Source organism: Microtus pennsylvanicus, chromosome 21, assembly GCF_037038515.1.
Source record: "Microtus pennsylvanicus isolate mMicPen1 chromosome 21, mMicPen1.hap1, whole genome shotgun sequence".
Taxonomy (NCBI): Eukaryota; Metazoa; Chordata; class Mammalia; order Rodentia; family Cricetidae; genus Microtus; species Microtus pennsylvanicus.
The window spans coordinates 6,802,949-6,947,127 of record NC_134599.1 but is presented as its reverse complement, the minus strand read 5'-3'; the positions used below and the strand labels follow the sequence as shown (position 1 = coordinate 6,947,127).

The following is a 144,179-nucleotide window of genomic DNA, read 5'->3' as shown; positions in this document are numbered from 1 at the left end:
ACCCACATATGAGACAGAATATGTGCTTTTTATCCTTCTAAATTTGGGTCTCTTGCTTAATATCTCCAGATCTAGCAAATTTCATTTTTCTTTGTAACCGAGTAAAACTTCACATTTTCATGATCTATTCCTTTGCTGATGGACATTTAGGCTGGTTCCATTTCCTCACTATTGTAAATAGAGCAGCAATGAATGTGGATGAGCAGCTATCCCCACAGTAGAATTGGCTATATTTGGTTATATGCTGAAGAGTGGTTTCACTGAATCATGTGGTAGTTGTATTTCAGGCTTTCTTTCCTATCTCCACATTGACCACCACAATGGCTGTACTAGTTAGTATTCCTACCAGCAGTGAATAAGAGTTCCAATAATCTTTTTTCTATGTTTTTCATGTTTTCATGACACTTTTATTACAAAATGTAGAAATAGCTTTATTTTTCTGTCTGAATATAAGAAACAAAACCACACATGGGGAAGAAACATCAGAAGTAGCTATTGTTCCAAGAAAGTGAGAAATTGAAACAGAAGCCATGAAGGAAAGAAGAGATCTGATCACATAGAGAAAATACCCTCTCAACTTAGGCCTGCAGTTTGTGGTGCGACAGCCATGTGCTCGACAGCATTTGCCTGTTAGGCATGCAGACCCTTTGGCCCTGTTCTAGCTCAGCTAAACCAGCACCTACATCTTGCTGAGAGTCTCAGGTAATTTGAATGCACCTTAAAGCACTGCAAAAACATAGTCTAGATGCTCTATTCACTCTACAGAGATTCCTGGGGAACTGGAAGTCTCTCTTCAGACCCTCAGACCAGAATATTCTATCAAAGATGTTTGGAACTGCCAGACCTGGAAAGAATGAAAGTATGAATCCCTTTGTTCAGAAAAGCCATGTATCAAAAATTCAAGACTAGGAGCCAGTGAGATGATATAGCCAAAGAAGTCACTTGTCACCAAGTCTGAATGTTGTCTTCTGACTTCAATATATGTGCTCACAAATACACATAAAGTTAAAAGGTAAATAAATGTTAACGATTAAGTCTATTTGAAAGGCATTTCATTAAAAGCAAAAGTAAGTTTTAATTATAATAGGGTTTCAATTTAATAACTAGTGGTCTGAAGTTAAATAATTTTGGACAGTGTGATCACAGTGTTCAAATTTAATTGAGATTCAATCCTTTAACAACCTAAGTCTTACAGAACTGATAATCAATATAGTATTGGTGTATGCATTGTCTCTATTATAAATTATCTAAACTATTAACAATATATTGTTATTATAATTGTGGTATATTAAAGTTGAGGTTTTAAGTAAAGACTATGTATAATTGTATCAGTTACTTTTCTAAAATTAAACTTGCTTTTTATTTATTCTTTGTGTCTTTCACATCATGCATCTTGATCCCACTCATTTCCAGTTTCTTTATTTCTGCCCTCTGCCCTTGCAACCTCCCCTCACCAAAAAATAGAATTAAATTAAAAGAAAAAAATCTTATCATGGAAGCTGTAGGATGACAGTAGGTATTTGAGATTTTTGCTAATAAGGCTAGCCCCACTGTGAATCACACAGTGATCCCTTGTATCCATACATCTTTACTTGCAAGTGTTCATTGCAAAGAGTCATTGATCTTGTTTGAGGCTTCTAGTTTCTGCTATACTGTAGATGCTGGGCCCTCCCTGGGACTTCTCTTGGAGCCTGTTGTTGCTCAGTGTTCTGGAGATTCTGCAATTTTGGTTCCACAGACTGGCCCTTTCATGTGCTCCAGCAGATCACAGATGTGGTGGATGTTTGGGTGGGCCAACTCATAACCCTGGTTCTGGGTCTATGTAGTTGTGGGGTTGCCAGGTTGGTCAGCCCATCAGCTCTTCCCCATCTTCACTAACATGGTGAGCTCTCCAGCACTATTGCCCTGGCTAGTTCACCCCTTGCAGCAACGAGCAAGGGGCAAGGCCAGTTCTCCTGTTTTCATGCCCTCAGGGCTGACTCTCCCATGTCTACACCTTCAGGGCCAACTCTGCTGTGTTGCCCAGGAGTCGTGCAGGGGCCACTCTGCTGAGTGCTGCAGCTGGTGAGGGACAAGGATACCTCTCCGGCTCTTATGACTTCGGGGCCAGCTCTCCACCTGCCACAGACAGCAAGGGGAAGGTGAGGGCATCACTCCCCCACCCACACTACCATGTGTCCAATGAGGAGCAGGGCCTTCAACTTCTCCAAGAGGTTCACCTGAACCCCTCTCAGTAGAATCAGCTCTACTGTGCTGCTCAGGAGAGGTACACGGCCCACTTTCCCAAGTGCTGCAACTGGTAAGGGGAGGGTCAGCTCCCTCACCCACCACATGGCAGACAAGGGGTGTGTGGCCAGCTATTCCACTCTTCTACTCTCAGATCCAGTTCACCCACGCTTCTACTAACAGGGTCAGCTCCACTGTGCTGCCCGGGTGAGGTGCAGGGCCTGCTCTCCCGAGCACAGTAGCTGGTAGGGGGCAGGGCCTGCTCTCCTACTCTTATGACCTCAGGACCAGCTTTCCCACTTGCTTTGGGCATAGAGGGGTGGAGGAGGGGGAGGGCATCTCTCCCCTGCCCATGCTGCCATAATGCAGATGAGGGGCGGGGCTAAATCTTGCATGTTTATGTTCTCAGGGCTGGCTCACCTGTGCCCCCATTGTATCAGTTACTTTTTGCTGTAGCTAAAGGTGTGACAGAAACAACTCAGAAGAGGAAAGACTTACTTGATTCATGATTTCAGAGAGTTCACTTTACAGTTGCTTGGTCCAACGTGCTTGACAGAACATGATGAGAGGTGGGGGTGTGTAGTCTAGGAGGAGAAACTATAATGGAGAAGAGGACGGGAGAGGAGGGTAACCATGGTAACCTTAAAAGCACCCCTCCTGAGATTTACTTCTTCCAGCGCCATCCTGGCCTAAGTTTTCATAACTTCCTGGAACAGAGCCACCAGCTGTAGTCCAAATATTCACTACATGACCCCATGGGGACATTGCAAATTCAAACCGCAATATTCCATTCCTGATCTGCAGACTCAAGACCATCTCATATTACAAATGTATTTAATTCAACCTTGAGAGCACCCAAATTATTTTTATTTTTTACTGTCTTTTAAAAATATTTATTACTTAATTTTTATATGTATGTATGTGTGGCTGAGTGTATGTGTATATATGTGTACCATGCATGTGTAGGAATCCATTGAGATTGAAAGAGGCTTTAGATACCTTGGAACTAGAGATGGTAGCCACCATGTGGGTGCTAGGTGTTTCGTTGGAACACCCAGCCTGCTCTTGTAGCTCCTACACAGTCTGAGAAGCCCCATTCCTCTTTCTCCAAACGCCAGTCACTCAGAGAATTTTCAAACGAAGGGAAGGCACCAAAAAGCCCAGTTTGGCATTCTTGGTGGCTACAGCAGCTGTTCCTCTGAAGTTATCAGCAGTCCAAGTCCCTGTCTAAAGTTTTCAGCTTTTGACCCATAGTTGGGCACAAACCTAGCTTGTGGCAAGCATGTCGTCATCCCTCACCTACAAGCTAATCTCCCTGCTTTGGTTCAGGCACAGGGCTTCTCCAGCTTTGATCTTTGGGACTGGAAAACCCACCCAGGAGTTTCTTTACTCAAATAAACCTGTTGTTATACTTTATCAGTTTGGCTTGATCTGACTTACTGTGTCAGTGGAGAAACCTATTATCCAGGTACAAAAAATCTATTACTTGGAAATGAACCTGTGTCCTCTACAAGAGTATTAAGTACTCTTTTTTTTTTGTTTTTTTTTTTTTTTGTTTTTTTGTTTTTTTCGAGACAGGGTTTCTCTGTGGTTTTGGAGCCTGTCCTGGAACTAGCTCTTGTAGACCAGGCTGGTCTCGAACTCACAGAGATCCGCCTGCCTCTGCCTCCCGAGTGCTGGGATTAAAGGCGTGCGCCACCACCGCCCGGCTTGAGTATTAAGTACTCTTAACCACTGGGCCACCTCTCCAGCCCTGAAAGTCTCCAAATTCTTATCAGTTCTAACATTATTCAAAAGTCAGTCCAGTTTTGTGGTAGTGGTGCCTGCTTTTAATCCAGCACTTCTTTAACCTCAGGTATTATCTCTGAGTTCGAGGCCAACCTGTTCTACAGAGCCAGTTCCAGGACAGCCAAGGCTACACAGAGAAAACCTGTCTCGAAAAAACAAAACAAAACAAATAAAAATCACTCCAAAGACTCTAAGCAATAGCTTAACTACCAGCCTCTGTCAAATCAAATGAAAGTTAAATATTTCCAAGATGCCATGGTACAGAATAAGCAATTCCATTCCAAGGGGGAAGAACTGGAGAATATAGAAAGAAATGATTGGACCAAAATTAGACCAAAACCTAACGAGGAAAACATCATGAATCCTCTAATTCCACATGTAGCATCTGGAGTGTGTGATGGTTTGATATAAGCTCCAGAAGCCTGGGACAGCTCTGCCCCTGCAGCTTTCCTGGTTACAGCCCACAAGGCTTGTCTGTAGGGCTGGTTTTGCTTGTCACCCGTGACTTTCCTTAACAGGTGCTCTATGTTACCGGCACGTCTGAGTTCCTAGCCCCTCCCCTGGAGCTCAGGTTTCTCACTCATGTCTCCATGTATTGTCCCTTCCAGAATTCCTTACAGAGAAGCGGTTACACATTGCTTGGCCTCCCAGGCTGTCCCTTGATATGTAGCTCTGGAGAAGGCCTCATTACACTGTAACTATTATATTCTACATGATTACAAAGCCATGCTGCCAAGGTAAGCTCAAGCAGTAGCCAGGCCTCTTCACCATGGCTGCATGGACATCTGATCTCTATACAGCTGAGCACAGACAAAGTGATTATGAGGAGACAACTTAGAGGTGGCTCTGGGTGAGCAGAGGGCTCTGGGAGGCACTCACCCCGTTAAGCCTGCAATGACTGGAGCCTGGCTAATTCCTGAGGCCTCCTCAAGGCATTGTTCTCACTATTCCGGCACAAAGTGCTCAGCTTGTTTTTATAGCAACAATCTTTTCAGAAACCTTAACTTTGTTAGGCTCAACTTTACAGTCTTTCAATTTTTTTTCCTGCTTATTGCTCCTATTCTCACTGTAAACCTGGCTAAAAGCATCCAGCAATAATCAATGCCATAGCCCGTATGCTGGGCTGCTTTAAAATTTCCTCCATGATAAGCTCTCAGGACAGGAACGCAACGTAGACAAATTCTTTCCCACAATGCAACATGCATAGTTTCTAGCACAACTCCCACCTGAAACTACTGAGCAGTACTCTGTCTGCATTCCTGTGGGTCTTCTTAGCCTCCGAGAGGGCACTGGAATAATGTCCCATTAAGTAAAGCTTGCAGACAGTGAGCTTGAGTATATCTAGCCTGCACCCCTGAACTCTTCCAGATTCCTCTTCCTCAAATAATTCTAAGCCAAAGAAAATTACAGCCAAGATCACATTTCTTGGGTACCAATTTTCTATATTAGTTATTGTTGTCATCACTGAGACCAAAGACCCGACAGAAACAAGTTGAAAGAGAAAAGGGTTAGTTTTGGCTCAGGGCTTTAGACAGTTTAGTTCAAGGTTTCTTGGGTCCCTGAATTTGGTGATGGGCGTGTGGGATGAGAGGACAGTTGTTCACTTCCAGTGTGCAGGAAGCAGGAGAGAGAGAGAGACTGGAAAACCTGTTTTAACTTTCAAAACACGGGCTTGGGACTGATTTCCTTCAGGCTGGTCCTACTTCCCACTATTCCCATAATCTCCACAAATAGTTGCCACCAACTAGGGAGCCAAGTGTTTGCCAAGTGAACCTGGGAGGGACATTTCATATCTAAACCCTGATAATGATCAACTTTTTTCACTTAAGGGACTGAGGCAAAAAGACCTCTGCCTGGTTTTCTGAAAGACCCTTTGGTTTGAGCCTCGGTAAGTGTAGATGCCAGTGTGACAGTAGTGGCAGTTTCAAAAAACAGCAGGCACTTTCCTCTTTGCTTTTTCTTAAACGTGCCTTTTAAAAAAGAGCTCAAAGTGGGATTGGGGAGACAGTGCTGTGGGTAAAAGTGCAGAGGTACATACCGAAAACCCGGAAACTTGGGAGGCTCAGATCGGAAGATCATTAGTTTGAACCACCTGGTGATGGGACCCTGGGTCAAACAAACGAACAACAACAAAAGGCAGCACTATTCTAAGAGCAGCAGCTTAGAACTGATGCTATGCTTGCTCTTTGGGGCTCACAGGAACTTGAAAGCACTCCACACCGCTTGTTAAGCTCATATAGTCCTATCCAGCATAGCATTGAAGGGGTTAAAACTGATCTGAAAATCCATCTGTACTTGCTAAAATCTGGGAGAGGAACTGACTTCAACAAAGAGAAGGGAAAGTGGTTCTCACTGCATCTGTTCTTTGTGCTGACCCAAGGGCCTCAGGGTAAGGAAAAGGATCAGCTCAGAAACACCAAGACCAAGTTCTCAGCACAAAGGACATTTATTTGGCCCAGAGGGACAGAGGGCAGAGATAAGGGAAAAAGACAGAGGATAAAAAAAAGAGGGAGAAGGCAAAGGGAACCAGAGAAAGGGGTCAGGGGAATTTATCCCAGAGGGACAAAGGACTGCCTCTGGAGAGGAGACAGATGTGGCACATAGGAAAATGACAGTTTAGAAAGCTACAAGGGAAAACCCCGTGTTAGAATGAGGTGCTTAATTTTAACTGGGCATGATAATTAGGTGATCCAAAGGAGGTTTTTGATGGCCAGATTTCAATACTTTGATAGCTAGACCTTGGTAGTTGGTCTCAGGATGAAGAAGTGGCCAAATAATGGAATAGACCTTGGTTCAGCTTTAGGAATGTAATCTAACATTTTTTTAAAAAGGCAGAGGGTATGCATCTTCTTGGAGGAGCGTTAGCATGCTGCAGGAGCTGGCATGTCTCTCTGTCATAAGGAACTCTTTTGTTAAATGCCATACTCTCAGATCTGTAAATGCACTTGAGAATCAGGGTAATGACCTGTCAGGTATATCTAAATTAGACATATAAGTTAAATTTAGACATGTAGTTTACCCAATCAGTTACAATTTACCAATGTCAGTAAAGGCAAGAAGATTAGAAGGAATATTTAGTAAGCCAAAGTATGATGGAAGCAGGATGTCTCCTTGATGAGTCCAGTACGTTAGATCCTTCCTGGGATTATAAGCCTAGGAGCTGCTAATGGTATCATGACCTTCCAGATTCAGCTCTTTCAGTTTTGTGTTTGGTTTTGCTTAAGCCATAATTTGTCATCATTTACAATTCATCAAAGTTAAAGTCTTGTTATGCCTGGACAAAGGTCCTTATAGGTCTTTGAAAGACTGGGTCTAGTGAATTCCAGCTTTAACTGTTTTGCTCTGCCTTTTTCCCAGTTGTGCTAGCTAGTTTTATGTCAACTTGGCACAAGCTAGGGTCATTTGGGAGGAGGGAAACTCAGTGGAGAAAATGCCCCACTGGAGGGGTCTGTAGGCAAGCCTATGGCACATTTTTTAATTAGTGATTGATGTAGGATGGCCCAGGCATTGTGGGTGCAGCCACCCCTGGGCAGGTGGGCCTGGGATGTGTAAGCAAACAGGCTGAGCAAGTCTTGGTGAGCAAGCTAGTAAGCAGTGCTCCTCCAGCTCCTGCCTGACTTCCTTCAGTGAAGGAGTTAGTCCCCTGGAAGTGTAAGCGAAAATCAACCCTTTCCTTCCCCAGAGAACCTAAGACACCAAGTCAAGGCTGTTTTGCATGCATAGTCAGAGGAAGGAAAAGTTCTTTAGCTCTCTGCCTGGTAAAATCATATGGTAGACACCTTTGACTTTGTAAGAAATTCCAGCACCCTTCTGTGCTATACAACTTTGTAGCCCCACCAACACTGAATAACCATCCTTTTCCTCCATGTCTTAGCAGCATCTGCTGTTTGGGATTTTAGCTACTCTGGTAGATACGTGGTGCTTCCTTATTGCTGTTGGACTTTATCTACATGTGTCTTAAAGTGACTTCGTATGGAATTTTACCTTCTTTTCAGGACACTTTCCTGTAGTTCATTTTATTTGCTTCATAGCAACTGTGTAAAATCTAACTATAAACTAACGCTATTAAAAAGAAAGGGGACTGAAGAGATACCTCAGTGGATAGGAGTGCTACCTGCTCTTCCACAGGGCTGGAGCTCCATTCCCAGTGCTCACGTGGTGGTTCACAATCATCTGTAACTCCAGTTCTAGGGCCTCGGATACACTCTCCTGGCTTCTATGGGCACCAGGTACATACATGGTGCACAGACATACATGCAGGCAATATAATACATACCCATACACATAATATAAAAATAAAATGGAAAGGGAAAAACAATAGGCATTTTTCATAGTTTTAGATAAGGAAGCTACGGTGAGTGAATTGCTGGAGTTTGTCAATCAGGTTGTTATAAAGCCCTTGAAGGTAGATATAGGTCTTAATGATGTAATAGCAGCCATGACACTCTGTTTGATAAAGGGAGGTCCTCCATAAAGGTTTGTTGAATGAATTTTGAAGATGTGGAAAACAGGACAGAAAAGGGGCTGGGAGCCAGATCAGCTTGCTTTTAGTCTCATGGTCTTCCTAATCGCCGGTGTGTAGAAACAGTTTTTTACTGCCTATAGCCTTAGCATCCCTGTCACCTCAGAGAGCAGTGGGCCTGTGAGCCTGCATGGTTGAATCACTTGGGGTGGGTGTGCGGGGCAGGAGCCCATTCCCACACATTCCTGACTTAATTTCTCTTGCCCCAGGCTCTGGAAGGCTGAGCCTTCCCCATTCCTCCTACTCTGTTGTTTTCCCTTCACTGTAGCCACGTTTTCATTATCACCTGAGTTCATAGTCACTGCATCTCTCTCCTCAGCTCCAAGTTCTAAATCTGCATAGTAGATAAGTTATTATTATTGTGATATCACAACACATTTTAGGTATTTATTGTCATTGTTTGCTTCTCTTATGGAGAAAAATGTCCTTATTTGGCAAAAAAAACTTGCTAAAAAAACAAAGTATATGAACCAGCTATTATTGCATTAAAAAAATCACCACAAACTTAGCAGCTGGAAGAAACATCCACCTATTATCTCACACTTCCTGTCGGTCGTGAGTCCTTTAGTTGGGTCCTTTCCTAGAGTCTCCCTTGGTTGCAGATGAAGAGGGAGGGGAGTGGTTTCATCTGAAAGTCTGACTAGGGAAGCCATTTCCAAACTCATGAAGATTGTTGGCAGGATGTATTTCCTTGCAGTGATATGACCGAGGATCCAGACTTCCTGCTGTATGGAAACAAGCTACCCTTAGTTCCTGGTGGTGAACCAGTTCCCAGCAGACATGTCCCGTTTCTTGGCATGTGGGACTCCCTGTGGAACCGATTACTTCATCAGGTCAACAAGGAGAGTCTCTTCAGTGAGTCTGCCAGCAAGACGGAGTCAAGTCTAATCTACTGTAACCACAGAAGGAACATCTCATCACCTTTACCTTCTTTTGTTCTTTAGAAGCAAGCCTCGAATGTTGTTCACATGTGCGAGAAAAGGCACAAATACTGAGATGTAGCCCTTCAGAGTATTCTAACAGACTGTCACACATGGGAGGAATAAAGGCTCTGCTGAGAGCTTGAGTGTTGGGTCTGACTGAAGTCTGGAGCTGGAGTAGGGATAATGCAACATGCTTGAAAAGGGAAAGAAATGAAAGGGAGGAAGAAAAAAAAGAGGTAGTCGTGGAAGAAAGGAACAAAGAAGATAAAACAAGGCTGGAGCCATTGAGATAGCTCAGTGGGTTAAGGCCCTTGCCAAACATGACTGCCTGAGTTCAATCCTCAGGACCCACACGGTAGAAGAAAACGGGCTCCTAAAAGTTGTCATATGATCTCAACATATGCACGTGCACGTACTCACATACACACACATATACATGTAATAATATTTAAAAATAAGTGCAAAGCCAAACAGACAAAAGTTAAAAAACAAGACAGTAATTAAACAAAGTCAGTGAAAACTCCATGGTTCAGTCTGGGAATGACCGTGAGTGCCGGCTGAGCCTTTTCCTGTCTACCTTAGGGCTGAATGAGGTCGGCCACAATCAGGAACAGTGGAAGTGTGGGAATTTGCTTTTGATGCCGTGGGAACTCATTTGAAGGTCCTAAAATTGAACTGAGGGGGCCCGGTGGCTCTTGACTTTTCCTTACCCCGGGAGCAGTCAGAGACTAGAGGGGCTGGGAGTGCCTCCAGGTCTGCTGGGGAGCAGGTAAAGTAGGAGATTTGAACAAGATTATTTCTAAATTGGGAGGGAAGTAGAGAGAAGGGAGACAGGGAGAGGGAAGAGGAAGAAGAGGAGGAGGAGAAGGTAATAGGGAGGGGACTTCATTTACCGTGTCCAAGGTAACCTTTGTAACCCAGGTCAATCTCAGTTATGTATTACAAGTAATATAGTCACTGAACAAACCTTCCCTATGTGCCCTGAATCAGCATAGCCGGCGGGGAATTAGGAAAGGGGATGTATTTTATGTACATACTTGATCTCTGACACAAATACTACTAAGCGGTATTGCTTATCCCATTTAAAAAATAGAAAATTGAGACTCGGGGATCAAATCATTTGCATGAGGTCACAGTGCTGGTTAAGCAGCAGATCTTCAAGTTCAAATTCGTCTCAACTTGAAACTCATTTTTTTTTTTTTATTTAAAGACGCTGGGATTGAACTCAGGGCCTCACACAGGCTGGGCGCATGCTCTACCACAAAGCTGCCTTCCTGTCCCTTTATGTTTTTCCTCCCTGCGTATGCAAAAGCTTTGGCCATGTGGTCACACCATGTCAAGACAGCCAACCGTGATTCATTCCTGAGGCAGACTCTTCCTTCCCCGTGCAAACTGCTGTCTGCTCATTGAACAGATTTGGCATTGCGATGGTTCTGGGAAACGGTGGTGGCCACAGCGTCGACAACAGGAGGCCTGCTATGGGCCTGTGTGGGCCAGTCATGGTGCTGAGTCACTGCGCTTGAAGAGAAATTGCTTTAGTAACCAATGTCCCTGTCATCCTGCCCCAAGGCTTCATGCAAAGGGTTAGGTTCAAAAGATTTTTGTCTTTTCACTTGTGAGAAATATCTGCCATTCTTCGGTTCATGGCGTTTTAGCACAAAATGTGCTATTGTTCCACAGTCTTACGATTCAGTTTCAAAAGTTGTTGAAGGCAGAACAATAGAAATCTTCTTTCACAGGACTAGAATTTTATCTCCCTTAAAAAAAAAACAAAACATACAAATATGTCTTGGGTAGGGTTTTATTGTGGTGAAGAGACACCATGACCACCACAACTCTTTTTTGTTTTTGCTTGTTTGTTTTTGTTTTTCAAGATTTCTTGTGCAACAACCTGGCCTGTCCTGGAACTCACTTTGTAGACCAGACTGGCTTTGAATTCACAGAGATCTGTCTGCCTCTGCTTCTTGAGTGCTGGAATTAAAGGCGTGTACCACCACCACCACCCAGCCCACAGCAACTCTTATAAGGGAAAATATTTAACTGGGGCTGGCTTACAATTCAGAGGTTCAGTCCATTGTCATCATGGTGGGAAGCAAGGTGGCACACAGGCAGACATGGTGCTGGAGAGGTAGCTGAGAGTTCTATACTGAATTTCAGACAGTAGGAAGAGAAAGCCACACTGGGTGTGGCTTGAGCATCTAAGACCTCAAAGCCCACCCTCAGTGACACACTTCCTACAATAAGCCCCCCTACTCCAACAAGGCCACACCTCCTAGTAGTACCACTCCCTATGGGTCTATGGGGGTCATTTTTATTCAAACAACCACAAAATGCGAACTCAGATAGCAAGCACTCTTATCGTCATGCCCCATGCTTCTGGTTATATTCACAGTAATATAATAACAGCAGTGATGCTAACCATAGTGGCTAATTTAGTGAATGTTACGAGCTACTTGGCTAAGAACATTTACTATTTACAAACACTTAAGTCTTCAAATCTTTTTTTTGGTTTTTTCAAGACAGGGTTTCTCTGTGGTTTTGGAGCCTGTCCTGGAACTAGCTCTTGTAGACCAGGCTGGTCTCGAACTCACAGAGATCCGCCTGCCTCTGCCTCCCGAGTGCTGGGATTAAAGGCGTGCGCCACCACTGCCCGGCTAAGTCTTTAAATCTTATGATGTAATGTGAATATTCCCCTTTCACAGAAGAGGGAGCTGCAAGTTAGTCATAGCCTGGCCAGATTCTACCCAGGTGGGTGCTGGACTTTGTATCCTGTTCCTCATTCATCAAGGCCAGAATAACAAGTGCTTTCATGACTCATGACCTCACTTGCTTCAGATTCTGAACTAGGGGGAGACAGGCTATAGGAACAGAGGGATTTCTAATGGCTGAAGCTGATTTCTATGGGATTCATTTCTATAAAGATAAATTCTGAGTTATATTTACGCATTTAAAAATATTTTGTGATTTTATGTATATGGGCTTTGCCTGCATGTATATCTGTACTCTACATGAGTGTCTGGTTCCAGGGGAGGCCAGAAGAGGGCAAGGGATCTACAGATGGCTGTAAGCCTCTATGTGGGTGCTGGGAATTGAACTTTGGGAATTGAACTCATAATAGCTACTGATGGGCGAGGCCGATCGGAAGTTGTAATTAACCAAACCGACTTAAAATAATATTCAGCTTTAATAAACAGAAGAAAAGAAACTTACAAAACCAGGGTTCCAGCGATTCAGGAGAGCAGGAACACAAAGAGGAAGAAACAAGTGCTCATGGGTATTTTATCTGTTTTTCTGTGGTCCCAGGGGGACACACCCTAGAAAGAAGGTGATTGGCTAAAGTCCCCCATCAAGCTAGTGTTCTTTTTTTTATATTTATTCATTCATTCATTCATTTATTTATTTATTTATTTATTAATTATGTATACAATGTTCTGTCTGTGTGTATGCCTGAAGGCCAGAAGAGGGCACTAGACCTCACTACAGATGGTTGTGAGCCACCATGTGGTTGCTGGGAATTGAACTCAGGACCTTTGGAAGAGCAGCCAGTGCTCTTAACCTCTGAGCCATCTCTCCAGCCCTAGCTAGTATTCTTAACTGCTCCTTGAGTTATAGTTTTAAATGTTTGGTTGGGTTTTTTGTTTTATTTTATTTTATTGCCAAGATTTCTTTTTAATAAAATAAAGTTGAATCTGTCATTTCACATCTGTAGTTTTTCTGTGTTCTCATGTCTCCCCAGGGGTTGTTTTTTATGGTGTAAGAACAATCGGATTTCTAGCCGGGCGGTGGTGGCGCAGGCCTTTAATCCCAGCACTCGGGAGGCAGAGGCAGGCGGATCTCTGTGAGTTCGAGACCAGCCTGGTCTACAAGAGCTAGTTCCAGGACAGGCTCCAAAACCGCAAAGAAACCCTGTCTCGAAAAACCAAAAAAAAAAAAACAATCGGATTTCTAAGTTGTGGTTAAGACATGTGTGGTAGTTTGAATGAAAATGGCCCCCCACATGCTTATGTGTGTAAATGTTTGGTTTCCAGTTGGTAGACTGTTTAGGAAGGATTAGGAGATGTGGTCATGTTGGAGGAAGTGTGTCACTGAGGGCGGCCTTGGAGGTTTCAAAAGCCTAGGCCAGGCCCAGACTCTCTCTTTCTGCCTTCTGCTGCTGATTAGGATGCAAACTCTCAGCTAGGGATCCATTGCATCTGCCTGCCTGCCACCGTGTTTTCCTCCGTAATAGTCACAGACTAATCCTCTGACACTGTAAGCAAGTCCCCAATTAAATCCTCTTTCTCTTACAAGGTGCCCTGGCCCTGGTGTCTCTTCACAGCAGTAGACATGTAAGGCAACATGTAATCTAGCCTCTTGTCCAAGGCTCATTCTCTTGTCTTCCCCCAGCCTTCTTAATAGACTTATGATGCTGTCATGTGGGTAAATTATTTAGCTCAAATATCTAAATGGCACCAAGTTATATCGTCCTGTAGATACACATTCTTATTGCCACATTATGACTTCTATTTCTTTTATAGAATGTATCATGCTTTTATTAATTCTTCGAGAATTTTATACATATATACAATGTCTTTATTCCTATGACTTCTCCTAATAGTCCGAGATCCACCCTCCACTACCCTACTCCCTTCTAATTTCAGCTTCATGACCTTTTTTAAAAAAGTGACCCACCTGGTCCACCTTGTACAGCCCACATACTCATAGATGTGGGTGTGATGGTTTGAAGGAAAACAGCCCACATATCTTCATAGGATGTGGCACTATTAGGATGTACGGCCTTGTTGAAGTTGATGTGGCTTTATTGGAAGCAGTGTGTCACTAGGGATAAGTTTTGAGGTTTCGGACACTCAAGCCATACCCAGTCTCTCTCTCTCTCTCTCTTCCTGCTGCCTGCTGATCCAGATGTAGAACTCTAAGCTACCTCTAGCACTATGTCTGCCTGTACACAACCAGGCTTCTAACCTTGATGATAATGGACTCAACCTCTGAACTGTAAGTGAACCCTAATTAAATATCTTCTTTATAAGAGTTGCCATAGTTATGGCCTCTTCACAATAATGAAAACCCTAAGACATGGGACTGTCCACTGGTGCATAGTCAACTTACTACAGGGACATGCCTTCAAAGAAAACTGATTCTCCTTTCCACAGAAGCTCCCAACTGTCAATAGCTCCTCTGCTAGGTGTGAAGGGTTGTGAACTTTGTCTCCCTACATGCTGGAAGATCGACAGCTACTGCGAGCTCATGGGTGCAGAGGTCCTGTCTTGTCCTGTCCTGTTCTGTTCTGTTTGTGTCTAGCCCTTCCCAACCCATGGCTTTCGCAGTCTTTCTGGCCCCTCTTCCATGGTGACCCCTGAGCCTTCAGGATAGGGAGTGTTAGATGCCCCATTTGTGGAAGAGTTTTCATGGATATTTATTCTCTGAATTTTGACCAGCGGTGAGTTTCTGAATTAACTGCCATCCACCGCACAAAGAAACCTCTCTGATGAGGTTTGGGGACAACACAAGGGCAGAGATTCCACGCTGACCACTAGGCTTTTAATTTAACAACCTATGACTTTTAGGTTAAATGGATTTTTAAAAAATATTTTGTATATTTATTTATTTGGTGTGTGTGTGTGTGTGTGTACGTGTGTGTACATGTGCTTGTGTGAATGCCTTGTGAAAGTCAGAGACCAACTTGTGGAGTCAGTATTCTTCTCCTAGCACATGGTTCCTGATGACAAGTCCTTTTACATGTCATGGCTAGTTCTCATTAGAAGACGTGGTGGTTTGAATAAGAATGGCCTCCAGGGCTGGAGAGATGGCTCAGAGGTTAAGAGCACTGGCTGATCTTCCGCAGGTCCTGAGTTCAATTCCCAGAAACCACATGGTGGCTCACAACCATGTGTAATGGGATCTGGTGCCCTCTTCTGGCCTGCAGGCATACAAGGAGGCTGAACACTGTGTACACAATAAATGAATACATCTTTTTTTTTTTAAAGAATGGCCTTCATAGTCTCATACATTTCAATGTTTATTTACCAGGGAGTAGAAGCATCTGAAAGGATTACAAGGATTAGGAGGTGTGGTTTTGTTGGAGGAAATATGTCACTGGGGATGGACTTTGAGGTTTTAAAGGCTCTTGCCAGGCCCAGTCTTTGTCTCTCAGCCTGCAGATCAGGATGCAGCTCTCAGCTACTGCTTCAGCGCTGTGCGTGCTCCCAACCGTGATGATAACGGACTAAACCTCTGAAACTGTAGACAAGCCCCCAGTGAAATGATTTCTTTCTTAAGATTCACCTTGGTCGTGGTGTCTCTTCACAGTGACAGAGCAGTGACTGAGATAGTAGGCACCAGCGTTCCCCAGAAAGACTTGAGGGAACCATGACTCGCTAAGCCGCCACTGGGCTCCACAGAAGGAAATGGTAATCAGTTTCAAGCCGGAGACTTTTTACAACTGAAACAATTTTTGGTTTTTCACCAGTGTCTGGGGAGTAGAACTTCCCACCACATCATTAAGCGTTTCTTGGCAGTGGCTTGCTGGCTGCTCCTGACAGGTCTTGGCAGGAGCTGTACGGGAATATTCCTCCTCTCTCACCCTAGCAATCCACAGTTGATTTATAGCACTTTCTGGTAATGGCAGGTCCCACTCCTAAGGGACACCACAATGAAAAGCTAACCAAATGAAGTGTTTAATTTTATCAACTCAAGAATTAAGAACAAAGCTCTTTGTCCTTGAGGCTCCTTCAGGAGAAACGGCCTTCTGGTAGAGGCTTGATTACAAGGACTAGCCCAATAAAACCCTGTGATGGATGATGTGCCATTGAAATTGTTACAGGGGAAAGCATTTGGCTGTAAACCTGTTGAGTTCATTACTCATGGGCCGACAGGAGTTTCTAAAGAAAGGTAACAAATAGACCCGAAAATATATCCAATACAAAAAAGTTAGTTTCTTTTAATTTTAGGTTAGTAGATTAATTTAGAGCAGAGTTAGATGCAGAAAAGTTGAGAAGAAAGGGTGGTTTACATAAATCCTCATTTCTCCCACTCCTCAGTTTTCCCCACTGTTAACAACTTGCATCAGCTCAGTGCATCTGTCACAGTGAATGAGCCGATCTGGATACCTTAGATCTGCTATTCATAGTGCCGTTTTAGGGCGCGGACTGTGTCGCAGGTACGCTGGGTCTTGGAAATAGGACGATTTGTACTCACATTAGGGTATCACAGCTCACTTTTGCTGTCTTATACATCCCTATGCTCACCTAGCCATCCCCTTCTCCTCTAGCTCCTGGCAGCTACCTCTATCCCCTTCTCCTCTGTCTCCCTGGTGTTTTCTTTTTCAGAATGTGTGATACCCAGAATCATGCAATATGCGCCTTCCCAGACCAGCTCTTTCTCTGAGCAACATGCATTTAAGGTTCATCCAACACTTTGTCTCTTTGCATTGTTTAGTAACATTTTAGATACATATCCCACAGTTTTTGTTTTCATTTTCCCACTTGAAGGCTTATTGGTTGTTTCAGATATTGGTGATTATGAATAAAGCAGATATAAATATTTCTGTGTATTCTTGTATGGACAAATGCTTTAAATGTATTAGGGTAATGCCATGGGCATGGTGACTTGATCATTTGGTAAGGTGTGTTTGATTTTGTGGGAAGCTAGCAGACTGTCTTTCCAGTGCCTGCACCATCTCCTTTCCACGAGCTCTGTGTAAACCTTCTGACTACTCGGCTCCTGCCCCAGCATTTGGTACTTACTGTTGGTGTTCTGGACATTAGCATCCTACGCAGTCTTCACTGGGTTCTTAGCTGTATCATTGTTCAGATGCGTTTCAGAGTATCTTAAAGACGCACTTCCTTCTCCTGGCTCTGCAGTTTCTAGCTTTGTATTTGGAAGATGAGATTTAGAACCTTCATAAAATTGCAAGATTGCATCATATCTTCTGGGAGGTGGAAGTTATTTTTATTATTAGAACTTTGTTTTGATTTTTTTTTTTTTTAGACAGAGCTTCATATAGTTTAGTGTTTTAGTTTGCTTTCTGTTGCTGTGATTAAAATACTCTGACCAAAGCAACTTAGGGGAGGAAAGGATTTCTTTGGCTTACACATTTATTTTTACATTTACTATTACATTTATTTTATTCCACAATCCATCACCGCGGAAGTTAGGGCAGGAACTTGGAGCAGAACTTGGAGGCGGGATCTTTGATGGGATTCTGTTTTAGCTTGCTTTCTGACTTGCTCATGCTTAGCTTTCTTATACTGCTAACCTGCCTAGGGACGGTGCCTACTGTGGGTTGGGCCCTCCTATAACAATTAATAACCAAGAGGACCTCCCACAGGTCAATCTGTTCTAAAAAATTCCTCAATCAAGGATTTCCTTCTCAGCGGTTCCTAGGATGTATCATGTTGACAGTCAAGCTAACTAGGATCCCCAGACTGGCTTTAAACTTGCTAAGTAGCTGAGGCTAGTCCTGAACCTGCTTCAGCCTCCCGAGCACTGGGATTACAGACATGGACCACTGCCTCCAGCTAGAATTTAAAAGATGGTTGTCAGCTACAAAGACAAAAGATCTATGTTTTAGAAGGTTTTAATATTTTTAAAATTCAATAAATTTTGTGTTAAACAGCTTTAATCTCGGTCATTGCTTCTTGGCATGGTAAGAAATATTGCACATAATCAACATGTTTTGTTCTGGGAATGGGGACAATGGAAGGGGGAAAATCATCTTCTTAGAAAGTACAAAATTCAATAATCAAAATTTTAACCAAAGTCTTCTGATTTAGAATCCATGCCTCTAAGGAGCTTAAATAAAGAATAGTTCCATTTTTAACCATCCAATAAGATTTTGGAGCATCTGTCATGGGACAAGCAAAATATGAGGCCTTGGAGGTGCACAACTGAACAACATGCAGTCTCTGCTCTCAAGAAGTCCGGCCCCCTGCTTCCTGCAGCCAGTCTGCAGGCAAAGGGGCGGACGGCAAGGCTGCTCCCTCTGCGGGCTCAGTGCTGGTTATACCAGCAGGCGTCATTGTGGTGGCAGCCAGCTAACCGGCTCAGACCACCTGCTTGACGAGTTTGGAGCTCTTCCGCTGGCTTCTCTCCCTTGCACTGTGTGATAGGTTTATTGAAATGGGCGTATACGGGTGTTTTTCTTACTGACAGGTTCAGAACAGCTATGGACATAAAAATGTGCTTATTTGAGAAGTTTAGGGAGCTTTTGGAAGACTAAAAGTATGTCTGCCAAGGGACTATGAATACACCTCAACATTTTAATCTAACGTATGGTACAGCTGGCAGCTAGAGGCTTTATAGCGTCATAGACATTGAGGATTGGGGAAATTTCTAAGCCAACCATTACTTACGTTTGATAAAGTTTCTCCTTGCTCCCCCATTTTAAGATCTAACGATAAATGGAAAACTTTTACCAACAGTGGAAGATTTAAATCTTGACCTTTATAACACATAAAGTGTTTTAGAGAACATTTTATTTAGTCACAAGAATAATTTGCAGGAAAAATTGAACCAAAAATGAAGAACTTTGCTTTCATTTTAAAGGGCCTATGTAATCGCTAAATTATAATGACTAAATGCTCCAAAATTTCCATGATTTGTGCTAATATCCTATTCACCGTGAGATCATATTTCAGTGATAGTGAATTTTCTGAAATAACACGGAGTAACGATTTCACAGATAGAACCAGACTCACTCGGATTTAATGTGGTTTTTTTTTCTTGATTCCCAAGACACCAATAAGCTAGTAAGCTATCCTCAGCTATATCACTTAGGCTGAGAAGGTTTCCCTTGGTCCTAAAAAGCCATTGCTCTGGACCTGGTCACCAGCTTTGGGATGCCTAGCTCACTGCTTGGCATCCACAGCCCACCGAGTCTTCACCAGTGCAGACCCCTTCATTTAGTCACCCTGGAGAGGAATTTGCTTGTAAAGGTCCATCAAGTAACTGGGTGGAACTGGAAAGCTATGGTTTATACTGGGAAGGTTGGTGTGGGAAACTCACATTACGGTGCCAGTTTTGTTTTACTTTGTGCTTGCTGGGATGACGGAGATATTCTGGGAAGCTACTGGTTGTTTTTGTTTTGGTGAAGGGTCTCAATGTGTAGCCCAGGCTAACCTTGAACTCACAAAGCTCTGCTTGCCTATGCCTCCCTAGTGCTTGGTTTAAAGGTATGTCCCACCACAGCACCTGACCAGGAATTTTATTGAGAAGAAATCTGGAGGCCCATATAAACATTTTTTTTTTTATGCCTAAAACCTCAACTCTGTGTATATAGCTTGTGAGTATCAGAAGTCATTGGAGAAAACCAGCCCCTTAGTATGGCTGGAGAGCCAAGGACAAGGAGGCGTGGGTAGAAAACAGAAAACCATAAAGCCTTTGCATGCCTGCCTTGGAATCTTTTCTGCAGACAGGAGGGAGTTGCTGTGGGTATTTTATTTAAAGATGCATGTTGAAATGGCTAATTTGCCTGCATTTCTGAACGTTGGTTAAAGGAGGAGACAATACAGAGGAAACCAGTCTGATCCTTGCTGTGGAAATTGACACGTGGTGTGTTGAGGGCCTGACGTAAGGCAATCCCTATGAGAATATAGATTAAGGCCTTTTCAAGACATACCTGAGACGTGAAAGCGAGGCGGTGTGCAGCTGAGACTGTAGGGCAGAACCGCGCAGGGAGCTCTGGTCTGGAGAGATGGGTGGCGATGCTCTGACCTATTCAGTTACGGAGAAGGAAAAGATTCAAACACAGCTCTCTGATAAGAATCCACTCTTCTCACCAAAGACTAAAAACCGAGCAGATGAAAACTAGAGAAACATGTCAGTAAAATCCCCGAATCTCTGCATCCTATTATCCTTCCTTGCCAAGGACATGCTTCTTTGCTGCTTTTCATTCAAAAGATGAGAACGGAGATATTGCAGACCATGCCCAATTCTTGCTTGGAATGTCTCCCGAGTGCCGCAGTGGTTTCCTTAGGGATGAGATAAATGCAGAATAGTCTTCTTTTGTGTGAGTAATTGTCTTGTTGCCTAGGCAAAAAATCCTAACCTCAGGCTCTCAGTGAAAGGGAGCCACCTCTTCTTCTAGGTTTATTTTTCTCCGCTTTGAGGTTTTTCATTGCAGTCTTAAACCAAGGTGTTCCAAGTTTATTTTAAAAGCCCACATCTGGGGCTGGAGAGATGGCTCAGAGGTTGAGAGAACTGATTGTTCCTCTGGAGCATCAGAGTCTGATTCCCAGCACCCACGTGGTGGCTTACACCAGTCTCTAACTCCAGTTCCAAGGGATGGGACACCCTCTTCTGGCCTCTTTGGGCAGTGTATGTACATGGTGATCTCTCACATACAGGCAGGCACAACACCTATACACGTAAAGTAAAAATAAATAAATATAAAAAAGTCTACATCTCCAGTAACTTCTCCAATTGTGACAGCAGTTAGCGGATGTCTGCTAAACCGGAAAATTGCTAAGAGAAAGACCAAATCCACAGCTGTCTTATTAAAGCAAGCTTTATTTTAGAGGTGCACCTGGGACTGGCCAGCTGTCTCACCTTGTCCGGATTTTAGAGAGCAGTCCCGGATGTGAGGAAGACAAGGTTGTTACATAGCTCAGGGGTGGGGGTGGGGTTCCAAATGCGGGGTTTAGCAGGCAGAACAGGCTTGGTTATAGAAACAGAACAAAGCATAACAAGTTAATCACAATGACCTCCTGAAACAAAGACGTGATAGCCATTCCTGGAGCAGGCCGCACAGAACCAATTGTGGTTAAGGTTACAGGTGAGGCATTGCCCAATCCTTGAAAAACAGAGGTTTGAACATAAATGCAGGAATAAAACTAGTTTGTCTTTACTATGGGATGGCTTTTAAGTCTAAAATGGAGGCAGGCTGGTTCTCCACCTGCCCTACACGAGGTGGTTATCAAGGATGAACAGATGTAATTTCTTCTAATTTCCATGATAACTGTGAGGCATAAGTCAATATCATCACTTTATATAATTTATTCATTTTGATTTTATGTGCATTGGTATTTTGCCTGCATGTCTGTCTGTCTGTCCATCTGTCTGTGTGAGGGTGTTCAGTGCCCTGGAACTGGAGTTATAGGCAGTTGTAAGCCACCATTATATGGGAATTGACCCAGGTCCAATCTGGAAGAGTAGTCAGTGCTCTTAACCTCCGAGCCACCTCTCCAGCCCCAGGACTATCACTTTAATGATGAAGGAGAAGCTCTGCAAACGCAGGGATTTTTTCCTCAGGTGAGACTTATCTTAACTCATTAGTGAAGCGAATACATTTTGTCATTGTTTCACCTTTCTCCATTCATCTCACTGGCTAAAGACATACAGAGGAAAAAAACCCAGCAAAAATAGCGGAAATTTTAAACATAAACAAAAGGGGAAGGAATTGAATATGAGCCCATATATCCCTCATTTATCTTCAATTACCAATTTAATCAATCTTATTTCATCTTTACCGGCTTGTTATTTCTCTAAACTCTCTGCCTTCTATTCACTTATTTTGCGGTAGATCATAGATGCTATGCCATTTCATTTGAAAAACAATTTAAGCCAGGTCGTGATGGCGCACACCATTAATACCAGCACTTGAGAGGCAGAGGCAGGTGAATCTCTGAGTTCCAGGACAGACAGGGTTACCCAGAGAGACCCTGTCTCGAAAAAAAAAATTAATATGTAGTTTTAAAAGGTAGCTGTTCCAGACAAACAAAAAATATTTGCAATCGTTAGCATTCTAGTTTCATTTCTTTTATTGTTATAAAATATTCGGATCTAAAGATGAGTTTTCTGTTTACTCTTTCCCAATAATGTTTTTATTGATTCTTTGGGAGTTTCGCATAATGCTTGCTTATCATATTCACTTCCCCCACTCTCTGTGACTTCCTCCCCCCAAAAACACGAAGAAGAAAAAAATAAAACCAAGTCCAATTTGTATTTCCCATATATTCACTGAAGCATGGAGTATTTTTTTTCTAAAAGAGTTGGGTTCAATTCCCAGCACCTACATGGTGACTCACAACCATGCATAACTTTAGTTCCAGGGGTCCTAACACCCTCTTCTGACTTCCTGGGGCACTAGGCATGCACATGGTTCACATACATACATACATACATACATACATATAGATGGGCAAAACATTCATACATGTAAACTAAAATAGATAAGTCTAAAAATCAAGGGAGAAAATAGTTTTTAGCGCCCAATTCCAGGTTACAGACTCTCATTACAGGGAAGTTAAGACAAGAGGAACCTGAAGCAGTTAGTCACATGACATTCCAGTCAAGAGCAAAGAGAAATCAGTGTGTACATTCTCGTCTATGCTCAGCTCAGTTTCTTCACTCTTAGACGGTTTAGAATCCCTTGCCTAGGCTGGATTTTTCCTCATTAACTAGCTGAGTTAAGGCAGTCCTCCACAGACATACCCACACGCCAGCCCAGCATAGATCATCCCTCCTTAAGACTCTCTTTCAGGGTGATTTCTAGGTAATGCCAAATGAAAATCAAAGCTAATCATCACAATTGGGTATGAAAATGTTTCTCCAAAGACTTGTATGTTGAGACCTTGGTTCCCATGAAGCAGTGTTCAGAAGCGGGCTTTGGCAAATGATTGGCTCACGTTGAGTCTAACTTCATCAATGAACTTATTATTGGCAGAGGCATAATTTGATGGAAGTCCTAATTAGGTAGAACCTGTTTGGAGAAAACAGGTCATTTAAGGGTATGTCTTTGAAATGTGTGTTTTTCCCTGGTCCCTTCTTCGGGGCTGTGTCTCTTCTGCTTCCTGGCCATCCTGGGGAGTTCATGCTGCTTTCGTCATGAGGTCCTGCCTCAGCTCAGATCTAGAAACAATGATGCCACATGGTCACAGATGAAAACCCCTGAAGCTCTTACTAAAATACATCTTTTCTCCCTTAAGTTATCAGGCCTTCCTGTCACAGCATTCTAAAGTTCTAACACACTAACTACAGTACTATTATAACCGAGGAAGCAGGCAACTCATTCCTTCACTATTCTGTCGGTGTTCATATTTTATTTTCTCCATGTATTTGAGTGCTATGTATATGTATGTGCAGGTGAGCATGTGTTCGTGGGTGTGCCAGTGTGTGTACACAGAGACCAGAAGACAACCCTGGGTGTCATTCCTCAGGTGCCATCATCTTGTTTTCCAGACGGAGTCTCACTGGTTTGGACCCTCTAAGAAGGCCAGGCTGGCTGAACAGCAAGCCCCTGGGATCACCTGTCTCTGCTTCCCCAGCTCCGGAATTGCAAATGCACACCACCATACCTGGCTTTGTTTTTTAATTTAGGTTTGATTTTTTTTTCTGGGGTTTAAACTGAGGTCTTTGTGTTTATAAGATAGGCACTTACGGATGGAGCTACCTCCTGAGTCCCTTGTCTTACACATTGTTTTCTTCAGTTAGGTGTTTGAATAAGGATGATCGGAACTGATTTTCTTGCTGTTTTGCTTGTTGTTGAAATTACTTAAAAATCTCACTTCATTTTGGTGTATCTTGGACTAGGTAATCAGGGAATTATCTAGTTTATCTGCGACTAGAAAATCAGGGAATTAAATTTGAGGGAACTAAAAAAACTGCAGCTGTATGTTGGTAACTGTCTCCGAATCCTCAGCATGCCCTTTGGCAGTTAAATGGTTACTTCTGTTTTTGTTTTTTTGTTTTTTTTGAGAAGGGTTTCATTGTGCATATAGTCCTGGCCATCCTGGAGCTCACTCTGTAGACCAGGCTGGCCAAGAACTTAGAGGTTCCCCCTGCCTCTGCTTCCAGAGTCCTGGAATTAAAGGCATGCACCACCATTACCTGGCACATTCTTTCTATTGTATTAGAAACTCAGAAATTGGCACACACACATGCACTGCAAAAGATCCAGGATTAATTACAATACAATTTACATATTTACATGGATGTTTTGTCTTCATCCCTTTTGGGCTTTCTAAGAAAATCATGGTAAGAAATATCCTAATAGGGAGATCTGGTCCTTCCTAAGGTGGGGAAGGAAAAGGATGACCTTACCTCATAAATAACTCTGTACATCTCACGAATATTAACAATGACATCTTAAAACTCCATCACACAGAACTCAGTGGGTTCTGACTGCCCCCTTTGGGTCTACCTGCTCCAGTTTCTCTCTCCAGAGCAAATTATCCTCTGCATTGCTAAGTGAACTCCATTTAAACTGTCTGTGTTTCTTAGCTGAGTTCTGTCCTTTGAGAAGAAGAGAACAAGGGGCAAGTTTCACTGGTAACATCTGTAATTACATTCACATCCACAGAGCTAGGAACGCTTTTGTGATGAACTGTAAATAAACTAACGAATCAGTGTGTGACTTTGCGTCTGTGTCTGAGACAGACCAGGGTACCATGGCAAGTGTCAATCTCAATGGCATAACCTTAAACAACAGCAAAGGTCACAGCACACCCATGGCAAATCAGATCTGCTCGGTTCCCTTTGCTCACGGCTTAAAAAACAAGCTGAAGACCCAAATGAATATAGAATTTGAATGCAGACTGTATAATTAAAATGTTACAGAATAAGAAATGCAAATGTTGCACATATTTTGTCTTCCTATAGAGCCAGGTACATGTCTGAATATCAGACTCGAATGTGATGATGTTCAAAGTTTTGAAGCTGGTGATGCTGCTGTCTCAGGTCTTCCTTCCTAGCTCATTGGTGGGTGGTGGCCTTGTTTCTTTTTGTCTTTCTAGATAACCTTAGTATTTATTTAGGCATGGTCTGTTCCCAATTTCATCTGTCCAAAATTGTTCATGTTTTGTTCATTATCTGAACTAAAGTCTTTTCTGATAAATCAGACTAATGTAGTAGAAGCTGTTGGCTTCTGGAGTCAGAAATCCTTATAGAGAATTATGGGTCAAGTGTCAAGTCCACACTGGGTGACCCTAGTTAAGTTCTTAACTTCTCTGAGCATTAACATTATGAATAACTGTATGCCGTGAGTGCATTTATGCATTCTACATTTTTAGCCAGTTCCTTCCTCCAAGCCCAGTTTATGTGATAAGCTACAGTGGGCTTCCTTTTCTAGGTCCTTTAGGATGCTTTGGAGATCTGATTTGGAAGCATGAGAGAGAATGGAGCACACTGGGCAGCTTGCTTCACTCTTTGACCCATTAGAAAAGCCTGTGCTTACCGGTAAGGCCACATGTGTTGGCACATACCTGGAACCACAACACTTGGGGGGGCTACCGTAGAAAGATCCCATGTTCAATGTCAACTTGGGATACATAGCAAGACCCTGTTTCAAAACAAAACAAAATTGCCCAGGACTGTGAATGAGTCTTAGTGGAAGAGCACTTTCCCGCCCGAGCAAGACCCTGGGCTCAATTCCTAGCATCACTAAGAAATCAGAACAATAAACAAAACAAATCGAGCCCCACCCCAACAGTGACAGAAAGCGCTGTCAATACAAGAGCTAAAAACATTTTTCTGGATTTCCAGTCGTGGGTGGATCCCCGCTTCCTGGGTGGGGCCGATTATTAGATGACTTCAGCAGACAGCTCTGGGTTTCCTGCCGCCTTTGAAATAAGCCTTCTTTTAGCAGCGAGGGATGGAATGAAGCTCTTCGGTGTCTGAGAATCACATTTTTTAAAGCGTACTTTGGGAAGCTCTGGGTTTGGATGATGATGAAAATGGAACAGATTCTAGGCCAGGCTTGAGCCCTCCTCACGGATTCAGCCCTGATATCTCTCCTTTGCTCCATATCCTTAGTTTATGAAATTAATTTTATGAAGAAAAAGAATAAAGAACATTGCTACACACACATACACACGCATGCATGCACAGAGCAAACATGTTCAAGGGAAAGCTAAGAAAGGAACATGGGACCGCCAGCAAGGCCCTTGAGCTTGTCTGTAATTTGACACTCTGTTACTAGAAGTATTCATATCTTCCCAGTGAGGTTAAAAATATAGTATTCACTTGTGGTTGGTAATATCGTACACTGTAGTCACCTGGGAAATCTTGAAAAAACAAAACAAAACAAGCCACTGGTGTTCTTGGCTTTCAGCCCACGGAGTCTCAAGGTCCTGGGTATTAAGTCAGCTTTGGTTCTAGTAACCAAAAACATATTTATGCAATAGTATTACAATAATTATATATTATAATTATGTATAGCAGCCCAGTTATAAACTTGAGTGATTAAGAATGACCACAAATAAGGACATTTTGGGATGTTTTTCTTAATTTTACAATTTCCTTTGCTTCTGAAGAACAATACAAATTGCACAGGCCTTCCCAACATTGTGTTAGAAAGGGAATAAAACTCTCTGATGTTATTATTTTGCGTTTTCTCTATGAACCAGAGATATACTGATTGGTATAGCATCTCAATTACAATACAGAACATTTTATAGAGTTGTTCTCTAGTTGGATGTCAAATATTTGCTTCAAAAACTGACTGTAAGGGCTGTTAGTCTTAACCTTTTAAAACATAAAACCATAAACACTCACTGTGCTCAAATAAAGGTAAAAAAACGGAAGCATCATATAACTTCAGAAGCTATTTACTATAAACTTTCCTCAAGGTGTCTGTTATTCTTCAAGATGACAAAATTCAACAATCTGCCATCAACCGTAACATTAAAACTCAAAGCAAACAGAGGGACAGCTTCCTTTCCGAGAGTCTGAAGTGGGAGCTTCCTAAGCCCACTATTTCTCACCATTGAAGGTGAGATGATGATAGAGTTGGGGGAAAAAAAAGTGTCCTAAACTGTTCTTTAAAAGCCTGGAAGTGAATCATGATGAGTGCAGCTCACACCCTTCTGAGCACAGAGGTCAGAGGCCTTCCTTCTTGATGGAGCGGCCCAGTGGGAGCAGCATCTGTGGAAACCACAGCCATTGTCATCAAGAGGAAAATACTTTTCCTGAAATGGTGGGTGTTGTTGCCCCTCCATTGCATGATATGTGTGTGTGTGTGTGTGTGTGTGTGTGTGTGTGTGTGTGTTATGTGTGTCTTATCCCATAGAGACTGTGTTTAGTTCAGATCAACACCAGAAATACCAGAGATACTTTGGAAGTTTGAAAATGGCATCTCAGATTTAAACGTGGTTCTTTAAGCTCCCATATGAAGACTGGGATGAAAGAGTTGAGAGGGCTAGACATGGGGAGAAGGAGGAAAGTTTCCAGGGTTGTCTTTTTCTGGATCAAGTCTTCTGCCTGGGTTTTCAGGTCTGGAAAATGTCCAGCCTACAGGTCACAGGCAGCTTTTTCTCCCTTCCTATTCTCCTGAATACTTTACAAGGTCACTTATGAATAGAAATATTTATTTGAGGAAATAAATGTCCCAAAATATTTCATCTTCATTCAGCAGATAATATTTTCCACAGGGCAACAGACAAGGAGGAAATGAACAGCAATTGAATATCTGTTATAGTCAAGGCATTGCGGGAAACACTTTTATATGTATCATTTCCTTTAACCTTTTACATATTTTAATTCTTACAGATGCTATGCAAGATGTTAGTCCACAGATTAAAAATTAAATTTGCAGAGGAGCTAGTTAACGTGTCAAAAATCATGCACCAGTGATTAATTCAAGATTCAAGTTATAATCTAAATTCAAAGTCCACATTCTTTTCATTATAACACACTGCCTCGTGCTAAAAAAAATTTAAGAACAAATTCTGTATAGGGATAAACTCTGAGAGTCCAGCTCAGTTCCCTAAATAAAAGAAGAAAAGAAACAGACAGAATGATTTTGGAGTTGCTGCTTTAGCTGGCCTGAGTTAGAAGGTAAAGTCCTTGGGCCTCTCTGGCTCTAGCAGGCTCCAACTAGTCTCTTTGGTGTTCTCTTTTGTTTGGGAAAAAATATTCAGTGAATTTCACCACTTTTGAGCCTCTTGAAAGTCAATTTCTAATTTTAAAAATAAGTTCCAGAGGCTGGGAATGTGGCTGGGGTGGTACAGTGCTTGCCAGGAATGATCTAGGACCTGGGTTGGAGCATCAGTGTTTTTTTGCTTAAAGATTTTCTTCTCTATGACCCACGCTTTCTAAATTTCCTGAGAAGGGCACATTACCATCTACAGGACAGATCATAATTCAGTGGCTGCTCTCTGCTGCTCAAAGTAAAACAACAAGGAGGCTAGGAACATAGCTCAGTTGGTAGACTGCCTGCTTAGCATGCACAGAACCCTAGGTTTGAGTCCTAGCACTGCATAAACTTACATTTTAAAGAAATGTCTCACTCTGGATATATGTAGTCCAGGCATGGCTGGGAACCTGCCATCAAGACGCCTATTTCTTGACGGGAGGATCTGCTCTGTCCTGCTGTGGTCAAGTACTGCACAATACTGTTCTAGAGGAATGGTTCTCAACCCATGAGTCACAACCCCTTTGGCGTGTCATATCAGATACCCTGCATATCAGATATTTACATTATGACTCACAACAGTAGCAAAATTACAGTTATGAAGTAGCAATGAAACAATCTTATGGTTGGGGGTCCCCACAGTATGAGGAACTGTATTGAAGTGTCACAGCACAAGGAAGGTTGAGAACCACTGTTCAAGGGTTTGCTGGCGGCCATCTTATGGTGTGGGGAAAGAGCTAGCCGCCGAGAGGGACTGCCGCTATTGATGACAGAGCAGAGAAATGGATGGAGCCCACATCGTCCTTACCAGCAGACGCCCCTGATAAAGACTTGGTTACATTCAGCTCGCCGTATGCCTTGCTGTCTGACTAGTTCAAACAAGAATTTCTGTGATTTTGGCCAAACGTAACTACTTAGAGTCAGATAAATTCCCAAGACTCAATCAGAGGAAGGAACATGTATTGAAAACAAGTATAACCGGCAACTCCATCTCTCACTAATGAGCTAATGTATATGAGAGCCCGCATCTACTTCTGTGCTATAAATTATAAAAGGTGTTCTATAAAGGCACAACCCGATTCTTAACGCTTCCTTGATATGCGCTGGGCAGGAAAAACAATTCTCTTTGAAAAGATTCAGTGTGATTAGTTAGATGTCAGTGAGAAACTTAGCCCAGTACATTACTAAATTAGGAAACACTTGAAATTCTCAGACAAGATCCATCCTTCCAAGGAAGTCAATTTGCACTGTGCTAACTATTGCCAGTTTATTAGCACGACTCTTCTGTTTTGTAAGTTCTAGGAAGATCAGAAGTGAAAAAGAGATACGTCTCATGTTTCTATTCTGTTAACCGTAAATACCTGCATCTATGGCAAGGTTATTAAGAACAAGGGCAGACTCATATACCATGTTAGCTCTGCCTTCTAACCAGAAACCAGCACCTTCTTGTAGAAACCTGCCGTTTATTGTTTATGGTTGTGAGCAAACATATTTTTCCCTGTGATTCTGGTACATTGTCATATACGGCTTCTCTGTGTGAAAGGTCATTTTGTTGAGTTGTAAGCATTTGGATCTTTCTGGAAACTCTAGATTAGCAGTCTTTAAGTTATTTACAAGGGGCCCAACAAGTTTTAAGGTTTTCTATTTCTTCTAAACTATAGCCCCTGATAAATGGTAGGAATAATAGCATTCATGGAAACCTTGCTCCATTTTCAGGCACTGGGTTAAGTATTTCACAATGTGTTTTTGATTTAGTTCGGTCATTAATTCATTCAGTCCATTTATTAGCGTGGCACTTGTGAAATCTGCTAGAATGTTCCACTAGATGGAAAGGAATATTGTCTGATTTGGGATTCTAGGGCAAGAGTGCCATTGCCAGAGACAGACAATGGAGAGGCTAGAAATCGCTGCCCCTGAGTTTCCGCTCCTGCTGTGATACATGTGTTAACCCTGTAGTGACAAAACAGGAGCCATTTGAAAACTCTCATGGCTAGAAGAATGCAATAGTTCAATCGTTAAGGAGGATTTGGGGATGTCTAAGAGATAACTCCGCTGGTTAAGAGGCCCACTGCCAGGCCTGATGGCCTGAGCGTAGTTCCCAGGACTAATATGGTGGAATGAGAGCGCCCATTACCTCATGTTGTCCTCTGACCTCCTTGCGAATGCTGTGGTAAAGCCCCCACCTCGCAGATAAACAGATAAATGACAGGGGAGGGGCGATACATTTGTTTGTTTGTTCGTTTGCTTTTCTCTATTTTATTTTTAAAACAATCTTATTACATACCAATCCTAGTTCCCTCTCCCTCCCATCCTCCTGCTCCCCACACCTTCTCCCCACCCCAGCCCTATCCATTCCTCAGAGAGGGTGAGGCCTCCCATGGGGAGTCAACAGAGTTTGTCCCATTCCAAGGCAGAACCAAGGCCCTCTTCCTAAGCAAGGTATCCCTTCACAGGGAATGGGATCCAAAGAGCCAGTTCATGCCCTAGGGATAAATACTAGTTTCACGGCTAGTGTCCTCACAACTACCCAAGTCATACAATTGACACTCACATTCAGAAAGCCTAGTTTGGTCTTATGCAGGCCCCCTAGTGTAAAACAAGGTCTCATGAGGAACTGGCCTTGAACTTCCAATCATTTTTGCCTTCACCTCTCGAGTGCTAGCATTGCAAGTGTGTGCCTCAAATCAGTATAAGGAATCTTTCTACCAGATTCTCAGTGTCTTTAACATACTTTGGGACTATCTAGGAGTCACATTTTATGCTGTTTCCCAAATCTGTCCATAACTTCTCTTTTCACCAGGGGGCTTCTAGGCTATTGGGGTACCAAGGCACAAACACTAGAGAAGTCTAATACAATTTATTTTTCTTTAAAAAAATTTTGGGTATATGGGGTTGGGGGAGACAAGTATGTTTGAGGCAAAGTTTTAGCCTGTAGCTCAAGTCAGCCGGGACTCTCTAGGCAGCCCAAACTGGGCTCAGACTTGTGATAATCCTCTTGCCTCAGTCTCTGAAGTCATGAGATTACAGGCATGAATCATGGTGTCTGCTTTGATAGCTTTTCTCTTGCTGTTTCTCCTTTTCCTCTTAAGCTCTTTAATGCTCTGAAAACCCTCAGTTTTACTTTCCACACTTGCAAACTCTCCACAGACCTTCTGCAGCTTCAGCATTTCTGGTTTCTGGTCGCATCTGGGATGTAGGTGATTGGCACTTAGCTTCTCGAATTCCTTAGTTCCCAGATGATTAAGAGCCCTCCATCTGCAGCGGTTAGCTGGGAGGGGCTGGGGAGAAGAAGAGGGCATGGGGAGGAAGGCTAGGACCAGAAATGGAAAATGTAAATTTTAGTAGAGAAATGCAAACTTGGCACAGCCCTTCTGAAAACCTGCCAACTCCTGACTGAACCCCAAATGTATTTAGATTAAAGTAATGGATCTCATCTATCTTGGGATGCAAAGGGGAGGGAGAGCTTGGAAAGGCTGGCTTAATCTGGTTTCACTTTGTAATTACAACCAATAATTCTGCTCAGAGGAGGTGTGAGAAGGGAGAGAATGGCCTTTGGAAGCTGCACCCTGTCATTTGGCCATTCCTGTAGTCAGATAACTCAGCCATTTCCTTTCCTGGATTTCTTGTAAGTGTGAAGCTGTGCAGTCCTCAGTTGCTGCCCTGGGTATCCAAGGCGGGCAACAGTAGTGTAAGGGATAGAAATTTTAATCTGTGTATCTTTCTTCTTCCAAGTAATTAAAATTGCCCAGATCTCCTCGCTCTTTAGAAATAAGAAGCATCATCAAGTTTTGTGTGTGTGTGTCTGTTTGCAAATCCAAAAATGCACAAATATGTGTGTCACGTGTGCACACGTGCGCGCACACACACACACACACACACACACAAGTACACAGTGGGTGACTATGGAGCTCAACAATTTGTAGTTTTCTTTTTGAAAAGGGACTTTTTGTGTCAATAAGAATCCTGGTAGGAAACAAAGTTCCCCACTTTGCATTAATTGTCAGCCCAGGGCCACGCCACGGCACATGTGCACAGTGTGCAATGACTAAATCAAGTTATCTATCATTAAACATTTATCATTTCTTTTCTGTTGAATGCTCAAAATCTAATTATTTTGAAATAACAGACACTGTGCTATAGCCACTCTGTTGCATCCTGGAGCATCAGAACTGATCATTCCCACCCAACTGTAACGTTGCACCCCTCCCCGCAGGGTTTCCACATTTCTCCTTGTCACTGTCTGGTAACCAACAGCCAACCAGAGTGCTCTCAAGGTCTGTGAATTTAATTCTTTAGATCGTGCACACAAGGGAAACCACACAGTATTTGTCTTCCTATGCTGTATTTATATCATATACTGTCATATACGATGGTCTGAGTTCGCTTGTACTGTTGGGAATGACAGAATTGCGTACTTTATGAAGGCGGACCTACACACTGTTTCTCTATTCTCTCCTGGTCACAGTTTTAACCCATTCATCTGTGGATAGACATTTAAGCAGATCCCACTAACTGACTGCTTGTAGGTTAGGGCATAGTTCAGGGAGACAGTTACAATGCTAAGTAAGATGCCCGAGGACAAGCTAGGAGGCTGCAGTGTCAAAGGGAGGAAAGATGCGACAGGACAGGAGAGGGCCGTGGCGTGGAAGCTGGCCTTGGAAATGCAAGGCACCAATGCAGGAAGGAGGCAGAAGGCAAATACCATGATTCACTGTTCTCCTATAATAAAACATCACAGATTGCATAATGTATGATGAATAGAAATTTATTGGCTCATATTGGTGGAGGCTGGGAAGTTCATTGTCAAGGTCAGACAGATTGGTGATTTAGGTTCCAAGATAATGCCTAGAATAACGAGTTTTCACACAGCAGGAGGTGGAAGGACGAGGGGGCAAGAGTGCCTCATGACTTGATTACCTCCTAAGGCCTGCCTGCCTCATTCTTATCTTATTAGAAATTAGACTTGAACAAATAAATTTTAGAGGGGACGTTAACATTCACATCAGCGTTTACCTGTTCTCCCTCCCTCTGCTGCAGGCTTCAGTTTTCCTGCAAGGGTCAATCACTGACCAAAGCCCGATGGGACCCAAGAGCCTTGCGGGGGCGAGAGAGCAGCTCTGAGAGGCCATGGAGCTTCACTGGGCCTCCACTTTGCCACTTATAACCTCTTGGGGAAATTCTGCGCAAAACCCCTATGTGTCAGTTAAGGAACTATCTCCATCTTAGATGAAAGCCCATTGTATAGACGAGAAGGCTGAGATCAGCACAAGGTGAATGCTGTGTCTAAGGTCACACCTGTTACCAGGGGAACGTGATGCCTTGACCTTAGCTTTTTCCACTCCCTTTCTTTGCCTTCAATCCTTCGAGGTCTCCCCATGCTCTTACTTGTCCTCAAAGTTCAGTCTCCCAGATCCCCTGTTTCCTACAGAAGGAAAAAAAGAGACAAAGCTTTTTTCTCCAAGCAGACACGCCATCACTGGTTGATTCGTCAGAGCAAGGCAGCTTCCTCGGTTCCTGCAAATGCAATAGGGCACAAATTCCTCAGGAATTTCAATGTACCTGCTTTCACTTGGATACCATCTAGTTGTGTTCCTCTGAACGCTTATGTGTTAATGTCTTGGTTTCCAGGGTGGACCTAGGAAGAGCGACTGGGCCCTTGGTGTGGGGCTTAGTAGGAGGAGCTGAGGTCATCACGCTGTGGGGAAGTTCTGGCAGTTGTCACCAGACAGCTTTGAAAAGGCGCTCAGCTGCCACCGCCCTCCCATTGCCTTTGCTCCTGTTCTGATGAAGTGCTTGCTCCCTCCCCCCTGCCCTTGTCATCGCTATCTGGGCCACGAGGAGTCAGTGCAGCCAGGGGTCAGCTGCAGCAGGAAAACTCTCACAGTGCTATTTGTATCTCAAGTTTCCACATCTGTGAACAAACAAACCCGACTTCTGAAGTAGCCTGGGGCAGGTATTCAATTTGGTGCTACAAATCTGACCAGCACGAGCACAGGTATCACTCTTTGGTCCTGCCTGAGGGAATCTGAAGAACTGGCTCACCAAGAGTTATTTGATTCATCTAATGCTCCCAGGTGTGGTGAGTGGGTGCTTAAGGAAGCCAAAATATTGGCTTAATTAGGACTGGTCACGGCTCAGATTGCCCAGGAAAAAGGATCTTTAGGTTGAAAGGCTGGCTTTGGGGATCTGGGGAATGGATGACTGCTGTGGGTGATCGATGCTCATCTCTTTCCAAGTCCTCTTTCTCCCTCTTAGAGCATCTCTCCCTCCGCTTGGAGCCACCCTCCTTCCTTCTCACACAGGTCCCACACCTTAATCTGTCCTTGACCTTCTGCTCCGTCAAGATCTTTCTGTCTGAGGGTTTTCCTTTTTGTGAGATTCAGCAGTGGATCTAGTAAACAGAGGCGCAGAACTGTTCACCTTCGCTTGGGGTCCTCCATTCTAGTTCCCAGCAACCCTTTCCACACTGATCTCATCTCTGTCCGATCAGTTGACCTTAGATGGATTATTCAAACACTGCGCTCAGCCTGTAACAGAAGCAGCATAAAGAGGTCCCGCCAGTATTGCCTCTCTGCTGAGATACCCTGGAAGGAAATTCAGAGCCTCGTCTAAAAATATCCCAAGCCTCTCTCTCATTGGCTTCCCCATCACCTCTACACAAAGCTATGAGGTGGTCAAGGTCTGGTAAACCTGTGTTTGGCTCTCAAAGTACATCGTGTTACCAGAGGGTTACCCACACTTTGAGAGAGCTTGTTCTCAAGATCTTCCTGGACCTCTCTTATTCACAGTACCACCCAAAGCCAGCTCACCTTTCTCTTGCTTATGAGAACTGATGTATCGGTAACACTATTAATCACCATCCTATTTTTATGAATGATATTTGAAGTTTTTCAAACTGCCCTCCACTCTTTTAGAACTGTAAGGTTTGAAAATCCGTCTGTTTTTCACTTTTCATACTCCATCTCATCCTTGCCCCACTGCCTTCACCCCTACCAGGGCACCCTCCACTCAGAATTGCTTTCTACACAATGTTCATGGCTACGTATCAGAAAGCTTAACCGAGACTGATGAGGAGGAACACCCTATCTAGAAAAGTACCCGGAGGAGTTGAGTATGGCAGGTATCAAACGCATGTAGACTGTGACTCACCATTGGGACTTAATAAATGATTTTTGCTTCTGAATCTAAATGTTGCCGAACAGTAATTTGCAATAAAAGAGGACATGCGGAGATACCTTAAAACAGCATAGCCTGAAAAGATAGGAATTAGTCATCAAGGAAATGCAAGTTAAGCCCACAATGAGATAGTACTACACACCCACCCAGACAGCTAGCATTTAAAAGAGTGATAATTCAAATATTGGCAAGAATGTGGAGCAACTGGAATTCTCCTGCTCCACTGTGGGTGTGTAAGAGGTACAAGTACTTTGGAAAGCGATTTGGCAGAACCATGAAAAGGAGAGAATGTGCCGATCCTACACCCAGCGTTTCCACTCTTGGCTGTGCACCGTGCAAGTGAGTGCACACGTGTACCGGAGGCCTGCACAGGAACGCTCCCAAACATGTTCTCTGTTACAGTTCCCTCCCGTCTGGTTAGAAACCACTCAGATGGCTCCCAAATGGTCCGCTAAGCCAGAGCATATTCCTATAGGAAAACATCGGGCAGCCATGAAAACGAGCAAACTAGAGCTACGAAAACATGGACTCTCCAAACACAGTACCGAGAGATGAAGCTAGAGCTGAATGTCTAAATTCCATATGATCCCACATCACGGAATTTAACAGGCATAAATAAACTAAAGCCACCCGAGAAGGAGGAGGATGGAATAATGATTGGGAATAGGCCCAGCCGAGATCTTAGCTGCTCAGTGCTGATTTCTTGACCTGGTTGCAGACTGTCCCCTGGGACAATATTGAGTTAATTGTATTTTTGACTTTTTACTTTTTTTATTGTAGATATTGTACAGTAGTCCCACTGCCTCGTCCAAGGTTTTGTTTTCTAAGTTTTCAGTTACCTGTGCTCTATGGTAGCCTGAAAATATTAAATGGAAAGTTCTAGAAATAAGTAACTATAAGTTTTAAATTTCGAGCCATTCTGAACAGCACAATGGAATCATAGGCTGTTGCCACCCAGAACATCTCTTTGCCCAGCTCCATATATGGCACCTGCCCACTTGCCCCCTAGTGGCTGTGTTAGTCAGAACATGGACGGTCTCAGTATCACAGTCTTGTGTTCAAGCAACCTTCACTTTATTTAATAATAACCCTCAATGTATAAACATAGTGACATTGGCAATTTTATTGCAGCATAATTGTTATAGTCATTCTAATAATATTAGATTATTGCTGTTCATCTCTTAGTTTCCCCAATTTATAAGTTAGATTTTATCATAAGTAAACATGTATTGAGAGAAAGAAACCCACAGTATATGTAGGGCTTGATACCATGCTCATATATCCAGGCTTCCTCTGGGAGTGGGGGTGTCTTGGAAAACATCCTCTGTCAGGAAGCAAAGGATTACTGTACTTCAGTTTTTTTTAAAGTTTTTTCTTATGTGTATGGGTGTTTCACTTGCATGCATGCCTCTGTACCACTGGCATATAGGGCTCACAGAGGCCAGAAGAGGGAGTCAAATCTCCCAGAACTTGAGTTACAGAAGGTTGTGAGCAGCCGTGTGGGTGCTGAGAGGCTAACCTGAGTCCCCTGAAAGAGCAGCCAATGCTCTTGGCCGCTAAGCCATCTCTCCAGGCCCTGCATTTCAATTTTAAAATGTCACAAGAGCAGAACTGGTGGGCCGGACCCAGTTCTGTATGGCCCGCCTCGCCTCGAACCTTTCCTTTCACCTAGGCTCCTTCAACAGTCACCCTACTTCTGCACAGCCTCAGGCCACGTCTTCTTGTCCACAGTCTCCAGAGCTCTCTAGGACTGGTCTAATCACAGATCCCTTCTCTCTACCCTCCCCATTTTCTTTCTAATAGCCCTTTCTTTCTTAAGGATAGCCACTGAATCTTTGATAAGTTTTTGACAGTTCACCTTGCTGATAAATCCAACACTGTAAAAAAAAAAAATCCTTGAGTCACTTTGAGGCTTAGATTCATGGTCTGGCCTATAGAGGTCTTGAGACTGATACCTTGCAAACGGCACAGTGCAGCTGGCCAGACCTTGTCTGTGCTGGGGTAGAAAAGAAAGCGAAAGATTATGTGTTTTGACTTTGCCAGCACAGGAGGCTGAGAGGGACCGCGTGACGAACTGTGGCACTTTTGCAGGTGGATGAAGAAATGGAAGCTGGCTTGTTCTAACTGAACGTGTGGCGCTGTTCTGTTCTGTGTTGGACAATTCTTTGGCATAAATATTAGGGTGTGGTGATGATGACTAAGCAGATGAGAACAAAATTAAAACATGGAAATATTGTTCATCTGATGGACTCCCTGGGCCTTTAGAAACCAGAGAGAGTGGGCTGCCAGAGCTGCTGGAGGGTGTGCCTCTTCTTGCTCCCCCGCTCATCCCTCTCCGTGCAGCTTGACTGTGGTCTCAGAGTCACCTGCCCTTCCTCCAGTGTCTGTGCTGGTCCAGTTGCTTTGGGAATTGCACAGCACTCAGAGAGGCAACCAAAGATGTGTGTGTGTGTTCCTTGCTGCCTCCGTTTTCCGACAGACAGACCAACACATAGGAAATGATTTTCCAAGATGAAAGTGACACAAATGAGCTATGAAATTGAACATAATTACAATGCCCTGGGCTCCTGAACAGCGGGGGGGGGGGGGGAGGGGGAGGGGACCGGTGTGACGGGGAACCTCCCATGACCCAGCACTTCCCCTGTGCACGCGGAGATAAGTGTGTGAACCTGAGCAGAAGCTATAAACCAAACTGCGACAAATAACGGAAGCTGCCATCATTTCATGTACTCCTTTAACTTTGTGTGTCTGAACTTCCCCTGTGACCGACCATTTTGCGACTGCAGGGGACCCAAAGATGACAAACCGCAGCTCAACTTCCTCTGGGGCGGTCATTGTTTATCACATTTACCAACATATTTTCTGTTCTCCGGGTTCCTATCTGGCAGGGCAAACTGATACACCATTTCACGGTTCTACACTGAACATTCTCTAGTGAGGTCTTTTGCCTGTCTGCACCAATGGGGGCTTCTCTGCATGACACAGGAACACATTTTAGAGAAGCCTGAATGGTAAATACATGGGCTAGGAGTAAAAGGAAGGATGTGGAACGGAACTTCACTTAGGAAGCATGAACAGCCAGCATGCACAGTCTGATTTTGCCTCATCGTAAAAAATAATTTGCACTTCCTCTTATTTGATAATAAAACTTAACCCTGAGGGCTGGAGAGATGGCTCAGTGGTTAAGAATGCATACCGCTCTTGCAGAGGACCCGAGTTCTGTTTCCTGCACCCATAGATGGCTCACAGCAACCTGTAACTCCAGCTTCAGGGGTAGCCATGTCCTCATGGGCACCTGCACACACATGTACATACCCACACACACACACACACATACATGTATACGTATAACTAAAAATAAAAGGAACCTTAAGAAAGACTTGGTGTATGATAGAACATTTAGTTTAGCGACGTGAAAGCGCACACAGAAGAAAACAAAGGTTATGATTTCTCCACGTTTCTGCGATGCTGGCTTGTCTTCTTGTGGAACTTCCTGTGTCTTTAAATAGCTTCCTAGCTGTCGAACATTGTGAAGGAAATGTCTTTTTTTTTTACCAGATCACAAATTATTTTCAAAAATATGATTTATGAAAGAGACGTGGTAACTCTTCCCTAGTAATAATTCCTTCAGAAGACCTTGGCTAATATGATATCTTAGGAGACAACTTGGTGATTTTCAGTTTCAGTTACTTAAGAGGAGCAGCTGGTCATTGAATCCTGCCTTGTCTTTAAGGCTCGCCAGTTAGTACCACCCAGGGTAGCTAACAGATGAGAGAAAAGCACCCTTTTCCTTCAAATTCCCATAATGATGGCTTAACACATGAGTGCATATACTCTGGGTATTTAACCTAGGACTTTACACCTGCCAGACCAATGCTCACCCCTGGGCTGATGTTCTCTATTTTCCAGGGATATTATTTCCAGAAAAATGTATACCAACCTTGAAGAATAAATTCCCTTTGCAAAACGATATCCACCTGGCATCTTTCACTTTATCTGAAGACGTAGTAAGAATCAACCCAGTTCCTCCTCCTACACACCCATGACACAGACCATGTGGTGGAGTATTACTTTGACTATGTAAAGGTGTGTCGTATTTGTTTATGCTACATTTGTTTAATGGTGTAAAGGTGTGTTCCTTTGCCGCCTAGGGCACCTGGTTGGTCTAATAAAAAGCTGAATGGTCATTAGCTAGGAAGTAGAGGGATAGGTGTGCCCGGAGGGCAGAGAGATTCTAGGCTCCAAAGAGAAGGAGAGGAGAGAGAACGAGGGAGAAAGGGAGGGACAGCCGGGCAGCCACCAGCCAGTCACAGAAGAAGCAGAGAGAGTAGGACGTACAGAAGGAAAGAAAGAAAAACAGCCCTGAGGCCAATCATAGATGATGAGAACCCGGTTAAGTTATAAGAGCTAGTGGAACAAGCCTAAGATAAGGCCGGGCATTCATAACTAATAATAAGTCTCCATGTCCTGCGGGCTGGCAGTCTGAGAAAGTCTACTACAGATCATTTCCATGATCCCCAAATGTGTGTGGGGATTTCTCCCTACCAGCAAGCCAGCAAGCAGCTGTGCAGAAAACACCAGCTGAGTATTTTCTAATATACTTCAGTTCTGACTATTTTTGCTACATGGACATAGTATTTGATCCCAAAGGCTGTGGGAGTCAGATACTGGAAAAAAAAAATCCAGGCCTCCAAAATTTCTGATTATCGGACTTAAGTTTGGAGCTCTTATAACCTCTTCTTTAGGTTTGATTAATTTGCTTAAAAAGCCTCACAGAACTCAGGGAAACATTAATATTGCGATGCCTACTAGCTTTCTAAGGATATCTAAAAGCATATCGTTAACCAGATAGACAAAGAGATGCATGGGCAAGGAATGGAGGAATCTCCAGGCAGGAGCCTCTGCCCCCCTGCAGTTGAGTGCATTGCCCTTCTGCATGTGCATAAGTTCTTGCTGACTTGTGCAAGCCTTCGCATGTTTAGCTGTCCAGAATTTTCTGAAGCCTGCCCCTTTTCATGGGAACTGTTGCATAAGCATGGCTGAAGCATGGGCAGTCGTGGAGAAGTGTGATTAGACAGAAAGGCATGACCTAATGCTAACAGACTGAGAGGGGAAACCCAGCAAAGCCTGTCTGTTCAGATTCTTGGCTTCTCTGTGCAGCATTCTTCTGGGTGTAGGACAGCAGTCTGCGGAAATAGGGGGGTCTAAGAAGGATCTGCTATCTGTTGGGGAGTGTGAGAGCATTTCCTTATGGGCAGCTCTAAGACCAAGTCAGGGGGAGATTCGCAATAGTTTCTAATTTGTATAGTCTGCCTTTGGAAGAAAAGAGAGCAGGGGAAAGAAAGCTAGGAGGAGGTCAGAAAGAAAGATTTTGCTGAAGCCTGCATGAGTCCTAGAGTACCCCAGCAGTATAGCAGGAGATTGGCATTCTCCTTTACCCCTCTCATGCCCTTTCAAAGTTGCTTTAGAAACTAAAGTCAAAAGGCCATATACTTTAATTTTTTTTTTTTTTTTGTCTTGGTCAGTTAGAGAATAACTAGGGTTGTGAGAACTATGAGCCAGGAACGAGGACAAAACTCCAAATGTGTCTCACATCACAGCTCACAATTCTACAAGTCTCCTTAGTGGTTTCTACAGAAGTGAAACACAAGATGAAGCTGTAGATGATGGAGATGGGAATCCTTCGGGGCTGTGTGACCAGCTGCAGCTGGCCCTCCCAGAGGTGGCATGCAAACATGGGGTGTGTGTGTGTGTGTGTGTGTGCAGAGTGATCCAGTGCAGCTGTGGGAAACAGACTGTGTCATTGTCCCTGGAGCAAGGTCTGAGATGACCCAGACATGACTGTATGACGGTGACTTGCTCTGCCACTGTCTTCTCTGCCCTCTGCGCTGTGTGTCCATTCTCTCCCACCCAGCATCGCTTTGCTCATCAACTCCTCCCTCTGCTGGCTTCCGAAGCCTCGGTTCCCTGATGTTCTAGCTCAACCCACACTGTGTGATTGATTTTTCTTTCTTCCAGCGGTCAGTTCAAGTTCTTCGAAGGTCTAAGCAGCCATCACGGTTCCTGTTGTTTTGTATTACTCCTTCAGCCACCTCTTAAGCTTTGCTGCCCCAAGTTATACAGTTCTATGAAGTGGGCCCTGTGGAACTTGGGCCCAGCATCTCATACTGCAGAACCTCTGAATGCTAGTCACACGAAGGTTTTAGATTGTATATGTTTAGCATACTATTGAAGCAAAACTTGGACATAATCTTATTGTTTCTTGTTTGTTTGGTGGTTTTAGACAATATTTGACTTTGTGGCCCCTGCTGTCCTGGTGCTCACTATGTAGCTCACAGTGGCTTTGACCTGTGGCAATTCTCCTGCTTCAATGTCCCCTCTGCTGAGGTTATAGGTGGATACCACCATGCCTGACTTTCCCACATTTTTCAATATAAAATCCTTTCATTTTACTAAAAAGTCATGCTATTTTCTTGTTTCCACACAACTTCAGTAGAAATCCATTTTAGATACCGCTTTTCCTAAAGTTCCTGGGATTTAGTATCGTTGGGAAAATGTTCAACTGGCCTTCTTGTAGACCTACTCTCGGGATGGTGAAGCCATCTTAACAGTTTATGTGGACTTGTGCTCACCGACAGCAAAGACAAGCAGGAAGGGCCTGGAATATAATGACTTTTATAAAGTAGATTAAAAGAATTTCCCCTTTAAAACAGAATGTTCTCTTATCCCTCCCATTGTTTTGCTACTAAAACATAAACGGCTTTGTGTAGCAGTTAACTTATTATTAGACTCCTATTATTAGAAATCAGGGTGTACAACTTGTGATGGGAAGTAGTTGGCAAACAGAAATTTGTTCTTTGGTTTGATTTTGACTTAGAGGAAGACTTAGGTAGATTTTATATTAGCTCACGACAGTAGAACAGAAGTGAAGCCTGGTAGTAGACTATTTCCTGTCTTCCTGAAGGAAGAACACAAATTTACATAAAGTATACTTCGAGTCCAGTGTCTCTTCAGTCAATCCATCCACACGGTCTGAATTTAGCATTAGAAAACTGTTCCAATGTCATCCCCTTGACTTCATCCCTACTCCCCGATTTTCTGATTGATAGGATAGGTTGAGTATTAGTAATTTCGGAAAATAACCTAAGCGATTCTGGTGAGTAGACAGAGAACAGAGAAAGAATATTGTCTTCGTGCTCTCTTGTGCTTGTAGTCAGGGCACTCTGTTCACAGCCAAGATGCCAGGCTGTAGCCAGCGGTGATGCGTTCAATGTCCTCTGAACATTGCTTGTGCTGGCCCACTCTGCTATTTTCCCAGGCATGCCAAGACTTTCCTCCCCAGGCCTCTTTTCCTGACTCAAATTCCTCCTATTTTCTCAAGACGCAGTTCCGCTGTCACCTCCTCCACGAAGCCTCCCTCGTCATGCTTGACTGCAGGGCCTGTTCCTCGGCTGGAACAATGCATTAATTGTGTACTGCCTCATGCCATCTCACTATGGTTGCATCAAAAGATTAACGGTTAACGTTTCACGTTTGTGACCCAGCTCTCTGTGCTGTGCGTTTCTACCGCTGGATTGTATGTGTGAGGAGTCAAGAGCCTGTACAATCCAGGAAGCTGGTGTTTCCTCCCACCTTCCAGCCCTGATTCCACTGGTGTGGCTTAGGTCTTCAGCTTTTGGGATCTTCCGTGGTCCTGTCCTTCCCACCATTAGACACCCTGGCTCTTTAAACCAGGCCAACACATCAGTGGCTTGCATGGCCTATAGCCAGTAAAACTGATTGAATGAGTGTGTCTTCTTGTGCGTATCTTATGTATCTTGTTTATGACCTAGTTGAGTCTTCGGATTTCCGTCTTTTTCAGGACCTTCACTCCCCTATTCCCCAGGGCTTGAAAGCAGAATTTAACTTTTCAGGCTTTCTGTCCCTGTGCCTTGGGGCTACACACTCCCACTCATCTGTTCCCAGGAGATAGAAATGATCAGGCCAGTTCTCTGCCAGAACCTGGGCTGACCTGTTAAGATTCCCGCAAAGGGAAACATTTAATGGGGGTGGCTCGCTTACAGTTCAGAGGTTCAGGCCATTATCATTATGGTGAAACATGGCGCATGCAGGCAGACATGGTGCTGGAGAAGTAGCCGAGAGTCCTATATCTTTCAGGCAGCAGGAAGTGGTCTGAGAAACTGGGTAGCATCTTGAGATAGTAAGACCACATCCACACTGGCACACTTGCTCCAACAAGACCACATCTACTCCAACAAGGCCACACCTCCTAATAGTGCTACCCCCTGTGAGATTATGGGGGACAGTTACATTCAAACCACTACTTGGTCAAAGGGACTAGATACTTATTCTGTTTTTGAATTTTGACCCTCTAAATGAAGCAACATTTTATTGACCGTGTAAATTAAAGTTCTGTTGAGCTGAACATGGGAGTGGACCCCTGGAAGCAGGGAAGGAGGCAAGCTCACACACAGTGAGACAATGTCTCATAAAAACTTCAAATACCCGCACTTCACACTTCTGAGGGTTGCTCATTGCCTATGGACTAAACTATAACCCTGAGGTGTTTAATACTGGAGTTCCTGAACTGGCATGATGGCTTACTGGTTAATGGCACTCACCATACAAGCCTGACCACCTGACCTTGATGCCTGGAACTCACACAGAGATGGAAGGGAGAAGCAATTCTAAAAAAAATGATCTCCACATACATGCTACAGCACACACACACACACACACACACACACACACACACACACACACCACACATCACACACAAAAAGCCCTTGCAATAAATTGAAAAAACAACACAAAACCCAAGATTCCCAATCATGCCATATCCCAAGTGGTCAACAGCCACATTTAGTGAGTTGCTGCCATTTGGGACGGTACAACAGAGACTTCTTCCAGCCTTGCAGACCCCGCTGTGAGCCGTGCTGCTGTGAACATCTTAGATGAGGCCTTTGGTTTTTTCATAGTTCCATCTCAACTTTTTGCTGTAGGCTAGTTTGTGACTTCTCATCTTTTCACCCCATTCATTTTTCTGTGTTCCCTGACCACTCTGTGACTTGGGGTGTGTTGTTCTCTTTTTTAAAAGACCCTTGACTTAAAGCTTTCTTTAGTTTGGCTAGCACAAACTAGCAGGTGTCCTACTGCAGAACCACGGCCTCTGCCCTTTGAAATGTTTGCCTTGATGGGGTCTTACTAAGTTGTGCAGAATGGCCTCAGATTTGTGATCCTTCTGCCTCTCCTTCTCCAGTAGCTGGGGGGTATAGACGTGTGTCATCACCTCGGATCTACTCCTCCTCTCAGAATCAACCCAAACATCTTCTCTGTGGAGTTCTTTGATTTTTCTTGTCCCCCCCTCCCCCATTGAACATGATTCTGTTGACTTTAACACCATATCTCATATACTCAGCTATGTCTTTGGAATGATAATCCTGTGTTAGCAATATGCTTAATGAAACTTAAAATGGGTTGATTGGTTGTTATTTCTTTGACGTGTTTAAAAACGTTGCTTAGTGCTTTGGAAGAAATTTTTTCGTATATAGCCTTAAGCTAGAATGGCTTCCTTTCTTTCAGGTTGGAGGGTGTCTTTTCTTTTTCTTTCTTTCTTTTCTTCTTCTTCTTCTTCTTCTTCTTCTTCTTCTTCTTCTTCTTCTTCTTCTTCTTCTTCTTCTTCTTCTTTTCTTCAATTTCATCAGATCAAAGTTGAGAGGATTGTAAGTAGGGGAAGTTTATAAGGTCAGATGACGTGGTAGAACACATGCAGTAGCCAGTTGACAGGGTGTAGGTTTCTTAGTCCTTACACATAATATTATCTTAAGGAGAAAAGTAGGCAGGGAAGATGGAAAATGGCTCATGGAAAAAGTGGAGAAAAATATTTGAATTTCTTTTTTATAAGAAAAAGACTTATTTATTTAATGTGTGTATGTGTGTGCCTGAGTGTATGTATGTGTACCATGTCTGTGCAGGTACCTTCTGAGGCCATATCCCCTGAAACTGTAGTTACGGGCAGCCATGAGCCTTGATGTGGGTGTTAGGAACTGAACCCAATTCATCTGGAAGAGCAACGAATGTGCTTAAGCTGAGACATTTCTCCATTCCCCCTTTGCCTGTTAAAAAATTTTAAATTTGTGTGTGTGTGTGTGTGTGTGTGTGTGTGTGTGTTACGTGCACCTGTGCACGGATGACTGCAGGGGCCAGAAAAAGGCAACTGATCCCCTGAAACTGGAGTCACAGAGGGTGTGAACACCACCACCCCTTGGGTGCAAGAGCAGTCAGTACTTTTAACTCTTAAGTCATCTCTTAAACCCCATACTTGAATTTTTCAAGACTAAGATTAAAAAAAAAACAATGAATATAACAAAAGGAAGAATTTTCATTGCTATTTCTGAAAACGTACTTTTCCTCCCTCAGAGGATCTGATCAAATTTTGATACACTCTCGTGAAATGATTTACTTGAGTAATAAAATATCGTTTGTTTTACAGCATGTAGTAAGGCTTAATTTCTTCTGAGAAGCCCATAAGCTCTAAGGGCTCAGAGAGTCTGAGACCTTGACCGGTGGTCGTCGCTTAGGGGCCACCACAAACGCCACAGACATTCGTCTCCCCTGGGCGTTCCCCGACCACGCCCATCTCTCAGACCACGCCCACTCAAGTCGCCCCCCCCCCCCATCCTAGTTCCAGCAACTGCAGATTCTCATTGGTGGAGAAGTTGTTCTGGTCCCACCCCGGGGGCTAGTGATAGGCTACCCCGACGTGGGGCGGTGGTGGTTGGCTGTCTGGGGACGGGTCCCTGGTGGTGCCTGTCAGAGAGGCAGGCGGCAGTGGCGGCTGTCGGGGCTGGATTGTCAGTCTGAGAGAGGAGGGAAGATGGCTCGCCAGGACCCGTGCTGCTAGGAGGAGAGGGGCAGGTGGCGCGTCTGCAGGAGGAGCGCAGTCGCCCGGTCGCCGTGGTCACGAGGCGAGGCCCCGGTGGGTCCCGGAGCTGCTCTGGTGAGTCCGCCACGAGACCCACGCCGGCCCCCGGGGCGCTAGGAGACCGAGAACTTTCTTTGGTCTGGGAGGAGCGGGGTTGAGGCAGCTAGGGGCCGCCGGCGAGGACTTCGTCCTGGGGCGGCGGCCCGTTGCGACTAACGGCTCCCGCGCGAGGCTGGGCGGTCGGGGCGGCCCGGGAAGCTGAACTTGGTCGCTCCGGCTGCTTGCTGCCGACGAGGCTCGGTTCCCGGTTGGGGCGGCGAGCTCCGGGCGCCCCAGGGTCGGCCTAGCGCGGAGCCCACGGTAGCCTACGGCCGCTGCCCACTCGTCCCCGCCGCCCAGCGTCCGGCCCCACGGCCCACGCGGGCTCCCCAGACCCGGTGCTCTTCAGCGTCGTGCTTTCCCGGGTCTCAGGTCCCGAGGGGCTGCGGGGTTCAGAGTGCCAGGCTGGTCTATCCATCACTCGGAGAGCTCCTCTTCTGCCCGCGCCGCCCTGGACCCTGGAGTGTTGCCTTTTCTCGAGCAGTGACCGCGCTCGAGAATCGTTGGGGTTTCCGCTAAACCTTCCTCCCAGCCACGAAAACACCCCAAGTTTGCACGCTTCGGCGAAACTGGATGTCTGCCCTGCAGCGTGCATGTGTGTGCTTTGTATCTTTAGAGTTCCTGAAGGATTTAAATTTGGCCCTAGTGGTTTTGCACGGCACAGAATTGGCTCTAGGATAAAACGCTATCGCACGCTAGCAGCGGCTGCGTGGCTCAGGTAGGGGGAGTGCTGCTACTACAGAAAGACGGCTGCAGGCTGCAGGCTGCAGGCTACTCTGGCCTTTTGCAAAGTGGGTGTCCTTCGGGTAACACAGTAGTAGGTTTTGGAGATGTGCCAGCCCTATAGTTCATGCAACACGTTGCAGTTTGAGGTTTTCAGTTTTTAAACTTTTATCTACATAAAGCCATAAAGATTAGTGTAACCTTGAAGCAAAGAGACAGTTCTGGGAGATGTGTTTTCCTAAGACCGCTCTGCTGCCAAGAGCACCAGCCCTCCGTCATTTGTGAGCACCTTTTCCCTTTAGATGAATACATTTTAAGATTTACAGGATGAATCTTTGAACCACGTTTTGAAGCACAGGAAAGGACAAGAAAGAAAAAAAGAATGCTTTGTCAGGAGTAGCATCGAAGTCAGATATGCAGATAATCTGATTACTTTAGTGGCAAGAGGAAGCCCCACATGCGTTTAGAAAACAGGTTCTACAGTTGACACATTTTAAAGTCACTTGATTTATTAACATTGCTGTCAGAAACAGATTAGCAATCTGTTGGTAATCAGGACTAACAGCTCTGGATATGAACGCCGGGTAGAGAGGGGCTGGGCCAGTGAACAATTCCTGTTGTCTTTCCTTTTGAAAAATTCAAAAAGTGTGTGTGTGTGTGTGTGTGTGTGTGTGTACACGCGTGCATGCCATTGCAATGGCACCGAGATCAGTTTGTTCTCTCCTTCCACCTTGTGGATGCCTATCTTATCTGGTCATCAGGCTTGGTGGTAAGTGTCTTTACCATCTGAGCCATATCCTCTGTCTACCTTTTTTGTTTGTTTTTGATTCTTCTATCTTATAAAATCCCTTTTGTTTGCATCTTTAAAGAATAGTGCAATTTTGACAGTACGTTTAAATATATCTTCTAGTTCACTCTTATTTAGCATCCTGTTGCCTGTTATTTATTTTGTAATCAAGTCCAGAAGGTCTTCATAGGTGATTTAAGAGTAGCTCAGAAGCCAGTCATCAGATTACTGGTGGCAATAAAGCAGTGATGTGTGCGTGAGGCATTTCAAGAAAACTGAAATAAGGAAGGAAGAAAATTCTGGCTGTGGAATAGCACTTCTCTATCTTGGCCACACATATATAATCTTTTGTGGAACCTAAAATTTTTTACTCTCAGAAGGAATCCCTGCCCTTTTAACAATGAGGGCAGGATAGGACCTGTGCATCAACATTTATTTAAATAAGAACTTTCTGAAGTATAATTGGCATATAATAAACTATACATATTTCAGTGGTGCCATTTAATGCTTAATGTGTTTATATTTATAAAATCATTACCACTGTTAAAGTAATGAGCCCATCCATTACCTCCTAGAGTTTGTCTGTGTCCATTGTAATCTTTCCTTCTGATCCTCAAGGATCGGTCATCTACTTCCTGTTGGTATAGGGTGCTTGCCTGTAAACATTTAAACCTCAGAGAAAAAAAAAAGCTTAAAACCTTTAAAAATATTATTGGTTTCCTAGATAATTTCATTGTGTGAACATGGTTGAAAACCCATTTTAGGGGCTGAAGATTGGCTCACTGATTAAGAGCACTGATGCTCTTGCAGAAGGCCCCAGTTTGGTTCCTAGCACCCACTTGGTTGTTCCCAATCATCCATAACCCCAGTTCCAGGAGATCTGATGCCCTCTTCTGACCTTCAAAGTCACTAGGCACTCAGTTCTCTCTCATACACACATGTATGTAAGATATATATATATATATATATATATATATATATATATATATGTAGGTAAAACATTCAGACACATTAAAAAAAAGAATTCTTTTATAAAAAACCCCCTACAATAGAGCATAGCCTGAAAGAATTTAATAATTGTTTGCACGCGTTCATGAAGAAAAATGTAGACTGAAGGTAAGAGATTTGGGGAAAATAAGATAACTATTCCAACTTCATCCTTAAGGAGCTGAAGAGAAGGCCGACCAGTAAGAAATAAGAATATTTCTGGAAGCAATATCTTTAATAAGGAACAAGATAATAAAGATAATATATTTCTTTGTTATAATTGTTGATGTTAATGGGCTAAAGAGATGGCTCAGTGGTTAGGAGCACTGGCTGTTCTTCCAGAGGTCCTGAGTTCAATTCCCAGCAACCACATGGTGGCTCACAGCCATCTATAGTAGGGTCAGATGCCTTCTTCTGGCCTGCAAGCAGAACACTGTATACATAATAAATAAACAAATGTCTAAAAAATAATAATTGTCGATGTTGTCAATAGTACCAACCAAGATTGGTTTCCTGAAGTGCCTTTTAAAGGTTCTCAAAAAAATACAAGAGCACATCCTAATATCGTGAGAAAGATGTCCTTCAGGAGAACACGTTTCCTGAGACCCTTAGCATCGCTATGGAATGCTTGGTCAGTTTTTTGGGGGTAGGGGAGGGAGAAGGTGGGAAATTAACAGTTTGTTGCTTACTGTTTGAAAACCAAATGCTGCCAGACAATTGTTTTGGTCCTTTCAGAGTTAGGCTGCTTATCTGAACAGGGGAAAGAGGACATTTAGCAGTTGGAAATCCTTTTTATACTGACTATGGGGTGCCGAGCCCCAGTTAATACATCTACAACACAACCTCTACACCTTTGGCTCAGAACATCATGGAAGAGGGGTTGGAAAGGTTATTAAAAGTCAGAGGACAGCTGGGATGTCTGCTATGAGACAGGGGAATCTCATGTGTGTACCAGGAAATTGCAACAATGTGGTTTCCTAAACCAAACCAAAAAAATGACCGTACCAATTGGCATGTCACTGTGACCGGGGAATTTCTCATGAGGCTTCTCCCTCAAGGAAGAGATACAGGCAATTAATGGGTGCTTGAGAGAGGAAGGATTAGTTTCCCCAGGGATGAGCCCCATGGTACGCTAGCTAATCCCAAGAAGTCAGCCTCAGTGCAGAAGAATGCCTTTAGGGTTTCACAGTCAAATATTCAAGATTTTCATTTATGATCTGTTAAAAAAATCTTTTGTCCTTTTCTTTTTTTGAGTTGAAATATTAAATATGATCACATGTCCTCGGAATGTGTGTTAAGATGACAGTGTGTCGTTTTGACCTGCTGGTTGGTGACTTGTTTTAGACTTCTTAGTAGATTTCACCGAAGGGTTCTCTTCTGGGGATTAAGGCATCTTGATGAGCTTCCTTTCTTCAGTGGATGAGAATGGCCTCATAGTGTACCCTTTCCACTATTAGAAACTTTGTAGTGCTTTGTTTTCTGAATACAAGGAAAGAGTCTGGGCAGAGGTTGTGAAGGGGCCACCTCTCTCTCTGCTCTGGCAGTCTCTCCCTTGGCAGATTTGAAATAGTATAGCTGTAAAAACATGTACGTCTTCCTTGCAGTTTGTTGAGATCTCAAATTGGGATTAGATCCTTTCTATAATATAATTAATTTGATTGTACAATTTTATGAAATAAAGATTATTGTTCCTATTTTACAGCTTAAAAACTGAGACTGAGATGTTAAGTCTCAGTTCAGGTTAAGTATAGGGAGTTGAAACCCAATCCGTGTCTAAAATCACAGCTCCCACTGTCTGTGCATGCATGTTGCATATGTTCTAGTAGGCCGGACATCAACATCAGTTGGCTTCTTCAGTCATTCTCTGCTTTGTTTTCTGAGTCAGAGTCTTCTGTTGAACCTGCAGCTAGACAATTAGGCTAGCTAGCTGGCCAGCAAAGCCCTGGAAGTCCTCCTGCCTCCACTCTCCAGCACCGAGCTGGCAGCCATGCCAGCCTTTACTTGGGTGTGCTGGAGACAAACTCAGGTCCTCATGCTTGTGTAGTAAGCCCTTGCCCCTCTAAGCCATCTCCCCAAGTCCCTGTATTCACATCATTTTCTTAACTTCTTTCTGGTTTGCTACTTTTTGCTTTCCTTATTTCTGAAAAATAAATATAATCACTTATTTGAAATATTCTTTTCCATCTTTGCATAATTATATTTTGGTGCCCCATCATAATTATTACTGGTCTCTTCTGTGTTGATATTGTATCTTCTGCTACTTTAATAAATATAGCTTAATACGGTGATACTAGTAGATGACTCTGGAGTAGGGTGAGATGAGATGGGGAACTTAAAATTAATTTTTATAAAACATATACAATATACTTAACAGTTTAAAACTTGTGCCCAGACTTAAATTAAAGTTTAAGACCTAGGTTTGTTGGGTCTCCAAGCTTGATTTGTACTCCCAAGTCCTGTTTGTATGTTGTAAAGACTGTTAGAGTTAGAAAAACAGTACTTTCCGTTGTAGTCAGAATGTCTGTTCTCTTTGAGCTTTGTGTCAGGGTAGCATTCAGTAGTAAATGTACAATGAGTCTTTTGATTACTTGATGAACATTATTTGTTTCTCATTCTAATGCTTAAGAATTTATTCAGTCATTTGTATTTGACTTCATAAACACAGTGTGTATGAGTTCTTCAATTTATGCTATGGGAATCATGTTGGGTTTCAGCTCCTGGAAGATTTGTATTCATTTTTGTTTATGTCTATGTAAGGGCCAGGCACTGTGACAATGTCTGTAGTCGGTTCCAGCTACTCTGGACACTGAGGAGGCAGCTAGTACCAGAGCCTATGAGACCAGCCTGGGGAACATACTGAGACCCTGTCTTAAAACAAAAAGAATAGAGTGATATGATCTGTAAGCTAGGGAATTTAAGAGAAGAATGTAAGCTTTAAAAGTGCTTAAATTGGGCAAACAATTATGAGCTTTCTGAACTCCCCCCTTTGAAATATGAATGAAGAGTTGAGAGGGTTTGTTCTAATCAGTATCCAGACAGTCTGTTCCCATCGGTCATAGAATGTTGCCACTCTGACTTCTCTGAACTTGCTAGATGTATTATTTATTCTTTTGACCTAATTTCAAAGGTCCCAGTGATTTGTTAGTTGATAGATGTTACAGGCAGAGTGACAGCATAGTTCTTAAAGCATACACAATAATTATAAGAGGGAAGACCATTTTGGAAAATTCTGAAGCATGAAGTTGGTCTTGCTAAGGGAATGGAGAAGAAGGTGACAATGATTAAGAAATGGGTGGAGCAAGAAGCAGCCCCTAAGCCATGGAAGTCAAACAGACTGTTAGACATGTCTAGGAAATACAGAGAACAGTCACATGAACGATAAAAACCGGAGTGTTGTCCTCTGTGAGGTCAAGACATAGAAGTTCAGGATGGAAGAAAGACACTTGATGCAAAGGTAAAGGATGAGTCTGGAGGAAGAGCTGGCTGATTTGCTGTCTGTAAGGCTGTGGAGAGTTTATGATGAGAGCCAAAGTTGATAGTATGCGGTTGGGTAAGGGAGAAGTTTATGGCAGGCAGCTGGAGGCAGCTGCGTAGATGAGGCTGCTGCATCAGAAAGTCAGCACAGAATGAAGAAGGATGGAAGGAGCCCGAAGGCAGTGGGAGGGGAAGAGCTGTTCTTTAGGAAACTGTAAAATGCTGAGGCGCATTCTTGTTAGTTATCTCATAGACTCATTGTGAGCATCTACAGTTTATTAGTATTGTTATTAATTTTAAGGATTTATGTGTGTAGTGTACATGTATATATATGTTCCCATAATAATGCTAAGTTGAGAAGATTATATATAAAAAAAAGGAGCAGCCAACAAAGATTAAGAAAGATAAGAGTAGAATTTGCTGTTTTCACCGTGAGAGCTATAATAGGTTCTGTAGTCACTCCTTAGGAAGGCCAGCATTGTCATGGAAATGAAACTGAGCTGGCTGTGAGTCAGCAGTCAGAGCAGATCTCTTCACTCCATCATGTTAGAAAGTTCCAGGAGTTGATTACAATAGAATGTGTTTATGAAATTTGAATTCTATCAATCATGAATTAATTATTGTCAAAAAATCCAAGCAGGTTCTTTCTTTAAAAAAAGAAAAGAAAACAAAACAAAATACTTTCTTCAGAAACAACACAGCTGAAAAAGAAATGCTTACAATACTTTAGAGATTAAACAGTCGTTCTAGGACTTTCAAGTACCTTGGGTGGATAAAAAATGTTTGCTGTGCCAATTTTAGCTTCCTAGTCAGCCATAAAGCAATATCTAGGGTCGTTTTGATGTTTAGTATATGACTTAATATTCTTGGAAACTATTTTTTAAATTATTTTATACTTCAGCTATACTAAACTAAATTGATTATTCTACCAGCCAATGTGGTCATACTAAACTATGTGCTTTGATTACTATAACTTTTAAGACAAACATCTGTAGTACTGAGACCCACCACCAAGTTTCTGATTGGGAAGATCCATTGTCTCCTGTCTTCTAAGACTGTGGTAGAGACTCCTAGGACCAGGCCTCACACATGCTAGGCAGGTGCTGTACCACTAAACTACATTGTCAGCCTAGATCTGTCACATTTTCAAATTATGTCTTGTTAGTAAACATTACTGCCATTAACAGTGTTTCCTTGCATTTTCTCATTGTGGATACCCAGTGCTCACCATTTTCCTTTAAACATCTGGAGCTCCACTGTCCGACTTCCTAATGATTGAATCTTATTCCAGCTTATTAAAGGGCAGTGACTCACTCCAAACATCAACCCACAAGCTAATTGGAATTTGGTTCTCTTGACATTTCTATCTTGCTTTATCTCTAGCAGTGAAAACTGCCACTTAAAATGCAAAAAGCTTTAAGAAATTAAAGCACAACTGTGCTTTGAAGAGTATTTTTGTATGCTATTATGTTTGGAAAAGAAAAGAGGGAAGTGAGTGATATCAAAATGATTGAAATATATTGCTTTGTGTTTTCGTTTATATTCTTAAACCTATATAAATAGCATTTATTTTTATTGTTTTATTTCATTGCTTATACCCTGATTCATCTTATTTATTTCAAAATGGACAAAGGAACACTCACTTCTGCTGTTTTAGGTTTACGTGTCTCCACTTATAGACTGTGAATCCCTTAAGTCAGCTACTATGTCATATCCATTTTTGTGGTCAGTAGGACATAGTGGACATTTAATAGATTATGACTAAGTGGATAGGATTTAGGCATTAGTCCAAGAGAAAAAGAGCCAGGTCAATTGTGGCTTCAGTGCTGTTATAGGCGGACATGTGTCCACCTCCAAAATATATGTGGAACTTCCATGAAACTGGTGATAGCATCTAGCATCTTTACAGAGGTAATTAAGTGAAAATGAGGCCATTACGGTGGATACTTGTAGACGGAAGTTTCTGTCCTGCTTTCCTGCCTGGTCCTGCAACCATTCAGTCCCAACAAAACATACAGAGGCTTATATTAATTAAAAACTGGTTGGCCTATTAGCTTAGGCTTATTATTAATTAGTTCTTACAATTTAAATTAACCCATAATTTTTGTCTGTGTTAGCCACGTGTCTTGGTACCTTTGAGGCATTCTAATTTTGCTTCCTTTTGGTGATGACTACAGACTGAGCCTTTCATCTTCCCAGAATTCTGCTTGTCTGGTCTCTCCACCTATACTTCCTGCCTGGCTACTGTCCAGTCAGCATTTTATTAAACCAATACAAGTGACAAATCTTTACAAGGTACAAGAGCATTGTTCCACAACAGATCCTAATCCAATATGACCAGAGTCCTTGAAAGAACTAGAACTTTGGACATGACAGTTAAAGAGGGATGAGGATGTAAAGATGGTAGCCATCTACATGCCAAAGAGAAAAGGGAGATCCCTTTCTTGGCTGGCTCCTCGCAGGAACCCTCCTTGCCCTCAAACTCTAGCCTGGAGAACCTGGAGAATGTAAATTTCTGTGTTTAATTTACCCAGTCTGTGCTACTTTGTTACTACAGCCCTAGGAAATAATGTAGATGGGTTATATGCTTGTATGCAGCAGCATCTCAAATCCCTTCACTTGCCTATTCCCAAGAAACAGATTTCCAAGCTTAATGCCTAAACCTCCAAACATTTTATGTTTCCTCTAGGCAAAACATGGGAGAGAAATGGGATAACTTAATGGAGAAAGAAATAGCTATTTGCCTCCTTGGCCAGCTCCCCAGTACAGTACTACTGTGGCAAGTGACTGAATTTTTAGTTCAACTTAGTTTGTTTAGTTTGACCAAGAGAAAGTGTTTATGGGCTTTTATGTTCTTAAGGGCAAAGGAGCCACTAACAACAGTCCTGTTTGGGCTTTTCAGGTAGAAAATGGAAGGCCAGATGCAGTGCTTTCTAGTATGATGTTAATTCCAGCTAATTGCATTACAGCTGCATCTCAATATCATCTGCCTTATTCTGTCCTTGTTAGATCCAGCAGAGGTAGCACAGTGTCTTTTGGCTCCTGCCTGTTTCTTTGATGCTTGTGAGCCCTCTGGTCACCAGCCCTACTGAGTTGTCAGCAGTTTTTCATTACATGCTTAGTAAGTCTGTAAATTTTTAGTCATTTATTTCTTATTGTTTTGAAGTAAAGTCATATTCAAGTGGTGCTCTAGTTAGTCAGATTTTATAGTGTTTTTGAGATTCTATGATGAAAACCTAGTTTTGAATATGTACAAAGGAGTTCTTTCATCATTTGGAGGCAGCATGCTAGAATTCTGAGAGTAAATGTGATGAAGAACAGAATGGAATAAAAGCCCTGGTCCCTGAGGGGAGCAACAAATTTGGTTTGTTACCCAGCAAAGAAAAAGTGATGACTTTGACTTGTGAGAAAATTAAGACGTCTCACTTGATTTTGGCATAAAACGTGGGTCATAACTCATGCATTTCTGGAATATCCTTATTATGAATATATGGCCACACTGGTAAACACTAGTGAGTTATTATTTATATTTTGAGGCTAAGAATTGAAACTCCAACTGCATGCCTACTGCATACAAGCACATGTGCTGCCAATGAGCTATCCCCTAACTCTGTGGTGATGCACTTTCTCTAGGCATTTTCCTTTCTTTTCTTACAACTGAAGAAAATACTAAAACCAAGACTTTCCCCCAAGTCATGGAGATAGGTAAGTGGCAGATCTGAGTTTTTTTGTTTCTGTTTTGTTTTTCGAGACAGGGTTTCTCTGTTTCCTTGGCCATCCTGGAATTCTCTCTGTAGACCAGGCTGACGTTGAACTCAGAGATTCACCTGCCTCTTTCTCCAGGATGCTGGGATTAAAGGCATACCCCCGCCCCCCTCCCGTCCCCCCCCGTCCCCCCGCTAGATCTAAGTCTTAACTGAAGACCTTCTTCCCTCCAGTACCCTACCATGTCCTTTCTGTGGTCCTCTTATTTTCAGCTTGGCTGCTATTAGCACATCTCTCCACCTTCTCTTTCATCTTCCTCCCTGCCCTCAGTAGAAACAGAATAATCGTGTTTATTATACCTGTAATTCCAGCTCTTGGGATGCTGAGGCAAGAGAAATATGAATTTTAGTTTAGCCTGGCCCATGTAAACATACTTAATAAAGGATAAATAAATAAAATGAAGCTGGGCATAGTTGCTTATACCTGTAAATCTCAGCACTTGGAAGGTTGAGGCAAGAGTGTTGATGTAAGTTTGAGGCCAGCCTGAACTTCATAGAGAGTCAGAGGCCACCTGGGCTACACAGCGATCAGAAGTGTTTATGAGGATCCAACTGTCTTCTGTTAAGCCAAGACATTAAAGAAGTTAACAAAAATATGAAACAATGACACTCCTCTCAATATATTTCTTTTATATTGACATGGAATAGCTTAACATTTTATTTTTAAATGAACACTTAAAATATATTGTTCAAATTCTAAATATCATAAAAATTAATATAAAAATTAGTATAACCACTATGGAGTCTTCAGTAAACTTTAAGAAAGGAATTGGTGAAGGCCAATGTTTTTTTGTGTTTTAGATAACGGTCCTCTTGCCAAGTGATAGGATTATAAGTGTGAACCAGCATGTCAGGCACAATAATTTTTAATAGTAAAGTTTTAGTTTACATATAAAAGACAAGGATAGCAATTAAAAATAATTTCCATTTAGGAAAAGTAATAGTGAAGATAGTAGATGTTTGACTCAAATGTTCACAGTATTTGTATGTGTGTAAATGTGTGTGTGTGTGAGAGAGAGATTTCCTTTCTTAGTAGCTCTTCTTAACTACCTTGGGTGGCATAATCAGCAGAAACCTTGTTTTAAACTATGAACTTTACTAGGATGCTAATTCAATCATGATGCTAACTAAGGTCTTGTAATTAACCAGCCACAAAATGTCTGGTACTGCATCAATTGATTTTTCTCCTCACTTCCCCACCCCCTTTCTTAGCCACCTGCATTGTGTGCCCCTTAAGGACAGAGGGCAGACCTTATTGTCTTTTCGCCAATAGTGCAAAGTAATAGGAAAACCCTGCATTATACTCAGTAAGCAATCAAGGGCTTGTTAAAATATTAATGTTACAATTTGAATACATAGTAATATTGATTTTGCAAACACAAAAATGTTGAGTGCATAACCCTTAGCATGATCTCCCCTTCTGTCTGTTTTTGTCTATTCATAGCCCCTTTCTTTGTTCCCACTCTGATGCTGCAAGCCTATAGTCTGCATAAATTGTATGAGCTTGACAGGGCTTGAAAGACTAAACTGTCAGCCTGCTGTTCTGATCTAGTGAATATATGAGAAGTATTCTTAATCAGTCTGCTACTTCTATGCATTTACAATCTGTCAATGAATACTCTCCAGATAGTTTGTAGTTCGAAATTTTTACTGCAACCTCTTTAAATCTGTCAGAAGACTTTAAGAATTTTGTCTTAGTCATCAGAGCAAAATGAAGTTTGATTGACCGAGACAATACTTGAGTCACCTAAAATGTACTAAAATTGTATTTTGTGAAAGATGATACAAATGTTTTGGAAAAAATCTTAGTTCAGCAAATAATTGCTCTTGCAGGTTTCTACCTAATAGTACATTTGAAAATTTCATTTTATGGTGTTCTTATATTCAATAAAATACATCATTTTTATTTCTAATAAGAGATTTTTTTAAGTGGTTACATATATTAATCAGTCTCTATGCCATTGGGCGAGGCTTTGATGGCTCACAGATACAATGCCATGGCTCTCCATGAACATTTTCCCTTGGCAAACACACCCCTCATCAGCATGAACCTGGAGTTCTCTCTGGGCAGACTGTAAAACGCTGACAAGCAAAAAGAATACAGAGCAGAGAGAAGTGGTCACACAGGCTGGAGTGGCTTGGGTGTTTTAGACAGGACAAGGGAAGTTGAGATTAGTGAACTATGCCCGTTTTGTAGGGTGGTTTGATGTGGAAGACTGAGATAGGATGGATGCATATATTTAGAGAAAGCATGGTGTTTCGGGAAGACCGGTATAGCAGTAATGTGCCTGGTGCAGAGGAGGAAGGCTCCGTGAGCACTGTGCAGACACAATGAAGCCAGGCTCTCAGAGTTGCCGTGGAGATGGAGAGCAGATGGCAAATTTGACAAGCCTTGTGATGGGCGAAATTTACTCCTTTATTCAGCAAATAGTTATTAGATACTGTATGCATTATTCTAATAATATCTGAGCCTAATTTTGCCTATAATCACTAACACAATTTTAAGTTCTAAACTGTTACATAGCATAATTTTATTATTTTATTTTTATTTTATTGTGGTGCTGGAGACAGAACCAGGGCTTTGTGCATGTTAAGCAAGCAGTCTCCTAACTGAGCTGCACCTCAAGACTAAGATGTTTATATTTGTATTTGAGAAACTATTACATTAGCTAGGTGTAGTGGTACTTGCCTTTGATTCCTATACTTGGGATGTAGAGGAAGATGAATGTCTGAGTTTGATGCTATCCTGGCCTACCATAGGAAGTTCCAGGTCAGCTGGGGCTACATAGCGAGACTATACAAGCAAGCAATAACAACAAGACATAAAATATTACTAAACAAAATAATAAAATTATGAACTGAATGTGTAATACTGTAATACCAGCACTTGGAAGGCTGAGGCAACATAATTACCATGAGCTTCAGGTCAGTCTGGGCTATGTGAGACCCTATCTCAAAAAGCTTGAAAGTAAATAAATAATAAATAAAGTAAAATGACAATAATGTGTACTGGTAGTAGAATTCTTGATTTTTTTTTTCTAGAAGTTTGTGTTTTTAGATGAATGCTATAGGTCCTTCAAAAATGAAAATCAGTGGTTGGAGAAATGACTCAGAAATTGAGAATGCTTGCTGCTCTTCCAGAGGCCCTTAGTTTGGTAGCCAGCACCAGCACTGGGTTTCTCATAGCCATCTCTAACTCCAGCTCAAGAGATCTGATTTCCTCTCTGGCTCTGAGAGCTCCCCCAGCCCCCGCCACACAACATACACAGAAATAAAAATTTAAAAAGGAAAGAAAAACATTTTTCTACAAACATTTTATAGTTTATTTGGTTAGCAAATGGGACGGCAGCTACTTAATCACACAGATAAGATGTCTTCTGGCAAGAACAAAGAAACAAAGAAAAGAAAAAAAAGGAAGGAAGTTTCTGTCTGGAGAGCTTGACTTTCCGCCCCTACATTGCTGCCCAGACTCAGACCTTGTGGGTGTAGATAAGTGATCTACTGCTGAGCTACATCCTCAGCCACCTGGGCAGACTTTTGTATTTTTTTTTTAACGGGAACTTAACATTTGTATTACGAATATTCTAGTACATAAAGAGTTGTTCTTTGAGCCGGTTTTAGTGGCACATGTCTTTAATCCCGGCACTTGAGAGGCAGAGACAGGTGGATCTCTTGAGTTCTAGGCAAACCTGGTCTACAGAGTTCCAGGACAGCCAGGGCTACAAAAAAAAAAAAAAGAGAGAGAGAGAGAGAGAGAGAGAGAGAGAGAGAGACAGAGAGAGATCAGACAGAGAGAGAGACACAGAGAGAAGAGAGTTCTTTATAGTTTTACAATGCCATCTATCACTTTGTGTAATAGGCTGGTTTGTTTGCTTTTTAAAACATGTTATAAACTTGATTTTACCTCAAGCAATACTTAAAGCAAGCTATTGCATAGTTTAAAAGAAACTGAAAAGTCCTTTTAAGTTCAAAAAAGTCATTTTCTCTTCGTAGAGCCAGTAGTATAAAATATGTATGAATCTACTTAATGGCATTAACCATTCTTATAAAATAATGTTTTCTGTAAGTAAATGTTGATTAATATTTAATCATTGGCATGCTGGGATATAAACATAAGGATAGAATGAGACCAAGGAGTTAGAAATCATCATGTTAGGAATCATATGTTAGTTTATTGACGAGAAAGTTAAACATGAGCATTTCACAGTGAATGTCTTTGTTTACAGCATACAAATAGTCCATTCTTCTTACCTTCTGTGGTGGTTTGGATGAGAATGGCCCCCATAGGCTCATATGTTCGGATACTTGGTCCCTAGTTGATGGAACTGTTTGGGAAGGGTTGGTAGGTGTGGCCTTATTGGAAGAGGTGTGTCACTGGGGTCCAGCTTTTGAGTTTCAAAAGCCTGGAGCTGTTCTCAATGTGCCCACCTTCTGCTTCTTGCTTGTGGATCAAGATGTAAGCACTCAGCTATTGCTCCAGTGCCATGACTTCCTGCTTGCTGCCATGTTCCCTGTCCTGATAGTGTCGGACTCCTATCCCTCTGGAACCGAAAGACCCAAATAAAGCCTTCCTTCCTAAGTTGCTTTAGTCATGGTGTTTTGTCACAGCAATAGAAAAGCAGCTAGCCTTCCTAACTGTAAATTTATTGCCATTATATTTGCTTTAAGTTTTCCCTCCATTAGAGTTTAATGAAAACCTGGCTTCCATTGAATTCATTTCATTGTCATTGTTTTGTTTTATGCTCTTGGGCTGTCAGATTTTCTTTTGATCCTTATAGTTCATGTTATCTCTCCTGTTTTTTTCATTCAGAGATTTCTATTTTATTGTCTTTTTTGTATTTCTCCTTAGCATAAAACCCTGTTCCTTTCCTATATTAACTATATTAAGGTATGAATTTTTAACACAAATATTTTCTTAGTTTGATACTTCCTATATTCAGACTACACTCAGTTTGGGTAAAATCTTAACAATTATTGTTAGATGACTTTACATGTCTCTGGCTCTGATCCTTACATTTTCTTTAGTATAAAATTCCTGTACTGGTGATATGACTCAGTAAGGTTAAAAACAATTACCATTAAGCCTAATGACCTGTTAGATCCCCTAACCCCACATGTTAGAAGGAGAGAACTGAGTCTAGCAAGTTGTCCCATGACTATCACATACTTACATTGCAGGCATGTACAAACACACACACACACACACACACACACACACACACACACACACACACACACTTTCTTCCTTTAGGATGACTCTTATTGCATGCTATGATGTCACCTACCTAAGGGTGGTTAGCTAATGATGTGACTATAGTATTAAAAAGTGAGAATGGGGCTTGGAATAGAGTTCAGTTGGAAGAGTGCTTGACTAGCATTCATGAAACTCTGGGCTTGATCCCTAGATCAGCATAAACCAGGTGTGGTTGCAGAAGCCTGTAATTCCACCACTTGGGAGGTAGAAACAGGAAGATCAGAAGTTGATTCTGAGAATCAACTTAGAAAGCAGAATCCAAGGTCCAAACTAGCAAAATTTTATGTTTTTTCATGTGTTCATCCATAAAATAAGTATTTATATGCCTGTTATGTGTGATCCAATGAAGCAAGGCCATACTGTAACTTAAATGTTAAAAATATGACTAAGTTCTGGGCAGTGGTGGCACATGCCTTTAATCCCAGCACTTAGGAGGCAGAGGCAGGCAGAGATCTGTGAGTTTGAGACCAGCCTGGTATACAGAGCAAGTTCTAAATCTACAGAGAAACCCTGTCTTGAAAAAACAAACAAAATATATATGTGTGACTAAGTAAGTACAAAATAAGAGTGATCTGTTTGGCAACTGTTTTGTTTTGCTTTTGAAAGACCTCAAGGTTTTACTGATTCCAAGCTTGATGTCTTAGGGTTTCTATTGTTGTGAAGACCAAGACAACTCTTATAAAGGAAAATATTTAATTGGGGTCAGCTTACAGTTTCAGATGTTTAGTCCATTATCATGGTGGGACATGGTGGCATGCTGGTGGCATGATGCTAGAGAAGGAACTGAGCTTCTTAATTCATACACAGCAGCAGGAGACTATGTACCACACTGGGTGCAGCTTGAGCATATGAGACCCCAAAACTTGCCTCCACAAGGCCATACCCCCTAATAGTGCCATTCCCTATGGGCCCAGCATTCAAACATATGAGTCTGTGGGAGCCATTCTTACTCAAACTAACACACCTGATATGAACTCTTTCTAAGGAACTTTATTGCTAAGGAAAGTTATAAAATTTTAGGTTTTCCTGATAAAAGTGTTTATTCCTGTTAGATTTCTCTGGGATTGTTATATTTACACAGCTACTAGGTATGTTTGCCATTTCTGTCCTTTAAAAACCCTTTCAAACTTATCTACCCGAGTCTTTACCTCGGCCTCAACTCTTAGATCACAGTTAAACATCTGTCCCAAGGACAGCTGGCCTCCAGGATCACAGGCAGTTGTATTCAGGCCCAAAATAAAGAAATTAGGGCCCAGCCAGAGACACATGGGTTTGACATGAAAATGCTCGTGGGTATGGAGCAAAAATGTGATGATACAATAACCATTATGGGCTACAGCACCTTAGTTAGGAAGCCAGTGAGCAAATAGCACAGCACATGGAGTAGAAGTAGATGTGAAAAGTTTCTGCACCCCATAAGCCTCTCCACCTAGGCATTATTCCAAATCAGACCAAATCAGCCCGAGTTAGAAAAAGCCCAGGTTTAATGGATACAACAAACACTCCTGAATGGCTTTCCAGCCCCCTACAGAGGAGATGGGAAAGGAAGACTGGAAATCCAGTGTTCCTTGCAGGGCAGTTTAAATACCCTGTGGGAGTGGTCTTGAGCATCTCTGGGGAGGGGTCATCATTTGGTGAGCTTTCTCAGGGGTGAAGTCTGCACTGAGGCAACTCCAAGGGAGTGGGGCTTGGGATGAGCTTCCACCTGAACAAGATGATGGATGGCCTTCAGAACACGGAGACCTATGTTTTGGTCTCTAACTTTTATGCCCAGTTTTCTCAAGAGGGTTATACTACATTTCTGTTCTTTGGATGTCTGCAAGATTCTTTGCAGCTTCTCTCTAAGTGAGCATTCATTCAGCCTTTCTGGAACTACCTTCAATTTCTTGACCAATTTCTTTTAGTCAGAGCCATACAGATGTTGAAATGACACTTCTTATTAATATGAGAATAACACATGCCTCCTGGGTGTAGCATTTGTTTTGGGAAGTATTCTAGGGCTGGGGACATGGCTCTGATGCTGAAATGCCTGCACAACATGCGCTGGGGCTGATCCCCAGCACTACATGGAAGCTGGCATGGTGGTGCACATCTGTAGCCTGCACACTTGAGAAGTGGAGATGGGAGGTTCATTCTCTGCTACAGAGAAGTTTGAGGACAGCTTGAACTACATAAAACCCTGTCTCAACAACAAAAACCCAAGCAACTCTTTCATACTATGGATTTGATGATTTGTGGTTTCTTGGTGGTATGAAACAAAATCTTTTGTGATTAGCTCCTCTTTCCATCTTTTGGAAGAAGTTTTAAATCTCAAAATTTTAATTTAAAGTTATTGTGTGTAAAATTATGTTCTAGATTTTGTTATCAAAATAAAAAATTATCCCTTGGAAAAATACTAACATTTGAAAACTATCTGTGTATTCATCTTTTAAGGCATTATGGGTTGAATATATGGATCATGATCTTTTGCATGTTTCTTTTTCTGAAATGCTAAGGTGTTAAAATTGTCTGAGAATGTCTAACAAAGTAATCAATTTTTGTATTGCATATTTTATGCAACTCATTTTAATGATTTACATAAGACTATGAAGATACTAAGAACCTTCTATTTTATTTCCTATTTTAATGAGTTATACTTAGTAAGCCTAGACAGATGACAAATCTATCACTGTATTATTAAAGAGCTTTGAAAACTTTTTCCTCTAAATGACTATTTAAAATATTTATTTTTATTATTCTCTCTCTCTGGGGTGTGTGTGTGTGTTGTGTGTGATGTATTTGCTTGCTGCCTGCCTACAGGCAGTTGTGAGCTGTCTCACAACTGGGTAGTGGGAACTGAACTTGGACCCTCTTTAACTGCTGAGCCATTTCAAGCCCCTCAATGCCCATTTCATACTGATATACGCAGTAATAATGACTGTTTATTATTCTATCAACTCTAAATTCCTTATTGTATTGACCTTTTAAAAGTCCGTTATGGGGGCTTTGCATAGAGATGGTATGTTCGAAGTGTTAAAGTGTTAGTGTTTTGGCTGAACATGGTGGGCTTACACCTGTGATCTGAGCATTTGGGAGGCAGGGACAGAAGAATTGCCAATTTGAGGCCAGTCTAAGTTGCATAGTAAGACACAGAGGGAAAGAGGACAGAAGAGAGGAGTGAGGATTGGAGAGGAAGGGGTAGTGGCAGAGAGAGACAGAGAGGGGTTAATGTTTTGTGTATTTATTGTTCCCTGTCAAACCATTATCAAATTTAGTGGCTTAGCCCAACAAAACTCCCCCTTCATGGTGGTTTGGGCTTTATTAACTGTGCCACCTGAGTTACAGGAGAAGGGACCCCTAGTATAGGGAGTGAAGAGACAGAAGTCTTCAAGCCTGGCCTCAGGGCTCCGGGTATTGTGTTTGTTGTGTGGGTTTGGTCAACGCAGCTGTAGGACTAGTTCCGACATCAACATGATTGTTGAAAATACTGCGTTCTAACTTCTTTTAGAGTTCATGGCAGACATCCTTTTCCTACACAAGGTATTTTGTGAAGTTCTGAAGAATTTGAGAAGAATAGGAGATGGAAATGAGAGGAATGATTGTCATCTCTCTTTCTATTGTCCTAGCTTTCCCAACAGGCACCCTCAGGGCTGGTTGCCATAGCACACTGACATTCCAGCATGTTCTTATTTGTCTGTGGACTAGGCAAATGATGTTTTATTCAAAAAATACTTCCTTGAGTTTAAAAAAAAAAGCTCAATTTTCAGTAACCAGATAGGTGATTTGTGATTTATAGGGAAAACAGGCTTAAACAATGGGCATTTAAAAAGATTCCCACACTTCTACCCTTTCTTCCTTACATGCTGAGCAGTGGTTTCATGGGGGAGCCAGCAGCACCTCATCCTCTGCTTCTTCATAGTCAGACTTAACAGTAAAACCCATAGATGGAGTCACTTTTGTTCTGTGACATAATTTGAACAGTTACCTCTATTCCGTTTTTTCAGAGTTTCACCTTGTAACTGTGAGAACGTTCTGACAGCGCTTAATTAGCTGTCACAGTGGGCTCTTCACATGGGGGAGAGGTTTAAAGTTTAATGATGTGGAGCTGGTAAGATGGCTCAGTAGGTAAAGGCACTTGTTTCCAAGCCTGACAACTTGAGTTTAATCCCTGGAACCTGGTTACAAGGCTGATTGAGAGATCTGATTCCTGCAGATTGTCCTCTGAGTTTGATATGTAACCCCCAAATAAATAAATAACATATTTAAGAAATGATACATCACTATCCATGAATAGAAACTTGTTTTTTAAAATAATAAGATATATATATATATATATATATATATATATATACACATTTGGGAAGGTTTTATTGTGTCAGAAATATAGCAATTAATTTCATAAACTATACTTGTTAAATGCTGCTTAGAATCTTACTGAACTGTCTAACTTAATTTTAACTACTGTGCCCCAGAACATATTTGAAGAAAAATAAGAGGTTAGTTACCCAGTGGGAAACTTGCATTTTGATTTTGTTCCTTTCACCTTGGGAAAGAATAAAGTACTTTAAAAATGTAAGAGTATATTTTGAATAGTGCTTGATATATCCAGCTTTGTGGAGAGCTGGCTGTTACATAATCAAGGCTTTGCTGTGGTGTTAATAAGTTCCATATTCAGTAGGCAATGCAGGGGTGGAGTAGCAACTGTGCAAAGTCTCTTGGTAGACAGAAAGTCTCTAAGTCACTGTTTTATTCTGTGGTCACTTTCCATTTTGCCCCACCTAGTCTTTAGTGATGCTCATCTGGGAGCTTGGGCCTATTGGAAAGAATTGTTAAAAACAATGACATAATGTTATGAACATGGGGTAAGGACAAAGAAAAGCTTCAGCCGGCCTGCCATTACTGGTGACTTTTCTTCCTCTTTTTCTTTGAACTATGTATCCTATTCTGTATAGAATTACATTAATCGCTTTCCTGTAAAATGCACTAATTATTCAGACCTCATTTTTATTATTAATATACCTCTTCTTGTTGTAATGAAATTTTCTTTTATTTATTTTTCAAGACAGGGTTTCTCTGTGTAGCCCTGACTATCCTGAAACTTGCTCTGTAGACCAGGCTGGCTTTGAATTCAAGGATCATATGCTTCTGCCTCCTGAGTGCTGGGGTTAACGGTGTGCATCATCATTATGATGAGATATTTTAAAAGATGAACTTGTTACAAATAGGGGAGGAAGAAGTCAAAGTATCTTTATTTGCAGATAAGATTTTTATGTAAAATCCCTTAAAAAATCCACCGGGAAAATTCTACAACTGATAAACATTTTCAGCAAAGTAGCAGGATACAAATTAACACAAAAGTCACCAGCCTTCTTATATGCTGTTGACAGACAGACTGGGAAAGAAATCAGGGGAACAGTACCTCTCACAACGGCCTGAAACAAATATCCTGGTGAGAGACTTATATAATAAAAAGCTTAAGACATTAAAGAAAGAAATTGAAGAAGACATTAGGAGATGGAAAGATCTCCCATGATTTGTGGATTGGTAGGGTTAATGTGGTGAAAATGGCTGCCTCACCAAAAGCAATCTACACATTTAATGTAATCCCCATCAAAATTCTAACACAATTCTTCACAGGACTTGAAAGGACAATTTTCAGCTTCATGTAGAAACACACACACACACACACACACACACACACACACACACACACACACACACACACAATACAGGATAGATAAAACCCTCCTAAATGATAAAAGAACTGCTGGAGGTGTCACCATTCCCGATCTCAAATTGTACTACAGAGCTACAGTAATAAAAACAGCATGTATTGGCACAAAAACAGACATGTTGATCAGTGGAATCAAATTGCAGACCCAAACAGAAGGCCTTACATCTATGGACACCTAATTTTTTGTTGTTGTTGACAAATAAGCAAAAAAATACACACTGGAAAGAAAAACCTCTTCAGTGAATGGTGCTGGTCTAACTGGATTAGATGTTTTCATGTAGAAGAATGCAAATAGACCCATATTTATCACCTTTCACAAATCTCAATTTCAAATGAGTTAAGGACCTCATCATAAGAAGAAAAATCAGAGGACAGCCCTGAACTCATTGGTATGGGAAAAGACTTTATAGGACACCGATGGCATAGACACCAGAACAACATTTAATAAATGGGACCTCACGAAAGTGAAAACACTCAGTTTGGCAAAGCAGCAAGCTACAGAATAGGAAACAAACTCTACTAATTACACATCCAGTAGAGCAGCAGTTCTCAACCTGTGGGGACCCCTTTGGGGGTTGAATGACCCTTTTGCCTAAGACAATCCTGCATATCAGTTATTTATGTTACAGTTCATGACAGCATCAAGTATAGTTATGAAGTATCAACAAAGTAACGTTATGGTTGGGGGCTACCACAACATGAGGAACTATATTAAAGGGTCACAGCATTGGAAAAGTTGAGAACCACTGCAATAGAGGGTTAGCATATAAAATATATAAAGAACTAAAAGAAAAACCTGGGCATCAAGAAAACAAGTAATTCAATTTTAAAATGGGGTACAGACAGCAGAGAGTTCTCAAAAGAAGAAACACAAGTAGTTGAGAAATGAAGAAATATTTAGCATCCTTACTTATTAGGGAAATGCAAATTAAAACTACTTTTAATTGAATGGCCAAATCAATGACCATCATCAGTAAAACAAACAAATGACAGCTCCTGCTGGAGAGGATGTAGTGAAAGGGAAACACTTATTTATTGCTGGTGGGATTGCAAACTTGTAAAGCCACTATGGAAATCAGCATGGTGGTGCCTTGGGAACCTGGGATTAGATTTACCTTGAGATCCAGCTACACCACTCTTGGTATATACACAAAGGACTAGACATTCAATTTTACATAAACTTGCTCACCCAGCCTAAATGTCCTTCAGTTAACAAATGGGTAATGAAAATGTGCTACATACATTCTATGGAATATTATTCAGCTGAAAGAAAAATGAAATAATGAGCTTTTTAGATAAATGAATAGAACTAGGAAAGATCATATTGAATGAGGCAGCTTAAATCCAGAAAGATGCACGTTCTCTCATTGGAGGTTCCTAGCTCCAAATCTTCAGAAGTGAGTACATAACCTGTATAACCAGTGAATCTTTGCCAGGATAAGGAGCTGGGGACAATAGAGAGGGGAATAGCAGGGTACAAGTCATCTGAATAGGGAAATGGGAAAGGGAGCTCCTTAGGGAGGGAGGGGGAAGGGTAGATACAGAAGGTGGGGTAGGGTAAAGTGAAATACCAGGATATGAGTGAACTGATAGGGGCGTGGGAAAGGAAGGACTCTTTATGGAGAGGGAGGGAAGTAAATGTAGAAGAAGTGGGTAAAATAACAATAAGGATGTCCGAAAAGGCCATGTGGAATCATATTAATTATTTACCTGAAAAATTAATACATGTAATTCTGTGTATAAATATCATTTATAATTTTAATGAACTTTCCTCATATGGGTCAAAGAGTCAAAGGCCACCTAAAAAATACTAGGCATGAGAAATTCTCTTTTGAGTTGTTGGCCAGAGCTATCTAAGACACTCCCAAAATATACAGCCTATTGCTATTTCCCTTCATTGCTCCTAGAGGTGAAAGGTAAGTCCCTGTTGCTGCAGATACCATGCATTTCAGAAATAGGACTCAGAGACCCCTGAGCTGGAACTAACCTGGCTACATCCTTCCTGAGAACTAGCTTTCGTGGAACCAATAGGCATCATGCAAGCTTCTAAATGAGGGGGGGCAACCAACAGCCCTACCCAGCTATAACACCTATGAACTACATCAACAACCAGCATGGCACAATAACCCTAAGAGTGCAGTGGTGGTACACATACCTTGGTGGTAACCAACAGCTCTCTGATTGGACTTAAGACCTGCTCAACAAGAGAGAAACCATTCCTGGTACTGGAAACCCAGCTAACTACTAAGTGTGTCATGGTTATTAGAGGAAAATCTACAACCACTACTTTACTAAATAGTAAAGTATAATCCCTAACAACAAACAATCTATCTGTCCTTAATCATCACAGATAAGTGTAGTCTTAAATCCTCATCAAGGAAATTTCTCTTTGCAACAGATGGAGACAGATGGATACTCAGCGGCTATTGGCTGAAGGAGCGGAAGGAGCTCCTGCAACAGAGACCATTATAGAAAACCATAACTAAAGAAGGAAGGGGAATGAAAAAAAATGTATAGCTCAATAAAAACAATTTGAAAAAGAAAACCACAACTAATCAATATACAGAATTGTGGAACCCAGTCCCAATGGATACAGTACAAAACACTCCCACAATCAAAGCATAGGGAACTTGCAAAAGGGGTGGACAGATTGTAAGAGCCAGAGGATTAGGGGGTTTGCTGTGAGACTGTGTCTCCTACTGATGTCAGAAGATATACCCATAATGTCTCACCAACATGACTGCCCAAATGTAAGCCGAACAAGGACAACCGCAGTGAACATGCTGAAGTGGAGAAGGAAAAGCCCATGAGGCCTCAGCCTTACAAAGGACTGTAAGGCAACCAAGGAAAGCTGGAAACAGGAGAGATGTCTTTCCAGGGAAGAGTGTACCAGTTGGCTGTCCAATGCAGAATGGTCAGCCTTGAAGACATACATGCAAGTAACATTAGACAGATTAAGCGTATTTAGGAATATTAAGGCCATATTTGGGGATATATCTGTATATCCACATACAGATGTGCATGCACTAGCAACTGACGAAAGCAAAGGCCATAAGTTTGAGGTATAGTGGGGAGGGGCATATGGGAGGTTTGGAGGGAAGAATGTTTCAATTAGAATGTCAAAATTTTTTAAAAAGTTAAAAAAAAGTCACGTTAAAAGGGTCATTATTATTATTTTTTTAACCATGTATGGATTTGGTTTCTTCAAAGCTTTACTAAATTATAATTGACAAATAAAAATTATATACCCTGCACTCGGGAGGCAGAGGCAGCAGGATTATGAGTTTGAGGCTAGTCTGGGTCAGACCCTGTCTCAAAAATAGATATATGTTTATTATATATGCCATGTTTCTGATTTTTTTGTTTTATTTTTATTTTACTTTATTTTTTATTTTGAGAAAAGGTAGCTCAGGCTTGCTTTGAATTCACTGTGCAATCCAGGCTGGCCTTGGCTTTATGGCCATTCTCCAGTTTTAGCCTCTCCAAGAGGTGCTATTATGGGCCTGGCCAAAATAATGTCTTGATATATGTCCACATTGTGATTAACAGATTAACACGCCCAGCACTCTTTATTCTTACTTTTCTTTTGTGTGGTGAGAACCTTTAAGATCTATCATCGTGCTAGAAAGTGGTGGTGCACGCCCTTTAATTCCAGCACTCAGGAGGCAGAGGCATGTGGATCTCTGTGAGTTCGAGGCCAGCCTGGTCTACAAGAGCTAGTTCCAGGACAGGTTCCAAAACTACAGAGAAACCCTGACTCCAAAAAACAAAAAACAAACAAACAAAAAAGATCTACCATCGTGATAGTTTTCATATACGCATATTAGAAAGGTAGACTCTATTCACCCTGTCCAACGTCTCCCCCGACATTCCCATGTGTTAATCATTTTCATTCCATTCTGTTTCTGCTTTTGAGGTTGGCTTATTTGCTTTTCTATACATGGCTTACTTCTTAACAGTATCCTCCAGGAATTGGATTGACTTCATAATTTAAAACTATTATAGGTTCTGAGTGTTATGGCACACTCCTGCAATCTCAATACTTGGAAAACCAAGGCAAGAGAACGGCTAAGTTTGATGCCAGTTTGGGATACATAACGAGTTCAAATCCAGTCTGAACTACATCAAGACCCTGTATCAAGGAAATAAATAGCAAGGGGAAAGAATTTATAAACGGAAGAGTCGTTTGGGCTTATGGTTCCAGAGATACAGGAGTCTACCACCATCATGGTGGGAAGCATGGCAGCAATCAAGCAGACATGGAGCTGGATCAACAGCTGAGAGCTAACATCTTAATCCACAAATAGGAAGCAGAGAGAGTTAATTTAAATGGCAGGAGTTTTTGAAACTCAAAGCCTTCCCCCAATAATATACTTCCTTTAGCAAGTCACACCTCTTGTCCTCCCCCAGTCCTCCCTGCACAGCCACCAATTGGAAACTGCCACACATGGTATCGTCTGTCTTTCATTTTGTCCATATTTAGTGTGTGTGTTGGGGGTAGGGAGATGAAAAGGGATGCGTCATGTTTTGTTGTACATTTTTACTGACTCTCCCTTGATAACTAATGAAGTTGAGTACTTCTTTCTCTTTTGTTAGGTTTCTGCCTGGCTAAGGGGTGGTTTTGGTTTTCCTATTGGGTCTTCTGCCTTCTTAAATAGTCTTTATGTGGGTTGTGTACACATATGCTGAGTTGAAAAAACTTTCTTCCACTCTCTAACTTTGCCCTCTAGTCTTTAAGTGTTATCTTTTGATGAATAAACAATCCTTACGTTTAGTGACATCCAATGTACTTCTCCCTCCTATGATTAGTGCTTTTGTGCCTTTTAAGAAATCTGTCCCTACCCCGGGTTATGAAAGTCCTTTCTTACATTTTTTTCTAATTAGACCTATAATTTGACTAGAAATGGGTTTTGCGTGTTATGTGATCCAGGGCATCATGGCTATTTGTTTATTGCGCCCACACATCTGTTCAGTTGGCCTAGCCACGTTTATTGTGTTCTTCCCTCATAAAATTGCAGTAAATCAATGGCCATGTATTCGTAGGTCTGCTTCTGACCACTGTTTGGTCTGCCGACTTATTTTTCTGTCCCTCTGAGAATGCTATGTTGAGTTAGCTGTAAGGCTTGTTAGGTTTTATAGTAAACTCTGCTGTCTGGAAGCTCAGGTCTTCCAGCTCAGTTGTTTTCAAGACGGCCTTGACTATCCTGTGCCTTTTGCACATTCTATTGATTCTTAATAGTATAAAAATAAGTCTTAATTTTAATAGCAGTTGTTTTGGATTTTTATGAAAATTTCACCATCCCTATTATTTGTAAGAATTTATTATGGCCTATTCGTGATAACTTTTTATCATTTATTCAGAAGTAGAATATACAAGAAAACACACGTGTCTGTATTTGCTTTGTTTTGCAAATATATACAAAAGGAAATAGAATGTCAGTAGGTAGAGGTGGGAAGAAGGTGAGAATGGGAAGTAGCTGAGCATGTGGGTCCTGCTGAACCAGGAGGGCTGTGCATTGAGGGCAGTTGTGCTAAAGTAAGACCCTGTCTCAGAAACCATCCAAGTAGCCAACCAAACAAGACAAACAGAGCAGCCCAACAGCAACATGACCGAACCTGAACTAAAATGATAGATGAAATTCATGGAGCTTTGCCTTTTTGATCAAGTCAGGGTGGAAACTTTTCCTTTCAACTTTTCTAGAGTCAAACAAGGCAATCAGTTATGATTCACAGCGGTCAATATAAAAACAACATTTGCTGTACAGGAGAGTTTTCCCATACTGAGAGCTGAAGGTGTGATTTTTTTTTTCCGCTGTTGAATTTTAAGGGTGATAACCTGATCCAACAGTACTCTGGATAATATTTGAACATAATTTCAAAACCCTGTGTAGACAGGTCTATTGAATCGATGACACAGTGCACACAGTATGTATGTTTTTCTGATAGTCTTGACTTGATCCAAAGATAATGGGCTCCTTTTTTATATGAAAAGTAGATATTTACCACTCAAGTCACTATGAATTAACTTATTTGTTGGCAAGAACCTGTGTTTTTCATTTAGGTATGTCTGCATGGTTGGGTAGACAGTGGAGTAGAGGTTCCTTGGGTTTGTGGTATTCTTTATTACTGAATAGTAATCCTTATTGCCAGGTACTGTGATAAATGCTTTTATTTGCATTATGAAACTTAATCCTCAGAATAGTCTCTTGGAATAGGATGTGTGGTTACCATTTCTTCATGAATACAGAAGCAAGGGAAATGTCTTGCCAAAGTCACACTTACAAGTAAGAGTGGACTCAGGATTCTGTTTCTTACCATTGGGCCTCACTTCCTGCTATGTTTACATCGCTGAGAAGAATCTATAGTAGGTCAGATTTGTGCTGGAATCAAGCAGCTCAGAGTTTAACTAGAGTAAGTGTTTTCCCTCAGGAAACACTTGTCTAAGTCTGATACGCAGACTTAGAGGGATAGGTGAAGAAAAGGAGATTGTACATTGATTTTGCATGAAATAGAAATTTACATTTCCTTTGGTGTGTGTGTTATTTTTATACTTAAGTCACTCTTCGGAGTAACCCTTATTGAGTAGCTTTATGGTGGATATTGTCACTTTTGTTTAAAAATTCTCTTAATACAAAGCAATCAAAAGAAGCCAGAAAATGGAGTGTCCTCTCTCAAAGCCCCTCCCATTCTCTGTTTCAAGCTGGCACTCCTGAAAGATGAGTGAAAATTGTAGAGGCAGCTTTATTATTGTATGATATTTATGCTTTTGTTAGAATCTTGCATTAAGATTTGCTTGTGGGCCTTGATTTTTAAATGAATGTAGTAATTTATATTTGCAATTTCCCAAGTAAGAGGTTAATACAGGAACACCTCTATACATAGATAGTATTAAAAATGAAATACAAATAAGTTCAAATATTTCACATTTTCTATATTCATTTTCAGGTTGAAGGTTCGGAACAAATGTGGAAAGATGTTCACCTCAGAGATAGGGGTTGTGGAAGAATGGCTGTCAGAATTTAAGGTAATAGCAACTCTTATAATACAGTAGTTTTATTCTAGACAGAGTTTGTCTGGATTTAAATTTTAGCGTTTTTTTATATTTTATGTGACTAGTATGCTAAAGCATTGTGGAAAAAGAATGCTGTACTGTATCATAGCAGGGAGCAATTTATGCACCGTGATCTTTTGTGGAGAATTAATTTCTTTCCCCCAAGTGGCTCCAAAAGCTTATTATCTGTGTATTCTCTTTCTTCCATGAGACAGTGCCATGGTCATGAATGTTGATCACCCCCAGTGATCATCAGTGATGCATCGTCAGAAATGGGGTGGGAAAAAGTAGAGCTGGGCAGAAAGCAGAGGGCAGTAAGATACTGACTTATTCTTCACCAAGGGCTCTGTCTCTAGATGGAGACTTGGGAGCTGTGTTAGGAGAGTACAATCCTTGATTCACTGGTGAAGAAGATAAAGCTTGGTCTTGGCTGCCCCGTGAGCTCTTCTCTGTGGTGGCTAACACTGTGGTCCTTAAATCAGCTAGTTCCTTCTCCTGACCTTGTGGAACTCTTCGTGATCTAAACAGACTTGAAGAGATTGGGCAGCAAATGTCATTTTGATTTTGTCTTGCTGGTTAGGGACAAATTTACAATGTCATAGTGCCAGATTTTGTGGCTTGCTGCAGGGAAGGAGACTGCACAGCAGGCTCAACAGTGACATCAACAAACAGAGGGAGCATTTGGAAGGAAGGTGTTTTGGGTGACATTTAGATGAAGTCATGTTTTAATAGGCTCAGACAATGGTAGGGCTGTGTGTAATAGGGTTACCGTCTAGTGTAGACTTAAACTCAGAATCCTGCCATCTTGAAAACTATGATGTTAGCATAGATTTGTAGCATGTTCAAACTTCCTGGTCTGAAGCCCTTTATCTGTGATGGAAACCAAGGCTGCTTCTCCATGTCAGTCAGTTAGACTTTCCAGGCAAGAGGCAGATGTGTCATTCTTACTGATACGTGTTCAAGTGACAAAGTTTGGATGATCTGTGATTTTAGACAGGGCTTTTCAGTGAGCAAGAATACAATAATCACTCAAAAAAGGAGGTGTTACTACACTCCAGTTGCTAAGTGACCTGTTAACCCTTTGCTGGCTTTATCTGCTTCTGTTATCCAATCCTCGTGAATGCTGGATAGACTTTGTTACTTTCTTAGCCCCCTCCCCCCAGACAGGGTTTCTCTGTGTATCTTTGGCTGTCCTGGAACTAGATCTTGTAGATCAGGCTGGCTTTGAACTCACAGAGATCCACCTGCCTCTGCCTCTGAGTGCTGGAATTAAAGGTGAGCGCCACCACCTCATGGCTACTTTCTTAGTTTTATTGTCACAAATTGAGTATCCTTCTTCGGATTTCCTAATTCATCACGGAGCAGTGTGGGATACTATGAAAGTACACTATACAGCACTTTTTGCAAATTTTAATATTTGAATTAAATTTTGTATGTACTTGCCTTGTGTTAGCTTTGTAGGTGATCAGTCAAGGAGTTTTTAAGCCTTTCTTCTGCTTCAGAAGTCTTTATAATATTTTGCCATACACTGTTATGATTTTGGAGTGAGGGCCAGCTGATGGAATTTTTCAGATTTAACTGTTGAGTACCATTTCTTGTAGATCATTCTTATGTCAAATGTGGAAAAGCCAGTTACTGATTCCTTAAGATGGAGCTATACACAGAACACATGTTAAATAGCAGTCGTGGGGAAGGGGTAATGATTATGGCAAAAGTTTGAAAATCATGTTGCTTAAGCTGGCTTGATTTATGTCAACTTGATACAAACTATAGTCATCTGAGAGGAAGAAACCTCATTGAGAAAATACCTCCATAAGACTGTGCTGCAGACAAGCCTGTGGAACATTTTCTTAATTAGTGTCTATTGGGGGACGGACCAGTTCATTGTGGGTGGTGCCACCCCTAGGCTGATGGTCCTGGGTTCTATAAGAAAGCAGGCTGAGCAAGCCATGTGGAGCAAGCCTACCTTCAGGTTCCTGCCCTGTTTGAGTTCCTGCCCTGACTTACTTCGGTGATGAACAATGCTGTGAAAGTGTCGGCCAAATAAACCCTTCTTGTGGTGTTTTATTGCATTGATAGAAATCCTGGGACAGCATCTATCTGTTAATTCTTTCCCTTCTTGCCACAGTGTTCAGATGCCTAGGAAATGCAGTAGGGAGGACAGAGGGGGCAGGGCAGCAGTATTGGCAGTAGTGTGCCCTGGTGTCTGAGGGAATAGAGTACTTACCTGATTAGGAAGAAGGGTTGCAAAGGTGACTTTTACCAGAGCTAGCTGGAAAGGCTGCGGTAGTAGATTAGTGCCATTGAGTAAATAAGTACATATATTAAGAATATGGCGGTTAGATTTTGCTCTGTCTGAGAAAGGCATTGCAAACCTGGAATGGGGCTTGTTGATAGGAAATCAAGGAGTGGAGTTAGACCAGAATTGGAAGACATACATACGTGTAAAAGACATCTGATACCTTGGAAATGGTTGTGAGCCTCCCAAATGCATTCTGGGAATCAAACTCAGGTCCCCTGGAAGATTAGCAAGTGCTCTTTACAACTGAACTATCTCTCCAGCCCCTTGCTTTTGTTTTTTGTTTATTCATTTTTAAAGAAAATCCTGTTTTTTGAGTAGCACAACTGTGGCAACATTATTGTACTTGACTGAGTGGGCTGAGAGTCAGCAGCCCGTTGAATTCTAGTAGGTGGTTTTCTTGAATAAATCATTACAGTTCAGTGAGTAGCATCAGAAAAGTTGAAGTAGGTGGTCTGTAGAGGTGACTTCAGCTCGATGATGTACCCTGCACAGTTTGAACTCATTCTTCCACGGTCTGACTCAGCAGCCTCTGAAACCCACAGAGACCATTTGCTCCTGTAAAGCTTTAGGTAAAAATTTACAAGCAAAATAAACACATGTAAAATTTTTTCCAGTGAGCTGGGGAGATAGCTCAGGGTAGGGTGGGGGTGGGGAGTAAAGGAACTTGCCATCCAATTTGATGGCCTGCGTTAGATCCCTGGGACCCACGGAGAGGACCAACTTCCACAAGTTGTCCACTGCACCACACATGCACACACACTAAATAAATAAAAATAAGTAAATGTAAAAGTTTTTAAAAGAAATATTTTACTTGTAGAAAAGCACCCTGTGTCTGCAGTAGGGTAATCTCTAGTTGTATTTCCTTGATAGACCAACATAGTAAACTAGAATTTCATGACTATTTACTATTTTCAATGGCTTATTAGTACAAAGAAATTTCAGATTGCTTTGTGTTTTTCTTAATGCTGTGTGTATATTATCTAGACTCCATTTTTTTCAGTTTTCTCATAGTCACCGAATCTCAGTATGTGGCTCAGTCCACTTCCTTGTGAAGCCATTGAGGAGGCTGTTCTGCTTATTGATTCTTCACCGCCCGCAGTTTTGTTCATTCCCTTCACCCAATCCAATCCCTCCTTACATGTTAAAGCCATATGCCAAACAATACTTTAGTATGAGGCATCTGTTTTCTTAAAGAAATTGCCAGCAATAATTTCAACATAATTTTTAAAAATTTTCATCACCATTTCTGCCTTCTGAAGCATGAGGAACCTTAGCTAGTAGTTGAGAAGGCCAACAGTTCTTAAGTTCATCCTTAAAATCCATTTTTCAAAGCACCATTTGTTTTGTTTGAATTTTTATGTGTTTATTTTATGCATATGCATGTTTTATCTGCATGTATGTCATGCATCATGTTTGTGTCTGGTACCCATAGAGGCCAGAAGAGGAAGTGGGATCCCTGGGACTGGAGGTACAGACAACCATGGGAATCCATCCCAGGTCCTGTGAAAGAGCAGGCAGTGCTCTTAGTGCTGAGCCATCTCTCCAGACACATGAGCACAGTAGTTGTACCCTTCCTTCTTAGAAAAGTGGCTTTCGTCCTTCCATGCCATGAGGTAGTAATGGAGTTTTGAGCCGAGTGTGAGAGCTGCCTCGCTGATTTGAAAGGCATTCTTTTCTCTTTTGTCAGAAGCAGCCCCAGGACACCCTGCTTTACAGAGTTTGACTTTTCAGAAAAGAAATGTTCTTTTGTCTCTGGCTGTTTCTTTTTCTCTTTGAAAATATTTTATTTAATATTCATATGCATATGTATTTTGATAAATCCTCCTCTTTTCCTTCCATTCCTTCCCTATCCTTCCCTCCTTCTTTCCTAATTTCATATGCATTTTCTTTAAAAATTTTAATACCTGCTGGATCCATTTAGTACTGCTGGTATGTGTATGAATGTGGGACCATCCACTGGAGCTGCATTCCTGACGAAAACTGACTTTCCCATACCCTAGCAGCCATCAATTGCTAGTAGCTCCCCAGATGGGCGTGGGACATCACCAGCACCTCCCGTCTCTCTGCTTGGACTCAGGTTGCTTGATCTTGGGCAAATCGTGGGTATTCCCAGCTGCTCTGAGTTGATGTGTGCAGCTGAGCTGTCGTGTCTGACAAATACTGTTTTACTGCAGACATCCATGCCCTCTGGCTCTTACAGTCGTTATTGTAGCGTGCAGTGCTCACAAGTAGGACTATTATTGACTTTCCCCCGGTAGGATGCATAGAACATTCCAGCCCTGTGAAAGTTAGGATGCAAAGAAGAAGCTTCCAGGGTGGTACCAGCTTGATTTCTCATATCCTGTTGTCTAGATGTGTAGTATCTTTAGCAGTAGGTTTTTACTCCGAGTTCTGGAGAGTGACTGTCTTAGTTAGGGTTCCTATTGCTGTGAAGAGACACCATGACCATGGCAATTCCTATAAAAAAAATATTTAATTGGTACTGGCTTCCAGTTCAGAGGTTCAGACCATTATCATCATGACAGGAAGCATGGTGGCGTGCAGGCAGATATAGCACTGGAGAAGGAGCTGAGAGTTCTACATCTTGATCCAAAAGTGATGCCACACTAGACCTAACATCAGCTTCTGAGACCCCAAAACCCACCCCCACAGTGGGACACTTTCTCCAACAAGACCACACATAATAGAGACACTTTCTTTGAGTCTGTGGGGACTATTTTTATTCAAACCATGACAGTAACCAAGAGCAATGGCAAAACAAAAAACAAAATCTTTATAATTTGGAGGAGGGAATTTTGAGAGGGGAATCTTACTGAATAACAACTCAGAAAGAGGCAAGGCATACCCAATATTGGGCTTTTTATTTGATAGCTAATGATCTCTAGGAGTGTCATTGCCCCCCATTATAAGATAGCTTATTTTATATATGTATATATACATATGCCTTTTAGGAAGCCTCTACAGTAGTAGGTTTCCATAAGACATTTCAAAAGTCTTGAGTGTTAGGATTGAATGAGGCAGAGGGGATGGGAGGGCAGTATGGGGAAGGATAAGTAACACTAAAAGCCTCTGAGTGTTTCACAGAAAAAATGTGTGTTCATATAGACTACACAGTAAGCTTTTTTTTCCCCATTCAAATATTTACACTTACTTCTCTCCTCCCAATTCCCTCCTGCTCCTCGATACCCCCTCCTCCCTCTCCCTCCCTGCTTGAGAGAGAGCAGGGAACCCTGCCCTGTGGGAAGTCCAAGGCCCTCCCCCCTACATCCAGGCCTGGGGAGCTGTGCATCCACATAGAATAGGGTCCCAGAAAGCCAGAACATGCCTTAAAAACAAGTCCCAGTGCCTTTATCAATGGCTTCTCAGTCAGCCTCCATTGTCAGCCACATTCAGAGAGTCTGGTCTGATCACATGCTCATTCAGATTCAGTCCAGCTGTATTTGGTGAGCTCCTATCAGATCAGGCGGCACACTGCCTCAGATGGTGGACCAACCCATCGCGGTCCTGACTTCCTTGCTCATCTTCTCCTTCCTTCTGCCTTTCAACTGGACCTTGGGAGCTCAGACTGTTGCTCTGATGAGGGTCTCTGTCTCTATCTCCATCCGACACCGGATGAAGATTCTATGGTGATATTTGAGATAATCATCAGTGTGATAGTGGGGCAAGGACAGTTCAGGCACCCTCTCCTGGGCTGTCCAAGGACCTAGCTGGGGACATCCCCGTGGACACCTGGGATCCTGTCAGAATGGCTAAAATCGAAAACACCAATAATGGCCTTTGCTGGAGAGGATGTGGAGTAAGGGAAACACTCATCCATTGTTGGTGGGAATGCAAACTTGTGCAACCACTTTGGAAATCAGTGTGGTGGTTTCTCAGGAAATTGGGAATCAGCCTACCTCAGGATCCAGCAATACCACTCTTGGGAATATACCCAATAGATGCCCAACAATACTATAAAAGCATTTGTTCAGCTATGTTCATAACAGCATTATTTGTAATAGCCAGAACCTGGAAACAACCTAGATGCCCCTCAATGTAAGAATGGATAAAGAAAGTGTGGAATATACATGCATTAGAGTACTACTCGGAGGTAAAAAACGATGACATCTTGAATTTTGCATGCAAATGAATGGAAATAGAAAACACTATCCTGAGTGAGATAACCCAGACCGAAAAACATGAATATGGTATGTACTCACTCATTTGTGGACTCTAGCCATAAACAAAGGACATTAAGCCTATAGTTCACAAGCCTAGAGAAGCCAAATAACAAGGTGAACCCAAAGAAAAACATATATATATATAGATCTTCCTGGAAATTGGAAGCAAACAAGATTGCCGGGCAAAAGTTGTGAGCATGGGGTTGGGGGCAGGGGTGGGGGTGAGGTTGGAGGAAGGGGAGAGGGGGAGCGGGAAGGGAGAAGGGAAGGACTGGCAAGAGCTTGGGGGAGTGGGAGGGTGGAGATGGAGGAAGGGCGGATATAGGAGCAGGGAAGAAGATACCTACATTAAGGGATCCATTTTAAGGCTGGCAAGACACAGTGTGCTTTATACATATCTTCAGGCTTGTTTTACTTAGGAGAATAGAAACCTGACGCTTACTTGATTACCATCCCCTTTTATATAAATTTCTCCAGTACTGGGCTGCTTTTGATTAAATGACAGGAATGGAATGTTGCCTGGAGGCCTTTTGTTACTTGCTTTTAAAATATTGAAGAATGGCCTAATCTCTGCCTTATGTAAGCAGTGTGGTGACACTGTTTGTTGTGGTGGTGGCTGCTATTGTTCTGGGAAATGGTGGAAGGTTCCCAAATGGTTCATGCTTCATGCCATGCTGGTAAACAGAACTCTCCTGTTAAATTAGAAAAGCCTGTTCACTTACTTGTCTTCAGGCAAAATATGACCTGTTTTTAAAGACTCTGTCCAAGTGCAGCTGTGATAGTTTTATTTCTCATTCTGTCCCTCTGTGTTCTCTCAGCAGAGGTCTGAGTAGGAGGCTTGTGCTGAGTGATGGAGAGAGGAGAGGACAGCTTTTCCCTCAAGGAGACCCCAGTAATCAAATAACACTGCTATAAAAAATGGTGCAGTTTAGTTTTATGTGTATACTTTTGCACAATAAAGCTATGTATCCTAGCCACAACCCACATTAAATCATGATTTAATTTGGTTATGGGATATATGAGAAATAGTTTATGTCTGAGATGGCTGTTAGGAATATCTTGATGTTATGTCTGCTGCGGGATTAGCACCAACTGATTGAGTGAGTGAGTGAGTGAGTGAGTGAGTGAGTGAGTGAAGGAAGGAGTTTGGATGGAAGCAATGATTGGGAGACAGATACTGCTAATGAGCTATGCTCTGAAAGATAAGTTTTTAGTATTGCTAGAATTTTTTTTCAGTTTTATATGCTGCTTTTCACCCACAGTTATATGAGTTACAGCTGAGAGTGTCTCTCTTTCTAGCCCTCTCTCTTCTCTGTAGGCTCCACGTCTGGAGCAGTGATGCTAGAAGTCTGTGACTGTATCTTAAGTGGCATTAGGAAAACTAATTTATGGTAGTACAGTTCTGTGGTCTCCAGTTCCTGGTGTCTAGGTTGTCTGCCCAACCCATAGTGTAGACTCACCACTGAGAGTCGCATGGAGTATTTGGATCAGGTGGCCTATGGTTTATAGGTTAGAGACATTAGATCCTCTTGTAACAAGAAGCAAGATCATACATAGGTCTAAGGAGATCCATCACTCCTGAAGCTTCGAAGACAGAGCTCTAGTTTTACGTGTTTTTCAGTATTGTTTCTAATCTAAAAATAATATAATTAAAGTGAAGTTTTTTGTTTGTATATTTTTAAGTGTGTGGCTGCATGCATGTGTTTATGAGTGTGTGCATGTGTGGGTGCTCTTGCACATGTGTGTGGCTGCATGCATGTGTTATGAGTGTGTGCATGTGTGGGTGCTCTTGCCCATGTGTGTGGCTGCATGCATGTGTTTATGAGTGTGTGCATGTGTGGGTGCTCTTGCACATGTGTGTGGCTGCATGCATGTGTTATGAGTGTGTGCATGTGTGGGTGCTCTTGCACATGTGTGTGGCTGCATGCATGTGTTATGAGTGTGTGCATGTGTGGGTGCTCTTGCCCATGTGTGTGGGCTGCATGCATGTGTTATGAGTGTTTGCATGTGTGTGGGTGCTCTTGCCCATGTGTGTGGCTGCATGCATGTGTTATGAGTGTTTGCATGTGTGTGGGTGCTCTTGCCCATGTGTGTGGGCTGCATGCATGTGTTTATGAGTGTTTGCATGTGTGGGTGCTCTTGCACATGTGTGTGGCTGCATGCATATGTTATGAGTGTTTGCATGTGTGTGGGTGCTCTTGCCCATGTGTGTGGGCTGCATGCATGTATTTATGAGTGTTTGCATGTGTGTGGGTGCTCTTGCACATGTGCACTTGCATGTGTAGGCCCACGGTTGATGTTGAGTGTCCTCCTTGATTACTCTACACTTAACCTATTGACACAGGGCCTCTCAGTGGAACACAGAGCCCACCAGTTGGCTAGTCTAGCAAGCCAGCTTTCCCTGGTGATGCCCTGTCTCTGCCTCCAGAGTACTGGGGTCACCATGACGGCCCTTGCTTTTAAGTGGGTTCTGGGGATCCTACTTCTGCTTTCCACGTTTGTGCAGCCCTTTATTTGTGCACTGAGCCATTACCCTATTCCCAGCGGTGAAGTTCCCATAGTGATTCATCTTGTTGCTAATAAGAGAATAAAGTATATTTTTTGGAATTTGTTGTTGAGTTATAATTCATATCACATAAAATCCACTATCTTAAATGAGAATGAAGTATTGGTTTTATTTATTTTTGTTCTTGTTCTATTGATATATTTATAAGATTGCACCAAACACCAGCATGGGATTCCAGAAACTCCATGCCTATTAGACACTCTTTCTCAGTCTCCCTCTCCCACCTCCAGTCTGTGTAATAACCAATAGATAATATTTTCTTTTTATGAATTTGTCTGCTTTAGAACTTCACAAAAATAAAAGCTGTTCTTTTAAATTTGTTTAGACACTCCCAGAAACATCTTTGCCAAATTATGCCACAAATTTGAAAGACAAGAGTTCTTTAGTTTCATCTCTCTATAAAGTTATCCAGGAGCCACAAAGTGAGGTAAGTACTTTACAGTTTGTATTAATATTCAGTTAATTATTTTATTTAATTATGAAATATAGCATATATTATGTTAAGTAAAAAATGTATATGTTTTCAAAACAAGAATAAAATGCCCAAAACTAGAATCCTTACTATATCCCCCAATCCATCTTTCTCACACTTCCTTCTCTCTGTGTGTCTCTGACTCCCCATAGCCTTGAGAAATCTAGGTCACTGCATTAATTTTTTTATTCAGCAAGTATTTTGTATCTATTATGAGTCATTTCTGTGGTGGATATCCATGGTGGATATTAGAACTCTAAGATCCATGATGGGAGATTTTTATCCTGAGAGAGATAAGCAGAAGAGACTAAGCAACCATTCTTAATTGAGTCTCTTGATACTGTGGTTTATATGTTTGTTCCCTCTAAAACTCATCTGAAAGCTTGCCATCATAACAAATAGTTACAAAATGGGCTTGGGATATGGTTCAATGCTAGAGCTCTTGGCCTAGCATACACTAGGTTCTAGGTTCAGTTCTCAGCATAAAGAGTGGGAGGAAAGACTGGAACAGGTTTGGGGTTGGTGCTATTCTTAAGGTAAGTGGGCCTTCTTAGCTTTTTTGCCCTTCTGTCATGTTGTGAAGTGGCACATACAGAAAAGAGTCTCTTGGACTTGGACTGCCCAGTCTGCAGAGCTGTGAATGAGTGCATTCTTTATAAATTACCTGGTGTCACAGCAACAACAAAACAAAACAAAAAATAGGCCATGGACAAATACAGGTTTTCTTTTTCTTTTTTCTGGTTTTTTTTTTTTTTTTTCGAGACAGGGTTTCTCTGTGGTTTTGGAGCCTGTCCTGGAACTAGCTCTTGTAGACCAGGCTGGTCTCGAACTCACAGAGATCCGCCTGCCTCTGCCTCCCGAGTGCTGGGATTAAAGGCGTGCGCCACCATCGCCCGGCCAAATACAGGTTTTCTATGTAGCAAATCAAACAAACACTCCTAGTGGCAGTGAAGGATCGGGAGGCTGGGGAAGTGTTGTGGATGGCAGTTAAGTCTGGCTAGAGAGTCAGCACTGGGGGACATTGGATGCGGATGAGTTGCGTGATACCTTTTGTTTTTGAGTTTATGAAAGATTCTAATAGGTTGAAAATCTATTTCAGTGTCTCTGTCTCTCTCTCCCTCTGTGTCTCTCTGCCTCTTTCTTGGCAGGGTCTTATTTTGTAGCTCCGACTTCTGGGAACTTACTATGTAGACGAGGCTGGCCTCAAACTCATGGAGATCCATCTGCCTTTGCCTCCCAAGCATTGGCATTGCTCTAAATAGATTAGATTACCTCTAATCTATTTACATCAATGGTCCCTTCAAGGGAAAAAAAATTTAAAATAAGTCCATCTTCTAATAGAAAACAATTACAGTCATGACATAAAGCACTAAGCCGATGTTGTCTGAATTTCCAGAGGTGTTAGTCATTCATCATTGTCTAATTAATCTTTAAATGAATGTTTAATTTTTATAATAAATGAACTAAAAACAAAATTTATGATTTTAAACTATATTATTGTGTTTGTTCTTGTCTGTTTATCATTATTGAGAATTTGGCTCTGCTCAAGGTTCTTTCTGGAAATGCTTGGTTAAATTCTATAAAAATGTAACACCTGAAACAGTGGGTTGTTAGCTTATCAAATAAATGGTTACTAAGGAGAAGCTTACACTGATTTTCTACAAATATTGACTTCAGCAGTGCATAGAGCAGTGACTGACCCTGATTTTAGGAAGGTTTTGGTTGAGACTTTAGCTTTTGAAAGTACAGATACAGAATGTCAGAAAGCCACAAGGCCTTTAAAAACTCAGAGAGCTCCTCTAAAGGGGTGAATGCTGTGGAAAGCCTTGCAGATACCATAGCTTCATTTAACCCTGTAAATAATTTTAATAAGTTCTTATTCTAGTCATTGTTATACTTATTTTTACTATAATAGTTTTACTGGCTTTTGAATATATTCTGACTTATGTACATAAGACTATGAGACAGCACAAAAAAAGAAAAGACTGTCTTCGTTATGTGGCTGCATAATCGTCAACATAATTAATATATCTTAAACAAAAGGGGGAAATGTAGGAATTTAGCGGAGTCATTGTATCTGGGGTAAACAACAGCTGGTTTCTAGAAGTCCTTTGACCTTGAGAATCCTTGTGGAAAGCAGATTGTTTTCTGTGATTTCTAGGTTTGTTTCACTGAAGGGGCCCTGCAGTCATCCCATGACTTTGGTCACAAGATGCCTCAGGTACACATGAGGCTCTTGTATCATTGTGTATTGCAAATGATACATAATGAAGGACTAGAGTCATAGGGGCATGTGATGCTCTCCTTTAGTCAGACATGTAAGTTAAGTTTAGGGACCTTGCTATGAATTATTCCCATTATTTGGAAAAAAAAACCAAAAAAACGTTCCTACAAAGGGACCTTTAATATTGAGTTGTGTAACACACTACAGAGTTCAGTCCTTCATGGATCCATGGACCTTTAAAACAAGACTATACAGTCTGTTGAATCAGATGGAGGAGTGTAGAATAGCCCGATTCTAGTTATTATGCTGTGGAGTGTACTGTAAATGAGATGCTAGTGGGTGTAAGGATTTCCTGCAAGCCACAGACTTCATCTGGAATAATGCAATCCAACAACTATGTTCACCTTGTCTTCTCTTTGCCCCAGTGTCTTTCCTCTTCTTTTCTGAGGTGGTGTTTCATGTTGCCTAGGGATCCTTGACTGCAGTCCTCAGCCTCCAAAGAACTCAGGCTGGATTGTTACCATGTCTGGATTGCCCATTTTCTTGAAGGATTTTGCTTTTAAAAATATATATTTCTTTTAATTTTTATATTATAATACAATTACATAATTTCCCTTTCCCCTTCCTCCCTCTAAACCTTCCCATATACACCTCCTTGCTCCTTTTCCAACGTGTAGCCTCTTCTTCTTGTTAATTGTTACATACGTGTGTGTGTGTGTGTGTGTGTGTGTGTGTGTGTGTGTGTGTGTGTGTGTCGCGTATTTTCCCTAAATACATAAGTACAGCCTGCTCAGTCTTTATAATGTTACTTGTATGCGTGTTTTGGGGACTGACTGTTTGGTATTGAATAACTAATTTGTGTGTTCTTTCCTGAGGAGGACTATCAGAAAACCACAACCAATCAAAATGCAGAATTGTGGAGCACAGTCCTGGTGGCTACAACTATAAAACACTCCTGAACTAAGGCTTAGGGGACATTGTGGAAGAGGGGGCAGAACAAGGAATAGGAGTTTGCCGTGAGGTTGTGTCTCCTACTGATGTCAAAGCTACAGCCATGAGTCTCACCAACATAACTGCCTAAACATGAGCAGAACAAGGGCACTGACAGACTGCTAGAGTGGAAGGGGAAAGCCCGGGAAACCCCAGCCGTACACAACTGAGGTCTGGGTACAAGCTGGGAGTGGTGACTTAGGCTGTTAGCTCAGCACTTGGGAGATGGAGGCAGAAGTATTGTGAGTTCAAGACCTGAGCTATATAGCCAGACTTAAAAAAAAAAGAAAGTGAAAACTCGTTTGAAGTTCTCTTTGTCTTTGATTTAGAGTCATTTCACCAAATAAAATAAATATAACTATATATGTTTTTGAACAGTTAGACATTACTGATCACTTACTCATTGGCATTTTAAAAGGCTTGAAATATGTTTCTGCCCCTTGGGTTTTGACCAGCTGCTGTGGAAAGAGTTTGTAGGGCCAGTTTCTGTTTAGCTGTTTTAGTTTAGAGCATCCCTTTTATTTGAATAAGGGATTCAGCTCCGACAGGTCAGAGGACCGAGGACTTCTCCATTCACTCTTCAGATCACTCTGGCTATTAATAGTCACCTGGTCTGCTTCATGGGTGGCGCACATGGTACTGCGCTTATGAGGCGCCACACAACCTGGCCAGCACTCTGCTCAGGGCGGCTGCCTACCCCACCCCCCGCCGCTCGCTGTGACAGTTTTAAAATGTCCCTCTTGGTTTCTGTTTGTGTTGCTGGTCACTAGGAACAGTATGAGGATGCTCCTTGGCCCATGGCCCTTAGAAGCACCTCTGTAGGACATTCTTCACATAAGCTTGTTTTGCTTTGATTCTCATTAATGTGGGTGAAGATGGCATGTGTCCTGCATTGTTACATTTATAACTTAGTCCTTCAAATGTATTTTGAAGTGCTTCTGAAACGTAACAGTAATTGATTTTAATGATGTTGCTTCCTGCTTGCTTTTTGGAGTAGTTTGTCTTTATTTGGAAATATTCCCAAGGAGTTGATACTGTCTTTTGGTAATTCTGAAATTCAGGATAGACATTGAATCTGTTGGTATTTGAGGCCTGGCAAGTTTATCATTTGGATTTTATGAATGGAATTTTTTCATTATTTAGTTGGCAATTATTTATTGAATTGGCATACATACTGATAGGCAAGAAAAAAAATAGATCAAATTCCTGATCTTATAAAGAGAATTTATGTTGCAGTAGGTGAGATGGAAATGAAGTGATACTGAATGTTGGGTGGTATTAGTAAAGCAGAGGGGGAAGTATATGGTGAGACTAAGGAAGTGACAGAGTTGAAAACAAAGACAGAGAAAGACACACGGACAGAGAGGGACAAAGAGAGAGACGGGGAGTGGGACGGGAATGCATATACACATTTATATTCAAGAACTTACAATTAGCAGCTTACATGTAGTGTCATTTGCTCAAATGGTGCTTTTTGTTAACTTTAACATATACAATGGCTTAAAAGTATTCTGTGGTTCCAAGTATATAATCAGAGGCTAACGTTGCTCAAGTATTGACTTGAGCAAGAAAGAAGGGTACTGGTAACTGCCAGTACCTGAGTAGTGAGCTTCCGACTTTCTGAGTCCTTTTCCTACTGTGTCATCAGGAAATATCTGATAAAAATTTCGTGAACTTGATTCTTTCCTTGCTTAGTTAGGAACATTTCTTAGTTCTGAGAGAACATTTTGTGCCATAGTTCTATATCTGGACATATCTCTTAACACACAGATTTCTTACTTATTAGCGGATGTCGTAAAAGTCTCATTGTAACTCAGTTGTTTTAGGACTCAGTATTCTCTTTCATTATTTCCACAGTAATGAGTTCTATAATAACGTTTCCATAGATGTATACAGTATGCTCATCCTTGCCGCCCTCTCTATTGCTTTTCTGAATCTCTCCTCCCCTCTTTTCCTCATCTATCTCTCCAAAGCCCCTCCCCCTTACGTTCAAGTTCTTTGTTTCTCCCAAATTCCACTTATGAAAGGAAGCTCACTTTGCTGTGACAGTGATCTATAGGCCATCTGTTTATTTCCTTAATTTTGTTCTTTGTGGTTGAGTAAAGCTCCGTTTTCTATGTACATCACACTTCTTTAGCCTTTCCTATTGATGCTGCAGCACCTAGACTGAGTCCATAATTGTGAATAGTGGTAAACATGGGTCTGCAGGTGTCTTTATCATAGGCTGACTCGGATGCCTTCTGGTATATACCCAGAAGTGAAAGAGCTGGACCATATCACACTTCTGTTTTTAATATTTGAAAAGTTGAGGTTTTCTTTTTCTTTTCTTAATAACCCAGGTCCTTGTTCATGGTAAGTGCATTACCACTAAGACATACAATTCTAGCCAGAACTCAGCGTGTATTTTAAAACAGATGGGGGATATATGATGATTGGGTCATTTAGGAGGCCGAGGAAATAGTTTGTAAAGTGCTCCCCATGCAAGCATGAGGACCTGAGCACGCCCCCTAGAACCTATGGAAAACTTGGAATGGTGGTACATGCTTGGAATCCCAGTACTCGGTAGGTAGAGACAGGTGGATCCCTCGGGCTTGGCCATCCAGCTCAGCCTAATTTACAAGCGGTAGGTTAGTAACCAAGGTCAAAACCCAAGGTAGATGCCACCTAAAGAACAACAATTGAGGTTCGCCTTTGCCCTACGTGCACGTACGTGCACATGTTATTTAATACTTGCACTTGAGGTACAGGCTTATCTTAACACTTCTTTAGTAGCCTAATGACAAAGCTTCCATGGAGAAATATATTCCAAAATGTACCTGAGCCGTTAGCAATCCAACATGTTCAACTGCATGCCTAAAATATATTCAAGTTAGGTATTTCTATATTTCTCACATTATATGTTATTATTTTCTAACATTTGTAAGAGTCAGAAGATCTGGCTCTTTTCTGGCTCTTGTGAATGTGTGCTGTCTGTCATGGTAGAGAGCCTTTCTGTCTCCATTTCCTTATATGAACAACGCGGCTAATCATATTCTACTTACAGAGTAATGGAAATTGATGTTTCTGTATGAATAGTATTTTGCAGGCTGTAAAACATCAAACAGATGTTGGTATTTATCTATATTGGCTTCAAATGCATAATTTTATTTAATCTTTTTGCAGCATGATTTTTTTTCTTCTCTTTAAATCTGTCTTCATTTAATTCTGCTTTTATCAAGTAAGAATCCTTTCAATTTGGAATCTGAAACTGGTTAAAAGACTTTGAGTGTGTTTTGATTAAAATTGATTATGTGTTCTTACAGAGTGTCTTGAATGAATTTTCTAGCAAGGTTCATAATTGCAAATACTTGTTAAACTTAACCAAGCTTCATGAATTGATTCAATTAAAGCTCACTTAGGGATTTGGAACTATGAGTGTTGGGCCACAGTGCAGAGTCACTTAGGGCTTTTGTTTTGTTTTAGGCAATCTTACCTTTTACTTTCTAACCACCATTGTGATATGGGAAAAAAATATCCCTTATGGAAGAGTAGCTGTCAGAAGGTGGATGTGTTTGACTTAATACTTCGTTTACTTATTTAGTCTATTTGGAATCAAAATTTATACTGTTCATTGATTTCTCTTTGTTATAATTATTAGTAATAGAAATACACTAGATAGCTTGTTTTAATTTGTTGTCTGCTAATGAAATACATAGTTTGTTCAAGTTTCCTTGAAAAACAGTACCTTGTGAATCTCCTGACACATTTGATCATGATTTGTGCTTGATCCAGTGTATGACTTAAAGTAACACTTGAGAGTCATGAGTCTCTTAACTTGCTTTTCTGATTTTTAAAAGTCTTTAATAAAGGTATAGTTAGCTCTGCTAACATAATGTAATTGGGAGAATAGTGGGAAAGAAAAAAGCTATAGATGATTCTAACTTACATATAAAAGCCAGGTGCAGTAACCATGGCTTCAGCAGGGATTTGGGTGTCCTGGCTCTACAACTGCTCTACACACCAGCCATTGCACACATGGGAATAAGCAGTGTACCAGGATTCCTGTCCTCTTTCTTCTGCCCTGTAGATAATCCCTTATATGTTGGCTTTCCATTTCCTAAGAAAGGCATCAAGGAAGAGACTCCCTATAGCTTAGTTGAGAGGTAGTGTGCCATGACTTGAGGAAGAGGACTTGTTGAGAGCTGTAGAGCATCTTGTTGATGTGTCACACTGTCCCTCCACTAGAATTTAAAGCTTTCTGAAATAGCTGGGCAGTGACTAGCTTTGCTTCAGGAAAATTAAAATATTTGTGTATTTCAGAATTAAGCATTTCGAGCAACCTTCTGTATTCATACAGTGGTGTCATTCACATACCGTCCAGCTCTTCTTTACGTATCCTCTCTTCCAGTTGCTGGAGCCTGTGTGTCACCAGCTCTTTGAGTTCTACCGCAGTGGGGAGGAGCAGCTGCTGCGGTTCACCCTGCAGTTCCTCCCAGAGCTGATCTGGTGCTACCTCGCCTTGTCAGCCAGCAGAAATGCGCACAGCAGCGGCTGCATCGAGGCCCTTCTTCTAGGGGTTTACAACCTGGTTTGTATTGGTGGATTAACAAAATGCTTTTTGAAAGACAGATTTCATTTTAGTAAAACCACTATTTGTTTAAAAAAAAAAAAGACTCTTGGGGTATGGTGATGCATGCCTTTCGTTGTAGTACTTGGGAAACGGATCTGCCTGAGTTTGAGATCAGTCTAGTTACAGAGTGAGTTCCAGTACAGAAAAAAGAGAGAAAGCAAAAGAAAGAAAGAAAAAGAAAAGACAAAAGAACCTAATAGTATTGGTGCATCCATATAATTATCTAAATAAACTTGTATGCATTGAATGAAAGCTGAAACCCAGAACTGCGTTCTTTCATAGAGAGAGATAGTACAGCAACAGCAACAACAGTACCACCACTGGGGTTTATTTCACTTTGTTTTGAGGCATCATCTCACAGTATATCCCTGGCAGGCCTGGAACTTGCTACATAGAACAGGCTGGCCTTAAGCTCACAGAGATCTACCTGTCTCTGATTTTCAAGTCAGAGATGGGATTAAAGGCCTGCGTTGTCATGCCTAGCTACTGCTATTGTATTTAAAGTTTTTTATTTATGGCATGTTTAAGTTTATCTGTAAGTGGTTTGTTTGTTTGTTTTTTTACCTTCACAAAAAAAGTGAGTAGCAAGACCTGAGACTCACTGGTCACACTCTGTAAGTCTCTACTGTCTCTGAGCACGTGTGTTCTGTTCCCAGTGCGTGCCATTCCTAGCTTGAGCATTCATTATGAGATGGCATGCTGGCTTCTTTACAGTCTGTGTTCTTTAAGATGGAAGAGAAGGGCGAGGTCCTTCTGGAGACACACCTCAGGTTTAATTAACTCAGAGAATAGAACTTGCTGGTAGAAAACAATCACTGTGCTATCCATGCCGCAGCCATTCTGAAAACCACGGAGCTTTAATTTATTTGGGTTTTGTCTATGCTGAACTGCAAGGCTCTGCTCTGTTTTTGTTTTTAAACTGCAGCAGTGTACATGTAGTTGCTGATGCTAGTGGTTACTTAATAGGTGGATCACCAATGTTAAAGATTGAACTGACTCTAAAATACCTTTTATTCTGGTCTTTTAAAAATTGGCTTAAAGGGAAGAAAGGGGAGGGTGAAATGTAATTAATATTATAATCTCAAAAAAATTAAACCTGGAAAAATTGTCGTAATAACTTAATTTAATTTTAAGATGTTATGTGTTAAAGGTGACTATTTTAAGATATTTTCTTTTACTTTTGTAGGAAATAGTTGACAAACAGGGACATAGTAAAGTATTGAGTTTTACAATTCCATCTTTATCCAAACCATCTGTATATCATGAAGTAAGTAGCTTTTTATCAAAGTATATTTATTGGATCATACTCTCTAACAGTCCCATAAGATAGGGTTACATGTGCATAAAGGTGAATTATTAGTAATTCAAAAGGTATTAATTAGCACCACACAGGATGTATACTGTCCCCAAAATAACATAAGTCAAAATTACTAAGTGGTTAACTAAGATCGGATCGTGAGAGCCTTACTGAAAATGCTATTTTATCTTTGTGTAACGCGGAAGACTCACCTCTCATCTTAGTTTGTGTGCATGTGGAGGTAGTTAGACAGTTTGTGAGCTCCAGGATAGAATTTGGAAATTAAACTTAATGTTTTTAATTTTTATTAAATCTTGGGGTGGAAATGTGATGGCAGTCTGAATATTCCTAAACTATATGGTGCTCCTAGTAGGCACTCCCATGCTTTGGGTATTCTGAATGTCACATTTAACAGAACAGCATCTTTTCTTTAGCCTTCCAGCATTGGGTCTATGGCCCTGACTGAGAGTGCACTGTCCCAGCATGGCTTGTCAAAAGTAGTGTACAGTGGGCCCCATCCTCAGAGGGAGATGCTGACAGCACAGAACAGGTAAGAGCCAGCTATTCTGCCGCACCAACTAATTCAAAACCATTCAGTACATTTATAGTGTTTAATGAGTTATATGTAACTATTATGTGGATAAAAGAACCACACATATCTAGATTTGTCCTTGTACTTTGCTCCAGATTATCTGGAACACTGAGTTTTTATGGTGTATAATTGTTACTTGCAAAGACTTCTTTTCCTTTGAGTTTTCCTTATTATGCTAGCTATATGTAAGTTTGGTTCTGTTGCGTAATATCTTTAACTCTCCTTTGGCTTGTCTTTAGGTTTGAAGTGCTGACATTCCTTTTGTTGTGTTACAATGCTGCCTTAACCTATATGCCCAGTGTTTCTCTGCAATCACTGTGCCAGATTTGTTCAAGGTAATTTAAATTCCTATTTTTCTAATACTGGAGTATATGAATGTAGGACTGCTTAGGTTTGTTGCAAGCCTAAGTTATTTTTGTTCTGAATAATTGTTTGTTTACAACATTATATAACTCAATATACAGTTCAGGCCATTCAGCACATAGAAGGCGGCTTAGCTACCACCGATCACAGTAATGGACATCCAGCTGAGTAATGTTTGGAAGGGGTTAGATTACGTACATTACATTAAAAATGATGACATGGTCATAACCTTTTAATTTGTGGAATGTCATTGGGTAATTCTTCTCATCTTATATTTTTTGTTGTTGTTGTTGTTTGTTGTGTTCTAGTTTGGTTCAAAAAATAAGAGAAACATGGCATTGCCTTTTTCTTCCGTTAAAAAAATAGAGCTAAATTTTTTGTTGAATAAATTATAAAATGCAATATATTATACAAACATTAAAAATCTTAATTTAAGAGCTTTTAAGCATTTGAACATTTAATAGCATATGTGGTATGGTATGTTACAGCTCTTATATTTGCTAAATATGATTGAATGATAATAATACTTCACTTTATTGGGAGCATTATGAAATAATTTTTATTATCCTTTGTGATATTCCACAATTTTCTAGTTTTCTATGATTAACATCTTAAAACAATAAACAAAACAGAAAAGACTGAGATTTTTTTACCTTTTACAGGTCAAGAAAATAAGACAAATTATATAGTTAAGGAAGTTAGATGGAGATTATATTTGAGTAATGTATTTAGTAAAAAAAAAAAAAAAAAAAAAAACTAGCCAGAAGGAGGGCATATCGGTTTCCTTTTCTCATCACCCTGAGAAAATACTGACAAAAACAACTTAAGCAGAAAGAGTTTGTTTCAGCTTACACACTCAGAATACACTCCCTTCTGACTGAAGGCCTGGTGTTTCGGCTCACACACTCAGAATACACTCCTTCCTGACCGAAGGCCTGGCATTGAGAGACTTGCTGTGGGCTGGCTGCCTCGTGAGGAAGCAGAGAGAGGTGAAGGCTGGTCCTTGTGTACTGACTCTTTTTCACTGCAGAACCCCACCCATGGGCGAGTACTGCCCATGCCGGGGGCTGGTGTTCCCTCCCAGAGTTAAACCCCTCTGAAAGCACAGAAGCACCCAGAATACCATTTCCTGGGTGACTCCAAATCCTCAGGCACAGTGTAAAGTAAATATGTTCTGAGGAGCCCTGTGACCTTGCACTGCTTCCACCTTGGGCAAGGGAGTCAGTTGGTTTCATTACTTCTTAATTTAGTAACAGATGTCAGAAGAATAAAAGAGGATGCTGGGAATTGAATTCCTCTGAAGGGAGGGTCAAGCTTTCCAGAGTCCCTTTGCTCCCTACCCCCAACTTTGGGCACTTGGTGTGAGAAGTGAGAGAGCAGAGATAGGGTGGTCCAGAGATCCACCTGCCTTCGCCTTCCATTTGCTGGGATTAAAGGTGTGCATCACTGTGTCTAGCAGGAGCACTAAAATATTTTATCTGTCTGAAATATATTATGGATATTTAATGAAAGTAGAATCTGGATTATAGTAAATTTTCTGATCCTGCAGTTTGCACCAAGAGCTTAATCAAGAATTAAAGATTATTCTAAAGATATTAGTGACAATACCCATGTAATGTCCCCACAATTTTTGATAGTTGAATTAATCAAAGTTAGTAAACCAACCAGAGAGTGTGATTTATCAGCTGCATACATCTCCTGCCCTTGTCTTTACAAGCTTTTCCCAGTCTAACATAGTCAGGGAAATGTTATAGGAAAATGTTCTGTTTGGGAGATTACTTTATAGATACTAGATTTGTTAATTTTATTATTGGCTCATAAATATTATAAAACCATCATAAAAATATGTTTATTTTGGTCTTTCCAGAATCTGTGTCTGTGGATATCCTCGACAACATGTAAGAAAATACAAAGGTGTAAGTAACAGAATACCAATTTCATCCGGATTCATGGTGCAGATGCTAACAGGAGTCTATTTTGCCTTGTAAGTGTGTCTCACATACAAAGCGCACTATTGGTTCTTTGGCATAATGTAACTTACCAGTCTGTTTCTGTAGCAGTGTAATCTCATTAAATAAAAAAAATCATCTTTTTTTTTCTTCTTCTTTTATTTTGAGACAAAGTTTTGCTGTGAAACAGTCCTGGCTGTCCTGGAACTTGATTTGTAGACCAGGCTGGCCTCAAACTCATAGAAATCTGACTGCCTCTGTCTTCTGAGTGCTGGGGTTAAAGATATGTGTCATCACCACCTGGCCAATCATCATATTTTTAGAAAGAATAGGAATCAAATTCTTAATAGTTTATTATTTAAAACATGTATTTTAAAGTTGTACAGAATTTCAGACTAAAATACTTCATTTTTAAAAAACAGGATCAGAATGCAATGATTAAAATGTGAATATGCTCAGTTCTTCTGTATATGATTTTTTTTTTGCTATGATTTTCAAATTGAATTTTTAGACTCCCAATGAATTTTTTTTTGTTTCTTGAACTTTTAGCTCTTCAAAAGCACTTTAGAAAATCTTCAATCAAAAATAACTTATTAATTTCTATCATTGGTGCTTAGCCTTGGTAGTAACTTAGGCACCAGTTACTAAACTGAATTCTGTCTCGTACTTGTAATTCTCATGTTACACAGTTGATAAGGCACTTTGCATTGTATTCGCTTGATACTTTAATTGACTCAGGGAAGAATTTATGACTTAGAGGCCAAATCTGGCTTGCACCTTGTAAAGTTTTACTGAGGCATATCTGTGTTTGTGTGTTTGCACACTGGCCATTGCAATGGCAGAATTGGATAGTTCTGGTAGAGAAAGCATTCTACAATTTAGAATATTGAATTTGGGGGTTTTGGTTGTTGTTTTTGTGTTAGAGACAGCATGGCCTTGAACTCCTGATGCTGCTATTTCCTCCTCCCAAGTCCTGGGATTATAGATGTCCATGCCTAGCTCTGAAATACTTGTTTATTGGCCCTTAAAAGAGATTTTTCTAAACTTTATGTTAGATCATTAGGATTGCCCCCACAGGACATGGATACTCTGTTTTTCTTCTCATTTTATTTTGAGTGTCTTCTGTTGGTGTGTCTCCATGTTTAATTTTTCCATGACTTAGTAGACTTGATCTGTAGTCTACTCCAAGGCCATTGAAGGTTTTTCATTTTTTACTGTGTTTTGCTTCTACTCTTTTTGTTCTGCTCTCTTCTGAAATCTCAAACTTATTTGTGAATGTTGCCAGTCTTTTCCACGAGAGTATTTAAAATAATGATCATAGCAATTTAAGTTACCCAAGTTACTCTTATAGCCTCAGCATTTGAATCACCTCTGGATTTAGTTCATTTATTTACTTATTTATTTTGCTTGTTTGTTTATTTCCTTAGTGGTGCTGGGGATTTAACCTAGTGTCTCATATAAGTACTCTACAGTTTACCTGATTCTCTGGCCATGAATTTAAATCAACTAATTACTTCATTTATTGACAGGGTTCTTTTCTCTTGCTTATAGTATGCCTTGTAATTTTTCTTGTTCATGATTTCAATTAGTAGTAGGTCAGTAGAAACTGGTGGAAATATAATTTATGCCTGAAAACAGGAATGATTCTTCTTGGAGGGTACTAATGAAATTTTGTAGGTAGTGCTATGAAGTGGTTAGAGTCAGAGCCCAGGGCCCCGGCAGCCTTAACAAGAAACAGTGAAAAGCAGAAAAAGGAGTTCTACTCAACGTAGCCAATAGGGAGAGAAGAAAATTATAGAAGACAGAGGAATACACAATTGCCATCCACCCCTGTGGATCCACCGTCTGTTCCAGTCTCGCTTGCAAGGTGTGGTGACAAGTTATCAGACTGTTGACTCGTATTCCTGGGAGATTCGCTCCCTCTCCAGCAGGCACTATAGCCCCAGTCCTTTTCCTATCCCAGCATGAGACTCTTGGGGAAATTCCAGTTCTTTGGGGTCCCCAGTGTCAATGGGCTGATAGTCAAAGGGAGTGGCACAAGTGTCTCTCTTTGCTCTTGCCACGATGGTTTCTGCAGGTATTGTGTTACTGTTGCCATAGTTACATTCATACTACAAATCCCCCTACTCTTACCTAGTATTTCAGTGGGAGCTGGATTGCTGAAGAGTTTCCCTTCTTCAGTTCTCTCTGTATGCCTGCTCCTCAAAGAGGGTTTTGCCCTCTGTTTTCTATCCCCCCTTCAACAATAGATTGTCATTCCTTATTTCTCAGTGTACACTAGCCAGGCAATGATGGAGCTGGAATGTCAACCATGTTCTAGGCAGACTCCCTGTTCCTGAATGATGTGTATGCAGGGGTGTGTCAGAGTGGTCCTCAGTGCTCTTGCTGCCCCTTCAGAAGTAGAGAACCCCTAGTTATCTTAGCATGGAAGGAGGATTATATCCTTTTCTCCCTCTCAGAGCCACAGTTCCTCACCAGCTATGCCCTGGGGTTATTTACAGGGTAATAGGATTGGCTATTCTATCCTCAAAAGCTGTAGGACTTTTGTTCATATGAAAAAAATGTCTGGCCCAGTAGTGGTGGTTGTGGTGGCACATGCCTTTAATCCCAGCACTTGGGAGGCAGAGGCAGGCGGATCTCTATGAGTTTGAGGACAGCCTGGTTTACAGAGTGAGTTCCAGATCAGCCAGGTCTTAAAAAACAAAAGAAGAAAAGAAAAGGAAAAAGTGTCTGGCAGGGTCCTTTTGCTTTTTCCATGGCAGTGACCACTTAGCTTCTTCAGGACACCTTTTCTGGTCCCCAGTCCTGCTTCTCATGGTTCCTGTGCATACCTACAGGAGGTTTGTGGGAAGCCTGAGTGGTGGTGTGGACTGTCCATGTATATGCTCCAGAATTTTTATATGTGTTGTATCTCCAGACCCAGCTTCGTGGTGTGTTAGAACTCATTAGAAAACTTAGTTGAATTCTCCCCAGTTGATGCCTTATGACCCTCTTTTGGGTTCAGGCTAGTTGGTTGCCCTGTGCCCTCAGCTCTCTTTGATGGATTTGTTAGAATTATGATTTTAAAGGCCTTGCCTGTCAGGCCTCACTCATGCTTTGTTGTAACTCAGATGACCAAACCAGTATGTCTCTGTTGACTTTTATCACTTGGTTGATTTTTAGGAAGGGTTTGCTATATTGTTGAAAGTTACACATATATAATACACACATGCTGATTTTCTTTATTTCTCTCTCATGTTCGCAACATGTATTATGTTCTCTTCTAAATGGCCATCGGAATGCAAAGGAATAGCTACTTAGGAAAGTGGGTAGGGTTGGGTTCTCACTAAAACCATGGAAACTGCAGAGTAATTTGGCCATAAATTGTTCGGAACATTATTCTAAAGTCTATAATTTATTATGTTCTGAGTTACTTTGACAGGGTAAGATGCTTTGAAATTGCCTTAGCTCTTTGATTTCTGTTCTATAAATAGTCATGTTCCTTAGAGAAAAAATGTACATGTATAAAATATTCTTTGTTATTAATAGGCTTCAGATAACAGGAACTCAGTGACCTTAAATACATTCTTAAGGAGAATAGGATGGGGAAGTGGTGTGCTGATGCGGTCTGTTGCTTTCTTTAGTAGAGATAAATAGTCCCTAATTATGTGTTTTTTCTGTTAAATAGGATAAATTAAAAATAATACTCCTTGTTTAACTCCCATGGTTTTGTAGATACAATGGAGAATGGGATCTAGCTCAGAAAGCATTGGATGATATTATATACAGAGCCCAGCTGGAATTATATCCAGAGCCACTGCTGGTAGGTTCTTTGCTTAATTATACAAATTCTTAACTTACAATTTTTCAGAACTATGCATTGAGAAGTAATATATAGCATATTAAAATGTCATTATTACTCAGTGCTTCATGCTTTGTTGTACTGGGAAATGTTACATTTAAATTACTTGCTTAAGTTTGGAGATTTAATTAGACTGGTTTAAGATATTTCACTGATAGCATTCTCTTCTGCTTATAAGAACTTCAACATCTAGAGTCATTTGTCAATTAGCATTTGATATTGAGAAAGAAGCCTAATTTATTATTTAACAATCATAAACTTCATTTCATTCATACTGTTTTAAGATACAAGTATCTCTCTGACTCTCCTACTCCTTATTGGTGGGTATGTTGATTATCATATAATACCTTGGAGAAAGTATTCTTTTTTTATAAATCTATTAACACTTAGTCTTATATTTTATCTAAAAGTAAATACTACATCTATTTATTGATCTTAGACTTTATTTTTCCTTTTAGGTTGCTAATGCAATAAAGGCTTCATTGCCTCATGGTGCCATGAAATCTAGTAAGGAAGGTACACGGTGTATTCAGGTTGAAATCACACCAACGTCCTCTAGAATATCAAGAAATGCAGTTACCAGCATGTCAATAAGAGGTCACAGGTGGAAGAGGCATGGTAAGAACTCTTCACATTTGAGTCTTAGTGGCTCTTTTACAATTCTCTCTGCGGTTGTAGTAACTTTAGGAAATAGCACCATTGTAGCCTGGAAAAGGAAGTGCTAGCTCATCACCTTTGACTTTTATCCAGGGCAATAGACAATGAGGGAGTGGACGTTCTTATGTTAAATATATGAATGAAGAATTATGTAAAATTGTACCAGCTACAGCAGCGTAGGAGAGTAAGAAAATGCATTTTAGCTACTCATATACTTTAAGTTGCTATTCTTGAGTAGTTGTGCATAGTCCTTAATGAATGTTCTTACGTCTCAGTCAGGCATTTACCAAGCAGGTTTTTCACACTGGAGTAAAACTCGCAGTGATCTTATGTTCTGTCTGGACCCCGGGTAAAGAATGCCGTGCTGTCAGTATAACACCAGGTGTTTCTAGTTTACAAGTTCATTTTCATTCAGGACATGTCCGTATTCCTTTTTATCGTTTCGTTTTACTCTTGTAAAATGTTGCTGGAAGTTAATTTCATTCACCATGCCACCTCCATGCTTTCCCACTTCCGTCTCTGCTCTTAATCTACTACTTGTAACTCCTTCTTCCTTTCATGACTCTTCTCCTGTCTGGCAGTCATGGTAGCAAGAACCAGGGGATCACTGTCACCCTCCTCAGAAGCAACCTTTGCATGGGAGGCAGGAAACTTCGTCCTTACCTCGAGAGAGCATGGGGGAGGGGATGTGTGTTAAGGGGGAGGACTCTACTCTGCCTTCCTCCTCCTCTGCTGATGAAAATGGCAGCTCAGCTTGATAGACTATAACTCATATCAGTGTTCCTTGGGGGAGAGAATGGATAAAAGAGGAAGAAGACATTAAAAAAAAAACAGATCATAATGCAGAAAGCTAATCCTGACTGAGCAGGCTTGCCATTTCCCCCTCAGACGTGCTAAGAGAGAATATGCCAGAAAAGAACAAGAGTGAAGTTATACCATTTAACCAATGATCATTTTTGATCCTACTCCCTTTTAAAATTACTGTAGTAGTCCTAAAGGTCCAACAGGCAGGCATAAAAGAGGTGGTGGTGTTTGCTATTAGGCAAATAAACATACAAAATCTATTTAAACTTGCGAACCCCAAATGTACTTCAGTGAAACTATGCTTTTTAATGAAAATACATTACAGAAAGTAACCTAATGGATATGTGATACACTAAAGATTAGTAATTCTGTCCAGCTTCGTTGTATGAAAGTAGGTGCAGATACAACAAACTGGATTGTACTGGCCTCATGGACATAATCACTCCCAAACTACTGCTTCCAAAAAATGCAAGAATGAATTCTAATTTCTATTTTCCCTTCTTACTGTTTAGATGGACATATTGGGAAGGGGGGGTGTCATACATTTCAAGCATGAGAGAAATATTGATGCTCCCTAGTTTGTGCATGTCCATGTGTGTGTGTGTGTCTATTCACACACGTGCATGTATGTGTGAACATGACCAGATATTTAAAAGAAAGAGATACATATCCTGCAACAAGATGGAAGTTATTTTTTAGAAACATTTTGTAGGAAAAAAATGCCAAAACAAGATCAAAGACTTCTTGTGTATATTGCTTCTGTTATGCTCTTATGGATCTGTGTTCAATTTTGACTGCTCCTTGCAGGGTTTGTGCTCTGTCTCAGGCTACAACCTTATTAAAGTAGCCTTTTTATTGCCTGTTTTTATGTTAGCCTTCACGCCACTTGAGCACAAATGTCATAGATGAGGAAATAGAAGAGAATGAACTATAGAAAGAGAAGAAGACACAGCCATGAGCAGATACTGAATATGGATTAGCTTTATTTGTCACTTTACACAGTGTGAGTTTCTGTTACCCACTGGCCTACAGTGAAATAATGCTTGTTTAGTCTGATGTGTCTCTGCAGGGGCAGCAGTGTCCTTTCTAAGGGTAGTTAGTCTTGGTTCTCCTTAGTGAGTTTCCAACGTTACAACAGAAAGTTCTAAACGCCTCCCCCAGGCCCCGTGCTGAAAGCCTGCTCTACCTTTCACACCATCATGCTAGCCTAGCATCCAGCCCTGAACCACATAGGAACCATATCTTCCTAGAGAAGCACTGTTCATGGAGTTACCACATTCTGCTCAGTTTAGCCTTTTCATGTGATTTCTGCCTGGACATACTCTTGTCTGGCTCTCTAACCAGCACTGGATTCTTGTGGAGAGGATGGTTATCATTGTATACTTCTAAATATGTAGACAGTTTTCAAATTGAAAAATAGATTTAAAATTATCTTTATATGATTATATTATTATATTTATGTAAAAATTGCAACAATGTATAAGTAAAATATTTTTTAGAAATAGTACGAAGGGGACATAATATGAAAGGACCTGAAGACTCCAGGGTGGCCTCCAGTGGCCTTCCTACATGCTCATGTTTCTGAAGCATGGTACTGTAGAGTCACTGCAAGATATGACTGTGAAGACATTGAGAGTTCCTGTGATTGATGGAACCCTAGATATGCTTTCTATTCAGCCCCTCTCCCCACTCTTACCACAGCCATCCTCAGATACACAACTGTAACCCTACACAAGTGGTGATGGAGCCTGGGGAAGAAGGCAGGAAAAGCAAAATCAGTTTTAAGGAGTATTCTATTTTTTCTTCTTGAGTCCTTTGTTTTTCCACTTGTGAGAAAGACTATAGCATTTCTTTTCTGTTGAACTTTGTCTTAGTTGTTTTTTTTGTATTACTGTGAAGAGACACTATGATCAAGGTAATGTTGACAGAAGTTTCTGTCCTGCCCAGTCTCACAGCCATTCAGTCCCAACAAAACACACAGAGACTTATTAAATATTAATTATAAATTGGTTGGCCTGTTAGTTCAGGCTTATTATTAACTAGCTCTTACAACTTAAATTAACCCATAATTCTTATCCATGTTTAGCCACATGGCTTGGTATCTTACTCAGTGAGGCATTCTCATCTTGCTTCCTCTGCATCTACTGGTGACTGCAGACAGAGCCTTTCCTCTTCCCAGAATTTTAGTCTGGTTGCCCTGCCTATACTTCCTGCCTAGCTACTGACCTATCAGTGTTGTATTAAACCAATATAAGTGACAAATCTTTATAAGGTACAAGAACATTATCTCACAGCACTTCCTCTATTTTTCTTTTCAAAACAAGAACTCTGAATCTAATCTCTTTTGTTTAGCTTTTTTCCTGACCATTATCCATACCAACTTGTAACCAACACTCTAAACAAAGACAAACATGGCAGCATGTAGGCAGGCATGGTGCAGGAGCAGTAGCTGAGAGCTCACATCTGCTTCACAAGCAGGAGGGAGGGAGAGAGAAAGAGCTCTAACTGGGAATGGTGCCGGGGCAGGGGGTTAAAACTTCAAAGCCCTCCTCTAGTGACTCATCTCCTCCAACAAGGCCATAGCTCCTAATCCCAAACTGTTCACCAACTAGGGACCAAGCATTCAAATATATGAACCTATTGGGGCCGTTCTTGTTCAGAACACCACAGTTGCTGTGGCAAAATACCCTGAAAAAAGAAAAGGTTTTTTTGGCTTGCGGTCTGAGGGTGCAGACTATTGTGGTAGTCAAGGCAGCGGGATGTGAGGCAGCTGCTCACACTGTGTTCCCCAGTCAGGAGGAAGTCAGGTGAAGCATGTTCGCTTGTTTTCCCCTTTTTATAGTCTGGAATCTCAGTCCAGGGAATGCTGCTACCCAGAGTGTGTGTGTTTCCCCTACCTTGGTTAGCTTAATGAAGATAATCCCTATGAGGAAGTCAGAGCCAAGGTCCTGGGGGATTGACAGTTGATACTAGCCATCACAAGCCTTCTCCTCTATCTGGTTGTATTGTGACCGGTTTTGTCATTTGCTTGGCCCTGTGTTTTACTTTTTAATTAACAGAATGGTTTTTCCAGGGCAAGTTTAGGTTCACAGCAAAAGTGAGTTTATAGGATGTCAGTTTTCATGTCTGCTGCCACTCACTGGCACCACTGTCCTGCTGTCAACCAGCAGCACCATTGTGTGCTTGGAAGCTCTGGGTTTACATCCCATTTCAAGTAACACTAGAAGGATATTCCCAGAGGTAGGTATTATTTTAGAGAAAGCTATTCTACAATTCACTGTATGTTGACCCGATCTCCACATTTTTTCTCTTGATTGTTTGAATATTACAGTGAAGTGGCTTCATTCAGTACTGTGCCTTTCAAATTCCTCAAGTTTTGTATTTAAGTCTTGAGCAAGTTTTAATGATTCAGCCTATGTTTGGAAATGGAAGTTATAGTGCCCAGTTGTTGCTTTGACTTTTCATAGTTTCATGGTTAGTGTCTTTATTTACATGGCAATAATTTAATTTTCAATACTGTTGTATTTCCTTTACTCTGTGATGGTAAATAATTCAAGGCAAAGGTATATTTTTCAAATAAAGATTTTTAATTCACTTATATGTTGAGGCTATATAGAAAGTTAAAAGGCAAGTAGAGGAAGAAAGATGAGATTAAAAAGTTAAGGATAAATAGGTTGTAACAAAAAAAGAGCTAAAAATGAAAATTCTAGTAAGAAAAACAAGCTAAATTTTGATAAAGCAATAGCATTATTTTTAAAACCAAAAAAGGGCGATTTTACCTAAATATTTTCTGTAAAAACTTAAGTAAGATAGAGAGAAAAGGAAGACAAAGCATTTCTTTGTGCTTTATTCTTTGGTCTTGAGAGTTTCTGTAAAACAGCAGCTGCTTCTGACTTTGCAGCTGTGGGTCCCTGTCCTCCCAGAGTTTCTGGTCCCACAGTTCCACCCCAGATTTCCCTTCTTACCCCTCTTCCAGAGAAAATTTAGCTGTTCTTTTTGTTTGTTTCCCACAACTACCAATATTATGACTCATTCTTCTTCACTTAAAAAAAAAAATACCTACATGGGAACAACATAAACTATTTTCTGTTTTCTCAGAATGGTTACTGAAATAACACTGCTGTTTTATATAAGTCCCCTATTTAAGTTAGGGACTGACATATGGTTGTAAATAATGAGCACGGGCAACTTTGCCAACTAGTACCTAATAATCCACCCAAGACTCCATCTCTGTGTCCTTTCCTGTGTGTTTGCCGAGGGATGGCAGCAGCAAGTACAAAGCATTCTGTGTGCTTTGAAGTACCACATGAAGGCTGAGTTTAACCAGCCACAGGCTGACTAGTTCTTTATTAGCTAGCCAGTCATTGTGTTCTTGATAAGTTTTTACTAACTAATTTGACATTCAAATGATATTCTCCTCTTAAAACATAAATTCTGAGTTTTCTTAATTTGAAATAAATATGCTCAGTTTGCGAGTACTATCAAGCATAAGAGCGTGTGTGTTATACAACACCAGCAGTGTGTCCAGTGTTGCTGTGGACGTCCCTCTAGTACCTAACATATTGTTATTAGAACCAGGATTTTTATTTATTTATTTTTTTATTGTTTTTTTATTGAAATAATTTCCGCCTCCTCCCTGCCTCCCATTTTCCTCCCCCTCCTCCCACTCCTCTCCCCCTCCCCCCACTCCTCTTCCCCTGCCCCTTACTCTTCTCCCCCTCCCCCCACTCCATTCCCCCTCCGTCTCCAGTCTGAAGAGCAGTCCGGATTCCCTGCCCTGTGGGAAGTCCAAGGTCCTCCCCCCTCCGTCCATGTCTAGGAAGGTGAACATCCAAACTGGCTAGGCTCCCACAAAGCCAGTTCATGCAGTAGGATCAAAACCCAGTGCCATTGTCCTTGGCTTCTCATCAGCCTTCATTATCCGACCATGTTCAGAGAGTCCGGTTTTATCCCATGCTTATTCAGTCCCAGTCCAGCTGGCCTTGGTGAGCTCCCAATAGATCAGCCCCACTGCCTCAGTGGGTGGGTGCACCCCTCGTGGTCCCGACTTCTTTGGGATGTTTGGCTGAAATTTGACTAGGAAGAAGGTACCCATTTGCACCCTTTCTTCTTCCAGATTGTTCTGTATCCAGTACCTTTTCACTATTCAGATCTCAAGTAATTTTTTTACAGAGAAGCCTCCCAAAGTACTCTGAAGTAGCCTTGCCCCCCATTAGCCTGCTTACTGGCTCCACTATTTTTATTTGCATTTTTCTGCTATTTCAAATTTGTTTTTCTACATAGAAGGAAGAACCGGTATCTATTATGTTTGCCATTGATCTCTCAGTGCCTAAAATGATGGCTTGCACAGTATAGGTGCTAGATACATTGTAGTTACATTCATGGGTGAATGAACGGATGACTTGAAAAGTTTTAGGGCGAGCAATTTGTCCGTCTTTTCTAATTGTTTTATTGCTGTATGAAAGCTGATTTGTGGGGTGGTGTTTGCTCATCTGCAATGCTGTCAGTTGTTAGAGTTTTCCTTGTATTCTCTCACACGTGCATATATTTTCATCATTACCTCACTTCAATGTTTAGCACTTTGGTTTTGTTTAATTAACATTTCAAATGTTTCTCCAAATTCTCCTGGTAACTTTATTACAGTTATTTTAATGGCTACATAATATATATTCCGCCTTGAGTTGTTAACTTGTCATTTACTCACCTGTGTCCATGTATCGAATAAGTTGCTTCTAATTTCTCCTGTTATAAATAATCCTTTAAGGTACACCCTAGTAAATACATAGAGGATGTTTCTCCATTTGATAGAATAAAATATGATCGTTAAAAGGCAGTATTAAAGAATAAGAATTGCTCATGCACCTTGTACCATTTTGTACACGTATGCAGAAGGAGCTGCATTGTGGTAACTTGTAGAGGATGCACGTGGCTGTCTTCGGAATCTAAAGCTCTTTTCACAATTACTGTCAAAGCCATGTGATGCAGCCCTTCAGCTGTTCTAAGCTGTAGTCTGTTATTTCACAGAGAGGTTTCAGGAGCTTCATACCATACTTTAGCTCATAAGTTTGAGTACAAAGATATGTAAATTCTCTTAATAGTTAAATTGTTTTTCTTAAAATTGTCACCTTTAGTAAACAAAACAGCCAGAAGGCAAGTAAGAACAGAACCTAGATGATTTCATAAGTGCAGCTAGAATAGATACTTGGATTTATGAAATTATGTTTGTGAAAAATCAGTTTTAATAATGGTCGTAATTCACTTCACCTTTTTTCCCCTCAAAAATCAGAAGAAATATTTAGGGTGAAATTATTTGAGTTACGTTTGAGGAGAAAATTGGAATTATCTATTAAAAGTGGACATGGCCAAGCATGGTCTGTAGCTCCAGCTGCTCAAGAGGCTGAGGTGGGGGAATCAGAAGTTTGAGGCCAGACTTGGCTATCCAACAAGAATCCATATTAAAGTAGACACTGACAAAGGATAGCATAGATATTCTTAAATTTTAAATGTTTATAAAGCGTGTGTGTGTTTGTGTGAGTGTGTGTGTGTGGAGGGAAGTAGGGACTTGCGTGCACATGAGGGGTCTGAGGATGACTTTGTGGAGCTAGCTCTCCCTTCCACCCTCACATGGCTTTGGAGTTTCAAACTCAGGTTGTCAGGTTTACATGGTGAGTGCCTTTACCCGCTGCATCTTGTAACCCTGAATAAGTACTCTTTAACTCTTCATCTCCATAGGTGAGAAGTGCTATGTACCTAGAAGTTATGAAATAGTCGCAGAGAATTTTCTTTTTGGTTATTTCAATTTTTTAATTATTTGAAGTGAAATTAAATATTTCAAAAATTTATACCCAACAAGGTTTTAAATTAATTGTAATTCCTTTTGCATACATTTTTAAATTCCAAAGAAAAGCAACTCTTTTGTTATCTAATTATTATTCCCTTAAACATCTTCTATATAATTTTCTTACAGAAAGATTTAATTACCTCTCTTTAGTTATATATGTCATTTTTTGGATAACAATAAAAATGAACTGGCTTATAAAATATTTTTGGTGTTATTAGGCATTATAATAAACCTACATTTAGAAATGCCTACTTTATTTTTCTCAAAGAACTTTTGCTCTTTTGCCACCTAAAAATTTTTATTATCTTAAGCTGTGTATTACTTGACTGAATAAAAAAATAGCATTTTCCAAGCTTACCTTTTTTATATCTTCTGCATTTTCATCTTTACTTATTTAAATAATAATTTTATCTTGCAATAGAGATTTGTTCAGTTCATTTAAAAAATAAATTTTCAGGCTCTCGGGAGATGAATCAGTGGTTTGGAGGACTGGCTGCTCTTCCAGGGGACCCAGGTTCAATTCCCAGCATCCACATAGATGCTCACAACCATTCCTAACTCCAGTTTCAGTGGACTAGAAGCCCTCTTCTGGTCCATAGAGCACTATGCAAAAAAGTAGTGCATATACACACACGCAGGCAAAATAACTACACATATAAAATAAGCATTTAAAAAAATAACCAAAAAGATTTATTGTCTACTATATACAAGTTACTTTCCCAGTATTAGGTATTTAGCAGTGGCCAGACAAAAATCAGTGTCACTGTGGAGTATACAACTAGGTAGACAAGGTGATTGTAGCTTGTTATAAGTAGTTTTCTAAAAGAAATAGAATTGGGGAGAGGCCTTATGGAATATGGGGATGTTGAGACAGGGAAGTCTGCATTGGAAAGTCTTCTGAAGAACTAAGGTGTGCCCCTCAACTGTTGGGGAAATCCAGGGCCAGTCCAACAGCTCTGGGGAACGAGGGACTCAGTCACAGAGTTATACAGTGGAAAATGCCAAAGACATTAAGGAAGGGATCATGTAATAAATGCTTGGGCCTTTCATCATCTTTCTTTTCTATCTAATTTCCCTACAAATAATCTTGCCTTTCTTGCTTCTTCCAGAATAACAGGCTCTTCTTTTTATGGATTTAATGAGTAGTTAAGACATTCTGGTTACCTTTAGAGCAACCACTTGTATTATTTAACCAGAGTTCATTGTTATGGGAAAGCGCTCGATCCCTTTTTCAATCCCATTTAATTTCATGATTTTCCATCTGCTCAGCCCCTGCCTGCTGCCCTGATAGTGGCTAAAGGTTCAGTTGCCAGTGCTGCTTTATTAACGCTCTTCCCACCACTTCTAGTCTCCCTGCGGATTTCCAGGGAATCGCCATCATTAAACCTTAACTTCCATCAGCATATTTTCACAAATAAAACCAATTAAAAACAAAAGTAAACTGACCTTGAGTTTATTAATTCGTTGTGTATTCATCTAGAGTGTATTTGCTGTGGCTCTTTGTTCAGCCAAAGTAAATTATTTGCCTTCTTTGAAATGACCAAGATTCTAAACAAATAAATTAAACATTGTTGGGAGATGGCAGAGAACATTCAATCAAGTTGACCTAACAAGTTGAGTTAGAGTTCACCATATGTGTGAACAGATGATTGAAAACGGAAGTCTCATTTCTTAGCCTCTCTCTTTAAACAGTTGTTTAAACTTTCTCAACTTCAGTTTCCTCTTATGCAAATGGGGGTTGAAAGGCCTACTTCAGAGTCTCAGTGCCATATTGTTTTGAGAATATAATAGAGTAATATCTGAGAATGTGCTAAAAAAAAATAGTGCCTTTTGAGTGTCCCTTATTCTATAAGAATGCCTATGTGTAACTTTTAAAGTTTTATAAAACTTAAATATTACTTCTTGTTGTTGTTTTTTTATAATTGAGTAACTGCCAACATTTTTGCTTTACTTTTTGGAGTGGAAGTCTCTGTAATGTTTCTTTTTGAAGTGGTTTCTACAAACGCAAAAGAACAAGTCTTGGCTGCCACCCAAGAGTGCCATGGTGATTTTACTCTGTGTTGCCATGACCTCTGGCATGTACTTCAATAGGAATTGATTGCCCTTACTTTTGATTATAGCTATTAGCAACTGGGGACAGGCTTGGTTAGAGAATTTACACACATGAGCAGCAGGGCCCTAGAGCGTCACATCCTTCAGCCTGCCTGAGAATGAGAAACTTAGTGTGGAGAAGCTGTGGCCACAGGTGTGTAAGCAGCAGTGAAGAGAAATAATTGTATCAGCTCATGCTCGTGGCCGCAGAACAGCAGGCTCTTTGAGGAGACATGCGGAAGTGTTCCCTGTGCGAGGTGCGATAGTCAAAGTCATTTTCCAAATACGAAGGAAGCAGAGCATTGATTTCCAAACTCAGCTGCACATTTGTCCCCCACTGGAGCTGGAGACATGCAGTGCCCATCCTCCTCATCCTACTGTGAACCAGGCCGCTCAGGGTGGAAACGGGCACCGGGAATGCTCAAAGATGCCCGGGTGTTCTTGACGCAGCAAACTAGGCCTCAGGCATGTGCAGCTGTGGCCTCTGTTCCTTTACTATCTATTCTGCTTCAGACGTTACACAGTAGCAAGGGGTTGATAAGTCTGTCTCTGAAAACACTTTGAAAGCACAAAGTCATTTTTCTCAAACAGATTTGTGTGCTACATTTTTTTAAGAGTATAAACTGTTTCTGTTTTTGGTTTTGGTTGTGTTGTCTTATGTTTCTATGGAGTTTAAATTTCACCACTTGTCCAATTTTTTACATATTTATTTTATTTTTACCACTTACTACAGATATTTCCTTGAGCTTTAAACCTTTTGGATTTAAGGCACAAAATAAAGTCATCTTTATAGGTATTTTCTAGCTGTGAGTTTTGTTCATTTGTTTGAATTACAAGGATATTTTCAGAATAAATTATTGAGAACCAATTTGTTTTTCCCTATCTATTTTCATTTTTCTCCATTGTAGTAGTGGACTGTTACAAGCTGACCAAAATGCGTGGACTCAGTTTGAACCTGAAGAAATAGACTGTTTAATTCTACCTTATGCACATGAATGTTTGCTGAGTGCGGGACACAACAGCTAGAGCTGTAGGATTACTGACCATGATGCCGTGGTTGAATAAGCATTTCACTAAGTACCATGGTTAAGTCACGCTTAATGTAGCCTAATTAAAAATAAGATGTGGCGTGTACAAAGGGGACTTTCTGTGTGCTTTGGTTACCATTGGTGACAAGAGCCAGAGTTGTTGCCTGTATGATTTGGGACATCTACCTAAAGTTTGCATATGTTCAGTTGGTCACAATGTTTCTTTTTCAAGGAATTCTATTTTTGTTTATTAAAAACCGGGTTTCATAATTTATGTGACAAATGTGTGAAAAATACAGGCAATGAACTGATGCTCTGCAGACTTTTAAAGAGCCTGAACCTGTTGTCTTCTGTGCTATCTCGGGATTGTAAATCATGGAATCACAGTGTCAGTGTTTGGCTTACGTCATAACATTCAATCATCGAGTTTTGTGGGTTTTGTTTTGTTTTGCATTTTCTTTTGTTCTGTCTTCAGCCATCATTTTGTCTTATCATCTTCAATTCTAGAGCAACCTGACAGCAATAATGATGCTACTGAAGTGGGCATCCTTGTCATTCCTGAGATTAGTGTCACAAGTGTGTCCGGAGAGAGAACCGGGAATGGGGAAAAAGGCAGAGCACTAGGAGACATTGATGCCCAGCATATGCAGGGTGTGCAGGAGACAGCCACAGACCCTAGAAGTGAGAGCAAAGGCTTGCCTGAGCTCAGGAGACAGAAATCTGTAAGAAAAATGATGGAGGATGGAATGGCCACAGCTGGCAGAGTGCAGTTTTAGCAGAGCACTTTATAGCCACACCCAAGGTATCCTGAGGCAAGGGCACTGGTGCATGCTATGCCACAGTTGCACAGCCACAGACGATTTGCATGTCATCTAATACAGTGCATGAATTGTGCATCATAATTTCTCAATGACTTTTAATGCTCTTTGGAATGATTACCCCTAGATGGTCTTTGAGGGATCTGTTAGAGAAACTGAGGCAGAAAACTGCTTCTGAAGTAATTTTCTGCTTAAGTTTGGAACTAAAATGATTTTCTCATCTTACATATAAAGGTTAATGTATATAGAATTTAACCATATATATGTTTTTTTTTAAATTCTTTGAGTATTTGGAATAGAGAATACAACCTTCTTTTAAAAAGAAACCTCTTTAAATATTCTTCTGTTTTAAGTTCCTTGGTAGGAGCTGTGATAGAGAGGTCATCCCCCCAGTGTATAATGTCTGATGGTTTTTCTAATTGCTTCTGCTCTTTGCATGCATAATAGGAGAACCCTTTCTAAAAACGTAGTGGGGGATAGTTTACAGCATGCTGTTGGATTAATATATTCTAAATCACTGTCATTTAATTACAATGAACTTTTTTGACATTTATAGAATGTTTCAATTTATCCTCTGATTTCATTTTATAATCTATTGCTTTAAGAAATTCTGCTAAGGTATTGATTTAAATGTAATTGATTTGGTATTACTCTTTTAAATGTTGCTTAAGATACTTAATGTTAATTAATCTTTGTCATTTCTTTGTTTAGGAGATTCAGAATTAACAGGTCAAGAAGAACTGATGGAGATAACTGAAGTTGACGAGGGATTTTATTCCAGGGCTGCGTCTAGCACCAGCCAGTCGGGTCTCTCAAACAGTAGTCACAATTGTAGTAACAAGACAGGTATAGGAAAGAACCAGAGACGGTCAGGAGGAAGCAGAGCTGGAGCAAAAGAGAGAGAACCTGCAGGGGAGTCTTGCAGAGATCACTTTGCTCGCAAACAAACCCAGAGAGCCCAGAGTGAGAACCTTGAGCTTCTCTCTCTGAAGAGACTGACCTTGACCTCCAGCCAGTCCCTGCCCAAGCCCAGCAGCCAAGGCTTGGCTAAGACTGCAGCCACTGTGTTTAGTAAATCCTTTGAACAGGTCAGTGGTGTCCCAGTCCCACGCAGCCCCTCTCCTGCCATTGGCTGTGTTGCTGGGGCAGATGCCCATAGGTTTTCTGCTTGTAGTCTCCAAGAAGAGAAGCTCGCTTACGTGTCAGAAAGGACTGAGCTTGCCATGAAGTATCAAGCAAGTCCGCAGGGACCTCCCAGTATTAGCATCACTTTGTCTGCAGATTAACTTGTAACTTATTTTTCTCTTATAACCAGTGAGGCTGAAACATGGCTTTGCTCCTATATGAAAGTACCGAGTCCTTCATGTCTGGTCCTGGCAGGAGGCCTGTGTCTTGAATTTGGAAGGTTCCTTTGACTGTGAAGGGAAGAATTAGTAGTTTGCAGAAAACTGAGATATGGTCTTGTAATTTCTTGGGTACCCTTCTCCCCTTGGCTTGAGTTCTTTACTCTTCCTTCCTCCTTACCATCCCTTGTTATTGTTGCTCTAAGATTGTCAACGTGACAATAAAGTTTTGCAGTTGTCTGAGTTGGTACATCCTCAGTGAGGTTGTTTTTAATACCTCATATTGTAGTGTCTGTGTGTTTGCCCTGAGAAGTCAAAGAGAGTCTCTGTATGAGAGGACTTGGCTGTGGAGCCTGGACAGAGGAGCGAATCCATGAAGCCATGACGACAAACAGGCCTGTGGAAATGAAGAGAGCAGTGAGGATGCCAAGCTCTGTGACCACAACATCCTTAAGATGAGGACAGTTGCAAAGGGAAGGCGGGAGGATTTCTGTTGGTGTCCTTAGAATATTAAATTGCAAAACTGAGATTGCTGGTAGATAATATTTTCGAGTGTCTGATCTGGATTCCACAGGCGAAAGTCCCTTTCGGTTTCTAAAGTGTAACCAGCCATAAAGCTGAATGACTGCTCTCAACTCTGGAATCCTAGTTAGGTTGTATTTTAGAGCTCAGAGCTCACATCACAGAAGACTTCCTGGAAACCACTGTAAATCTTTCAACGTAGCTCTCAAGATACCAGTATCAAGCATTTAATAGTGAACTGTTTGCAAATGAAGGAAATAGATAATTTTTCATCTACAAAATGTGATAAAAGAAAATGAAGCCAGTGACTCTGGACAAAGGACACTATATTATCTTAGGACTGCTTGTGTTTGTCTTCCTCAATTTAATATAAGAAAAGAAGAATGTACTTCTCGTTTGTGAGCTTTAAGTGTTCTTGTTATGATGTAGAAAGAATAAATCAGTTACACACCCACCCCTGCCAATCAAACACTTAAACTAAGAAAGGCGGTAAGGCAGAAGCAAAACAGCTGTGTCTATAGCTCTGGGGAGCTCTGTGACCTCTTGGGGGACTCGCAGGCTCGGTGCCTGTGCTGATCTGCTCTGTTGGCTAAAGCACTGAGGAAGCCAGTGTGTTCTGGTAGTGATTGGAGTGAGGAAGCAAGGTCAGTGGGGAAGACCTGGGAAGCTGACCACTTCCTGGTTTCCTTGACTCTTAGTACACCAAGGTCTCCTTATTCATGGTCCCTAGCTGTGGTCACAAGAACATGCTTGTGTTTCCATTTGAACATGCGTGGGTCCAGCTCATATTGACGACAAAACTGCATTGTTGTAGAGTGCAAAACATTGACAGCTGAGATCCAGTTCTAAATGCTTACCTACAGGCTAAGACCTGTGCTTCTCAGCATCAGTGAGTTTAACATTTTAGTTTCAGTAATGAATGAACTGTCGGCTTAAGTTGTCCTCAAAAGTTGTAACTAGAGAGTAAGATTGATATTGGAATGATTTAATAGTAATCTTGTGTACCATTGAAAATGTTTGTAAAATGTCACTGTGAAGTTCCTATTGTCTTTTTGTAATTCTTTAACAAAGAGCTTTTCTTACACATAGTCACTAACAGTATTGATAAATATTAAGAAGAAATTGAAAAGATTGTCGTTAGGCAAGTTAAGGTGCTTGCTTAAGCATAGAATAAGTTTAAAGCAACATTATCTGGCGTAAATGAGAGATCAGGATAATGTTCAACTACTATAAGGAAGCCTCATTTTGATATTGTTCAAGACATTTGCTACTCATGTGGTTCAAAGACCATTGGTGTGACCTGGTATCTTAATAAAACTTCACAGTTTTAGGGGCAGACCTAGTAAATCAAAACTGGCATTTTAGCAAGGTCCCCAATGATGCTTGTGTGCATTCATCTTTGTGCAGGCAGTTTCAGAGTGCTAATTACTTGTCTAATATGCAGGAGTCTCCGTGGTCTCACAGCCTGCAAGCACAGATATTGGATACTAGATCTTCATACCGTCATTAGTTTTGACAGCTCATAACTTTCTAATAACATAGACACATGACTTGTTACACCCTCTCATTTTAATTTCCTAGTTCACACTTATTTCTGTAGTAAAAACGAGGTATCGTCTGCTTCTCTTGTTGATTGTGAATGAAACCAGAGCCTCGGATGCTGCAGCTTTTGAAAAGGCGCTGCCTTTGTTTTTGAACTGTTCCGTGAGGCACAGCTTGTTTGCATGTGTTCATGCTTCTTTACGGCTCTGTAACAGCTTACACCATGGAGTGAGTCTGAATTTTGGCTCCAAATGATTTACAACAATTGATTCTCTGGAATGTGGAATTATGTTAACAATAGATTCTTTTGTACTACTTTTGATACTATTTCAAATACGATTGTGTACATTGAAGGCTTTTTATAACAGTTGTAAAAGTCAGATGATGTTAACTACGGTAACAATTGTTATTATACTCACAAGTCTTTCCTTACTACCTTTCAAATGTGAAAGGTTGGGTAGATTTGTGGGTCACTTTTCTATGAAGTTGTTAAGTGGATCCAGAGTAATAGCTCTTGCCAAGAGGATTCCACACAGAACTGGGGTCTGGCACCCCATAGTTCAGCTATATGATAGGGTTCTTGAATTGGCCTGACCCTTGCATTCTTAGAGCTGTGCTGCCTGGGCACCCCTGTGATCAGTGTCCAGCACTAACCTCTGAAGTGCAGGTCAGGAGAGAAAGTGGACTTTTCAAGGGGTCCCTCTGCCTGGGTGCCTCCCCTCCTCCCTGGAGCCTCGATCCGGAGGGGGTCACTGGGAGGCTTCCTGAACCGTTCATCTCTGTAACACCAAGAGCAAGGATTCCCTAACAACTTATTTGTTTTGAAAAAGCAATTTTTCATTGCCCTTTCAATTGTAAAGCAACCACTCTGCAAATAATACCCAGTTGTTAAAAGTTGAATTAAAGGGAAGTATTTCTTTAAATCAAAATAGATAGAAAGGATCCCAGTTTAAAGGGATTTTTGCCCATTTTGGAAAGTCATAACTAAAATGTTGAACAGTAAATTACGGGGTAAATATTTACTCTGAAACATGATTTTAAGCAAGAGCTGAAGTAAGGTAGCTTAATGTCTAGGTCTACAGGCACATTAAACGTCTATAATAAGGAAAGCACAGTAAGGAAGCATATGTTAAGTATTATAACAGAAAAATAGGAAAACACAATGTTGGGTACTAAGGCGGTGTAGATAGAAACTAATGTACAGTAGTGTCTTCCCAGTCCCTAAGTGAAGGCTGACACCCTCGTCCTCTAGTGAGCATATGTTTACACTCGTAGGCTTGCTGCTGAGAGCTGACACAGCGGGTCACTGAGATGTGTGCTTAGTACCGGTGAAGAGTGCACCAGTGTGCTAGCTTCTGTACTCTGTAACTTGCACATATCCAAAAAGACTTTGAAGATGGTTTTGTAACTTATAGTGGAGTGCTAGCGGACATGGGTCTCAATTGTGGTTTTTTTTTTTTTCCTCTCCTGTCCCCCATACTGTCTCTTGTTGGAGCTGACTTTGTGCCTCTGACCTTTACTTCTGATCATGGGGTAATGCTAAACTCTTCTCGCAGATAAACTTGTCATTGTTTTTCTAGAGTTTACATTCCTAAGAATAAACGTGACTTTGGATATTTTTATGTGCTCTCTACGTTTTTAAGATGTTGAAATAAACTGGAGTTGAGTTTTTTGAAGTTTTGTACATTTGCATACATGTTATCCATATGCAGTACTTTATACATTGTGTTTCCTCTTGTTTCATTGAAATAAAAACTAAAAAGTAATTTTTCAGATCATTTTAGTCATTAAAAGCTGCTATAAGAGTTTGTGAGCTTCGCAATGGGGGGGGCCAGAAATCAGCGTTGGGGAGCCCAGCTGCTGGGAGCTGCTGGGCGCTGCTGGGAGCTGCTGGGAGCTGCTGGGAGCTGTGGCCATTAGCCGGCCAGTGACTTTGACTCCTGCCTTTATAGCTCAGGATGAGGAACTGGGAAACCCCATTAGTGTCCATCCAAGGATGAGCTCCGGGTGCGGGAGGGGTTCTTGAAGCATGGCCAAAGTGAATAGTATTGCCTTTAACTTCAATGAGTTTGTCTCTGAGTGCAGAGGGTTTCCTCGAGACCTGAGCACAGGCCTTTAGGTGTGGTGGGCAGAGCAGAGTTGGGCTGCTGCTGGCTTTTGTTTTTGTTTTTTTTTTTTGCTTTTTCGAGACAGGGTTTCTCTGTGGTTTTGGAGCCTGTCCTGGAACTAGCTCTGTAGACCAGGCTGGTCTCGAACTCACAGAGATCTGCCTGCCTCTGCCTCCCGAGTGCTGGGATTAAAGGCGTGCGCCACCACCGCCCGGCTGCTGCTGGCTTTTGGATGGTAAGATACATCCCAATATTTCATTTATTGGTGGCAGGAGATCCCAGTGGCATTCCTGATCTGCATTGTGTATACTGAAACAAGCCCCATTAAAAAGAAATCATTCTAGTTGGCAGTTGATTGTGTATGTGACTAATTCCTGCTAACCTAAGCAAATACTTCCTTAGCTACTCTTAGAAGATGGCTTGTGGAACCAGCGCCTGTCAGTTTAAAGACTTGTAACTGGATCTTGTGACACAAGCAGTCTTCTGGTGACAGCAGAGTCCCTGGCTCACAGCCGGCTCCCCTAGTAGAGTCGGACTTTGTTAACACCTGCATGCCCACTCTATAGTCATTCATAAGGACTGAAATCATTCCATAATTTCTCTTGGGTTATTGTGGCTGTAATAGCTGATTCATCACTTGAGTACTCAAAACTGTCTTTAAAAGTGAGCAGCACCCCATTTTACAAAAGAGGAAACTGAAGTTTTCAGGGACCAGGTGCCTTGCTCAAGGTCACCAAGTGGTGGTGGCCATGCCCAACCTTGAATATAGGCTGGCCTTACAGCTCTGTTATTGCTCAGTAAAAGGATCCTAAGTCCTGTCAAATGGACCATGTATTTAAACTTATTTAATCCATCTTAAAGTAAAATTTTAATGAAACTAAATGATGCCATATTTTGTGGAATATGAGATAATTGTTCTTCATTGGTAATTAGAATGCTAGTTATTGCTGTATTTAAAATATACTAATTCAAATTAATATAAATGGTTCCTTAGCTTTTTAGATTGGTAAAGGTTGGAACTAGTATTTATCTGGAGAAATCCTTAGTGCCTGAGACAATTGGTGGTAATGTAAGTTGCTACAAATGGATTAATGAGCAATTCAGCAGACTCCTTACCCATGCCTTTGACCTAGTACTCCTACCCTAGAACTGTTCTACTCTGTTTTGCATTAAATTTTGTTGTTTGTAATAGGAAAAAAGTCAGGACTTTAAATGTCTCAATTAGTACATATAGTGAGATATGATATAGCCATTAAAAATGTGAGCCCAGGGGGCTGGAGAAATAGCTCAGTGGTTAAGAGCACTGACTGCTCTTCCAGAGGACCTGGGTTCAATTCCCAGCACCCACATGGCAGCTCACAACTGTCTGAAGATCCAGTTGCAAGGGATCTGACACCTTCACACCAATTGCACATAAAATAAAGTTAAATAAATCATAAAAAAAGAAAAAAATGTGAGCCCATTTCATTATATTTATGTTGAATGTCTATGTATATATTACATATTATGTATATTATATGTAATATACACACTTACACACAAGATTCATGTGTGTTTTTTGATACCAAGGAAGAACACTTTATCAAAATGTGGTCTAAGGACAGGCTTGGGACTCAAGAAATGGACCAGCAGCTAAGAGTGCTTGCTGGTCTTCAAGAGGACCTGAGTTCAGTTGCCAGTACCTACATCCGGTGGCTCAACCAACTCCAGTTCCAAGGGATCCAGTGCCCTTTTCTGGCCTTGGTGGACACCCAGACACACACAGTATATACTTATACAGACGACCACACACACAAACATGCACGCACGCACGCACACACATACATACGCCACAACCTATGTTGTGAAAAACTGATGCTTTAAAAATGGAGATTCTTGGGTTTGTGCTAATTCCCAAGAATCCTAATCACTGTGCGTGAAACTTGGAAACCTGTATTTCTAGTAAGTTCCTCAATTTAACATCAAGTTTGGCCCAGTAACTACCAGCAGTGGATTAGGTATTCGGTGCCGGGTTGTTATTAGAAAAGACTTCTCAAAGAGATTGGTATTTTCAGTGGGGTTTCTCAGTTGTCAGTGACATTGCTGACAGAGACCTGTAGTGAAAGAAACTGTTCTGGCATTAAAAAAAAAATAGACTATTTCCTGTATGTGAGTGCATACCCATTAAGTCAACAGTCTTCTTTAAAACATCTTTGCTGCTGTTTAACTTCAGATGACTTGTCAACAAAGCAAAACTAAATAGAACTCACTTCGTGAAGGGTCACCTTGGCGTCTCTGGCTGCAGCAAGGAGTAAGGTACTTGCAGAACTGGGGATCTCTGTGAAAATGAGCATCTCTGTCATGAGGGAGGGATTGGGTCTGGAAGAGTTCATAGTTAGGATTCATGGTGGCTGCGGGAGGGAGGGGAGGGGTGTCTTAAAGAGCCTTGCTAAATTAACCACTGAGAAGCAACCTCTAGGATTGCAGATTATTATTTCCAATTCGTTTAGTGCAAAGAGAGAAATGGAGATGCTTTGTGCATTTGCTTCATTCGTTTATATTCTCCTCTTTCCTGGACACAGAGTTCCTGGAATCAGTAACGAAGCCAGGCTGATACGGGCAGGCCCGTCCTCTCTTAGCCATTCTGACACTGCCCGTTAGCTGGGGCTCATGGGCTGGAATTATTGCCCTTTTACAGGGGTGGTAAGTCAGTGTGTTTACTGACTTCTCAGGGCTACCCTGAAGATCCCCACAGTTTCTTCTGAAGCGCCTTGACCCTAACAGCCCTTGGGTCTGTTTTCTCTAGGACGGTCACTACGCTGTGCTGTGTTTGTGCTTTCCCTAGTGAGGCTTTAGTACGTTCTGCACGATAGAGTAAGATGTGTTCTACCAGATGGACCCTGACTCTAGTCCAGGAAGGCAGCAAAACCACAGCGGACTGTATTGCTTCTCATGCAACTCAAGGGAGGTTGGGAAGCCTGTTCCCTCCCATTCCCCTGCATGGAGCAGGGTAACGTGTGATTACTGTGATTCTTAGGCATGTGTCTGCATAAATATGTTGCAAATATAGACATCATGTTTTCTTTTCCTCAGAGCGATAATGGAGCAGAATGATTTTTCTATGCTAGCGTTTGGCATTAACTTTGTTGCTGTTGTCGTTTTCTGCCCTATCATTCTCTCCTGTGTCTGCTACACTTAATGATGAGACTCAAAACAGATGACGAAATAGGCAAGGCCTGTCTTCTGTATTTCACATTCTCCTTGCCGCACTAGCTGTGGCTGGGCTGGATGCGCTGCTGTGGAATGCCGAGCAGTCGGGGTGCTCATCGGAACCCTTGCTCATTGTTTAACCTGCACCTTTCTACCCCAGACCTCCACGTAATTGCCAGTTGCAGTTTCTTCTCGCCTTTAAAACTACTCTCCCCTCTTTTATTGCAATCCCTCGCTAGTTCAGAACCCTGTTGCAATAATTACTTCTTTCTTGGTGTTTGATTGTTTGTTTTAGAGACAGAGTTTCTCTGTGTAGTTTTGGAATCTCTGCCTCCCAAGTGGTAGGATAAAGGTGTGCACCACCAACACCTGGCTCAATAATTACTTCTTTCCCTAAGCCTCTTAATTTATTTACATCAATCAAGCTGAAATGTATAAGACCTTCAAAAGGAGAAAATCGGCCAGAAAGAAAGCCATGAACCACCTGCAATGGGAAATAATACACTTTGAGCTCACCGAAGAAGAAAAACCACTCAAGCGATACTGCTCAATGTGCCGAAGTAGGTTGGAGCTGTGGTATTAAATCCCCTGTGGAGGTGGCGCTAGAGGCCAGCAGGGCGGGATGAGGAATACAAACAGTGACAGGCTTCCTCCAATAAGGCCACAGCTCCTAATCCTATCAAATAATGTCACTTCCTATGAGCTGACAGGGGTCACTTTCATTTAAACCACCACAGTGTAAGAGCATGTGTAGTTCGTGGAGGCCAGAGGTGTTGGAGCCCCTGGAGCTGGAGTTATAAGCTGTTGTGAGCTGTCCAGTGTGGGTTATGGGAAACAGACTCAGGGTCTCTGCAAAAGCATTAAGGGCTCTCAACTGCTGAGCCATCTCTTGAGTCCCAACCCTGGGGGGCAGTTTTTAACTCTCACTTTGCTTGTTTTCTGAGAGTTCCTCATGCTGTCACCCTAGAAGAAGCATCATTTGTTTGAGTTTAGAAGAAGAACTGGCATCATCTCTTGGGTTTGAAAGTGGCCGGTGGTCAGTGGCCTCCCATGAGACCAAAGGACATACCTTTGTGACTCTGTCACTGGCCAGTTCTCAAATGTTGAGCATCTGAGCATCCTTTTTGGAAAGAACAAATAAAACAAAAGCGATGTAGATGTGACTGCTCTGCTGAGATGGGGCTATGGAGCCAGAAACATTTGGTTATGGTGGATTTAAGGGTACAGAGCTGGAACCAGAAACATTACAGGAACTTTGGTTATGGTAGACTTAAGGGTACAGAGCTGGAACCAGAAACGTTACAGGAACTTTGGTTATGGTGGACTTAAGGGTACAGAGCTGGAACCAGAAACGTTACAGGAACTTTGGTTATGGTAGACTTAAGGGTACAGAGCTGGAACCAGAAACGTTACAGGAACTTTGGTTATGGTAGACTTAAGGGTACAGAGCTGGAACCAGAAACGTTACAGGAACTTTGGTTATGGTAGACTTAAGGGTACAGAGCTGGAACCAGAAACGTTACAGGAACTTTGGTTATGGTAGACTTAAAGGTACAGAGCTGGAACCAGAAACGTTACAGGAACTTGCACTTGAAGGTGAACATGAGAACAGCAGTACGTGGGCTCACAAATGGTTTTCAGGAGACTAAGACAAGGGGATTCCAGGTTTGAGACCACAGGCTATAGGATACATAGTAAGACTGCTACAAACAGTAATGCATCATTGTATACATTATTCTATTTTTCCTAATTTTATAAGAATAATTTGTTGGAGAAAGGAGGCTGCTTGTTTGTTCCCGGCTGCCCAGCTAGTTTAGGCCTGAAATAATCACACAGAAACTATATTAATTAAATCACTGCTTGGCCCATTAGCTCTAGCTTCTTATTGGCTAATCTCTTACATATTAATTTAACCCATTTCTATTAATCTGTGTATCACCACGAGACAGTGGCTTACCAGCTAAAGTTCCCAGCGTCTGTCTCCAGTGGCTCCATTGCTTCTCTCTGACTCCGCCCTTCTTTCTCCCAGCATTCAGTTTAATTTTCCCCACCTAGTTCTGTTCTTTCCTGCCATAGGCTCAAAGCATTTTTTTATTCATTAACCAATAAAAGCAACACATAGACAGAAGGACCTCCCACACCAATAATTTTTAATGTTTAATGTTTCCTTTTTAAGGCTCCTTTGAGAATCTTTCTTTCTTCCTTAATTTCTCTCTCTCTTTCTCTTTCTCCCCTCCCCCCCCAGCAGGATCTCATAGGGTAGTCCAGACTGGCCTGGAACTTTATTATGTAGCCCCAGACGACCTTAAGCTTAATCTTCCTGCCCCAGCCTCCCAAGTACCAAGACTGCAGGCGTGAACCGCATACCTGGCTTAAACCACAGGATTTTGATTCATTAGCACATACTCCATCCTTCCTCTTGAACATGTCCTGCTTTCTCCTCATCAGCAAGGGAAGCAAAGGCAGGCAGCACTTTTAGGCAACAACTGAAGCAGAGGCCATGGAGGAATACCACTTACTGCTTGCTTTCACAGCTTTCTCAGCCTACTCTCTTATACAACCCTGGACTGCTTGCCCAGAGGTAGTAATACACAGTGGGCTGGGCCCTTCCACAGACACACCCACAGGGCAATCCAGTCCCTGAGTTGAGGGTTCCTCTTCCCAGGTGTCCAGTGTGTGTCAAGCTGACAAAAACTAGTCGCACACTTTCTGATGATTTCACTCATGTTGTTAATCTTGGGGTGGGAATGTAGCTCAGTGGTGGAGCACTTGCCCCACATGTGGAAGACTCAGTCCCAGGACCAAAGATAAGTTTTTAAGAAATGAACCCCATTAAAGGCACATGTGGTGGTTTGAATGAAAATGGTCCCCATAGGCCCATAGGAGTGGCACTGTTATTATTCGGAAGAGTGGCCTAGTTGGAGTAGGTGTGATTTTGTTGGAGGAAGTGTGTCACTGTGCTTTGAGGTTTCAAATGCTCAAGCCAGGCCCACTGTCCTCTCTCTCTCTCTCTCTCTCTCTCTCTCTCTCTCTCTCTCTCTCTCTCTCTCTCTCTCTCTCCTATCTGTCAATCTGGGTAGAACTCGCAGCTGTTCTTCAACATCATGTCAGCCTACATGTTGCCATGTTTCCAGCCATGACAAGGGACTAAACATTGAACCTGTAAGTCAGCCTCAATTAAATGTTTTCCTTGGCCTGGAGAGATGGCTTAGAGGTTAAGAGCACTGACTGCTCTTCCAGAAGACCTGGGTTCAATTCCTAGCTCCAACATGGCTGGTCACAACTGCCTGTAACTCCAAGATCTGACAACACCCTCACACAGACACCCTCACACAGACACCCTCACACAGACATATATATGTATATATATGCAGGCAAAGCACCAATGCACATAAAGTGAGAATAATCTATTTAAATGTTTTCCTTTATAGGAGTTACTGTGCTCATGGTGTCTCTCCATCCATAGAAACCCTAGCAATGACTGAAGTTGGTACCAGGGACTGAGGTATTGATGTGATAGGCCTGACCATATGATTTTTTTTTAGAAGAATGTGAACTTTGGGGTTTGGGATTAAAGCAGTTGAATGCTTTAAGCAGGGTTTAATGGGCCATACTAGTCGGAGTATAGAAGACAGTGGTGCTGAAGGTGATTTAAACTGTGGGGGTCTGGCTAGGATGTTTCAGAGGAGACGAATATTTTATGTGGCCTAAAAAACCGTTCTTATGATATGTTGGTGAAGAATGTGGCTACTTTTGTCCTTGTCAAAAAAATCTGCCTGCCTGAGGTCGAATTGAAGAATTAGAGATTAACATCTTTGGCAGAGGAGATTTCAAAGCAGTCTAGTGTTGACGGTATTCTGTTGCTATTAGTGGCCAGTCTTTTTTTTTTTTTTTTTGGTTTTTCGAGACAGGGTTTCTCTGTGGTTTTGGAGCCTGTCCTGGAACTAGCTCTTGTAGATCAGGCTGGTCTCGAACTCACAGAGATCCGCCTGCCTCTGCCTCCTGAGTGCTGGGATTAAAGGCGTGCCACCGCCCGGCTAGTGGCCAGTCTTATGCAGATCTATAAACTGAACAGGGAAGATGCAAATGTTCAAAAGAGGGGAAAAAGAGCCCTAGGGTTTAATGGAGTCAAGTTCAGTGCTCAAGGAGATAAAAAGTTTAAAGAAAAACCTGCTGCTAAACGGAATAAAGGGAAAAGTGACCTCAGGTCAAGACCCCACCCAACTAAGCTTCCAATTTGTGAAAAGGAATTAATGAAACATTTAGGGCCAGATATAGTGGCTCACACCCTCAATTCCAGCACTCCAGAGGCAAAGGCAGGTGGATCTCTGAGCCAGCCTTGTCTATACAGCATGATCTAGGACAGCCAAGCTCTGGACACCATCAAAAATAGCAAGCTGGTCACAATGTGTTTGAACAAAGTGTGTCAACCTCAGCTGGCAGTGGAACTTGACAGCTTCAGTCTCGTGGTTCTGGCTTTAGAGACAAGGATACAAGACAGGGGTTGTGGAATCTCCCTCTGTAACTAAGGAAAGCTGCTGAGACCAAGAATGTGCCAGGGATGTCCCTGAATGGAGACCCAGAGAGGCCACTGTGCAAAGCTGTGAAGGTGAACCCTGGATTGCCTTGGAGACCCCAGCACAAGAGAAGGAAGTGTCATGCAGCCAAGAAATCAAAAGAAGTTGGAGATCTGAAGAGGTCTTTGACATCAAACTTTGGGGTTCGCCCGGCTGGTTGTTGGTCCTGCTTTGGTCCAGTATTTCCTCACTGTGCTCCCTTTCCTCCCTTGTGGAATGGTAATGTAAATCCTTTGCCATTGTATTTTAGAAGTATGTGGTCTGCTTTTTTATCTTGATTTTACAGAGGATTACAGTTAAGAGATTGCCATGAGTCTCCAAAGAGACTTTGAACTTTAAACATCGTTGAGACTTTGACAGGCTATGGGTATTTTTGAAGTTGGACTAAATGCAGTTCTGCATTATGATATGGTTACAAAGCTATAGGAGCCAGGAAGTGGAATGTGGTGGCTTGAAAGAAAATGGCCCCATAGGCTCGTAGGGAGTGGCACCATTGGGGGTTGTGTCCTTGTTGGAGTGAGTGTGGCTTTGTTGGAGGAAGTGTGCCCCTGGGAGTGAGCTTTGAGTTTTCAAATGCTCAAGCCAGGCCCAGTGTCTCCTCTCTGTCTTCCTGCTGCTTGGGGATCAAAGATCCAGATGTGGAACTCTCAACTGTTCTCCACCGCCATGTCTGCCTGAGTGCGGCCATGTTTCCTTCCAGGATGACAATGGACTAAACCTCTGGCTGTAAGCCAGCCCCAGTTAAATGTTTTCTTTAGAAGAGATGCTGCGGTCAGGGCGTCTTCCCAGCAATGGAACTCTAGGATAACATAGACCTGTGATTTCCCACTGTGGAGCCTGCAGAAGGAAGAGCATGTGTTTGGGGCCAGGATAGGCTACGATGAAACCTTGCTTCAACATAAACAAGCAAATGACAAGTAAATGAAGAGGAGAACAAGGTAACGATGGTGACAAAAACTGCCTTTCAAATGAGGTCCTTACACCTGAAACCGCAGTGTGTGCTTGCCCTTTGCTTTTCAGACACAGGCTCTTGAAGGGGAACTTTAAGGTGGTAACCACTACCTTTCCACTGGTGTGACAGTTTCTATACATCCTATCTTCCTGGCCTTATTTGTTTTGTCAGCTTTAATATTATGCTCATGGTGTTTTTATAGCTGTCTACATCGAGATTAAAAATCTAGGGACTGGAGAGATAGCTCAGAGATTAAGAGCACTGACTGCTCTTCCAAAGGGCCCAGATTCAGCTCCCAGCACCCACAGCTCACAACTGTCTGTAATTCTAGTTCCGGGGAATCCAATGCCTCGGACATATATGCAGGCAAAACACCAATGCAAATTAAATAAAAATAAATAGATTTTTAAAAAAAAATTGTTAAGACTAAGTGGTAGTGGTGCACACCTTTAATCCCAGCGCTCGGGAGGCAGATGCAGGTGGATCTCTGTGAGTTCGAGGCCAGCCTGGTCTACAGCGTGAGTTCCAGGATATCCAGGGCTGTTAAACAGAAGAACCCTGGCTCAAAAAAGCAAAAAGATAAATGAATAAATAAATCTAAGAAAAGTATAATCCTCTACTTGTTTTCCTTCAGTGTTCTGTAATAAGTAAAACCTTTAAAACGTTGCAGAAATGTGGTCCCTAGTGGCTGTACCTTTACTCAGTCTGATTCCCTCCCTGTCCAGTCAAGATAATAAAAAGCCCTTCCCACGCTGCAAAGCATCCTCCTCTGTGGCAGCGGTGGGAGTGGAAGTCATGGCGGATGTCACTATGGATGCCTTGTAGGAACCTGCTGGAGTTGTAGGCTCTCAAGTACTAAGCATTGGAGTTTCTGCATTTACTTCCTGAAAAATCTCACAAGCAATCAGTATTCTTTGTCCCTTGATTGGCAAACCCCCCATTGAAACCACGTGGCCTTGAGTTCATTCTGTGGGACAGCAGATAGGAGGAAGCAGTCAATTCTTTGAACTGTCCTGCAGGCACTTGGATATTTTGTTTCTTCTATGAGTTTTGGTAAATTGTGGGTTTTCCAGGAATTTGGTCAGTTCATCTCAACTGTCCAGTTCCCTTTTTCTTTTTTGTCTGACATTTTCATAAAGCTTTCCACAATCGTTTAATTTCTGTTGCATGTGGCTTTAACCCGGGTCTTTTTACTCTTGGTATCAGTTATTCATGTTTTCTCTCCCCATCAAGTTTGATACCAAGAAATCACATTTTCTTGATTACCCTGCCATGAGTTCGTCCATTCTGAGTTGTTTCTGTTTGGGGGCAGCTACAAATGCTACGGGCATTTCTGTGCCGTTTTTAAAAACATGGATTTGCATTTTATTTGTCCTTAGCACACGCCTGGGAGTGGACTGTCCGTGTCTGTGGTAAGACTGTGCTTTTCCTTCCGGGGAGCCGCAGGCCGCTCTCTAGTGTCCACGAACTCTGCACTGGCCCCAGGGCCACCATAGCTGTCCCTACACCTGCTTGCTATCCTGCTAGCCCTGACGTTTCTGCCCCTGCTGCCCCAGCATATTGGGAGTGGGATCCTGCTGTGGTTTGGATCTGTGCCTCATGGCCATTGCCCTGAACGTCTTTCCGTCCTTACATGCTCACTGTCCTTTGGCTGGAAAACCTGACACTGTATTTCTCTCATTCATTTTGCGTATTTTTGTGTTCTTATCTAAAAACACGTTTATTCTGCGGCAACTGTACCGTCCTTCAGGGCTTTTATAGTTTAGGTTCTACAGTTGTCTGTTGTATAAAATTCAGCTTAGTTTTGTAGATGATTTGAGAAATCAGTGATTCCTTTCCCTATAAATAACCAGAACCGTCTGTTAGGAAGGTTATTTTAATCCCAGCCCTCTGAAGGCAGAGGCAGGCAGATCTGTGAGTTTGAGGCCATCCTGGTCTACAGAACAAGTTCCAGGACTGTTACATAGAGAAACCCTCAAAAGAAAAAAAAAAGTTACTTTATCTCCTGACTTTTAAGTGGCTTGGGATTAAAAATGTTTTTAATTTAATTGACCGTATGTGTGGCCTGTCTCTGGGCTCTTTGCTCTAGTGGTCTGTGTATCCACCTTTTGCCAGTACTAACCTGTCTTTGTTACTGATGCTCAGGGAGTCTCTGCTTTGGTTCTATTTAAAGTTCTGGCTCCAGTAACCTTGGTGATTGCTGTGCTGGCTTTGTCTCATTCTGTCTCTTTGCTGTCTTGCTGACCTCAGTTCTAGTTGACTTTATCCGCTTCCTTCTGCTTGCTTTGGACTTACTTTCCCGATTCTTTTTAAGCTTACGGTCGAATGCATGGCCTTAGAGCTTTCCTATTGTGAGCATCTGAAGCTCTCTGCCCTGGCTAGCATTATGTCAACTTGACCGAAGCTAGGATCATCCGAGAGAAGGGATCCTCAGTTGAGAAAATGCCCCCATCAGATTGGGCTGTAGGCAGGCATAGATAGGGCATTTTCTTGATTGGTGATTGACGGGAGGGCCTAGCCCATGGTGGGTGGTGCTATTCCTGAGATGGTGGTCCTGGGTTCTATAAGAAAGCAGGCTGAGCAAGCCATAGGGAGCAAACCAATAAGCAGCTCCCTCCCACGAGTTTTTCTTCAACTCCTGCTCCCTGGTTCCTGACCTGTTTGAATTCCTGCCCTCTGATGATGAATTACGGAACGATGAGTGAAACAAGCCCATTCCTCCTCAAGTTGCTTTGGGTCATGGTGCTCCATCCCAGCAATAGTGACCCTGGCTGGGACGCTCTCCATCCCTCTCCAGATGTTGCCTGGTCGGCATCGATATATGCTGATGTGTCAGATGATTCGCTGCTTTTCAGCTTCTTCTCACTTCTCCTTAATTTCTAAATATTTGAGATTTTCTGGATAGCATTTTAAAAATCGATTTCTAATTTAAACTTGTGCCTATGCGGTTGCTGAATGTAATACTAAATACTGATGGTCTCAGTGTAGTTTTCAGTATTATTCAAGTCCTCCGTCTTTCCTGCGAGTTTTCTGCCTCCCGAGCCCCTCCCGCATTTATGCTGCTATGCCGACTGACCTGCCCGTGTCCAGACCGCTGCAGCTGCTGTGGGCCGGCGTGGGCAATGACTTCGTCAAACGCTCCACCACAGCGTCTATATTTCACTTTTTTTATTTATTGTATTAACTAAGAGTACTATCTTCCTCGAAGGATTAGAGTCCAGACTTGAGTCTATTTTGCTCAGATGCTCCCAAATTGCATCATTTTTTATTTGTGGTAGAGTATCATTTTAAATTTTTAAAATTTGTGTGTGCCCGCCCACATGTGTGTGTACTTGTATACGTATGTGATTGTGGGGGAGATTGTGTGTGTGTGTATGAGGGGCAAGGGTTGTGTGTTTGTGTGTGTGTGTGTATGGCAGGCTTTGTTTGTGTGTATGTGTACATGTAGTGTTCTGTGTGTGAAGGTCAGAGAGCAATGTGGGTATCTTTCTTAATCTTACTCCACCTTATTTTTTTTTTCTGGAGGAATGTTGTTGTTGAGACAGGGCTCAAAGTGTCAGTTTGTCAGTGGCCTTGAACTCTCAGAGATCTCCTCGCCTTTGCCTCCCGAGCACTGGGATTAAAGGTGTCTGCCACCATTTCTCTCTTTTCTTTCTTGCTTTTTTTTTAATGTAATATTTTTGTTGATTATTTGGGAATTTCAGATGATGAACCCTGATCGCACTTCCTTCCCAGGTTCCCCACCCCCACCAACTATGACCTCCCTGCACAAAAAAAGAAGGAGAAGTCCAATTTGTGTTGCCCATGTTCTCCCTGGAGCACGGTTAAACTCCCAGGGGCCAGCCTCTTAAAGAAAACTGAGTCTTTTCCCACCCACATCCATACCGGAAGCCGAGACACAGTTTCTTACTGGCCTCTTATCTCATCATTTCAACCAGACAGGCTATCCAGCAAGCCCTGGGGCTCTCCCTGTCTCAGCCTCCCAGCACTGGGGTGCTACCATGTTAACCTTTTCCGTGAGTGTGGGGGTGGGGTGGGGGATATTGAGCACAGTCCTCACACAGCCTTTACTGCCCGAGACACCTACCCAGACGCCATTATTTTCTGTGAACAAATGAAATTTAAGGGGCCCAGAGGGCTTGCTGTTCTTGCAGAAGACCTAGCTGTGGTTCCCAGCACCCACATGGCATCTGTACAGCCATCTGTAACTCCAGGTTGAGGGGCTCTAACACCTCCTCCTGAACCCCCCAGGCAGCATGTGGTGCTCATACATACATGCATGCTGGCAAAACAATCATATCCATAAAATAAAATAAATAAGCCTAAAAATGTTTCCCCATGATATTTTGTTAGGAATTGGTTCAGTTTTGTTTTAACAGATCATATTTTTTCTCAATGAAACTAATTTGCTGTATAAGAAATAATAGTATTCTCAACGAGAGCAGAAAAATAAAGGGAAGAAAGTGAAATAAACAGTGGCACCTAAAAACCAAGTAGTATTTTAGATACCTTTGAGTTAATGCATGTTAGTATAGAATGGATATGCTTTGGAAAATATCCTTTGCCAGAAAAAAAAATCGAATTGACATTAGTAAATTTAATTACATATAAGATGTTTGGTCTGCGAAGACAGTCCTGTAATTTTGAAAGCATATTTCCTACTCTGTCATCTAATAAAAGCTTGTAGCTCTTTAATTCTGCTGATTGAATTACAAATTCTCTGGGGCATAGGCTGCATTTTTATCTTGTTAACAGCTTGTGTGTGCAGAGGGGTAAGCTGTTTAGCCCGATGATTTACAATGTAATAAAAGCATACACAGTCCACATCTTAATCCATTTCTCTAGCTTTCCGCGGAGCTGGTGAGAGAAAGGGTTTCCTGTTTTCTGGGTAAAGACAAAATGATAGCGACAGTGAAATAGCTCAGGTCCCAACTCTGTTACTGTTAGGGTTGAGTCTGGGGCTCAGTGCTGTTTCCTCGGGGCCCAGGCTTCATGGGTTCCCTAGAGCTAGACTACATGTAGGACTTCCTCATGCAGGACTTCCTGCCGCCTGCGTGTTTCTCAGAGGGATGATGTGGGAAGTTGGGGTGGGAAAATCATTTATTTTGTGTCAGTTCCAAAGGAGACTCCCTTTCCCCAAATCCCAGCAATTACACAAAAGCCAGCTTTTCTTGGGAATTTGTGAAGTCAGTTTCCCTCTATCAAAGGAGCCATTTCTCTTTATCGCTGGCAGAAGGGAGAAATGGCTATCTGCGGTGCCTATTACGTACCCAATGCACACTGGCCTCCAGGCTTCCTCAGCATCCAAGTACATATTTCAAAGCACATGCTGGCATCCTGGCCCTCCCCTCCCCTAAACTTCTCCAGCTCATGAGCTTCCCACCCCGGTCCCCCAGCTACTCCTTTCTCCTCAGAACCCTGCTGTTTTGGCTCTCTTGATCTCTCTTTTGCCCTTTCTTGGTCCCTGTCCCTCCACCCCCACCTCTGTCCCCTCTTTCTGCTGACCACATCCAGGCTATTACTTTACTGCTTTCTCACTCTGCTCAGAACTCCCCCAGGTGCCTCCAGCTGTACTCCCCTCACTTCTACAGTTAAAAACCTTCCCCTTAACCGTAACCACGTGTCCTCAGTTTCTACGCTGTCCAGGGCTATCTCATCGAGCAGCTCCAGCTCTCAACCACTGAGTACCAGCACCATCCCCATCCTGCTCTGTGGTCCAGATATTCCCCTTTCTGTTGTCAGACGCCCCCTGGAGGCTGAACCGTGCTGCCTCGCTGCTTCTGTGTCCTCTGTGGCAGGATTTTTTCACCCCGTGCTTAGGACAGTGTGCTGCTTTGCTTTTTGTTTGTTTAAGATGAGGTTTTCCCCATGTCGTTCCAAGCTGACCTGGATTGGAATTGACTGATGTAGCCCAAGAAGGCCACCAACTCTCAATCCTCCTGTCTCAGTCCAAGTATTAGGATTACAGCTGTGCACCCCTGTGCTGTTGCTGGGTGCATTCTCTGCATTCTTGAGCAAACAAACTCCTTTATGTAAGGATGCTCTGAGGCCCTTGAGGAAATGTTTGGAGGTCAGCGAGGAGCTTTTGGAATCCCGCTGACACACGTGGAGTGCAGGGACAGGCTCCTTTTTTCTACCGAGTAAGAATTAAAAGGCAGGACAAGTTTGAAAGTCAAGCCAGGCCCAAGTTTACTCAAAGGTGGCAGTTTTATTGAAAAACTCCAGCAAGCCAAGCTGTCGATCCCAGCATCTGCCTTCCTCATGGGTGGTCCCTTGGTCAGCTGACTGGCCCACCCAGCTGGATTTATTCTGTTTAGAGTAGGTCTCCACCAAGGTCAGAGATTTTATCTTCTTTACCAGTTTTCCTGTAGTGAGCTTTACTTCGGCATGTCACTTTGGGAGATGGGAATGGCAAAGACCAGGGCAGAAGAATCACCTTCAAATAATGACCCCAAGGGCGAAAATGCTCCCAGAGTCTTTGCTAGACAGAGCAAACCTCTCTGCCATTGTATCCAGCTTCACAAAAGCACCATGCACTTCCTCCGCTAAAACTCTGTTGTCAGAGACTGCTCAGCGGTTAAGAGCACTGGCTGTTTTTCCAGAAGACGCGGGTTCAATTCCCGGCACCCACATGTCCGGCACCCACATGGCCAGAAGATTTGATACCCTCACACAGAATATATACAGGCAAAACACCCGTGTCTATTAAATAAATAGATCTTTTTTAAAAAGTCTCCCATTGTCTGGGCCTGGAGACTATTACATGTTCTCTTCTAGAAGACCTGAGTTAATTTCCCAGCACCCATAGTGGGCAGCTCACAACCACCTATGACTCCAGCTCCAGGGGGTCCCACACCTTCTTTTGGCCTCCTCAGACATTGGCACATAGGTCACACACACTAAATGTAAACAAACAAATGTAAAACTCATCCGTTGTTCCCTGTCCTTGAATATACTCCGTAGACCCACGGCACAGGAGGACATTCATGGCCCCTTAGATACATCTGACCTCATCTACCGTGCCTACACGTGTGTCACACGAGACACGCTGTCTCGTTGTCTTCATGGGGACAGGCCAAGCTTGCTCTCACCTGGAAGACTGCAGTTGCTGCTCCTCCCGCAGACATAGCTCTCTCTTCATCTGGTGTCTGACCGAACCTCTTCTCCTAGAGAGCTCTGCCTTTCCAACCAAACCAAACGGAAGCCTTCCTTCCCATCCTCTGCCCTCGGTTCTCCCTTCCCTGTCACAGCCCTTTGGTGCCGTCCCACTGTAACAGAGGTCACTTTATCACGCTGTGTTTTGTTTCTCTCTGGCGAGAGAAGTCAGCGCCTAGAGGAGCTATGCAAACTGCTTGGCAGACACAAGCTTGATAAGTATTGTTTGAACACACGTGGCTTAGAGAAGTGGGACTTCTGCCCGGAGTTCAGAGCTGACGAGGCGTGGATTATACTTGGAGCTCCCAGCTTGTGAGAGAAGACCCCCCTTTGGGAAAAGAAAAATTAAAAAACAGAAAGAAAAGAAAAGGCTAAGGCCCTTTTTCTGTGTCGGGAAATGCCCGGTAGACCTGCTTCCCCCCTTCCCCGCTTCTCCTTCTCACCCTCCCCTCCCCTTCCCCACTCCTGTTGGGTTCCTGTTGTCTGTGCAATATTCCCACAGATGATTGTATGTAGAGGATTCTAAGACACAGAAGCCTGGACAGGGTGGGAGACTGGGGAAACTGGGCCCAGAATCCGCTTCTCTCCAGGGCTTTGTAGTTGCCAACCAGCTCTGCGGGGTAGTCCTTGCTGCCTGATGCCCCAGGAAAGGGCTTCGTGCCTCCAGGTGTCCCCTGCTGACTTCCACAGCCCTGTGATGTTCAAAGGCTAACCACCCAAGGTTAGCTGAGAAAGAACTAAAGCCACTAGAGTAGCCGAGTCGCGGCCCACGGTTAAAGCCCGCTTTGCTCCGTTGCTTTAGTCTTACTAGTCTCTCTTGAACTCTGCCTGAAGTCATATTGTCTGTCCTTTTCCCTTCTGTGCTGTGGTTCCCAAGGAACCTAGCTAGCTGTATGCTTTACAAGGAAAGTTATGATTATAAAAAATGACTTATCTTTTGGCTAGGAGGAAACAAGGGAAGTCGGCAGAGTCGAGCCAGCATCGATTCGGACACAATCTCCTGCTGGAATTTGCAAAGCCGATCTAAATATGATCATAGCATCCAGAAGTCTGTTTCTAAAATATAGAAAGGCAAGACGACAGCTCTGAGAATGCCAAATTTAAAGAACTTGGAATATCTTCATTTTGCAGTAATATAAACCTTGGGGCTCATCTAGCTGGATCTCACAGTGCGCATGACAGAAGAAATGGTAATAAAAACGGCTTCCCCTCCTCGCTGGCGTTTAGTGCTGTCTGTGACCTACACTAGGTTTTGCATGTTGTGGGCTAAAGAAGCAGCATGGTCTGCGAGAGCTCTAAAGAGAGGAAATTAAGTTATGACAAATGGCCAGGCAGCAGTGAGGGCTTCGGCATCTGGAAGGATGAGCTTTTGTCTGGAAACAATGCTTCTAAAACCTCAAGGCTGTTTGCCTCACTCCTGGGGCAAAGTAAGGTTTATGTAAGGGAAAAAATGAGGAGAGGCTGAAAGCCATGTAGGGTGTAAGAACCACAGACCACTAAGCTGTAAGGAAGGCTTTTAGCACACAGTGGCCTGGATCCCGCTGTGAAGTCTGGAGGACCACCCAAGTTCTCAGTACGTGCTGGTCCCTCCCCAGGACTGTGTGTAACATCCACAGCTCTGGAACTTCCGCTCATCCGTGTGGAAATATTTGAGGGAGGGCGGGGATAACATTTATATATAAGTACCTGAAACAGAACTAAATTTTAACAAAGCCTGATCCTGCCTGAACTAAGAAGATAGAAAATGACACCTTCATTGGTCCATCTCTCTGCCATTTCTAAGAACGCTCTTGGCTACTGTGTACACTTGTTATTGTAACAAAATACCTGACAGAAACCATTACCCGGAGAAATGATAAGTTCATGGCTTCCAAGGTCTCAGTCCATCACGTTGGGGAGAGTATGGCAAGCCAAGCAACCCGCATCACAGTGGCCAGGAAGCAGACAGACTCCTGAATTGGCAGGTTTTCTTCTTCTCACTCCATCTGGGCCCTTACCTAGGAGATTGTTTTGCTCACATCTAGGGTGAATCTCACACTAATTTATCCTCTCTGGAAACTCACAGAAGCGCCCAGCGTTGTGCTTTTCTGACCCCCAGGCCCCTTTCAGTTCAATCAAGGTGACTATCAAGGTAAACATCACATCTACCTTGTGTCGACATGATGCACAAAGCATCTCTGTAAACCATAACATTGCACCCTGACACCTCAACGATTCGTGTCTGTCTTGTAACGCAAAATACATTCTGTCTGACTCCAAGAGGCCCCGTAGCTTAACAGTTCCAACACTGTTCAAAAGTCCAAGTTCAAAGTGTCCTCTGAGGCTCAAGGCAAATGCTTAGCTTTGACACCTATGAAATAAGAAAAGAAAGTTACATACTTCTAATATACCACGTCTCAAAGTAAGCATCCCCATTCTAAAACGGAGAAGTGGGGCATAGGAAGGTGAGACGGGACCAAAGCTAGGTTGGAACTGGGTAGGACAGGTGCTCAGTTCTTGTCTGACATTGACCGCTATAGCATGATATGTGTGCGGGGCGGGGGGGGGGGGCGCAGTTCCCCAGCGAGCCTCACGTTTGCCCATTGCCTGGCAGATGTCCTACTTTCCAGGCCTCTAAAGTTAACACTGTTCTTCTACTTCAGGTGTGACTTCTCAAGGGCTACCTCAAGGGCTCTGGACCCAGCCACACACCGCCTCTAAGGGCTTCCTTTTTAAATCTGATAGACGCCTCCATGGCTATAAAATCAGCAGCACTTGGATGCCAAGTTCTGCCATCAGCACGAGCAGTCGTCAGGCAGTGTCTGCAGGGGTCTCTGGGTGGCTGGTGGGGTACGGGGGTGGCGGACGACAATGCTTCCATAAGGGGTCCAAGTGCAGGGTGCCTCAGAGCTCTTTCCTCAGTGTAGCCTTCCAAAGGAGCCAAAACCTTTATACTCCTGAGCGAGACATGCTGGCACACACCGCCAATCTCACTGTCAGTGGCGTGCTGATGCAGGAGAATTGCCATGAATTTGAGGTCAGCCTACACAGTGAGTCCTGAGCCAGCCTGGACTACATAGTGAAACCTTGTTTCCATCTCCTCCACAGAAACAAAATAAAGCAAGCTCAACAACAGCAGACTCCTTTTACCCCTTGAGCCTGTGATGAGCAGGGTCCCCTGACTCGGAGGGCGCCTTCAAGGCCTCTTTCCTACCGTCCTGCCAGTGTTTTAAGTCCTGGATTCTTCAGCAGCCACGCTTTCCTTGGCCCTAACTTTCCCTTCCTCCCTTTCTTGGAAAACTCTTAAGTTTTCACACCTTTCATTTTGCTCACTGTTCTCACTGTCAAGCTGACTAAAAGCAATCAGCAAAATCCATACCAAGTCTGAACACTAGGCCAACTTAAATACCAGGCCGCCTTAAACCCCAGGCCACCTTAAATGTTTCTTAAACTCAAAGACTCCAACCATCTCAAGTCACAGACAAAATGTAGACAAATTCTTTGCCAGAATCACTGGCCTCTAAATCCAATTCCTAACTGAGTCTTCATTTCTATCCGAAACCTCATGAGCATAGACTTTACCACTGCCTGTTGGTCCTCTGAACTCCTACCATGATAAACAATGGAAGCCTGTGTACAGCGTTCTCCATGGCTTCTCTAGCCTGCTTCTCTGGACCTTTTCAAAGTTCTCTCACAAATCAGTATCAAGGGCTTCCAAACTGTAGTCAGGTTTAGTCACGCAGTGACAGTACTTCTCTGGAACGAATGTCCTTTGTAAGTTACACTTTTCCCCCACTGTGACAGAGCAATTACCAGAGGAGGAAAGATGTTTTCTGGCTCCTGGTTTCGGAGGTGTCGGTCCATCCTGGCTGGGAGGGTGTGGAGGACTAGAACAGCTCATCTTACAGTGGCTGGGAGGCAGAGCGGAAAGACGGGTGGGAAGCGGGGAGAGATGCTACACAAACAGACTTCCTCATTCCCCTTTGGTTCAGTCTGGGTCCCCCAATTTATAGGATGGTTCTGATCTTCCCTCTCTTGGTTAATCTTCTCTGGAAGCACATTCCTGGGAAAATGTCCCTCACAGACCTACCCAGAGGCGTTTTTTTTTCCCATTCTCTAGGTGTTCCTCAGTCCGTGAACATCAACAATCATCATTAATAAAAATATAATGAAATTACTTCATTAAATATATACATGTGCAAAAAAATTGGGGTTTTAATTTAGTCAAAACTAAGCCAGGTGGTGTTGGCGGACGCCCTTAAGGTGAGGGCACAGCACTTAAAAGACAGAGGCAGTTGGACCTCTGTAAATTCAAGGCCAACCTGGCCCACAGAGCTAGTTCCAGGATAGCCAGGGCTACACAGAGAACCCTCTAGTGATATCTTGTTTGTGTTTTAACAAATAAAGCTTGCATGAAGATCAGAGTTCAGAGCTAAGCCACTAGAGACCAGGCAGTGGTAGCCCACACCTTTAATCTCACTCAGGACTGGGGAAGGAGGAGGAGGATAGATGGATCTCTATTAGTTCAAGGCCACCCTGGGCTACTCGAGATTGATCCAGTCTAAAAGAGAAACAGCGATCACACAAAGGTGGCCTGGAGTCACATGCCTTTAATTCCAGCACTAGGGACGTAGAGACAAGAGTGATGTGGCTGGGCGAAGAGAGAAATGCAAGGCGGGAGGAGATGGGAGCTGAATGCAGTCTGAGGGGCATTGCAGTCTGAGGGGCATTGCAGTCTGAGGGGCAGCGCAGTCTGAGGACAGGACCGCCCCTTTGGTCTGAGCATTGGTAGCACTAAGAACTCTAGAGGCTGCCACTCTGCATCGCTGATAGCTGACTCCAGGTTTTTATTATTAAAACCAATTAGAATTCATGTTATAAAACCCTGTCTTGAAAAACCCAAAAAAGAAAAAGAAAGAAAATCAATTCAAATAACTCAGATCTTTCCATTTAAACAGAACAAATTTAAATTAGTCCACTGTTATTTCTAACAAAGTTAATATAAAGATAACGATTTATCAGAAAATGAACATATGTATACTAGGCAATCTACATAGAACAGCTTTAAGAATTTAACCCAACACAGATTTGGGGCTTAGAGTACTTTTGCCAAAGTATACAAATATTCTGGTTTTAATTCACGGGTGAGTTTGTTTCAGTTTGCATTAAAAATAACTCACAGCCTGTATCTGTTTCATCTTGATGAGTCACGGGCATATGGCAACTTTATTCCACTCTTCTTCCTCTCGTTTTAAGGATGGAAAGAGAACTAGGCAAAGCCATGATGCTGCTGTTCTTAGCAACGCACTTTGGGGAGATCTGGTGGGCTTCAGACAAAGCCAAACTAAACCTTGTGAATTAAAACAACTCAGCATGCCATTAAAACTACCATTTCTCCAGGTCTGATACACGCCTGGAATCTCAGCACTAGGGAGACAGGGACAGCATAGACGGTGCAACCAGACCCTGTCTCAAAAACAAAACTATTCATGTTTTTAACCCAAGCAGAATTCTGTCTCCTACTCAGGAGACAGAAACAGGCGAATCTCTGTGAGCTCAACGTCAGCCTGGTCTGTGAAGCAAGTTCCAAGCCAGTCAAAGCTGTGTAGTGAAGCTGTATCTCCAAAACCAAACCAAACACGGTTTCCTCCAAGGACTCTCTTGAACAAACAAGGTTACTCCCCTGGGGACCAGGAAGGAAAGAGCTGGGCAGGAGCGGCCATTACAGTTAAGAGTCCAGAACACAGCTGGGGGTGTGGACATGATTTTTAGAATGTGAGGTCGGGACAAAGGGGCTCCAAAGGCTCTAGCAGGCCTGAGCAGGACAAACATGGCTCTGGCAGGCATTGCCCTTCTCCATTCCCCCCTCCCAGCTAAACCATTAGAGAACATTCTTAAAGCTAGCGACCTTGGTTGCTAAGCTAGTCCCTTATTTGGCCACTTCCTGAGGCTGATCACCAAGGTCCAGCTATCAAAGTATTAAAGTCAAGCAATCAAAAGCCCCTTTTGGCTATTCTAATTAATATCTCCAATCAAAATTAGCCGATTCATGCTAACATGGGGTTTCCCCCTTTCTCTTTATAAACTGCCATTTGCCTATGGGCCATGTCTGTCTCCTCTCTATCGAGAGGCAGTCCTTGGTCCCTCTGGGACAAATATCCTTTCCCTCTCCCTTGCATCCTTTCCCTTCTCCCTCATTCTCTGTCTCCTGTCTTTGTCTTTTATTCCCTGCTCTTTGTCCCTCTGGGGCAAATAAAAGTGCTTTGTGCTGAGTGTTCAGTTGGAACCCTGGCTCCCCCTTGCCCAAGCTGGAAAACCCCATCTGCCCTACTTCCCCCAACCCTGCCCACACTGAGAAAACTCTGAACAAAGGGATGGCACCCAAGTGTCTGCCTAGTGTGACTTGGGCACAGTCCCAGCTCCTGGCTGCCACATCATCACCACTCACCTGGGGTCTATAAAACCTCCCTGCTTTAGCCTGGATGTGTGGCCCTCTGGCCCTATTCTTTGGGACCAGTGAGCCCAGGAACCAAGCCTAATAAACCTGCATTTATCATGCACCAGAAACTGTCCCAGGTGCTGAGAACTTGGCTGGGAACTGTTTTCTTGTGGAGCTTACCTTCTAGAAGGAAGAGCAAGTTATAAATAAGATGCAGAATTAAATTACATAAAATATAGTATAGTGTAGTGTATTATAGTATATATAGAATTGTGTAGTATATTTGGTCAGATTTTAAGGAAATACTAACAAAGAAGATGGGCAAGTGTGTAGGGGCTACAGTTAGAACACAGAGGTTACAAAACTTCTGTGGCTGGATTTGAATCCGTTAAAATGAAAAATTCATGGTGGTGGTGCACGCCTTTAACCCCAACACTCGAGAGGCAGAGGCAGGAGGATCTTGAGTTCAAGGCCAGCCTAGTCTGCAGCATTCCAGGACAGCCAGGGCTACACAGAGAAACCTTGTCTCAGAAAAACCAAAGGAATGAAAAGGAGAAAGGTATGAGGCTGGCAAGGACTCTCGGTGGCACAAAGGCATTTGCCCCGGAAGCCCAGTGACCTGAGCTGGATCTCTGAATCCACATCAAAGCGGAAGAACAAAACTGACTCCGCAAGTTGTCCTCCAACCCCCACGTGAGCTCTGTGCCAGTACCCCCTTCAATAATGTTAAAACGAAAAGTTCATGTCCTTATCACACCTACCTCATTTCCTGTCCCCAGTAGCTATGCTGTGCTATCCTAGCAGACTGTGAGGCTACATTTACCCCACCACCATTCCAGAAAGTTCCACTGGTTGGTATCCGTCTAGAAAATATTAATCCCTAAACTGTCCTGTTCTTTTGATGACTAGTCAGCAAGGCTATTTTTTACCACACCCAGCAGATTTGGAGAGACATCATAGAAAAGTCAGTTGCTTCAAGACCTGGAGTGTTATTCCTTAGGCCCAATTGATAAGTGTGCATTAGAGATGGATCCAGCAGAGTCTGAGGCAGCTGTAGAATTGCAAGTTATTTGAATTAGCTGGAATGTAGAGAGCCGCGTGGAGCCACCTGATGGTGCTGGCTCCTGCCCTCTGTGATCCTGAAAGCGAGTGCTCTTTATGATAATCAACTGCTATGGCTAAGGCCTGACCTATGCTATGATCACGCAATGATTATCAGCTGCCTGCATATGCGTGAGCCTATGGGCAGTGCCCACCTGGCAGTTCGGGGTTGGCAGCCCATGCCTACTTAAGGGCTGGGAGAGGTTTGCCTGGGGAGAGAGGGGAAAAGAGAGAGAAGTGTAAAATGTCCTGGAATAAAACTGCAGTAAGAAGAGCTCCGGTGGTCGCGTCATCCTTGCGGGACGAGGGTGGCCGTGACACTGGAACCTGGCGTTGTGTTTTATTTGTTTTTGGTTTATTTTTGTTTTTGTCATCTTTCATGCCAAGCACGCTTTCCTTCACTTGCAAAGTTCAGCTCTGGTTTCGCCTGGTTGGTTTTTTAAAAATTTTTGGCTTTTTTAAAAATTTTGTTGCAAAGGCCTTGGTGATCACAGACCCTGCCTTTTAAGTCCTGCCTAAGCCTGGGACTGCTGCTGGAAAATAATGACCGTGGTGGGCAAAAGCACATGGGCCAACAATGCCCCTGCATGAGGTGGTGATGCAGCTGTGATTCGCCTCTTAAAGCCAAAAGTAAATCCCGAGCCCCGGGCATTTCTGTTTGCAGTTGCTCGGGCCTCCCTCTCCAATCACTGCCTGCTGGATGGTCCTGCTGCTGGTGTTCTCCTACAAGAGGGAGATGGAGCAAATCTGGCCTGGCTGGCCACTGTGAGTGTCTCCCCTCTCACATCTGCATCACGACAGTGCATGTCATCGTCACACCCAAGAGTATGTTGGGAGGCACTCTCTACCCAGCTGCCTCATTATACCCTTTCGTCGCTGCCCCCTTGACCCCTAACTCCTGAACTGGAGCCCAGATCCCAAAGAGAGTGCGGCAGTGGACTGGCAGCAGCTGTCTGCAAGGTACAAATTAGCATTGCATCTGGTGCTGGCGGGGTGAGAGGAAGAAAGTGCATTTGGCTCAGACTTAACTCAGAGCCTTTTCCTCTCAAAGGTCACTGTGTTCATTTATAGGTCCCGCAAGCTGTCAGACAAATAACCATGTTCTACCCTGGGCGGAAAGGTCTATTCTCGGCCTCCTTCCAACCTCTCCTTCTCTCCTCTGGTAGGCAATCTGCTATGCTGTGATTACCCTAGTGGTGGTGACAAACCTGGGGGCCACTGCACTTACTGTCACTGTTCAGAGGGACTGGATTGTAAGGCTCATGGGGGACAACAGAGGCCAGCTGGCTGGTGAGCAGGGCCACCCTCACCAGTCCTCTGATGGGCAGAGAAGCAGAGGTGACAAGCCATCCAGGACTCAAGGAGAGGCAATGTCCTAGCCTGGAGAGGAAAGGAATTTGGAACCAACCAGATCTGGGATTGAATTCACCTGAAACCTGCTATCTCGCCAGCTGCATTTCCTGGGGCAAGTTACTTAATCTCCCTGAGCTTGACTTCCCTCATCTGTCACATGGGGCAAACACACACACAGACACACAGACACAGACAGACAGACAGACAGACACACACACACACACACACAGGTGCATAAGCACACTTTCATGCATGCATGTCCACATACATTCTCTCTGAGTTCACCTTGGGGAACGAAGGATTTCATGAAATGTAGGTGTTGTAAGTGCTTAGCATAAATCTACACAGAAGGAAAACCCAAGAAATGCCCATCACTGTTCTCAGCTAATGCACAGGTCAGGTGGGTCAGCAGGCAGTGGCTTTCCATTTACATCCATTTGCAGGTGCTCTGCAGCCATTGTGGACCTAGGCAGGGAGTGAACAAACGGTTTCTAAATTCTCACCAGTGATAACCTTCCACATCCCCCCACCCAGTTATCCCCAGTGTGACTATTGATCACTGCTGACAGGGGAAGCAGAAGCTCGCTTTCTAGTAAAGGAGTGCAGCGCAGTGACCTGACATCCTGTCTTTTTCTCCCACTTGCGAAGCGTGAACAGCCCTCATTGCAGTGTGTTCTAATTGCCCACTTAGAGCTGAGGATCTCACCATACCCTATACTTGAGCAGTTGAAGTGCCTGAGTGTTGATGGCCGAGATAAAGGAAGCTATTAAGGAGTCTAAAATGCATGCCTTGCGGAGTAGCAGCCCCTATCATCACATTCTCTTTTAAACTGCACTTATTTGGATGTGCTGTGGCTTCAACAACATCGCCCGGAATAAGAGGCGTGGGGATAAAAGCCTGGCGACACTTCAGCATGTCTTCTCTGTTGGGGTCAAGAAAACCTTCCCGTTCTCTGTTAATTCATTTTAAAAGACTTCAAGGGAAAACAGATTTGAGACCGAGTTTATTACAAGTTTGAAGATGAACTTGTGAACATTTTCTTCAGTGGTGGTAGAATCCATAAGCTTTGGAGTCAGACTGGCTGGATTTGGAGTCTCAGCTCCACAGTGTTCTTTTTCTGCAGTCCTGAGGAAAGAGTTTCCCTCTGTACACCTCCGTTTCCTAACTTGTAAAATGGAAGTGCCATTGTCATCTTAGACTTGTGAGGATGAACAGAGATGCGTGTAGGTGTATGGTTCGGGACTGTGTGCCTGGCACAAAGTAAGAACCCAACCCATTCTCCTCTGCCCTCCCATTGCCTTCCTTTCCACACCACTGTGCTGGCGGTTAGTTATGGCCATTAGTATTATTAGCATAGTGCGGCCGTGGGTAGCGCAGTCAGTTCACTGATCTAATCGCTCACGTTCTAATAAGGCTGCTCTTGCCGTTGTCCAGGTTGACAAGGCCACCGCCCATGTGCAGGCAAACCTGCTGTCCCCTTCATTGAACCTGGGTGGGCTGTCAAACCCAGAAAACATACGGTGTCGAGTTTACCAGGAGGAAGGAGGCATCCATCCACTGAATCTCCATGTCTCTTCCTCTCCTTTGCAGGGATGAAGGCTGGACCAGGTCATTAGTATATTTGCTCCCCTGACAATGGGCCAGGTGATGATATGGGCATCTCATGTGATTGGTTGTGGTTTCATTCTTGGATGGAACTTGGTTTCACTTCTTGTAGAGTTTCTATTTCTGTTCAGCTTATCGACTAGTTCCCCAATTGGCTGTAAAACCCCAACACCATACAGTGGGTGCTTCCTAGAGACGCAGCGGGAGGCTGTGCACATCCGAGGTAATGCAAACTCAGAGGAGCTCTTGTTCTTTCTGCTCCTTCTACGCTAGTGTTTCATTTCTTCTTTCCAGACTGTGTGTCTAACCACAATCTTAATATTTTGTCTGCAAGTATCCCTAGAATAGTGATAAACGAGAGGGCTGCAGCTGTGTCGACGGTCAAGAAGCTCATGTGACTTGACCGCATTGGTGGGGGCAGGCAGGGTTACTTTGTCCAGTTAAATGGATTGTA

The 144,179-nt window shown here is 42.2% G+C and overlaps 1 protein-coding gene across 2 annotated transcripts; it reads left to right on the top strand.

Moving 5' to 3' along the window:
- The first annotated feature begins 46,296 nt into the window (after nt 1-46,296).
- Hycc1 (hyccin PI4KA lipid kinase complex subunit 1) lies at nt 46,297-117,032 on the top strand. Of its 2 annotated transcripts, XM_075955789.1 has the most exons (12): nt 46,342-46,478; nt 74,150-74,228; nt 83,609-83,710; nt 91,357-91,536; nt 92,765-92,845; nt 93,310-93,425; nt 93,707-93,802; nt 95,698-95,814; nt 99,494-99,581; nt 100,079-100,238; nt 111,549-111,843; nt 112,571-112,705. In XM_075955789.1, the coding sequence occupies exons 2-11, from the start codon at nt 74,178-74,180 to the stop codon at nt 111,815-111,817; spliced, it is 1,260 nt and encodes a 419-aa protein (XP_075811904.1). In that variant the 5' UTR covers nt 46,342-46,478; nt 74,150-74,177; the 3' UTR covers nt 111,818-111,843; nt 112,571-112,705. The 2 variants fall into 2 exon arrangements, with proteins under 2 accessions (XP_075811903.1, XP_075811904.1); XM_075955788.1 differs by lacking the exon at nt 111,549-111,843 and having other exon boundaries at nt 46,297-46,478; nt 112,571-117,032.
- The last annotated feature ends 27,147 nt before the right edge of the window (nt 117,033-144,179 follow it).

Bases quoted from the DNA above. Each gene is read 5' to 3' on its own strand.
- Hycc1 (XM_075955788.1), top strand. From the start codon at position 74,178: ATGTTCACCTCAGAGATAGGGGTTGTGGAAGAATGGCTGTCAGAATTT. The intron at 92,846-93,309 runs GTAAGTAGCTTT...TCTTTTCTTTAG, and splicing joins AACCATCTGTATATCATGAA to CCTTCCAGCATTGGGTCTAT. The intron at 93,426-93,706 runs GTAAGAGCCAGC...GCTTGTCTTTAG, and splicing joins ATGCTGACAGCACAGAACAG to GTTTGAAGTGCTGACATTCC.